The 144,179-nt window shown below is 37.2% G+C and overlaps 1 protein-coding gene and 1 pseudogene across 6 annotated transcripts; one reads left to right on the plus strand and one right to left on the minus strand.

Moving 5' to 3' along the window:
• Window positions 1-14,559: 14,559 nt before the first annotated feature.
• Window positions 14,560-95,285, minus strand: KIF20B (kinesin family member 20B). Of its 6 annotated transcripts, XM_072806156.1 has the most exons (34): window positions 95,115-95,255; window positions 92,717-92,785; window positions 92,344-92,491; window positions 85,760-85,846; window positions 85,523-85,639; window positions 84,501-84,639; window positions 83,328-83,512; window positions 81,660-81,696; window positions 80,731-80,958; window positions 79,704-79,815; window positions 78,519-78,590; window positions 78,069-78,215; window positions 77,233-77,395; window positions 76,079-76,363; window positions 72,303-72,442; window positions 71,415-71,553; window positions 70,263-70,491; window positions 69,412-69,464; window positions 63,365-63,518; window positions 57,595-58,813; window positions 57,118-57,256; window positions 46,262-46,381; window positions 43,869-43,929; window positions 34,271-34,396; window positions 33,479-33,606; window positions 31,919-32,074; window positions 27,702-27,878; window positions 25,600-25,710; window positions 23,127-23,324; window positions 22,271-22,327; window positions 20,877-20,978; window positions 20,316-20,466; window positions 16,434-16,576; window positions 14,560-14,811 (listed from the first exon to the last, which is right to left on the minus strand). In XM_072806156.1, the coding sequence occupies exons 2-34, from the start codon at window positions 92,722-92,724 to the stop codon at window positions 14,734-14,736; spliced, it is 5,409 nt and encodes a 1,802-aa protein (XP_072662257.1). In that variant the 5' UTR covers window positions 92,725-92,785; window positions 95,115-95,255; the 3' UTR covers window positions 14,560-14,733. The 6 variants fall into 6 exon arrangements, with proteins under 6 accessions (XP_072662257.1, XP_072662255.1, XP_072662253.1 ...); XM_072806154.1 differs by lacking the exon at window positions 92,717-92,785 and having other exon boundaries at window positions 70,263-70,371; window positions 95,115-95,285; XM_072806152.1 differs by lacking the exon at window positions 92,717-92,785 and having other exon boundaries at window positions 95,115-95,285.
• Window positions 95,286-95,293: 8 nt separating this feature from the next.
• On the plus strand, window positions 95,294-100,887 carry LOC140621167 (DNA-(apurinic or apyrimidinic site) endonuclease 2-like; annotated as a pseudogene).
• Window positions 100,888-144,179: the final 43,292 nt, after the last annotated feature.

Raw genomic sequence — 144,179 nt, forward strand, 5'->3', positions numbered from 1 at the left:
GCATCTGACTCCCATGCTTGAAAGCAGTTATATAATCATGAAAGTGCTCTGTATCTTTCAATCTTCATTTTGATATTGATCTTTTCCATCAATAGCAGATGAAGAAATTGACTAGGTTTTTCCAAACCCAGCAATCCCTATTTTCAAAGGCTCTACTAAGTAGTGATGGCGTAATTGATGTTAGCAGTCACTGAAATTCAACAGCTCGCCCTCAGGAGAGTGAAGTGAATTTGTTCTCTTCCCCCCCCCCCCCCCACTGAGTCCTGCCACCTGAGCAGAAGTATTGTTTGAAGAATGCAGTTGGTCCACCACCTTCCTCCTTACTTGTCTGGATTGAAAACCTCTTGCTGATGCCTCTTCCTGCTCTTTCAATGGAGGGTCCTTTCTCTGGCAGCAGGAGTTCTGCCCCTGCCAGAGAAAACCAGCTGGAGACCAGGAAATGGGATTTTAAATTCTCTTTGGGTACCAACAGGTGGAGGTATCGCATGAACTAGTGGTTGTGTTTCCATGGAAACATAAAGCAGTTTGGACATGCAATGTTAGCATTAACCAGCACTGCTCCACAGACAATCTCTCTCTCTTTTAAGGAGGAGTCCCAAATTCAATTTAAACCAGTATTTCATTGAACACCTACTAGGGGCTGCAAGTACAGAAGTGAACAAAATAGACATAGTCCTTTGCCCTCATGAAACTCCCTCCAGTCTAGTAGACTGGAGTGTGTTCTGAAAAATCCAAGGTACAATCAGAGCATAAACTGAGGTTAGTGGGCCATTCCTTGAGGTCTGTAATATGGAACTCAAAAGATGAGTAGGAGTAATAGAAAGAACTATAAATAAATGCATATAAAGAGAGAGAGAAGATAAATATTTTTAATTTTTTTTCATTGCGAGGAGTGAGTGGTCAAAACTGTTTGAAGAACATTGGCCCAGAGCAAATGATCCCCAAACCTCACTGTGCATTAGAATCCCATTAGGTGCTTGTTTAAAGGATAGATTCCCAGTCCTCACCCATAATAATGATGTTTGGTAGACTTGGGGTGAGGTCCAGGAAACCGTTTAGTGAACACTCCAGGTGATTTTGGTGAGTCCTGCTCTGCAGGTCAGTTCCCTAGAAAGCTGATTAATTTCCTCTGCCCCAAGTCCCAGAGGAGGTCTTTGTCCCAGGTAGCCCACATTCTAATTCAGGTAGAGACTGAATTTTTTGTTGTTGTTTCTGTGTGTTGGTGGCATTTGATTATTTTGCTTATGATTATACAAAGTGGCCTCAGTAACTGCTCCAACTTCTGGGTTTCCCCAGTAGTTAACTAGCTCTACTTTGTGACTCTGGGGGCTTACCTCAGGCAGCTAACCCCTTACCCGGTCTTCCCTTACCTCTGACGCCAGCCTATGGCTCCAGAGTCCGCTGAAGCTGCCTCTTTTTCAATGATTTGTCTTGGTCCTTTCCAGTAGGGTGACCAACTGTCCCAGTTGATCCAAGAGAGGGAGATTTACAGGAACTCGGACTTCCATTGATATATTTGGGGAAAGTCCAAGTATACCAGAATGAGCTTGTCATCCTAGCCGGAAGCTTGGCTTCAATCAACAGAGTATGTGAAGGGCTAGAATGGTGGGCTTCATATGTGCTACCTAGCAGGGCTGGTCTTTTCAGCCTGAACATTCCTAAGCCTTCTTTGTTTTCATCCACCTAATTTCCACCTAGATCTATGGAAACAGGAACAAGAGCAAGGCTATTAACTAGAATTTAAAAACCCCTTGTCAATTTTAGCTGCCGGATACCTACAGAGACTTGGAAATGCCAAGTTTTACATGACCCTCATGCTGCTTAGAAGGGAGAATAACGGATATACCAATGTCCATGTCACAAATATTGCCAGTCCAGCCCATCAGAACCATCTCTCTCTGCTTCCAGGTAACTGAGAGTAATGTGTCTTCAGTCCTGTGACTTGAAGGATGCTACAGGATTCAAACAACAGGCCTCCCGCAAAGAGCAGCTCCATTCTTCAGAAAAGGACTCTACTCTCTGAGCAGCAGCTTCTCCTATACCTTGCATTCCCTGCTTCTTCCACAGGGTCCCTGCTCCTTTCCCATGTCCAGGTTAATTAACACAGAGCAGGGAAGGAGGGAGCTCTTTAAAACCCAGATCTCAGGAATGGAAGCTCCCAGGATCTCTCACTTCCTCTGAGCAGCACTTGGGTTCTTAGCTGGAAAACTGCAGACACTCTCTTAGCTCTGTCTCCAAGGAGCAGCCCATTTTCGTCATGTTTCCTGACTCTGGTAGGGACACTGCCTTCCTCGGGGGTGATCTTTTTTTGCCCCACCCCATTCTCCTCCTAACCCTCCCGCTGCTCTCCTAGCAGTTTCAGCTGCTGGATGTTTCTAGAGAGTTCTAAAATGTTCCTCTGCACCTGAGGTTATTCACATAAAGGGTCCCCAGCCATTAGGCCCCTGCTTTTTATAAGGCTTAAGAAAAAACGGTGTTTCTGTCTAGATTGACTGATATATGGAAAAGCTGGTTGGTCTATCTATAGTTCACAAGCCATACATTGTTCATCAGGTCCTAGAGTTTAGTCAGGAATTAATCTATGCAACCCCACAAAATACAACATCCATGAGCTTTCCCTGGAATTACCATAAGGTGAAGTTTTGGTCCAACTCTGACATGTAGAGTTCACTCCCTCTAAGGAGTTCATTCTCTTCCTGCCAGAGGCCAAACTCAGATACCAACTAGGGAACTTGGGAAGTTTCTATTTCCACCTCAGATATTCCATCTTCCTCTTCTTCAAAAAGCTGAGGCATAATGCAAATGGCATTTTTCAGGAGGCGCTCCAAGTATCTGGTTATTGCCCCCAGGTAAGTAGGAAAATTTAATTGTCATTGTGGTTATAATAAAACTAAAATGTATGTACAAGCTCTTTATATCAACTGTCTCTTTTGTGTCTAGGTTAGGTCTTAGACTTTATAATCAGATAAATAGCAGAGATTTTTCAGATTGTTATATTTTGAGGGCCAGGGAGAAGAAAAGCAGGAAAAATTTCTACCAGTAAAATAGAGGAGAAACTAGTACTTTGGATCTCTTTGTTTATGGACAGTTTACTCTGTGATGACATATCATACCAATCTAACTCATAATTCACATTGTTCAACTTTCTAAAGAGCAACCTGGCCTCCCCTCCAACACTGAGCAGGGAAATTGCTTCAAATTACATGTTCACTATAAATTATCTGATGTTGGGCAGCCCGGGTGGCTCAGCGGTTTAGCGCTGCCTTCAGCCCAGGGCGTGATCCTGGAGACCCGGGATCGAGTCCCACATCAGGCTCCCTGCATGGAGCCTGCTTCTCCCTCTGCCTGTGTATCTGCCTCTCTCTCGCTCTGTATCTCTCATGAGTAAAAAAATAAAATCTTTAAAAAAAAAATTATCTGATGTTCTTTTTAACGTGAGTGTATTTTTATTCAAGCTGATTGTGTTAGCAGAAGATGCCTCAAAGAATATTTGACCTAGAGATTGCTTCCTCAGATCCATCCCCTGTCTCTGGAGCAGCAATGTCATTTCAGACAGCATCCAATTCAGAGCACTTCCTTAAACTTGCCCCCAAATCACCTACCCAAGCCCGAATCCTATAAGTCTTTTCAAAGACCTCTTCTCTACTGCCCCTGCAGTGTTTCTCTGTGGCCTTCATTCGCCCTCGTTAACTCACTGAGTCCAATTCTGTTTGGCAACAGGTGTGTTGCTGGTGGCTTTCCCCTGGAGGGCATTGACAGACAGTGAGCAAATGGGGTCCAAGACCAACTCTGTGGCTCAATAACTAAATCCTTGAATAAATCACTCCCTTTTTTCTGGACCTCCTTTCTCACCTGAAACATTGAACAGCAGATGTGACTTAGGCAGTCATAAATAATCTATATGCAAGCATAAAATTCACTTTATTTTTATAAATTTTTCTTTCATGAGTACTCATTCATTCTCAGAAATGACAAAACTAGATTTAAGCCAATCTGTAAAACTTGGCCCAATATAGTAATTTTCTTTTTATCATTTTGGCTTTAAAATATCACCTCTTAAGTAATGTCATCATTATCATCAGTCACCAGGCAGTGCTAATTTGTGGCCTACCGCAGCCAACCCCTCACAGTCTGTCACTTCCAGGGAGCCTCACACCTGACTCCTGTCCCACAGTCTGAGTCTTGTGGGGGAAAATCCGATCATCCAGATGCATAGAGGTGATAAGGAAGTCTCTCATCAGGTTCTTGTAAGTCTTCTACTTATTCCTTCCTACCTGGTGAGGTGTCCTGGGTGATTCTACAGAGGCAGTCCTGTTTCCTCCACCATCAAACCCTGTGAGTGGCTCCAGCCTGACCTACTGACCGCACAGGCCTGAGCAGTGATAACAAGGTAATTAAACCATCCCTGCTCCCCACTCACCCCCAGCTTGTTTGGGACCCACAGCAAGCATCAAGTACAACTGCCATGCCATGCAATGGGACATGGATGTCCCCTTCCCTTGCTCCCTCAACTGTGCCCCTACACGATCCCCCACACTCAGTCAGCACTCATGGGGTTCCCAACATGCAACAAGCACCACCTGGTATCTCTATGTCAGCTCCCAACCTCTGGGAGATTCTCTTGGAACCCCCTCCCAGGCCCAGCAGCTGCCTCCTCTCAGAAAAAGAAGAAAGCAAAAGAGACAAAGAGCCTTGGATGAAGACACACTGTGCTTACTTCACAAAGCCCCTCATTTCTTTCCAGCACCTTCATATCTTCTTCTCTGGCAGAACAGAAAGACAAACCAGTTGGCATCCCCGCAATCATCTTTGCCTCCTGCTCCCCACCTAAGATGACCCCCAAGAATCTGAGGTAGAACCTTAGGGTTACAGAACCCAGCTTGAAAAACCAAGTTTTCCCTCCTCTGTTAAAATTACAAAATGAGCCCTGAGACTTCCAGAAAGGGCACTGCTTGGTCCTGTTAGAGCTAGGTCAAAATGTTGGCCTTTGTTCAAACACACACCTGAGAATTTTTAAGAGCAGAGAGACAGGGATAGGGTAGTGGTTTTGAAGCCCTCACTGTGGGCAGCCCTGGTGGCACAGTGGTTTAGTGCCACCTGCAGCCCAGGGCATGATCCTGGAGACCCTGGATCGAGTCCCAAGTCAGGCTCTCTCTGTGATGCCTGCCTCTCCCTCTGCCTGTGTCTCTGTCTCTCATGAGTAAATAAATAAAATCTTAAAAAAAAAAAAAAATGAAGCCCTCACTGCAAGCCTTAGGGTAGCTAAGCAGAACTTTTGCTAAGCCAAGCAAAATATTAAAGAAAAGGGAGGGAGAGCCTTGGGAACGGACCAGGGCAGTGAGGTAGATGAGGGATGAGCAAAGCCTAGATGAGCAAGTAGGCATGGCAGGGAACAAAGGGAGGAGAAAAGTCAGGGAATCCTACAGAACAAGAAATGGCAAAATTTGCTAATAGCCTCAGCACGTGCATTGGTGAAAATGAAAATAATGTTTAAAATGACCCTCTTCTACAACAGACTTTGGGACACATCGGGCTGTGCGAAGAAGATGCATCTCAGAACACCCTTCTGGGAAAAGCACATGTTATGACTTTATCATCCTATGCTTAGCAAAGGCAGAGTTTCTTTTTGTAAGATTTTATTTATTTATTCATGAGAGACATAGAGAGGCAGAGATACAAGCAGAGGGAGAAGCAGCCTTCCTGGGGGGAGCCAAAGGCAGATGCTCAGTCACTGAGCCACCCAGGAGTCCCAAAGGCAGAGTTTCTTATAAATAGTAATCTCCCAAATCAGCTAGACAAATTCAGAGATCACAACAAGTAGAGGAATTGTTATGTTTTAGAAAAACATTTGAAAGGAAATAAGTTGTGACGAGAGCAGGTGGAAAGAAACAAGAACTATGAGCTGGACCAATGCTCACTGAGGTATTTTTAAATTTGGAAACAATAACATGCCTATCACGTAGCAGATCCCAATAAATGCAAATGGGATTACTTGCACGCAAGGTTTAGCTCTCCTGCTCAGGAGATCCTATAAAGTTTCTTCTGACTCTCCCTCCAAAGTGCCTACAAACACATTGCCTTCTGGGTAGTAAGAGTTCAACAACGTCCGTCTGCTGAAGAAAGAAATGAGAGTAGTTAATAATTCTATATTGTCCTTCCTAAACACTGCCTCTATTGATAATTATACTTGTTTTTCCTTATCTCTGTGCCTTTGCCGCTACAACTAGGGAAGGACATGTGTGAGCGACCTCCAAGTGGATCCTTACTCCCTGTGAAATGATCCACTTGCCCTCTCCTGCTGTCACAGGTGGAAGAAATTTTAGGAACCCAGTCCTGGGGTTTTTAGGCTGTGGTCACTCCTACCACCTTGTGGTGGGGAGTGACCCAAACTCCGCTTCAATCAGCAACACAGCTTTTATCTGTTTTATATTATTTAGTGGGCTTTCTAATACAATTTCATTTGTGTAGTTTCTGAAACTAAGCAAAATCTGAAAACCATGGACTTGCAAACCCTCTCATTTCATAAGGAGACAGACAGCAGCTGAGCGACGTAGAGCTGTGGCTAGAAACCAATTCTTCAGACACTTTTTCCAAAATTCTACCTCACACATCAAACAGCCCCTAATTTGGGGTGTTTTTCAAGTCACCCCCACATAGAGTTGCCAAATGGGACACCTGATGTCCATTAAATTTAAACATCAGATAAACAACAACAAAATTTTTGAGTATATATCAAATACAGCTGCATTTGTCCAGCTGTCCAAACACCAGAGTCCTAAATGCTTCCTCTTGGAAACTGCTGCAGCACCTGGGCCCTCAGTGTGTTGCTCTCAGGAAACTATTATTTAACTCTCAGTTTGAATGACAAAAATTCAGCCCATAAATCATACTCTTCACATGCTATTATGGATGGTATCAAGATCAAATAGCCATTACCACAACAATCCTGATCATTCATTAGGGTAAAATGAGGACTTTCCTATTTTAGGTGGAAAGTGTGACCTGTCAGGGTTCCCTTGAAGACCATGACCTGCACACATTCACGATTTAGTAGATCAGGTGCTCGTACCCATCTGGGATTGACAAAAGGATGCGTCTGTGTGAAGGGAGTTGTAACATCTGCGCTGTTGACTTTTGAGGTCAGTTAAGCAATCAAGCCATAAATCATCAATTGCTTCCTTGTCTTAGGCATCAAATCACATCTCTTCCTAGGTACACTAATAGTTCTTCACTTCTGGTTCCTTTCCACAGGGAGCTCCATTACAAATTGCATTTGCCGAGCATACTGCTGGAATAGAGAGGAGTAAAGAAAGCCCCCATCCTTGAGATGCCCACATTTTAGAAAGTCAGGCAAATGTGAAATATAATGTGTAGTATGCCAAGCACTACAGTGAGGGTAAATAAGCAGGAGGGCCATGGGAGACAAGTCCAGGACGCCTGGAGAAGGTGAAAAGGTAGGGCCACGGAGATGGGACAGAGGATCAAAGGCTCAAGGCACTAAATGCCGTGATAGTGTGTTCCAAAAACCATGAATAGGTTGCTGTTGCTTGAATGCAAAATCTAAGATGAAGAAAGAAATGATGAGGTTAGGGTCTATAACATAAAATAGAAAATGACTAGGAAAGCTCTAGGCAGTAAAGCAGCACGGTCAGATATAGGTCTTGGATAAAGCCAAATGGAGGCAGTCTGGACAGGGAGTGGGGGTGGGGTGCAGGGCAAGGGGGACAGTGTACACAGTCTCCATCCAAGAGTAATCCATGGTCCATATAGAAGATGGAGACAGGCTTATCTAGGCTAATGAGGCAGGGAGAGGATCTGGGTTTGAGAAATATATACAAGGCCAAATAGGTGAGATGTGGTTGGTTGTGTATGAAAGGTAAGAGGGAAAGAAAAGAGCAAAGCCCAGTGTTCTAACTCGGGTAACCAGGTGGGTAAATATTCTGCCAAAGGAGACATAAAGTTCTCCTAATCTCAGATGGCACTCCGAGCCCATCCCTTTGTCATCACGGATTGAAATATGTCGTTATTGTGTGCTTATTCGTTCATTGGCAGCCTGCCACCCCCTACCCCCACCCCGGACTGAAAACGCAGGGAGCAGAACCATGTCTGGTGTGCAGACCCTTGTATCGCCAGCGCCAGCACAGGGGGTAGCCAGAGCTGGCACATGGTAAATAGTTGTCAAGGAGAAAGATAAATACCAAATACTGCATGGTATTCACATATATGTAGAATGTGGGGAGGGGGGGAACTTGAACTTCTAGAGAGGATAGAAAAGAGGTTGCCAGGAACTGGGGCGGAGGAAGGCAGGGATAGGGAGATGGGGAGTCATTGGGAAAGGGTATAGACCTTCGGTTCTAAGATAAACAAGGGTCCCACGAGCAACTACAGTTGATACCACTACAGTGTGTAACTGAAAGTTGCTAGGAGCGAGGAACAAGAGAGGTAAATATGTGAGGTGATAGATGTGTTAGGGTATCACAATGTATGCAGAGGCCAAATCGTAACTGTACACCTTAAACAAATCTTGCAACTTTGTCAATTATATGTTAACAAAGCTGAAAAAATAAATAAGGACCAAAAATTACAGACTGAGGAAAGGAATATACAAGAAAAAAAGACACTCATGTAACCAATTGCCTTCCAGTGAATCCGAAACCACTGTGGAAAAAGCCAGGTGTGGATAATCGGGAGGCAGCAGGAAATGAATCTGACTGAATTTTGGGGGCAGAATAGGTTTTGAGATAAAGGTGTGAGAGGTACCAGCAAGTGATAAAAGCGTGTGAGAAGAGCATCAAGAGCAAACCCCAATGAAATTCAACATTTAAAGGGATTTACTTCCTCCCACTTTGTGGTCAATTACCTCTGCCTTCTAGAAGTACACCGTCCCCACCCCCTGGGCTGCTCACAGAGCTGACCTAAGACACAACTCAGGGACACACTTCTAGGTTGTGCCCCAGGAAGCGCCCACCTGTGCCTTTATGACCTTTCCAACGCAACACCATATGCCTGTAATATCTTCCTCCCATTTTGCCCACTCAGTTTTCTGGGATCTGTAAATCCACCCTGAATTCTATGAAATTCTCCTCCAAGAAATCCTCCTCCCTGAAATCCTCCTGTGGACCACAGGTTAGCAACCATCCTGAATATTCTAGCCTTCAAATCACAAATTGCCATTCTGCTTAATCAAAATGTAGAACTCTTATGCTTTGCCAGTTCTTTTTCCAAATAGATATCTTTATCATCTATCTTTAAGATCACATTAGGCTTGGGACGCCTGGGTGGCTCAGTGGTTGAGCATCTGCTTTCGGCTCTGGGCATGATCCTGGGGTCCAGGGATTGAGTCCCACGATCGAGTCCCACATCTGGCTCCCTGCAGGGATCCTGCTTCTCCCTCTGCCTGGGTCTCTGCCTCTCTCTGTGTCTTTCATGAATAAATAAAATCTTTAAGAAAAAAAAAATCAAATTAGGCCTGTGTTGATGTAAACACCTGTGTTTAATACGCATTGGTTTATTGGTAGGCCACTGCAGGGGTCTGCATGCTTTGACCTCTTGCATACCCCGAAGAAACGGTAGGCTATGCCAAGCAGGGTGACAGGACATCCTGCATTTTTTAGCATTAGTCTGTTGAAGTGACCCTATAACCAGGTGATATGTCAAACTATGCATTTTTGGCTCAGAAAATGTGGGTAGGGCAGGAATGCTTTGTAGACTGTGTAGTCTTTACAATTAGGCATTTGACATAAGATTTTTAGAAATAACCAAAAAAAGGAAATTGAGCTTCTAAATCACTAGCTTTGCCAAAAGCCAACAGGGTTCCTTTAACTAGAAAGATTAAAAAGACAATAACTAGAAAGGAAAATGTCTCATTCCATATGATAAATATATATTTATGTCTATGTGCCAATGTGATTTTCAGTGATGGATTGGTTGGGAATAAATTTATCTGCAAATCACAAGCCTCCTTTTCCCTCAAAACAAGTTTAGAGATAGGCAGTCCTTGTTAGCCTAGTAGCTGCTGGGAGGGACCTCCTGGGACCCAGGCTCCTCCTGTCAGTCTCTCTGCCACCCCTGGTTATACTGACTTGTCCTCACCCTTGTCATCTCATGGACAGTGATTACTGGTTGCTCCACTTCCAGGTTTCGTATCCCTCAGGAGACAGGAGAAAGTGAGTAGAGACAAGGAGGAAAAGGAACTTGTTTTAATCAGGAAGAGAAGTCCTTCCCAGGGATTTTCATCTACCTCTCACTGACCATCTCCAGCTACAGAGGACAGAGATCAACACTGTAGCTTTTACAACTGCTGTGACAGAGCCTGGCAAGAGATGGGAGAAATAAAAACTGGGAACTGTCAATCATTTCAGACAAGAATAAATCTAAGTCACATTATTATATCTGCATATTTCCTAAAATCTTGTGAGCATATTTTGATCTAGTTTATATGGGCTAATGTTGGTTTCTATTTGCATAATTCTTAATAGTGATCTTATGTCAACATTTTCCACTCTATATGAACAGTATTACCCTCCTTTTTTTATATGGTCTACTTTATCAAACTGAGCTAGGAAAAGGATTAAAAATATTTCCAGATGCTAACGCAGGTAATTGAGGGAATAAGATATATTTTTAGCCACCTGTTATTTTTTTAATTGGTTCCTGGAATTTTTCCCAAGGGCAGTAAGAATATCTTTGGTTGGCAAGCATCAGGACCGTGGATAATTTTACCTATCTTCCCACATGTTTGCCCTGCTAGCTACATTACATAAATTGGAATTTGTACAGATGTAAAGTCAGAGAATGGGTTTTGTGCGGAGGCTTTTCCACGGAGCAGTGCTTTGTCGCCATCTGGTGGACAACCTCATCTTTGCAGTGTCAGTGACAGTTCTCAAGGCTGGCTGCGCTTTGGATCAACAGTGGTGCTGGTGAACAATCTGGACACCCAGGCCCCTCCCAGACCAATTCAGTCAGGTCTGGGAGAGGATCCAGGCCGCAGTACTTTTTGTTTTTTAAAAGATATATCATTATGATGTGCAATTATGGTTAAGGTCCACTGAGTTAGAAGAAGCTCTAAACTGGTGATGGGTAGTGGACAAGCATCCCCCTCCCCCCCGTTAGACTGCCATAAAGGAAAAAGAACAATCTTTCAAGTATATTCTATAGTCTTCCAGAGGCCCTTTTCTACCTTCCAGAGGGGAACTCAGCAAGTTGATGCTAAGAATATAAGAAATCTAAGCTTAAATTACTGGGCAGACCCGGTGGCGCAGCAGTTTAGCACCGCCTGCAGCCTAGGGTGAGACCCTGGATTGAGTCCCGCCTCGGGCTCCCTGCATGGAGCCTGCTTCTCCCTCTGCCTGTGTCTCTGCCTCTCTCTCTCTCTCTCTCTCTGTGTCTCTATGAATAAATAAATAAATGATCTTTTAAAAAAATAAATTACTTCCTGTGTGATTCTCCCTATGATGAGACACTGTGCTGAGCAAATACACAATTGGCCCTCACCCTGGGCAAAACTGCCAAGCAGTCTCAATCTGATTTTAATAACTTATATATTTACAATTTTTTTACATATTTTCTCATTTAATTTTCTCAAGGACCCGTGAAGGTGGGTATCCCTTCTTGCCATGAGTGTCAGCACTCATCTAAGAACAGAACCCCAGAGAATCTTAGGTGTCCACTCAAACCCTGCTTTTCCCATCTTCTCTCATTAAAACTTAAGTTTGCTGATCAACACTGTATTGTATAATTGAAATTTCCTACTAGAACTTAAATTTGCTAACCAAAAAAAGGTTAGGTACCAGCAAGTATGTGAGGTGATGGATGTGTTAATTAACTCAGTGGAGGGGGACTCTTCATAATGCATACATTAAATACATTAAATACACAATGTATACATTAAATCATCACTTTGTACTCTTTAAATCTTACAATTTTGTCAATTATATCTCAGTAAAGCTGAAAAAATAGAAATACCTGGGTAAGGATTAGGTATTCCATGTAGTATTTTTATCCATGCACGTTTTCTATAATCTTATTTACAAATGAAAGGTTTTTTTAAAATATTAAAACTGTAAAGATGTTTCTTTCTCAGTTTGCTATCTTTTTTTTTCCAACTGATTACAGATTTACTTAATGTGCACTTGATAACCTTGAAAGGAAAATACATCAAAGGCATATATACACTTATAGTTCTTATACACGTAGCATGGAAATACATCGTTTTTTACATATCCCAGAAGACATTCAAATGAAGATAGATTCAAACTAGTCATCCTTTTTAAAAGCTTCTCAAACTGCCACTTATTCCTCATGTCCTATGATCCCATTTCCTGACCCTAGCCTCGGAGAAATCATTATAGTTTTGCCTCTACTTCTGGCTTTGTCTTCCCATGATAACCAAGGACTTTGAGTATCTTTTCACATGTGTATCAACCAGTGCCTCTATCTTCTTTAGTGAAGGATCTTTCAAGTGTTTTATTAGATTTGTATTGGGCTGGTTGTGTTGTTACAATTTGATATATTCTTAAAGTTTCTCCCAGTTAGTGGCTCCTACGCAATGTATTATTTTTCTCATGATTTTTACGACTATGCTGATTTTTCCTTCAAATTTGTCTTTATGGTTGGCTTTCAGTAATTTGACTATGATCTTCCTAGATGTAGTCTTTGGATTTATGTTAACTGGGGTTTACAAACCCCAATTCAGTGTTTCTTCATAAAACATAAAATGGCCATTTTCTTCAAATATATTTTTTCTGCCCTATTTTCACTTTTTTTTATCCTTACGAATCTTCAATTAAATGTGTGTCAATCTATTTGATATTGTTCTACGGACCCTGAGGCTGTTTTTTCTTCAGTCTCTTTTCTCCAGCTCTGGCAATTTAAATTGATGTGGTTTCAAGTTTACTGACACTTTCTTCTGAAATTTCTACTAAATCTATCCAGTATATTTTTCATGGTATTTTACTTTTCTGTTCTAACAACTCCATTTTATTTTTCTTCATACTTTCCATTTCTCTGCTGAGATTCCTTATGTCCACAGTCATTAAGATGACATTTCCTTTAAATCCCTGAACATATACCCTTAAGAGTTGCTTTAACGTTTTTTTGCAAAACTCAACATGGCCTGTCAAGCTTTGTTTTGACTCTGAATCACACATTAAAAAAGATATGTTATAGAGAATCTATATTGTATATTCTTAAGGGTGTTCATTTCTGTTCCAGGAGATTACTACTTTCAACTTCATGTAGGTTTGGTTTTATGCTTTGTTATATGAATCTCTGGAAAGCACAAGGTGTTTCTCGAGCCCTTCTCGTTTGGTAAAACTCTTGTCTTCTTTGCAAATCTTCTTGAGGCTGGACTTCAGTCTATATTCAGGGATGTGGACACTTGTTTACACTCTTGAGAGCTGAAACAAGAAAGCAGTGTCACCTTGTTCAACCTTAGTGGGGAACATGCATGCTGAGCAACTCAAATTTTTTGCCATTCTGCACATGTCTGAGAATGACTACAAGTGTCTACAGTACTGATTCTATAGTTACATTTTCACAAGTAAGCAAATTTGCAAACATAATCAATGAATGAAGATCAACTGTGTATCTATTTTAGCATAATGAAAGCAAGTAACATAATAAAAACTTACTAGTGCTTGAAAAGTTTTAATGAGCTATTTTAATGGAAATTTTCCTAAACATGGTGTCTCTTAAGCAAGACACTGAAGAGAACTTTCTTCCCTGACTCAAGGTCATTATAATAAACTAAACAATGATACAATCCAATGAAATCTTTAAGGTTTTACATATATAAATTTATGCTCTTAGATTTAAAAGCCCCAGGTGGCAACAATTCTTGAGGCCTCTGCTCTGTTTTTTGACTCCTATTGGTGTTTTTTTTAAAAAACCTCAATATACTGTATGTTACTAGCTCTATGATCTTGAGAAAAGTAAATTTTATGGGTCTGTTTTCTTATCTATAAAATTACGAAAAGGCATTCCTAAGGCCCCTCCCAGGTCTAAAATTATACCTTTTCTAGCTATCTGTACTTTTCAACCTCTAGATGCTTCCTTTCTTTCTGTTTCTGATCTTCTGTTCCAAAAGAATAGGAACGCCAACTCTATTTGATCACTAACAAAAAAAAAAGACTTTCTAATTTAAAGACTTGAGATCTTTTCTAAATTATGTGCATATAAATTCTGGCAACTATGAGACCTATACACACTCCTGGGATTAGTTATAACCCAAACAGCCATGTAAAATCAGTTGTATTTCCTAACAAATGAAGTAAAAACAATTCATAAGACACTGTTAAATATAAGTAAACCAAATCTGTGACCTTATGATATGTGTAAAAACAAAAAACAAAAATAACAGCATCTTTCCTAAGATCCTCATCAATCCTATGCCTAGAATAAAAGGAAAATGAATCCAGATTGAAAAACCATTATAGAGCATAATGTATAAACTTGTCAAATCACTAAGTTGTACGTGAAGCTAATTTAATACTGTCTGTCAACTATACTCAAATTTTAAAAGAGAAAAGCTATTATAGAAGTCTTAGAAAAGCAGACAAATTATGCTGTTGACTTATTGTCTTTATTGAATTAAAATTACACTGTTTATAAAATAGTGATGTATACATAGGATTTAATGCATCATAATATATACAATTATCTTTGAAAATTCAGGATGCAAGTTACAATGATTATGAACATAAAACTTATATTAAAACATTCTCAATCAGTGATTTATTTAGCTGTTTTAGTTCGAAGTCGTCGTTTGAGAATCTGATGATCACTCTCCTTTACTTTATGGTCCATCAAAATCTGAAATGAACAATTTCAGTGTTTTATAAATAAAAGCTTATTTATAATTTAGTAGTATCTACTCGTGCTTAATAATTGGAATAATAGCTACATAGTAATATTTTTTTGTCCTTTCAGACTGCAGATATACTTATCTTCTATTAAAAAGCACTGTCCAAAGTAATAGATTTTATAAAGATTCTTTCAACACTACCTGACATAATATTAAAATAATCTACACTCTATGTTGAATTCAGGACATAGGTAGCTTGAAGTAATCACTGAAATATTTGGAGGAAAGTGCCTCAAAGAATTTTTAAGAAATGACCTTTCACAGCAACAAGTACAAGAATCCCCCCTTATCTGTGGAGCCTATGTTCTAACACCCCCCAGTGGATGCCTGAAACCAAGGATAGTACCAAACCCTATGTATACTGTTTTTCCTATACATACCTATGATATAGTATAATTTATGAATTAGGCACATTATTACACTATCAAAAATCACAATTAATAAAACAATTATAATACATTGTAGTAAGTTATGTGAATGTGTGTCTCTCCTAAATATCATATTGTACTGAACTCTCCCTTCTTTTTGTGATGATGAGAAATGATAAAATGCCTATGTGATGAGATGAAGTGAGGTGAATGACACAGGCACTGTGACATGGTATTAAGCTATTACTGACCTTCTGACAATTTATCAGAAGGATCATCTGCTTCTAGACCAGTGATCATGGGACATTGAAACCATGGAAAGTGAAACCAAGGAAAAGAAGGGACTACCGTATATAACTTAGAAAAGTAGAAAGAGCATTATACTACAACTAAGAAAAGAAAGAAGTTCAGCCAAGGGAAGAAACTGTGTACTAATCAGAGAATGGTGATGGTGAAAAGTAACCAAGAGAATAGTATTTCCAATCAAGGGCTTGGCCTAATTGACCCTAATTCTTCACCTGCCTTCCAGTGCCTTTTATCTGTTAGAAACTGTTGCAGAAGGTCTCTCTCCTGATTTCTTTTTTTTTTTTTTTCTCTCCTGATTTCTCTGAGCCACTTCCTGTTGAAGGCTTCTCCTTAAATTACTTTTCTACCATCCCTTTCATCCACTAGGCAAATGCAAGCATGATGGAAAATTAGAAGTTTCCCTGTAACAGCACAGACTGTTCTGAGTGAAGAGAATGAGTCATTGAGTCAGAATGACAAACTACAGTCTTTTCTTAAAAAAACCTGGAAGGCTTAGCGGAGAGGTGGGAGGAAATGACTGAATGTCAATTCTGTATTTTTACCAGGCCCACTTAGGCCAGATTTGTACAACTCTTGTGATAAAGTTAACAAAAAAAAAAAAAAAAATTGGTATTAGAAACAAATAAATTACTAAACAGTGATAATTCTATTGAAGGAATTAAAATTTCCAAATGTGAATGTGTGACACTTGTATACATTTATGCAGCACTTATATTTAATTATTATAAATTTAACACATCAAATAGCAAAAGTGTAACACTGAAGCACATTTTAAGAGGTGTGACTTAAAGAATAAAAATTCAAACTATTATAAAATTCAGATTATTATGAATACTTCAGAATTAAAAAGAACAGGAACAGTTTTGCTTTTAAGAAAACCAAAAAGAGGAGCTTACCACTTGGCCAGATATATCAATAGGAGATGAAATCTCATTTGTGTATAATTTTCGTTTGGCCTGTTTTGGTCGAGACAGATTTTCTTTACTCACTTCTACATTTGAGAGCTTTGAGGAGCTCATCGTTTCAATTATCTTCTTTGCTGTGAAAAAATATATATATCATTTAAATCTTGAAAAAAATAACTTTCTAACTGGAAAGGTTTGAAATCCTTAATAAAGAGAAAACATACCATATTAACGAGAAAAAGTACTGCAACTTATAAATGGTGAAAGAACATGACTAGTCAATTCACAAAGAAAAAATTAAATGTCTCATACATGCATGAAATAATAAACAGCAAAAACGAAAAGGCGAATAAATAATATCATTTGACTAATGTCCAACATGGTGAAAGTTTAGTAAATTATAGAACAACCAATGAAATTCAGGGGTCTTTAATGACTTGAAGAGGCTTATGCTGTTATGCAAAAAAGCAGGATAATATGTATTTACTGGACCATGCAGCAGTACTCTTATGCCAAGATATCTGCAGGCAATATTAAGTGAAAGTAGTTTGCGAGCCCTTTGCTTATCATTAACAACCCCCCACACACAGTAAATCAAATTGTTAATAGTGGATTGCTTCTGGGAAGTGGAATAAAAATTTTAAATTCTGTACTTTTTGTACAGTTGTCCTTCAACAGGTACATGCTGATTTTTTAATAGAAAACATATTTCCATCTGGAAAACCTCCCGGGTAGAAATCCTTATACATATAAAATCAACTATATATATTTTTTAAAACAGAAACAAAATTGAAGGAAATATGCTAAACTGAAAATCTACTTGTCCAAGATTAAGTTGGGCTGCCAGATGTCAGAGTAGCCAGTTAAGTCAATAAGCCAAAATAAAAGTAACACTTTAGCTTTTAACCACTTACTGCAATAGAATAAGCAAGAGGCACAACCTGAGAATGTGTCAACTCCCACCCCACTTCCCATCTTTCGCCAGGTGTGGTCTAGGTCAGGAAGATCAGCACAGAAAAGGAGGGTCACCTCACTGCCAAGGCAGTACTGTACAAAAAGCTCTTGTACTTGCAGTTTAATGGGCCTCGAGGCTGGAGGCCAGAAGGAAGAGCTAAGCGTGTAAAAGTTAAGTCAGAGTGGAGAAAGTCAAGGTTTCCTCCCCTTGCCTGTCATAGGAAGGTCCTAGGCAGCAGTGCCTGAGGAATTTCTCTGCTGAAGGCCCCCAGTAAAGAGGCTCTGAATGATGGGACCTTGGCTAGGACTGCAGATATGTATAAGGGCATTGATGGCCAGGGTCCTGAGTCCTCAACTGTAACTCCCTTCAGAGGCTACACTCGGATGTGGGGAGGGCAGCTTTCACCACGAGGCCTAACAGGTAAAGTCTTTGTAACTGTCTATGGTCAGGCTAAAAAGAAAAAAAAAAGCAATCACACATAGGATTTTGGCCTGTTGCTACCAAACTCTTTACTACAATGTGTCAGCCGCTATACCAAGAGCTGAGGATGTGAACTACACAGACATGTTGCACTTGTGAGGCTCATACTGTGGTGGAAAAGAAAAGAAAACAAAAATTATAGCTTAAATAATTCAATTTGTACTTTGAAAAGATCACTCTGGCGTCCATTAACTGGATGGACAGGAGACAGAAAAGTGGGAAAAGGTGGGAAGCCAGTGAACAAAGGAATGGAATAATAATAGTTATCAAGTACAGAATTTTAAAAATTAATTTCTATTTTTTCCTTACATTTCCAAGTGATCAACAATAGATACAGTATAGTTATAATCCAAAGTAAGGGTATCTTCTACTCCTAGAAATAAATTTTTAAAATCCTCACTTAAAGGGCACCTGGCTGGCCCCATCATACTAGCATGTGACTCTTGATCTCAAGCCCCATGTTGAGTATAGAGATTAAATAAATAAACTTAAAACACACACACACACACCCCAGGTGTACAGGTAGGGAAACTGTTAAAGAGCTGAGTCAACCAAGCATGGGAGTTAATTACCATATGGGTACTTCCCTTTCCTTGAAAACCAATTTTCTTTTGCTATGTAAGTGCTCATCAATATAATTTAAATAAAATACGTAAGAATCTAAAATAATAACTCCTGCCTCTCCACATTTAGACATTTAACAGTTCGCTGTTTGTCCCTCCAGATATCTTCTCTGCTTAGCTTAATCATAACTTTTAAAAATGTACATTTTTTTTAAAAAATGTGGTGTGATTAAATCCAAAGTTCCCGGGATCCCTGGGTGGCGCAGCGGTTTGGCGCCTGCCTTTGGCCCAGGGCGCGATCCTGGAGACCCGGGATCGAATCCCACGTCGGGCTCCCTGCATGGAGCCTGCTTCTCCCTCTGCCTATGTCTCTGCCTCTCTCTCTCTCTCTGTGTGACTATCATGAATAAATAAATAAAATCTTTAAAAAAAAAAAAAAAAAACAAAGTTCCCAAGCTGTGCACTAAGACATACTACAGCCAACTCACAGGAGCACCTTGAAATATTTTAAGTTTTCAAAGAAAACAATGGCACACAATAGGTAGTTCATAATTTTAAGTGATAACACATTACATTCCTTTTGATGATGACATATCTTTGCAACCAGGATTTTCAGAAGCTGAATTTTCAGTGGTCATGTGGTCTTAGCACTAATGGATAAAATATTAGGTGTTTCTATGGGTGTAGGGGAACAATGAAAAAATATCACTGAGACATTAAGGCCACTGGTGTGGCCTATTACTGACCTGACAATTTATCAGGAGGAGGATCATCTGTGTTTATGTAAATGTGTACAGAAAAAGTATATATCTTAGTATGTGTATATACATTTATACATAATTAACATGGCTAATGTTATAAAGAAAAAAGCATTAAGCAATTAAACTCAATAAATATTTATAGAATATATATCTTTGACATATATGAATGGATAATGTTTGTCAATGCACAGAAATAAATACTATACCATATGTATACCATAATACAGTGATTACCTCTAGAGGGTTTAATCCTGCCAGCATTTCAATACCCAAGAGTTAATCCCATCTATTCAAAAATTATCAAATTTTCTCTTACCCTCTGAATCAAAATAACTCTCTTCCCTCCAATACTACCATAGCACTTTGCTTGGATCCCTGTAACTACATTAAGCAGGCTGCTCTGGATGAATTAAGCTGACCCTTGGACAACACAGAGCTTTGGGATGCTGACCTCCCATAATGTCAAAAATCCAAGTACAACTTTTGACTCTCCAAAAACTTGACTACTAAGAGCCTACTGTTGATCAGAACTCTTACTGATTAACACACATTCGGTTGTATTATATATTATATTCTAACAATAAACTAGAGAAAACAAAATGTTAAGAAAATCATAAGTAAGAAAAAGTACATTTACAATAATATACTTATCAAAAAATATCCACGGGGTGCCTGGATAGCTCAGTCAGTTAGGTGGTTTGAATCTTGATTTTGGCTCAGGTCATGATCTCATGGTTGTGAGACTGAGCTCCCCTGTCGGGCTCTGTACTGGACATGGAGCCTGCTTAGGATTCTCTCTCTCCCTCTCCCTCTACCCCCACCTTTAAAAAGAAAACAAAAAACAAAGCCAAAACAAAAAACATCCACATATAAGTGGACCTGTGCAGTGAAAACCTGTGTTGTTCAAAGGTCAACTGTACCAACATATTGTTCTCCCTCCTCCACTCCAGAAAACATCTAAGCATGTCATCCTCTCATACATCCTCCCACAGTACTCAATAGAGGACAATGTCTATTCAAACTATGGTAAGCACTGTTGTTGAGCTTACACACTAATCAGATATTAGAAAACAACCTATATTTAACATAAAAGGTCATTCAGTTTTCTGCAAACCTTTGGATTGAAGAATTGTTGGAGAATGTTGTAAGAAGTCTCCAAATTTCTGTAGCGTTCCTTCTTTTATCTTAGTGGCCATGTTTGTACTAACTGTGGATGCCTGACTCCGTAAAGAGTATGTTTTCTTAGATGATGGACGTGTGGAAACCTAAAAAAAATAAACATTTTTTGCTGCTGTTGATCAGAAATGTTAGAAAGAAATAGCTATAACTACAGCTGAATTAAAGACGCAAGACATGTTCATGACTGAACATTTGCAGGCAGGGAACTTAAGATTAAGTATATGAAGAGTAGAGGAATGAACCAAAGAATGGTAAAATGGGTGTGACAGGCAGAGTGCTGACTCAAGTATCAAAGGGCCTGCTGCTGGCCAAATGCTAAAGGTTATATTCTAAGCCTAATTAGATGAATAAGAAATGGAAGATAAATGAGTTATATAACTGGACAAAACTGGATTTCTGAGTAATTAATGATCAACTTTAACACCTTTATTTTTAATTCTACTTTATAAATGCAAGTTAAGAAAATGGTCAATTCTGAACACATTAAAAGACAAACCTTTTTTTCCTTTTTGACAGAAGACTTTCTATGCTCAGAATCAGGAGACTTCAAGTTAGATCTGGGTGTAGCATTCTTCTTATTTTCACATTTCACCAAGTCCTAAAATTAATGCATTTCAGTACTGGTTAATTTCTTGACAATATTTTCTTCTCTAGGCTCAAAAAAAAAAAAAAAAAAAGATGATGGTTCTTAACCAGGGGTGAGTTAAGTGTCTCCCCAGAAGACACTGACAATGTCTGAAGATATTTTGTGTTGTCATTGCTGGGGGGATGGTATTTACTGGCAAACCAGTGGTAGAGGCCAGGATGAGGATTTAATACACACATATATTGCAACATGACTGAAGGTATGAATTTTTCACATACATCATAAATGATGAAATTACATAAGCTAAATAAAAATATTGTAGAAGGGATAACATCTTTTATTTGAACTCCGTTTCTAAAATATAGCAATATACCTACACTTTCCCTACTCCCAAATCATGCAGAGTATTTATGTTTAAGAACTCTAATTGAAATCTGGCAGCATCAAAAACAAAACAGAATAAGAACAAGTAAAAATCTTCAGTATAACCACAGGCAAAATGCTAATACCAAGAAATATAATCTATCTTCCCTAAATAGGCATGACACTACTTTTCTTTCTCCCACATAACCTCTCTTAGGACAAAGTCTCTTGTAGTATTCTAGCTGAATCAAACTCGTACAAATCCTAGTTGTACGAGTTATAATCAAAGATTATAAGCATAAAAAAAAAAAGGCAAGAAGAGAAGCAAAGAAAAGATCATGACTGAACCTTGGAATTCAAGTTACAAAGTAGAAGTCATAAGGGTAATAAGCAGCAGACTTCCTGAAAGGGGAAAGACAGATGGTAATCAATGGAAAACAAATGAAGAATAGTAACTCCATCATACGTGAGGTGTGCAAGATAGAGTTCTCTAGAGTCTTCACTAGATTAGAATATATAGCACTACATAAATGGTTTTCGTGAGGACCTTACAACACCCCATTTATAAGAGCAGTAAAGAGCTAAATCAGAAAAAAAACCTTAAGTTCCTGCATGATTTACCTATACCAATCTGTGTATCTATTCTGGAAAAACACATGGGGAGTATATAACAAAAGTAAAATGAAAAAAATTATTGTTTTAACCCTCTGAGTACACAACCAATTTTTTCCTTTTCCCTTGAACAAACGAATCAAGGAAAACTCAACATAGATCATAATGAAATTTAAAATACCTACTATTTTAATGTTACCTAAAATTTAATAAATATAAATTAAATAAATATTGAATAAAATTTAACTAAAGCTCTACAAAACAATCACTAACGGTATTCTAGGTAGCGAGGAAGATGCTAAATAATATTCATTCAGCAAATTTATTACCTGACAGAGAGCCTCAGGAGTATTTCTACTCTTCCACCAGCTTGAAAACATACTACTCTTTAAATAGGTTTAAAAAAAAAAAAAAAAGGTTGAAGAAAAAGTTATTGTGCTAGAGAGTTTATAGTTTTAAATTTGAAACAAGTTACATTTTTAAAATAAATATTACCATTTACTATGTATCCACCACATGTGGAACAAAAGCTAATAAGCATTTTAAACATATTATCGCTAATCTTTTATTTCCAAAAGGAGAAAACTAAGGAAGAGAAAGTTTATGTGCCCAGCCAAACATACTTGGCTACGATATAGCAGAAGGTCTGGTAACCCTATAATCAGAGAACTACAGTATGAAGTAGTAAAGAGCTTTTATCCTACCACTAGATAGAGGTCCAAATTTTAATATACCAGCTGATAAAGTCTCTCTTATAAACCCTACTATGACCTTAGAGACCTAAGATTTTAGTTAAATAACAAAGATTATACTCAAGCAAGTTAGACATTCGGCTTCTCTAATTTCTTTGTCAACCCTTTTCTCTTCCACTGGAGGGAAAGTCACTAAGTTTGAACAGGGCTGGTATATTCAAATAGCTCTCCAGTGAAATCCACCATCACTTGATCTATTGCAGCTTCAATGAAAAAAAGAGATAAGCCATGTATTTTAATAACCATAAGCTTTTTGTTTGAGGACTATTAGACTACAATAATATTCATAAGGAACATAAAATATGTCACAAGTTATGATTTTGGTCTCCAAAGGCAGTGCTTATGAAGAGAAGGGCAGTATAAAAATTTAACTGTATATAATAACTGAGCTTAAGGTTTGCTTGTTAAATTCATTCATTAGTTAAGTGCTTACCCCCTCCATTTCATTACTCTTCCTCTTCCGGGCCTTGGAAATCTTAACTGTCACAGGTAAGGTGCAACCAGGGTGTTTCACTGCCATTTTGTTTGGCCGTAAAGGTGTAAATTGAATCTCTAACTCAGGTTTTGGAAATCGAGTAGTTTGATTATTTTCTGTTGACACTTCACAGGAGTCCAGGACTACAGAGCCATCCTATAACAGAATTAAAAAGAAAAAAAAATCTCATTTGCAGAATATGAACTCATGATCACAAAGAATTAACTCTTGTAATCACCTATCAGAGATAATGAATGGAAGAAGATTAAAAATGTGCTGGGTCAAATTTACCACAGCAAGGACAGAGAGAGGGAGTTACCATCTACCCTCTCCAATTTATACATGGTATGTTAAAATCCAAGGAAACAGAGATTAGTATTTCCCAAACTTGTATGATCATAAGAATTCAGACAATTTGTTTAAAGATTCTTGGGCCCTACCACAAACCTATTAAATCAGAAATCTCCTAGGAAAGAGTCTAGGAGTTTTAATGGAGTCTCATTCCCCTTCCTTGAATCTGGGCTATCCTTAACGACTTGCATGGCCAACAGGACATAATGGAAATAACATCATTGTGAGGCTTCATTTTAAGAAGCCTTGTAACTTCCACCCTGTCCTCTTTAAAATGTTACTTTCAGGACACTCCTCCTTCAAAATGCTTCATCTCAGAATCCAGCCACTGTGCTGTGAGAAGCCCAGGCCACAGGGAAAGGCCACATAAAGCTCCAGCTGAGCTCTCAGATTCAACTATCAGCTACACAGATGAATGAATCATTTTAGACTTTAAGCCCAATAGAGCATATCAACTTCACAAAGGCAAGAAAAATATACAAAATAGGATAATAAAACCATTCTCCAAAACTGCATAATATATAATAACTGCTGGAATTCCTAATAAGAATTGGAATCAAGAGGTTTTAGGATAGCATATATAAATTTTTTTTTTAGATTTTTATTTATTTATTCATGAGAGAAAGAGAGAGAGAGAAGCAGAGACACCGGCAGAGGGAGAAGCAGGCTCCATGCAGGGAGCCTGACGTGGGACTCCATCCCAGGTCTCCAGGATCAGGCTCTGGGCTGAAGGCGGTGCTAAACCGCTGAGCCACCAGGGCTGCCCAGCATATATAAATTTATAGAGAAAGAAATGTTCCATATATAACTGCCTTTGCAATCAAGATTCATCTTGTTTATGAATCAACTCCAAACTTTTCTTTAAATTATATGATCTGTCTCGATCTCTAAGGTCAATGCTAATTATCTGAAATTCCACCAAAAACTATCAAAGAAAGGGCAAGAGAAAAGAAATGGCTCATGCTATTTCCCCAAATTAAAATGCCCTTCTTGGAACACCTGGGTGGCTCAGCGGTTGAGAATCTGCCTTTGGCTCAGGACATGATCCCAGAGTCCCAGGATCGAGTCCCACATCAGGCTTCCCGCATGGAGCCTGCTTCTCCCTCTGCCTTTCTGCCTCTCTCTGTCTCTCATGGATAAAAAAATAAAATCTTATAAAAAAAGAAGAAGAAGAAGAAGAAGAAGAAGAAATAAATAATAAAATAAAATAAAATAAAATGCCCTTCTCTTTCCAACCATAGCTTTGCAAAATTCTATTCACCTTCAAGACCCAGTATGATGTTACCTTCTCTAATCCACATCCACAACTACTCAGGCAATATTCATCATATCCTCCCACAGGAAATGTTCCTTCTTAGCACTCTCTTCATGATTCTTAGCCCATAAGATAAAGTGAAACAAGTACCTGTCTTACTAGATTCTTTACTCCTTAAGGATGGCAATCATGTCTTACGGTTGTATTCCCAGTATTTAGCAAGGTTTCCAACAAACTCTGAAAGCTCCCCAATAAATGTGTTTAAAAAATAAATGCAAAAAAATTTTGTCTTCAAAACATTAAGTGCCATAGAATGTTTATCTATTTCATATGTAATTTAAGAATATGTCTATTAACCAAAGTGATTCACAGAAGCCCATGCCCACTGCAAATTAAGGAAACTCACTGTGAGTTACTGAGATTTGGTGCTCAAGTTATTAAATGGGTACAATTAAAAAAAAAAACAAAAACAAATAACCCACCACTGAATAGAATGCTTACTAAAAGGACCTCTCATAAGATCCATTTTTTATCATCCATGTTTTATCTTTTGTAGGATTTCCTATTTCTGACCACCAAGTTTATTTATATTAACAGATCTGTTGTTTGCAATAAGTAGCATTTTGAGAAATCAGTATCATTTGAGAATCTAATCTTCTAAAAGAATTTCACTTCTCAAAATCCTTTAGATTTTCCTTCCCACAGCCAAGAACCCATATAGCTAATTGCACAGCAAGGTACTTGTAACAATTGATTAAACTTTCAAGTATTATTTATTAATTAATGGTCACTGGTAAAGAGGGTAAAAAAGTAGACAGTGCCCACCTCTACTTCATTCCCAGAAATTTCAAAGTTTGTTGGCTGAGGTTCAGTTTCAACTCTGCCAGGATCCACTGAACTCATATGTGTAGGCTTGATATCCACATTTTGTTCTTCCTAAATAAAAAAAAATATTAAAACAACAAGCCATTATTACCAGAAATATATTAAAACACTTCACCTAAAGAATAGAAACTCAAAAAAAAAAAAAGAATAGAAACTCAAGATCTGGGGCAGCCCAGGTGGCTCAGCGGTTTAGCACTGCCTTCAGCCCAGAGCCTGATCCTGGAGACCTGGGATCGAGTCCCACGTTGGGCTCCCTGCATGGAGCCTGCTTCTCCCTCTGCCTGTGTCTCTGCCGCTCTCTCTTTCTCTCTGTGTCTCTCATTAATAAATAAATAAAATCTTTAAAAAAAAAACTCAAGATTTGGGTGGATTATATCATAAAAATAATGAAACACTTTCTCTTCTCTTTCATCCTTAGAAATTTAGGAAAGGCTGGGAAACTTACCGCCTCTAGGCCTGATCAAAAGAGAAATCTGAAAGATTATTTTCAATTTTCAAGGTTTTATATATATTTTCTCATCTTACTTTCATTGCAACTCTCCCAGCTAGATTTGGCAAGAATCATTATTCCTTCTTTCTAGATGAGGAAACAAACCTAGAGATATTAATGACATGGCCAAGGTCTGTATTAAGTTGGAAGTGTTGGACCCCAACAACAGCTTTGATACACCATTTTGAAAAATTAAAGGAGTCTTAAGAATGCAACTATAATATGAGAGTAGAAAAGACCATATTGATAACTAAACCTTTTCTTACTGCATACCTCATCCCTTTTTCTGTCATAGGGTATGCTCTATTCCTATATCCTCCCTTTTTTTAAAAAAATTATATTTATTGACAGCACAAGAAGGAGGAGAGGCAGGCAGAGGGAGAGGGAGAAGCAGACTCCCTGCTGAGCAGGAAGCCTGATGTTGGGCTTGATCCCAGGACCCTGGAGTCATGACCTGAGCCAAAGGCAGATGCTTAACCAAATGAACCACCCAGGAGCCAACTCCCATACCCTATTTAAGAGATCTATAAAGAAGTATCAGATTACATTTTTAAACTCGATAAATTCCACCATGAGTCTTCTCACCACTGCCATCAAAAGCAGAAGTCAAATATACTTCTCGTGTCACCTACCCAAATACAAAAGGTTCCACTGAATCCATCATGGAAAGCAACTAACATATATTGACTTCCACTGTGGTAAAAACTGTGCTAATTGTTTTACAAACGATCTCAGTTTATTTTCACAACTCTATTAGGAAGACATACTATCTCTCTGTTTTAGAGAAGTTCAGATATAATAAGTAATTTTCCAAAATCCCAAAACCACAATGACAGCAACAGACACCTCATTTTTTCCTAGGTTTCTAGTCTGTGCTATTTATACTGCATGCTACTTACTGCCTCTTTTTTGTTTTAAAAAAAGGCAATCTTCCTCTTAGAAGATTTGTTGTGACAAGCACATACATTTATTTTCCTATTGTCTGGAGGCAGTAGATTTTTAAGCATAGATCATTTATTCTAGAAAGACCACTCTCAAATGTACCCTGATCCAATTTCACTGGGATGTAGCTATCTGTGAACTGCAATCCCCTCTCTATGCAGAGTTCCCAGCTCCAATGAAACATTACAAAAATAATTCCTGAGGGTCTCACCAGGTGTTTATTTTCAAAACAATTTATACTTTTGTATTAAACTTAGGGTGGGTCCAAGTATTGAAATATTACCAAGAGTTCAGGTTGAATCACTTTTACACATATTAAAGGTAGATAAGAGACTAAATCACAAATTGTTTATTTTCTATCTAGAAGATCTGACCAAAATATTTGAGAAAGTACTACTTCTCAGTTGGTCACTGGCAAATTGATCATAAGGATAAACTATGAAAACTTGAAATACACAATAACTATCCAAATAATTTTTCAAACTCTGATTCCTCTACGATCTTTTGAAACTTACTTTTTTAACCTCTTAGAGTTCATCAATTAAATAATTTTTTTAAATTCCTATGTTCAATTAAAAAAAAGGCACTGAAAGAACAAGATTCTACTCACGGTTTCAGAAGGCTCCAATGTGATCTTTTTTAATTCTTCAATTTCATTATCTTTCTGTCTATTACTGGAGATCAGTTCCTTCAACTGTACTTCTAAAGCTGCGACCAGTTGATCCCGTTCTTCTCGCCACTTCTGAAGATTATCATCTTTCTCTGCCAGTTGTGCTGTAAGTATTTCCTAGCCAGAAAATAAAGAAAATGTTATAAGGTATATAAAGGTGAATAAGGCATGTAACAAATTACATAGTTAAGGCTAGATAAAATACTTACTTGTAAATCAAAACACATAATAAATGTGTTTATGTCCTTATAAATGTAATGTCCACATGATGTATTTAACCCTATCCCACCTCATTCCAAAAATCAGCTTATTGGTTACTTCTTTCATAAATAATTATGGCTTTTAAACTAATACTAGCATAAATAAATAAACTAATACTAGCATTCCTCCCAATATTTTGGAAATGAGAGGGTAAAATTACAGTAAAGCAAGTGACAAAACTAATAGCAACAAATAGAGTAACAAAAATTTAAAATATCATTTTCAATAAGTTCAAAAACCATGAAATTGTAGTGAATTAAAGAAAATATGAGTTAAGATCTAAACACGCAAAGCAGCAAAACACTGCTAAAAGAAAAGAAAAATACTTCAATAAATGGAGAAATAATTTGTGCTCAATGATCAAAAGACTCGGTATTGTTACGATGTCAGTTTTCCCTAAATAGATCTATAGAGTCAAAACAATTTCAATCAAAATCCAGGCAGGCAAGAGTGGGTGTGGGTGTGGGTGTGTGTGGAAATGGGTAAGGTTCACTGTAAAACTTACATGAAAATGCAAATGATTTAGATAGTCAAAATCATTTTGAAAACAAAGAACAAAGTAGGAACAAACACACTCTTGTGTCAATCCTACTATAATAAAGACAGTATGATACTGGTATGAACAGAGATCAGAACAGAAAAGTGTCCACAAGTGTGTGATCAACTGACATTCTACAGTAACACCAAAGCAATTCAATGGGGAAAAGGGCAGTCTTTCAATAAAAGATGCTGGAGCAATAGCCAAATGGGAAAAAGAAAAAAAATGAACTCAAAACCTAATCTCATATCACATAAAAAAATTAATCCTTGAACAAAAGTAGTAGAACAGTGGGAAGAAAGGGTTTTTTTTTTTTTCCATTAAATACTATCAGGAAAATTGGTATTCCACATTAAGAGAAAAATAGTAAGACTATTTTAATAAAATAATAACTTTAATAAAAATAGTAAGACTATGCCTAATTCACTCCAATACAAAACTCAATATTAAAATCAAAATATGAAAGGTAAAACCTAAACAGAAAACAGTGTAAGAGAACATCTTCATGTCTTTGGGGTTTAATAAAGGAAAAGACTTTTAGAAAAATGAACTAAGATAAATTTAAGAACTTAAATTCATAAAAAGACATTAAGAGAATAAAAAGTAAACTAGAGACCGAAAAAAGGTACTTAAAACACATGACACAGGGCTCCTCCCCAGAAAGTATAAGAAACTCCTACATATCAACTAGAAAATGCAATTGTACAGTATGCATTTGTACAGGCCAACAGGAAAAAGGCAAGGGGCCCTATAATCTTCAACCTCATTAGTACTCAGGGACAAACACACTGAAACCATAAAAAAAATGACAACACCCTATGTTTGTGAGAATGTACAGCAACTTCAATACTATAGTATAAATGGGTACAACTACTCTGAAAACTAATGTGACATTCTATCAGAATTCCACACACGAATACCCTATCATCCCACATTCTATTCCTGGTCAAATACACAACAGAAATGCATGTACATGTGACTAAGAGAAATGAGTAAAAATGTTTATAAGATAATTTATTCATAATAGCTCAAAACAAAATAATTCATGTATCTTCAGCATTAAAATGAACAGGCCACAATATATTCGTACACTGCAATAGTCAGCAATGAAAATGGACTAATTGCAGCTACATGTAACATAATTAATTCTAACATAATGCTGAAAGAAACCAGGTACAAACAAATGTACCCTTTACAATTTCATTTACTTAAAATTCAAAACTGGCTAAAACTAAAGCACAACATTAAAAGAATAATTATTACCACTGGGAAAGAAACAAGAGGAGCCCCCTGGGAGGCTGGTAATGTTCTATCTCTTGAAATGGGTGGTACTTTACTGGATCCTGACTTTACCACAGTTCATCGAACAATGTATTGCTTGTTTTGTTTATTTACTGTATTACATGTGGCAATTTTAAAAATTAACAATTTATAGCTTATTATGGCAAACGCACACATCCTAGGTATGACTGCAAAGAAATATATGGGAGAGAAAGAAGGAAGCTAGCTTTCACTAGGATTAAAAACTTAAGCTTGGGGACACGTGGGTAGCTCAGTCAGTTAAGCTTCCAACTTTAGATTTTGGCTCAGGTCATGAGATGGAGCCCCACATGGGGCTCCTCACTGGGTGTGGCACCTGCTTAGGATTCTGTCTCCCTTTGTCCCTGTCTCCCTCCCTGCCTCTCTGACATGCTCTCTGTACCTTTAAAAGAAAAACAAAACAATTAGATTAAGTTTACTTGCTAGCATTGCTACCAGAGGGATCACCGGGAAAAAAAAATAGCTCTATTTCTGGTTTAGAACTAGAGTAACTGAAAGCCAACAGTTTTGATCCCACTTCTTGCCTCTTACTATTGCCTAGGAAGGTAGGATGGGCTGTAGGACAGGAGCAGAGAACTAGTAGCAATCTTTCCTGTTAAGACAAATGCAGCATCAGAATCCCACTCAACCCACCACTTTCTGAAGGTACCTTCGATCACACAGAGTTGGCACATGAAATATATTGCCACTGCAGAGCAGTAATGACTAGTTATTAATCTTATATGATTAGCATATGACAAATAGAGTCAATACTCTAAGGAAATGATAACCAGTATAATGTAGTTTTCTAGATGAGACCTGGACCCAAAAAAAGACATTTGTGGGAAAATTAATAAAATTCTAATAAGGTCTAGACCTTTTTAGAATTTAGCTAACAAAAATACAGTAATGTTTATTTGTTGGTTTTGATCCTTGTACTATTGTTATGTACGGCACTAACATCAGAAGTTAGTGGTAAGTATACAGGAACTCTCTGTATTAGTTTTGCAACTTTTCGGTAAATAAAATTATTTCAAAATAAAGAGGTAAAATTCTTTTTAAAAATCAGTGGGAAAATCACCCTTAACTTATTGAAAATTAACAACTTGGTTTTTCAGGGAAGCTTAGCTATTATCTGTAAAATTCTGTCAAAAAAAAAAAAAAAAATACCAGCAATGACAACATGATACTGCCAAGTTACTACTATTATAAAGAGAAAATCAGTTTTTCACTTAAAGACCAATACCTTTTAACTTCCTTTTTTTCTAAGTTGGCAACAAGAGGTGTCAAACTAAGCAATCAATTAAAACAGGAGGGGAAAAACAAGCTAAGATAGAATTGCTATAAAAGCTACAGCTAAAAAAAAAAAAAAAAAAAAAGCTACAGCTAGTGAATGTGAAACTGAGGGTTACTTCTACTTGTCATCTTCTAGAAACTACATAATTGACTTGTTTTTGTTTGAAGATTTTATTTATTTTAGAAAGGGAGAGAGACAACACAGGCAGGGGGAGGGGCAGAGGGAGAGGGAGAGAGAGAATCTCAAGCACACTCGTTGCTGAGTGTGGAGCCCAATGTGGGGCATGATCTCACAACCTCAAGGATCATGACCTAAGCTGAAACCAAGAGTGAGATGCTCAACTGAGCCACCCAGGCACCCCAGGTGACTTTTAAAAATCCTGATAAAATCAGCTTATGAGGTAAAATACATACACCATGTTAGCAGAATCTATAGCTCAAAATGCAAAATTTTATAATATAGTAGGAATAACCCTGTAGCAATCAAAAGGAAGAGATGTTTAAATTCTCTATCTAGATACTGAGATGTAATTAGGCATTCTCCCAGCTTGCTAAATGGACTGAAGAAAGTTAAAATAGAACCTAAGTGAACTTCAAAATTGGGACAGAAAAGTCATCTTACAAATAGACAAACAGATTGCCTCTTAAAAAAAGCATGAAAATCAGGCAACCATGTAAAGACTGGTAAGAATCCCAGGGACAAACTTAACAAACCAAAGAAGGTGGTGAAATACATCAAAGATAAAGTATAATTGTTACCAACCACTTCATTTTGTTGTTTTAAACAACGCTCTCTGTCTTCAGCATATTTTTTCATCTCTTTGTTTCGGAGATTCTCAGCTTCTTTTGCTTGAATGATAAGCATCATTTTTTCTTCTAGCCATTTCTTTCTCTCAGCTTTATATTTATGTTCTGATTCCTATGTATATAAAAATAATACTCATAACTATCACATGCTTCAGTAACAGTTAAACGATAGCTGACAAATTTATTTTTATAGCATATTCATATAACCCATGACTTTTTTACCTTTTTGAAAATTAAATGCTTTTCCTTAAACAAGGTTAAGATCAGAGTTTATTTCAGATTATATAATGAACACTGCTGGTTTCCTTTTCTAAACGGACTTCCCTTTATAAATCTTATTTTGCCATGAAGTCCATTTAAGGACTCTCCTTCATCTGTGACCTTAAGAAGAAATAAACAATTTCTATTTCTGAAAGAGCTTCAGATACTCAGGTTCTTCTAAATGCCAGGGAAAAAAATGACTTGGTGTGTGATAGTCATTTCTAACTGTATGGTTTCAAAAATAAAATATTTCTGGGTATACAGAATGCCAAATAAAAACAAACTTGTGCAACAAGACATTCATGAATCTGAGGGACATTGGCAATGGCTAGACCGAGAATATAGCTAATCAGTAATTTCCACTCCAGTTACAAAGTGTATAATCTATGTGATTACATTATTTGAGAAGAACATAAAATAAGCCAATATTCTTTAACATGAACATTCCCAATATAGTTAATTTTTTTTCATAAATAATGGAGTATTTATTTTGTTATAGCTGCTTTGGGACTTTCCCAATAGAAATGGTAAATTCTAGAATACAAATTAATAGTTAACAAAAGAAATTATTTTTTATTTGTTCAGTATCTGATATATATAGCATGAATTTAAGAAAATAACTTAGATGCAGCCAACTTTTTAAAATCATTATTATGCTTTCTTTAATCTCAAAACTTGTTTCCTCTAATAAAATGTACAAAATTTTAAGTGGTATTTGGTAAACCCCATTACAAAAATATTTCCTCCATATGTTCCATTCTATATAATAGTATTCAGAATTGAACATGGAAAAAATACAAATGCAAAACAGAGTATCCTTTATATAATACAGTTTCAAATACATTCCAGTGTCCAGATACACAAATGTATTCTTTTCCAACTTCATAACTGAAAATTAAAATGATTATATACAAAATAATCTTCCTAACTGTCCTCTTTCCACAGCAGTATTTGAGGACTAAGAAGTTTAAGGAGTAGAAAAATAGGTACAAACACATAAGAAGTAGTGATTTACGAAATAAATACATAGAATATAAAAGAGAAGACCCAAGCCCTGTATTTTCATTGGCACTACTGGTGGTTTCTATCTTGGGAATTTCCACCCCATGTCATTTCAATGTATGCTGAAAAATTATACCTATAATGTTAACATTTCCCAGGTCGTATTTCACCCACATCTAAATTAATTATAAAATATTTGCTGAATTCTCCTCTCATGAGAAATACATGGATACATATACACATAAAATCATACCTGTAACTCATCCTGAAGCTTACTGAGCTTTTCACTAAGTACATCTGTATTATCTTCAAGTTCTTTATTTGACCTTTGATTACTTTTGGCTTCCAGATCTTTACATTTTTCCTTCCATTTTTCCAATTCTAATTTGAAAACATAGAATTATTTTTTAAAGCACATGCAAAAGTTCTACCATATAGAGATACATGTGGCATGAGATACAGATAATCAGCAGAGCCCAGAAGAAAAACATAAACACAGATAGAACTGAGACAATTCTAAGGAATGAACTTTTAAGAGTTCTTACCAAATTCTTAGAGAAGAGGAAGTACAAGGACGTCTCAAGAACCCACTGAATAGTGTGCAGAGTGTACAGTATAAACACATCTCAATCTTAATTATATAGGAAACCTCATGTAGTTCTCAAAAATAAAAAATAAAAAAATTTAAATCTGATGGTATTCTGAAGGATGGAATCAGAGTATTTACCAAGATAAACATATAAGATGATTCTAAGAAGCTGGGCAGAGCTAAAAGTCAGTTGAAAAGTTTGTTTTTAATGTCTGGGAAACATTGTAAATTATCCAGTTATTATCAAAGTGTCCTTATTCCTTCTTTACTACATACAATTTTACTTGGATAAAACAATTTTAATCACTCTGGAAACGGCAAGTGATAAGACATTCCAAAAACACATCAATACTTTTTCACTACAAAATAGTATATTCAACTACTTGAAAAAAGGAAAGAAATCTAGAAAATACAGAAAATGAAAAGTAGATCTTGACATTTAAGCATCTGTTCTACCTGTGGCCAGTCCTTCAGCTTCCTCTAGTTTAGCCTCGAGCACGCGATCTTGTTCTGCCTGGGTTTCTTCCTGTTCTTCCAGCGTCATTCGCATGTCTTCAATTATTTTCTCTTTAACATTCAGATCTAAAAATGCGGAGAGAACATTTTAGAAACTACTAACATCTACATCTAGATATCCAATTTTTCTTGAGTTCTTCTAAAATGAAAATACACTTTTATTAACCCACATAGAATTAGAATGTGAGAACCCTGTAGACAGAAGCTTTGTCTTATTCACTGCTGTACTTCTATGTCTAGAACGGTCCTAGCAGATAACAGGCACCAAATAAGTATCTGACGTTCAGATAGATATCTGGATGACTGCAGGAATGGATGGATGGATGGAAAAGAAAATCTCTTCAGATAAAATTAACAATTTTTTATAATCTTAAACTATTAATACTAACATAAATCTTGGGATTTATAAAAAATGTTATTTGGTAAAACATGTACTTTCAGTGTTAATATTTTCAAGCCAAAAGTAAAACTTTCACTTCCTAAAAGCAAAAAGGGTCAATCTCAATTTGACTTTTTTTTTTAATCACTGATTTTTTTCTACAAAAATTTCCAAAGCCAAAAATTTACTTGTAGTATTTTTAAAACCAGCTCTTCAGGAATGACTGTACTACTAGCCTTACCAAAATTGTCTCTGGCCCTTAAAAAATGATGACATTACAATAATGACTTATAAACAATTCCATTTTAATGCTACCTGCTGGAAAGAAGTAAAAAAAGGCAAAGATTACTTTGTTGCCTCGGTGATGGCTACATTTGAAGCAGGGCACATTTCAAACACCAAACCAAAACTGATGTCAGAGGTAATAAACCTATAAATGCATATAGTTCAACCTCAGGTCACTAAACATTAAAAATTACAAAAATCTCAAAAAATGGCTCCTCAAGGTGCATATAAATAGCAAACTTAAAAAAATAATAAAGACAAATTTAATAAAATAATAAAAAATCGTACAAGTAATTTCAGTATTCTGTCCATTTACATAAGCTACCAGGAATGCTAATAAAACAGAATTCTTCCTATGATTAAAGGAGTCCTGGTATTATTATCTAAACTCCTTCTTTCAAAAAGCATGATTTCCAAATATATTCAAATTATACAATTAATAAAAATTTTTTCAAAGAATCCTTTTCTACCTTGTATTTTGCTCTAAACTAGAAGGCTAAAAAGAAAAAGGTTTAATTAAATGTCTTGTTATCAATTAGGAAAGTCTCAGGACACTAATGATAATTTCACTGACTATAACTATCCACCTATTACTTGAAAAGTAGGTGTAGTTTAAAAAAAAAAAAAAAACAGAGAGAGAGAGAGAGAAAAAAAATTATTTATCAGTCCCTGCCTCCAAATTTTACATTTCATTTCAGGAAAGAATCAGAAATATGCAACAAATGAAACAGAAAATAAAATGGGATGCCTGGCTGGCTCAGTCAGTGCAGGGTGTGACTCTTGATCTTAGGTTTGTGGATTAGAGCCCACATTAAGTACAGAGATTACTTAAAAAAGTATCTTTGGAAGCACTTCGGTGGCTCAGTGAGTTAAGCATCCAATTCTTGATTTCAGCTCACGACGGCTGTGGAAACAAGCCTTGCCTTGGGGTCTGTGCTTAGCACGGGGTCTCCTTGTCCCATTCCCTCTGCTCACCCCACCAACTTGCCCCTCTTCATACTTGCATGTGATTTCTTTTTCTCCAAAAATAAATAAATAAAATATTTTTAAAAATAAAGTAATAAAAATAAAATCTTAAAAAAAAAATAAGGCAACAACATAAAGACAATGAGACAGATACCTCTTCACTACTATCTAAAGATAGTAAAATAAAATAAAATAAAAATAGCTATGAGCTACTACAGCTAAATAAAGGACTGTCAAATGAACCAGCAATCAAGTGCATAATATTCAGGGTAGAAGATCACTGAGAGCTATAGAGTCCCAGGAAGAGATCAAGGAGGAAAGGCTTCAACATAGCATTTGAGAACAGGGGATGCCTGGGTGGCTCAGCAATTAAGCATCTGCCTTAGTCTCAGCACGTAATCCTGGAGTCCCAGGATCGAGTCCCACATCAGGCTCCTTGTGGGGAGCCTGCTTCTCCCTCTGCCTGTGTCTCTGCCTCTCTTTTTCTGTGTCTCTCATGAATAAACAAATAAAATCTTAAAAAAAAAAAAAAATTTGAGAACAGGAAAGAAGTGGAAAAAAGAGACAACACATAAGCTAAGGACAGAAATAAATATGGCATGTAAAACCCCAGATAAGAAATACTTAAGTTGAGATTTATTTCAGAATATTACTGTACCGGATGTATATAAAACAACTACAGAAGCCTGAAACCACATGATACCATTTTCACATATCGCACTGGCAATAAATTTAAAGTTTGGTAACATCTAATACTGGCAAAAAATAGGAGGGAATGGGCATCTTACACACTATTTTAATGTGAACATAAACTAATGTAACAACTTTAGGGGGGATGCCTAGGTGGCTCAGCGGTTTGGCGCCTGCCTTTGGCTCAGGGCGTGATCCTGGAGTCCCACATCGGGCTTCCTGCATGGAGCCTGCTTCTCCTCTGTGTCTCTGCCTCTCTCTCTGTGTGTGTCTCTTATGAATAAATAAAAAAAAAAATCTTAAAAAAAAAAAAAAAAGATCTTTAGGGAGCAATTTAGCAATACTTATCAAAATTTTAATACACCATTCGGGTGTATTAATACACTGCTAGATTTCCCCCCCACAAATATATTTACAAGTGTGCACAAAGACTCTTACACAAAATTATTCACAGTAGTTTATGCTAATGTCTAGAATAACAAAAAAATCATATCTAAAATAACCAGAAATATTTTTTTTCATCAAAAGAGGTCCTATTAACTGGAGAGTAGATGATAAAATGTGCTGATTTTCTTAGATATAATGATATTGTATTTTATTATGCAAGGTAAGTACTTAGCTTACAAACTTCATGATAAAGTATAAAGTATTACTGTCTGCAAGTATCTTTTAAGCCACTCAGTTTGTATAAAACATATTAGAAAGAGAGACAGAGATGAAAATATGGGAAAATACTTGAAAATACTGAATCTATTAAAAAGTATTCAGATGATCTTTATATTGACTTTATTTGTTCACAAATACTTCTTTCTTAATTAAAATTTGAGAAAAATGGGAAAGTTGGAATCATCATTCCAACTTTAAAAGCAACTAAGGTAGTACCTTAAATTAGCATATAATTTTGTCTCTACTGGACTTTGAAATTATGTTTCACTTGTGATCAACACCATGTCTTTATTCAAAGGAAGGACTCCATTTCTGGCAACAATGTATATTAGACTCAGTTTTATCTCCTCTATTCGAATCAATTTTGTTGCATTTTCTTAAGGATTTCTTTTAAGGGAATGATATTTTCTTTTCCCATTTATAAAAAAAGATATTAAATAAATTATGATGTATCAATATCATTAAATGAAATATTATTCAGGCTTTTAAAAGAAGGGTTATAGGGGAAAAAGATAAAGTAGATCTGTGTGTGAATATATGGAAAAATTTCTCAAAATTTCCCAAGTATGTAGAAACTTCTTTGATTTTTTTTTTTTAAAGACTTCATTTATTTGAGAGAGAGAAGGAGAGCACAAGCAGAGAAGGAGGAGCAGAGGGAAAAGGAGAAGCAGACTCCCTGCTGAGCAGAGAGCCTGACATGGAGCTCAATCCAGGATCCCAGGATTATGACCTGAGCCAAAGGCATTCGCTTAACTGATAGAGCCACCCAGACACCCTGAAACTTGTTTCAGTTAGGGATTTCCTCTGGGGTCTTTTATTTGTCTTCTTTATCACAGGAATAGAGGCAAAATAAAGCAGATCACAACAGGGAACAAATTAGTCTGGATAGAGCAGAAAAGTTATATTGGCTAGAAAACAGTAAGGTAGATGATGGAAGTTTATTATGTAGGCAGTATAAAAGAATTAAAAACTTTTAATAGGAAAATGACACAATGAAAGAAGTTTTTAAAAAATTTAATCTAGGGATGTCTGGGTAGCTCAGCAGTTGAGCATCTGTCTTCGGCTCAGGGCATGATCCCAGACCCGGGATCAAGGCCCACATCAGGCTCCCTGTGAGGAACCTGCTTCTCCCTCTGTGTCTCTGCCTCTCTCTGTGTGTCTCTCATGAATAAATAAATAAAATCTTTTAAAAAAAATTTAATCTACTATAGCCTGGCAATCAGATAGGACAAGTAAGGTGAGTTACTAGGAAAAGGTAACAGAATTTGCATAGTAGAACTGAGGGTAAGGGGAAATAATATTATTTACAGTCTAAAACCAAGGGTAGGCAAATATTTTCTGCAAAGTCAGATAATTATTATTTTAAGACCTATCAAAACTATTTACCTCTGCCACTGTAATGTGAAAGCAGCCAGACAATACAAAAGAGAATGTGTTGCTATGTTCCAATAAAACTTTACTCGCAAAATTAGGCAGTAAACTGGATTTGGTCAGAAGGCTGTCATTTGCTAAACCCTGGTCTAAACAATGGAAATAACAGACATCAGTAGTAGAAAGATCCAGAAAAATAAGGCAATTAAAAAAAAAATAAGGCAATTTTAGCAGAAAAGAGACACTTAGGTGCAAAATTTAACAAGACTTCAAAACCACTCAGCATAAAAAAAAATTGTAGACCAATTACCTGTATGAAAATAGTCACAAAACCTCAAAAGAATACTAAGAAACTAAACCCAGCAACTTATAAAAAGCATCATACACCATGACTAAGTGGGATTCGTCCCTGAAATGCAAGTTTAGTTCAACATACAAAAATCAATCGTATGCACCTTATTAATAAAGAACAAAACCACATGACTGTCTCAATGGCTAGAGTATAACACACTGGAATACAACACATTTTAATGATAAAAACATTCAACAGACTAGGAACAGAAGGGAAGGACCTTCCTCAACCTGATAAGAAGCATCTATAAAAACCCCACACTTAATACACATAATGGTGAAAGAATGAAAACTTTCCCAAGATCAGAAATAAAGACATTAAAAATGTCCAGTCTCACCACTTCTACTTAACAGTATTCTGGAGGTTTTAGCCAGAGCATTTAGATAAGAACAAGAAATAAAACGCAAACAGAGGGACACCTGGATGGCTCAACAGTTGAGCATCTGTCTTAGGCTCAGGTCCTGATCCCAGGATCCAGGATTGAGTCCCAGCAGGCTCCTTGTGGGGAGCCTACTTCTTCCTCTGCCTATGTCTCTGCCTCTCTCTCTGTGTGTCATAAATCAATCAATCAATCAATCTTTAAAAAATTAAAAAAGAATAGAAAGGAAGAAGTAAAACTATCTTTATTTGCAAATAACAGGATACTTTATATATAAGAAAAAAGGGAGAAAGAAAATCTTATTAGAGTTCATAAATTAGTTCAGCAAGTTTACAAGATATAAGATAAATATAATTAAATCTATGTATTTCTATATAATAGCAACTAACAACCCAAAAAAATGGTATTAAGGAAACAATTCCATTTTTAACAGTGTCATAAAGACTTAAATACTCAGAAATAAACAAAAGAGGTACAAATTGTATACAGTGAAAGGAATTATAGAAGGTTTAGCTAAATGAAGATATTCCGTGGTTAATATTGTTTGGCTAGCAATTTCCCCAAGCAGATTCTCAGATTTAAGACAATCTCCATTAAAATTCCAGCTGGCTTTTTTGCAGAGAATGACAAGCTGATCCTAAAATTTACGTGGAAATGCAATGAACCCAAAGTAGCCAAAACAATCTTGCAAAAAAACAAAAGTGGGAAAAACCAAACTTTCCAATTTCAGAACTTACTATAAAATTACAGTATCAATATAGTGTGTTACTGGCATTGAAAGTTCAGAAATAAACCTTTACATTTATGGTCAACTGATTTTCAACAAAAGTGCAAAAACAATCAATGTAATAGGAGAAAGCACAGTTTTTTCAAAAAATGGTACTAGACAACTGCTTCTCCATATGCAAAATAATTTAGACACCTACCTCACAAAATATACAAAATTATATGCAAGTAGATTAATTCAAAAGGAATCAAAGATCTAAATATAAGAGCTAAAATTATAAAACTCTTAGAAGAAAACCTAAATGACTTTGGCTTCAGCAATGGTTTATAGACATTACACCTAAAATACAATCAAATGAAACAGATAAATTGGACTTCGTGAAAATTAAAAACTTTTATGCATCAAAGGACAAACCAAGGAAGTGAAAAACCACCCACAAAATGGGATAAAACATTTGCAAATCTATCTGCTAAGTCACATATCCAGAATATATAAAGAACTCTTACAACTCCGTAATAAAAAGAGAAATAACCCAACTGAAACATGGGCAAAGGACTTCAATTCTCAAAGAAGATACATAAATGGACTACAGCACAATATGCTCAATATCATTAGTCATTAGAGAAATGCAAATCAAAGCCACAATGACATATTGCTTTATACCCAGAAGTATGTTAGGCTAAAAAGTAGCCCCCCAAAATTCATGCCCATCCACTATGAATATGATCTTATTTGGAAATAGGGTACTTGCAGATACAATCAAATTAAGAATAAGGTCACTTATAGTGGACCCTAAATCTAATACAACTGGTCTCCTTGTAAGAAGAGGGAAATTTGGACAGAGACACAAGGAGAAGACAGCAATATACACACATCCAAAAGAAAGATGGCCATGTTAAAACAAAGACAGACTGGAGTCACGCTGCCATAAGCCAAGGAATACAAAGGACTGCCATCAACCACTAGAAATTAGAAGAGACAAGGAAAGATTCTTCCCCAGAATCTTCAAAGGAAGCATAGCCTGCCCTGTCAATACCTTTATTTTGGATTTCTAGCTTTTAGGACTGTGCGAGAACTTCCATTGTTTTAAGCACGGAGTTCATGGTACTTTGCTACAGCAACCCTAGGAAGCTAATATAAGATAGCTATAATTTTTTTAAATGAAAAATAACAAGGGTTGGCAATGTGCAGAGACACCAGAGCCTTCAGTATAGCCACTGGGGGAAAATGTTCTTCAAAAAGTTAAACACAGAGCTATCATAGAACCCAGTAGTTCCACTCCTGGATCCCCAAGAGAACTGAAAACATATGTTCACCCCAAAATTTATACACAAATAGTCATAAAAGTCAACAAGGACAAGTAATCCAAATATTCATCAACTGATAACACAAATAAAATGTACTACATTCATTATAATGAAGTATTCTTCAGCCATGAAAAGGAATTAAGTATTAATATATGCTACAGTATGGATGAAACTTGAAAACATAATGCTAAATGAAAGAAGTTAGGCACAAAAAGCCATATATTATACGTACCCACTTAGACGAAATGCCTGCAAAAGGCAAATCCAGAAACAGAAAGCAGATCAGTAGTTGACAGGGACTTGAGGAGTGATAGCTAAATGGGTACAAGGTTTCTTTCTGGGGTGATGAAAATGTTCTGGAATTAGTGATAGTGATTGTACAACCTTGTGAATATACTAAAATGCACTAAACTGTACACTTTTAAAAGATAATTATTATGTATTATATCTCCATTAAAAAAGATTTTAAACTAAGATATCTAAGTAAATGGTATTCAGTGTTTAAACAGAAAAATAGAGGCAGAACTGAAAATGCACTTGTTTGTTGTGTCTCATGCATAACTGAAATCACAGAAGCAAATGGACTTTCCAGCAAGAAAAATAAAGAAAAAAAAAAAAAAAAAAAAGAAAAGAAAATAATGCCTTAATCAGGAAAGTTGCCAAAGTAGCTGAAAGAGATAGGCAATAACTGGTACAGAACAGATCACAAGAGTTGAGACAAGTTTCAAAGAGGCGGAAGCTATACATTACCATTTTATTTAGGAAAAAATATATTCACACACAATAAACGCTGCATAAAAAGTGAAAATGAGAAAAAGGAAGAGGGTGGACAGCTATGTTAAAATAATATAACAAAGGAAAAGAGGGATTGCAAAAAGTTAATAGATTTTAAAATATGCAGGTTACAAATGACTTGAGAGCAAGTTTCAAGAGCATGGAGAAGATAGAAGCCAAATTAAAGTAGTCAAAGTTCTCGATATCTGGCCCAGAGAGGAAAAATTAAAATACGATAGAAACTTTATCTTGGTCCAAGGGCATGCATTTTCAGAACCACTAAGATCTGTTCACATTTGCCAACAATGACAAAGGCACCAAAAGTAAAGAAAACCCCTAAAAAGATTATGGAAATAGAAAATGTTAAGGGACAAAAGCCTAAGAGAAAGGCAAGAGAAAATAGGACAGTGTGCAGAGACACACACACACACACACACACATACACACTCAAGTTATTGATCCAAGTAAATCCCACAAATGTCCAAGTCATCTAAACAAGCAATAACCTGGTTGTCCTACCTCTTTCTTTTTAGTTGGCCAAGTACAAACAGTACAAATTAGTGACGAGAATCTGAAACTTAAGAGTGAAATAGACCTAGATTCAAATTCCAGCTCTACTTACTCACACAACCAAGAGATTAAGGGGTGAGCGAGGAAGAGGAGACAAATGTACTATGAAAAGAAAGATGTATGTATCATCTACAAAGGTAATTTTAGGGATCCCTGGGTGGCGCAGTGGTTTAGTGCCTGCCTTTGGCCCAGGGCGCGATCCTGGAGACCCGGGATCGAATCCCATATAGGGCTCCTGGTGCATGGAGCCTGCTTCTCCCTCTGCCTATGTCTCCGCCTCTCTCTCTCTCTATCATAAATAAATAAAAATTTAAAAAAAAAAAAAAGTTTAAAAAAAAAAAAGGTAATTTTATATTTTGAATTTAAAAATCAAAATTTGAGTAAGAAAGGTATAATTCAACACATAAGATTTGAATCTAAAGTATTTAATGGTTTTTAAACACTTTTTAAAAATACTTTAATTTTGGGATCCCTGGGTGGCACAGCGGTTTAGTGCCTGCCTTTGGCCCAGGGCATGATCCTGGAGACCCAGGATCGAGTCCCATGTTGGGCTCCCGGTGCATGGAGCCTGCTTCTCCCTCTGCCTGTGTCTCTGCCTCTCTCTCTCTCTCTCTCTGTGTGACTATCATAAATAAATAAATGAAAATAGCTATAATAAATAAATAAATAAATAAATAAATAAATAAATAAATAAATACTTTAATTTTAAAGATGTTTTACTGGACATATACATTCTTACACAATTTTGTCTAGAAATCTAGTCCATTCATTGTGACCAATATAACCATTTTTATTTTTCACAAAATATTGGGCATGACTTAAAATCAGTATTCCTTTAACTGAATGTTTTATTTTTCTAAGAATAAACCTTATGTTGACGAGTCACTCATTAGAATCAATGTTTTTTTGTTTTGTTTTGTTTTTTTTGTTTTTTTGCTTTTCTCTTTTGATAAAGTTACATCTTATGTTGACCTTACTTTACAATTTTCAAAGGAAAATGTTAACTCAGTTATTACTGCAACTACCTATTTTGCAGTTATTTTAGTACTGGAAATAGAGGTTTGTTCCTGACCTTTACACACTCTCTCATACTGCTGTATAGCTTCTTCCACATTCTGATTACTTAACTGCTCCTGCAAAATGGAAGAACATGAATTAAATGCAAATGTAACTAAAATGCACAGCAATATTTAATAGTGGGACTTGAAAACAGGATCCAATGTTGGGTCTGAACTCTTGTCTCCTACAAAGCTGACTACTCATCTCATGCTTCCAAGTTTCCTTTGCCTTGGACAAAAGGGCAGGGTGAAAAACAAAACTTGATACCTTTAATCTACCTCAAAGTTACTGCCCATTTTATTTACCCAATGTTTTAAGCTACCATGTTCTCTTACACAACACAAAAAAGCAAAAATGAGGAAATGGAGGCTCATTATGAATTTAACATAGGGGAAACAAGGAAAGCCATAAAACAAAGCTCTCTATCAATAAACTCAAAGGGCAGGAAAAATAGCGTCCTCCATCTCCTCTATGTAGAAAGTAGCTGGGAAATTTGAAAAAATAACAGGAGCCACAAGAGGCAAGAGTATATTACGGGCACTGGAAATCCTCCAATTCCAGTTTTAACCTATCAGGTAATCCAACCTTTACTGCCTATCTCACTTAATATCAGCACTATCTCTATATGTGCTGATTGAATTGGAATGAATCATTACAGAACCTGGAAATCTCTGAAACGTATTAAGTACAGACTACTTTATTTAGATTCAGTTAAAAATTAAAATGTGTTTCTACCTGAATACTCATTAGTTTGCTTCATTTAAAATCCAACATGCAAATACAATAATCCATTAATTGTAGCCCAATCCATTTATTTAATGTCAAGCAAAATATAACCACTTACAAGAGATTTTGCTTTTTTAGGTGTCCTTTTGAAAAATAATTTATAAGACTTTAACTTCACTTTTTTACTTTTTATTTTGAAATAATTTGAAATTTACAGAAGAATTGCAAAGACAGCAGACATTTTCTGAATAAGCTCTAGTTAGCTTCCCCTAATGTTAACTATTACCACGGTACATTTATTTAAAAATCAAGATAATTTCCAAAAGGGAAAAAAAAAAAAAATAAAATAAAAATCAAGAAACACTGGACTGAAAAATGAGTTAAATCTCCATGTTCTATTATTTAAAATATGGAAAAAATCATCTTTGTATGAAAAAAGGAAACTAGCACTGGTATAATAATATTAACAACACTACAGACTGTATTTTGATTTCACCAGTTTCCAGTGATCTCCTTTTTCACTCTTCTAGGATCCCATAGAGGACACAGGACTGCATTTAGTAATCTTGTCCCCTTAGTCTCCTCCAATCTATGAGAAGTCCTTGGTAGTCCTTTTCTTTTATGACCTTGACACTTTTTACTGGTTGGATATTTTGTACAATATCTTCAAGTCTGGATTTGTCTGATGTTGTCTCATAATTAGACTAAGGTTATAGATTTCAGGAAAGAGATAAGAGATGTGCCCTTCTAGTAACATCAAATCAGTAAAGTACATGGTATCAACATGACTTACTACTGGTGATGGTATTCTTGAACACCTGGTTAAGGTGGGGTCTGCCAGGTTTCTCTACTGTAGAGACACTAATTTTTTCTTTCTATAATCTATTCATTAAAAGCAAATCACTACAACTTTAATTTTTTAAAAGATTTTATTTATTTATTTGAGAGAGAGAGAGAAAGAAAGAGGAAGCACAAGCAGGAGGAGGGGCAGTGGGAGAAGCAGACTCCTCACTGAGCAGGGGCCCCCAATGTAGGGCTCGATCCCAGGGATCATGACCAAAGCCAAAGGCAGACTGACTGACCCACCCAGGTACCCTAATAATTAGTATTTAAATTCCAGAAATTGGGGATCCCTGGGTGGCACAGCGGTTTGGCGCCTGCCTTTGGCCCAGGGCACGATCCTGGAGACCCAGGATCGAATCCCACGTCAGGCTCCCGGTGCATGGAGCCTGCTTCTCCCTCTGCCTGTGTCTCTGCCTCTCTCTCTCTCTCTGTATGACTATCATAAATAAAATAAAAATGAAAAAAAAAAAAAAAAAGTTTAAACAGTACTTTAAAAAAAAAAAAAAAATTCCAGAAATTGTCAAAAGAGAATTTGTAATAATGAACTGATACACTGGGGTGCCTGGGTGGCTCAGCTGGTTAAGTGTCTGACTCTCGATTATCACTTAGGTCATGACCTCAGGACCATGAAACGGAGCCCAGCATAGGGCTCCATGCTCAATGGGGAATCTATTTGAGATTCTCTCTCTCCCTCTCCCTTTACCCCCTCTCCCATTTGCACTCTCTCTCTAAAACAAATAAATAAAATCTTAAAAAAAAAAACTGATAACATTTAACTATACACTAAAATAAACCAACAGAATCTACTTAAAGTGTTTTCAAAAACAAAACTGTTACCTTGAGTTGCTGAATGGTTCGCTGTTTGATATCTATTTCCTGAGAACACTGGTTTTTCTTTTTCTCCAGTTCATGAACTTTAATCCTCAGTAATTTCTCCTCATCACGCATTACAGATACCTAAAAGTAATGTTCATAAAACAAAATATTTTTTAAAATACTGTTTTTTGTTGTTTAAAATTCATGGTCAGTGGTTCAGTGATTCATAGCCTTTAAAACCCATTGGAAAGGTTATAGATTCTAACGTACTATATGACATGGATTCAAAGTATCAGAAAAAATTTTAATATACTAAAGAAGAATGCATATGAAAAGATTACTTTCTTCTCATAATATTTTAAGAATCTAAAACTCTGTAAGTGCTCTCAAAAAAAAATCAACACAGCACTTTGCAATAGCAAAATCAATTTCACAGAAAAATCAATAGAGATAGTCTAAGAGGAAAATACTGGCTCAGATTTCCAAGGGTTATTGAGTAATGTGATCCAGTAATACAAGAAATACTTTAAGAGCTAATAATGGCCCACAGAGGATGAAAATGGAACAGTTAAAAGATTAAAAGTTATCCACGCACGTGAAGGTCAATTGATTTTTTGACATTACTGGTAACCTAGTTCTAAAAACTTGCTAAAGAAATCAAAACCACTATGAACTAGCATGTAAATCTTCACCAAAAGAAAAAAAAAAGATAATTTATGAACATCTTTAAGCCAATCTCCATTATACCAATCCCAGAGATTTCATAAAATGAAATAAGCTTAAAAATTTCTCCTTTATAAAAACCATGGAAAAATACATACTAACAGTAGCTCTGAGTGATTTGGTTTCAGGGAATTTTTACATTCCTTTTTAGGTTTTCTAAATGTTCCAAATTTACTATAATAAATATACATTTCCTTTATAATCATACAATAAAAATATTTATTTTTATCTTATTTTGTTTAAAAATGTGGAACTTGAGACACCTGGGTGTCTCAGTGGTTTAGCATCTGCCTTTGGCCCAACGCATGATGCTGGGGTCCTGGGTTCAAGTCTCACATCAGGCTCCCTGTATGGAGCCTGCTTCTCCCTTTGCCTATGTCTCTGTCTCTATGTCTGTCATGAACAAATAAATAAAATCTTTTTAAAAATAAATTAAAAATGTGGGACTTGTAGTAATAAACACCAATCTTACCAATTTTACAGCTATAAACTGTTAGCCTATAATAAATAAAGACCACCTTAAGTTTCCATCCTGGCTCTACCATTTACTAGCTAAAGTGAACTTGGACAGGTTATATCTCTCAATACATGTTTCCTTATCCAGAAATTTTAAGTTAAAACAATGACTACCCCTAATATTTGAGAATTCAATGAGATGTTATATGTAACTCAGCATTAATGAACCAGAATAAGCTATTATTACTGTTGTTGTTAGCAGTCCTAGCACTGACATTACACATTATTTTGAAAAAGAGAAAACACTCTTTATAGCCATCATTAGAGTAACAGTGGTGATCTATACATTAAAACATAACTTAAAAAGAGATGCCCCTATAAACAGTGGCACGAAAGAAATCTCAAAAAGAATTAAAAAGCAATTTATATATAGATGACCCCATTTATAAAAACTTAGATACATATATTATTAAATACAACATAATATATGTATCTAATTAGATACATATGTACCTAATATACAATGTTAAATACAATGTAACACATGTATCTAAATAATTACTATACATACTTGTACGTTTTCTTGATCTAAAAGTGTGTTTTAGGGCGCCTGGGAGGCTCAGTTAGTTAAGCAACTGCCTTTAGCCCAGGTCATGATCCCAGGGTCCTGGGGTCTAGCCCAGCATCAGGCTCCCTTCTCAGCAGGGAATCTGCTTCTCACTCTCCCTCTGCCCCTCCCCTCATTCATGCTCTCTCACTTTCTCTCTTTCTCAAATAAATAAAATCTTTTTAAAACTTTTAAAAAGTGTGTTTTAGTGATCTAAAAGAATGCTGTCAAGAGTGGCTATATTTAAAAAGGAGAAAGAAATGATTGGGAAGAAGGACTTCATTTATATCTTCATTTGTTAAAAAATATTTCCAAATAACATATACAATAAAAAGTCTTTAATTAGAAAAAGGAGCTATTATTTAATTGGAAAAAAGAACTATTATTTAAGTAACTGGTTCTATGTGTCTCAAAGTCAATTACACCTTGCTTGAAATGCTTACTGATAATCAAGGTGCTCAGAAATAGTACTTAAACCAGGAAGTCACATGCATAGAAAGTAAATAATCTGAATCTTCTAAGTGACAAACAAGTGCTTTTCCAAATTATGCTACATTGCTTTGAATTTACTAATTTGACTAAGAATTTTCCTAGAACTAATTAGAGTTTAGGTCATCTTTACTGTCTTACATTTCTAATCTAATCTAGTCTATTTGTCACATGACTTGGAAACTTTCTGTATATAATTATAAGAAACAACATAGGTTTTTGCATTTTACCTATGATGGTATTGTTTGTATTTTCCCTCCATTGACTGAAAACTTTGTTACATTTCCCTTATTATAATGAATACAGATTCATTGTAAGAAATCAATAAATGCAACAAGTACAGCTTTTAAAAAGTTACCTGTGTTATATATTTTGATTTACTTAGGTAAATCAAAATATATAACAATATTTTATATATCTCCTTGCTGTCTGTATTTTAATACAAACCGTTCACAAAGTTTTAATCTTACTGCATACACTTTACTCTTGAACAATGTGGAGGTTAGGGGTGTAGATCCCCTGTGCAGTCGAAAATCCATTAATTACCTTTGACTCCCCCAAAACCGAACTAATTGCCTACTGTTGACCAGATGCTTTATCAATAATATAATTGAAGTTGATTTAACATATTTTGTATGCAAAATGTGTTATATAATATACTATTACAATAAAGTGAGCTATAGAAAAGAAGTGGACCTGCACAGTTCAAACCATCTTGTTCAAGTATCAATGGTATATAACATTGGGTCCACCTTCTATTAACATTATAACACAAGCACATTCCCATATCATAAAAGCTTAGTTCTTAACCTATACTTAAATCAGAATCCTGATAAACATAGTGATGATTAATCTTTTTTTTTTTTTTAGTGATGATTAATCTAAGAACTTTATAAATTGCAATGATAAAAAAAATTACAAATACAATTTGTACATCTCTACAAATCACTATAAATGAAGCAACAAAACTCAGGCCAAAGCTTCCACCACAGTGCTGGCAGGCAAAAAAAAGAACCTCTACTCACAAAAAAATGCAGAGGGGTACTAGACCTACAACAAGAGCTTCTTTCCTCTTCCTTTTCTATAGTATATAGGCCTAATAGTCACAAAATACTCCTTATTTAATCAGAAAAGTTCATACCCATTCTAACTTTTTCATTCATTTTTAATTTATATTAATGCTATCTTATTGTTGACATTTTATGTTAAATGAGAAATTGTTCCAGAACTTCAATTTCAAGTAGGTTAGAATAAACTAATGAACCTTCTATTGAAAAACAGATTGCTGCTGGGGCACCTGGTGGGTCAAGGGCTAAGGATCTGCCATCAACTCAGGTCATGATCTCAGGGTCCTGGAATGGAGCCCAGGCAGGGCTTTGGGCTCCCCTCAGCAGGGAGTCTGTTTCTCCCTCTCTCTCTCCCCTCACACGTGTGCCCTATCGCATTGGTGCTCTATCGCTCTCTCTTAAATCTTAAAAACAAAATACTGGATGAAAAAAATATTTAATCCTTTTAAATGCACTGAAGAACTAGCAAAAACAGTAAAAATTATAGAGGCAAAAACTGAAAATAAGAATCACAGAAGTAAGTAGAGCACTGACAGATGCTGGCCTTTGAGTACACTTAAAGAATGAATTGGTCTGGTTTTCAAAAGAACAGTAAAAAATAAACCTATGAAAATAAAAAGCTTCAATCATCCAAAGACAACACAGAAACCAGAAGATATTTGTAACAATTTAACTGACAAAGAAACAAATCAAGAATAAAGATGCCCTACACACTAATAAAAAATTTTTAAAAAGGGACAGCACAATTAAAATATGAACAAACTATTTCGAGGGGTGGAAACCAGAATAGATAAATAGCCAATAAAAATATGAATAGGTGCTGTATTTCATTAGTAATCAGAGGAATTCAATTTCAAATGACAAGGAGATACCCCTTCACATCCTCTGATGAAGCAATTCCACCTCCTGGAATATAAACTCTTGCACAAGTATACCCACAAGCATGTATAAGAAAGGAATGTTGTTTCTAAGAGCAAAGAAAGGAAAAAAAGCCAAATGGTCAACAGGCAAATAGATAAATAAATCGCAGAATGTCACACAGGGGTGTATTATACAGAAGTGAAAGTGATTTTACAACTATACATAAATCAATCTCAGGAGTATGTGACAAATACTCTCAGAAAAATACAATTTACTGTTTAGAAATAAAAAATAGATATGACTTTATATTTTTAGGTTAGAGAAAGATAAACACAAAATATTCAATGTAATAACTTCTATGGAGGTAGGAAACCCTAGTAGGGATGGGGTCCACAAGCATTTGCTGTATCAATTTCTTCAGACCTTACACATTTAAGTATTCTTTTTACTATTTTTTTAAGATTTTATTTATTTATTCATCAGAGACACACAGAGAGAGAGAGAGAGAGAGAGAGAGAGAGGCAGAGAAACAGGCAGAGGGAGAAGAAGGCTCGATGCAGGGAGCCTGACATAGAACTCGATCCCGAGGCTCCAGGATCACACCCTGGGCTGAAGGCAGCGCTAAACCACTGAGCCACCTGAGCTGCCCTAAGTATTCCTTTTTAATTAACTCAGGGCAATAATAAAAAATAATTCTTTAAAACTGTTCCAGCTTTTAGAAAAAGTCTAAGTACAACACAAAATCAAGAAATCATAGTAAAGGCTTAATGACCCCATCAAAAGGCGTAGGGTTTCAGATTGGATAAAAAAGCAGGACCCATCTATTTGCTGTCTACAAGAGACTCATTTTAGACAGAAGGACACCTACAACCTGAAAATAAAAGGTTGGAGAACCATTTACCATTCGAATGGTCCTCAAAAGAAAGCAGGGGTAGCCATCCTTATATCAGATAAACTAAAATTTACCCCGAAGACTGTAGTGAGAGATGAAGAGGGACACTATCTCATACTTAAAGGATCTATCCAACAAGAGGACTTAACAATCCTGAATATATATGCCCCGAATGTGGGAGCTGCCAAATATATCAATCAATTAATAACCAAAGTGAAGAAATAATTAGATAATAATACACTTATACTTGGTGACTTCAATCTAGCACTTCTACCCTTGATAGGTCTTCTAAGCACAACATCTCCAAAGAAACAAGAGCTTTAAATGATACACTGGACCAGATGGATTTCACAGATATCTACAGAACTTTACATCCAAACTCAACTGAATACACATTCTTCTCAAATGCACATGGAACTTTCTCCAGAATAGACCACATACTGGGTCACAAATCGGGTCTGAACCGATACCAAAAGATTGAGATCCTCCCCTGCATATTCTCAGACCATAATGCCTTGAAATTAGAACTAAATCACAACAAGAAGTTTGGAAGGACCTCAAACACGTGGAGGTGAAGGACCATCCTGCTAAAAGATGAAAGGGTCAACCAGGAAATTAAGGAAGAATTAAAAAGATTCATGGAAACTAATGAGAATGAAGATACAACTGTTCAAAATCTTTGGGATGCAGCAAAAGCAGTCCTAAGGGGGAAATACATCACAATAAAGCATCCATTCAAAAACTGGAAAGAACTCAAATACAAAAGCTAACCTTACACATAAAGGAGCTAGAGAAAAAACAGCAGATTGACCCCACACCCAGCAGAAGAAGAGAGTTAATTAAAATTCGAGCAGAACTCAACAAAATCGAGACCAGAAGAACTGTGGAACAGATCAACAGAACCAGGAGTTGGTTCTTTGAAAGAATTAATAAGATAGATAAACCATTAGCCAACCTTATTAAAAAGAACAGAGAGGAGACTCAAATTAATAAAATCATGAATGAGAAAGGAGAGATCACTACCAACACCAAGGAAATAAAACGATCTTAAAAACATATTATGAACAGCTATACGCCAATAAATTAGGCAATCTAGAAGAAATGGACGCATTCCTGGAAAGCCACAAACTACCAAAACTGGAACAGGAAGAAATAGAAAACCTGAACAGGCCAATAACCAGGGAGGAAATTGAAGCAGTCATCAAAAACCTCCCAAGACACAAGAGTCCAGGGCCAAATGGCTTCCCAGGGGAATTCTATCAAACGTTTAAAGAAGAAATCATACCTATTCTACTAAAGCTGTTTGGAAAGATAGAAAGAGATGGAGTACTTCCAAATTCGTTCTATGAGGCCAGCATCACCTTAATTCCAAAACCAGACAAAGACCCCACCAAAAAGGAGAATTACAGACCAATATCCCTGATGAACATGGATGCAAAAATTCTCAACAAGATACTAGCCAATAGGATCCAACAGCACATTAAGAAAATTATTCACCACGACCAAGTAGGATTTATCCCCGGGACACAAGGCTGGTTCAACACTCGTAAAACAATCAATGTGATTCATCATATCAGCAAGAGAAAAACCAAGAACCACATGATCCTCTCATTAGATGCAGAGAAAGCATTTGACAAAATACAGCATCCATTCCTGATCAAAACTCTTCAGAGTGTAGGGATAGAGGGAACTTTCCTCGACATCTTAAAAGCCATCTACGAAAAGCCCACAGCAAATACCATTCTCAATGGGGAAGCACTGGGAGCCTTTCCCCTAAGATCAGGAACAAGACAGGGATGTCCACTCTCACCACTGCTATTCAACATAGTATTGGAAGTCCTCGCCTCAGCAATCAGACAACAAAAAGACATTAAAGGCATTCAAATTGGCAAAGAAGAAGTCAAACTCTCCCTCTTCGCCAATGACATGATACTCTACGTAGAAAACCCAAAAGCCTCCACCCCAAGATTGCTAGAACTCATACAGCAATTTGGTAGCATGGCAGGATACAAAATCAATGCCCAGAAATCAATGGCATTTCTATACACTAACAATGAGACTGAAGAAAGAGAAATTAAGGAGTCAATCCCATTTACAATTGCACCCAAAAGCATAAGATACCTAGGAATAAACCTCACCAAAGAGGTAAAGGATCTATACCCTAAAAACTACAGAACACTTCTGAAAGAAATTGAGGAAGACACAAAGAGATGGAAAAATATTCCATGCTCATGGATTGGAAGAATTAATATTGTGAAAATGTCAATGTTACCCAGAGGAATTTACACGTTTAATGCAATCCCTATCAAAATACCATGGACTTTCTTCGGAGAGTTAGAACAAATTATTTTAAGATTTGTGTGGAATCAGAAAAGACCCCAAATAGCCAGGGGAATTTTAAAAAAGAAAACCATATCTGGGGGCATCACAATGCCCGATTTCAGGTTGTGCTACAAAGCTGTGGTCATCAAGACAGTGTGGTACTGGCACAAAAACATACACATAGATCAATGGAACAGAATAGAGAACCCAGAAGTGGACCCTGAACTTTATGGTCAACTAATATTCGATAAAGGAGGAAAGACTATCCATTGGAAGAAACAGTCTCTTCAATAAATGGTGCTGGGAAAATTGGACATCCATGTGCAGAAGAATGAAACTATACCACTCTCTTTCACCATACACAAAGATAAACTCAAAATGGATGAAAGATCTAAATGTGAGACAAGATTCCATCCAAATCCTAGAGGAGAACACAGGCAACACCCTTTTTGAACTTGGCCACAGTAACTTCTTGCAAGATACATCCACGAAGGCAAAAGAAACAAAAGCAAAAATGAACTTTGGGACTTCATCAAGATAAGAAGCTTTTGCACAGCAAAGGATACAGTCAACAAAACTAAAAGACAACCTACAGAATGGGAGAAGATATTTGCAAATGACATATCAGATAAAGGGCTAGTTTCCAAGATCTATAAAGAACTTCTTAAACTCAACACCAAAGAAACAAACAATCCAATCATGAAATGGGCAAAAGACGTGAAGAGAAATCTCACAGAGGAAGACATAGACATGGCCAGAGAAATGCTCTGCATCACTGGCCATCAGGGAAATACAAATCAAAACCACAATGAGATACCACCTCACACCAGTGAGAATGGGGAAAATTAACAAGGCAGGAAACCACAAATGTTGGAGAGGATGCGGAGAAAAGGGAACCCTCCTGCACTGTTGGTGGGAATGTGAACTGGTGCAGCCACTCTGGAAAACTGTGTGGAGGTTCCTCAAAGAGTTAAAAATAGACCTGCCCTACGACCCAGCAATTGCCCTGTTGGGGATTTACCCCCAATGATTCAGATGCAATGAAACGCCGGGACACCTGCACCCCGATGTTTCTAGCAGCAATGTCCACAATAGCCAAACTGTGGAAGGAGCCTCGGTGTCCATCGAAAGATGAATGGATAAAGAAGATGTGGTCTATGTATACAATGGAATATTCCTCAGCCATTAGAAATGACAAATACCCACCATTTGCTTCGACGTGTATGGAACTGGAGGGTATTATGCTGAGTGAAGTAAGTCAATCGGAGAAGGACAAACAGTGTATGTTCTCATTCATTTGGGGAATATAAATAATAGTGAAAGGGAATATAAGGGAAGGGAGAAGAAATGTGTGGGAAATATCAGAAAGGGAGACAGAACATAAAGACTCCTAACTCTGGGAAACGAACTAGGGGTGGTGGAAGGGGAGGACGGCAGGGGGTGGCGGTGAGTGGGTGACGGGCACTAAGGGGGGACACTTGACGGGATGAGCACTGGGTGTTATTCTGTATGTTGGTAAATTAAACACCAATAAAAATTATTTTATTAAAAAAAAAATCAGAGAAAAAAAGAATAAAAAGAAATCATAGTAAAAAATTAATAAATTTAAACTCTTGAAAATAAAAATTTGCTCTAAACAAAAAAGAACCTTACTGAGCGAAAAGGTCTGCAATTCAAATCCTTAAAAAGGCGAATTTCTTGAATATGTAATAAGCTCTTATAAAGCCAAACTAATTTAAAAACAAAACAAAAATCAATAACCCAAATTTAAAAAGCCAAAGATATGAATACAGAGCTCACAGAAAAATACAAATGGCTTTTAAACAAAAAGATCCTCACTCATAATTAGAAAAATGCAAATCAGAATTATAGTGAGATATGTGCTTTTCACCTGTCAAATTAGAAATATCAAAAAGTGGGACACCTGGGTAGCTCAGTTGTTAAGCATCTGCCTTTTGGCTCAGGGTGTAATCCTGGAGTACCGGGATCAAGTCCCACACCCAGCTCCCTGCACAGAGCCTGCTTCTCCCGCTGCCTATTTCTCTGCCTCTCTCTCTGTGTCTCTCATGAATGAATGAATGAATGAATAAATAAATAAATAAATAACATCTTTTAAAAAAAAGGAATATCAGAAAGTATGACAAAATACTATTTTGTGGATAGAGTGGAAAAAGTACTCTCTTATTCTCATATGTTACTTCCAGCTTATGATCTGGCATAAAGTGCATAATAAATATCAAAATTACAATGTACAAACCAGTGACCCATAAATTCTACTCATGGAATGACTTATAAATGTTCAAATGATTTTGCTACATAAGCTCAATCAGATGATGAAATTATCTGAACTGTCCAACAATACAGGACCAATTAACTAATGGTAAATATAATTTTGTAGTCACAAAATAGCTCATTTAACTATTATTACCCTGATATGACAGCTAAGACACACTATTAAGTAAAAAAAATAACTAAGATTCACAGCAGTGTTTACAGGATGTTTTCATTTTTTCACAAGAAGAGAAAAAATCACACAAAGAGGAAGAAGTAAAAAGAAAGCAACCTGTGTCATTTGATGACTTGAAGAGAAACTTGATGGCTGGGAGGGTTAGGACGGAGTTTTTTTCTCATTGTATATACTTTTGTATATTTTGCATTTGGAATCAGTGATTGTGTTTCAAATCTATTTTAAAATTAAAGTAGATAAAAACTGTTACAACTATACAGCATACTCTCATGAATATTTTCTGCAAACAAAGTTTGCTTTTTACTTTTTGGGGGGAATTCAACTTAGAAGTCCTTAAAAGGAAAAAAAAGGATTCTAATCCTACATGAGGTATATTTCTTTTTTTGAAATTTATAAAGTTTTTTATTTTAATTCCAGTAGTTAACATAAAGTGTTAGAATAGTTTCAGTGATTCAACATTTCTATACATTACTCAGTGCCCATCATGATAAGTGTACTCTTAATCCATCACCTATTTTACTCATACCTCCACCAACCTCTCCCACATATTTTTCTTAATGTTGGACATTCCTCACTTTGTTTAAGCTGGCTAAATTTTCTTTTGTGAAACACGGCATTCTCATCATTTTTAAAAAATTTATGGAGTTGATAAATGTTGTTTAATTCTAAAATCAGTGTCTAAAAATTGTGCTATATAGGGACGGGATGCCTGGGTGGCTCAGAGGTTTAGTACCGCCTTCGGCCCAGGGCGTGATCCTGGAGACCCGGGATCGAGTCCTGCGTCGGGCTCCCTGCATGGAGCCTACTTCTCCCTCTGCCTGTGTCTGTGTCTCTGCCTCTCTCTCTCTTTCTCTGTGTGTGTGTGTGTGTGTGTGTGTGTGTGTGTCATGAATAAATAAATAAATCTTTTAAAAAAATAAAATAAAAATGTGCTATATAATGAAAACAATATTTGTTATTTAAACTGGCCATGCAACTTTTAAATAAACCTACCTCTTTCTGTACTTGCTCAATCTGTTTTTTGGCATCAGCGAGTTTCTCTTTCAGCTCAGCATAATCTTCTTCCTTCCTCTGAAGATCTGCTTTTAGATTCTGTATAAGAGCAGAGCTTGCAGATAGCTCCTCTTTCAACCTAAAGAACAAATCATTTTTCTATAATGACACACTACAAATCATATAGGATCATACATGTGAGCTAGTAACAATCTAAAAAATTCTATATTTTCACAAACTTGAAATATCTTATTAACGAATGAGTCCTTTGGAGAGGATTTCATGTGATTTTATAAACAGATTTTTGCATATAACTTTTGGTTCCAAGGGTTTAGTTGAAATAAGATCTTTACTCTTCAAACATGCTATATTTTACTAAATTAATTTATATACACTTAAATTATTTAAAAGCTAGAGGAAAATCAATAAAATACACACTTTGCACATTTTTAAACATTTTAATAACATTTATCTTACTTCTCTGCTGTATGCCAGCTGGTTTCCTTTTCTTCTTCTTTTAACTTAAGTGAATGCTTTGCATCTTGCAAATTACTTGTTAATTGTGAGATTTCTTCTTTCAATTTGACTTCCCTTTCACTTAAATCTTTGGTGTTTTTGATAGAATCCTGAAGATTTGCTTGAAAATCTTTCAGATTTCTTTCTAGCTTTAAGATGATAGATTCCTTTTCCAAAATTTCTTGTTCCAACTTGGCTGAATGACTACATTCATCTTTGTGAGTTTCTAAGATTGCTTCAAGTTCCTTTATTTTCACCTTATAGCAAGTAATATCTTGTGTAAGTTCTGAAAGTGCTCTCTTCCCTTCAACTACGTGTTGTACTTGAACATCAAGAGAAGTGTTTTTTTCTTGCAATTCTTGTTTCAACTGCTGTATAAGATTTTCTTTTTCCTTTAGTAGGTCACCTTTATTTTTATTCTCCCTCTCCTCTATTTTTAGTCTATTGTTTTCATCCATACAACCTTTTAATTCTGCCTGTAATTTTTCAATTTGTTGTTCCAGTTCCTGGATCTGGTGACTTTTTTTGGAAGAGCCCTTTACAATTTCCTTACATTCCTCCCAAATGGCTTCAATACTAGAGTGAAAAGAACTTTTCCTACGGAGTTCTTGAGTACCATATTCTTTAACCTGCTTACTTACCAAATTATCATTATCTAAAAGGTGTTTATCCTCTTGGGAACCACTTGACAGATCCCTGAAATTGAGTAAATCTATGTTTGAGATCTGAGAAACTGAATCAAGCCTTCGTAGTTCATCTATTTTTGCTTGCATTAATTGTATTTGTGAAACATTGTTTGTGATGTTTCTCCTTGCAGTTTCTATCTCCTTTGACAATTTCACAATCTTTTCCTCCTGTTCTTGATTTATACCTCTCTGCACATGTAATTCAGAAATTGCATTATCATAATTCGACTGAATTTGCTGGACCTCTATACTTAAAGTAAAACTTTTTTTTTCAGAAAAAGAAAGTTCCTGCTGTAAGCTAATAATCTTTTTATTTAATTCTGCTTTTTCTTCCTTTTCATTTTTAAGTTCATTTTTAGCAGTAAGTAAACATGTTTTCAGCTCTTTATTATTTTCTTGTAAAATTCTAATGTCTTCATCTTCTGAAATGTTCTTTGGCATTTCTTCACTTTTCTTTTCATCTTCAGTGATAGCTGGACTAACATGTAGAGGTCCTTTAAAAATAAGAAAATTGTTTATAAAAATAAAATTATTATTAATCTGTCAAACATCTAAAACCAAAAGTTACCATTTTAAGCCAATATTAAAACATACCAAAAATATGAAAGCAAACTTTTAATGTAAAACAAAAATAAGCCACAGAATGAGAAAAAAAAAACAAAAAACAGGGACACCTGGGTGGCTCAGTGGTTGAGCATCTGCCTTTGGCTCAGGGCACAATCCAAGGTCAGGGGATCAAGTCCCACATCAGGCTCCTCATGAGGAGCCTGCTTCTCCCTCTGCCTATGTCTCAGCCTCTCTTTGTTTCTCATGATTAAATAAATAAAATCTTAAAAAAAAAAATGAAAAAACAGGTTACAAAATACACACCTATATAAACCCATATAAGCCCATTTATGTAAAAACTACAGTTCCTTCAATTAATGCAGAAAAAGCATTACCAGTTGTTTCTATTTTCTTTTAATAACTTCCAATATTCTTTCAATTTTTTTACTACAAATCTTTATCATTATAATATGAGACAGAGGGGTGGGACACCTGGGTGGCTCAGTAGTTGAGCATCTGCCTTTGGCTTAGGCCTGATCCCAGGGAGCTGGGATTGAGTCCCAGATCGGGCTCCCCACAGGGAGCCTGCTTCTCCCTCTGCCTATGTATGTCTCTGCCTCTCTGTCTTTCATGATTAAATAAAATCTTTAAAAAAAAAAATGGGACAGAGGAAAGGAAATTAGATGAGACACCCCAAGGCACAGATATTCCAAATCCTAAAGATAATTTTAAAGCACAATTATAGTACAGATCTACTAAATGAATGACTTGAAAACTGAGTACATTATATTTTCACAGCTAAAATTAGGGGGTAAATGGTTGAAATTCTGGGAACTCTCATGCAGCCTTACCCTTCACTAGCTGTATAACTGTCAAACTCCTTAACCTTATGACCACTTCCTCGAATATAAAACAGAAACATCACCTATCTCAATTTCCATAGTATATATGCAAAAACAAACTTTATTAGTAAATCTTACTTTTTCAAATACAATCCATAATCATTTCCTTCACACAACTGTCTAAATGCTCCTATACAGCTATAATTTTACAATCCCCTTATGCAATTCTAAGATCTCTTTTCTTTAATACAGACTATTTTAAAAGCTCAGTAAGGTTTTATTATGTATAACTTATATTGTCTCCTCTGCCTCAAAGGGTATGGGGAAAAATATGCCCTTCCCTTTGTTGTAGAGCCCCACTTTCTTCAAAGCTGATGAGTGTATTTTTAAAGCTTTTATGTTTGTAGTTACATTTTCCTAATTTACTGCCTCAGGATTTGTAATTTAGTCTAAGGATTCCAGCTGCTCTTGAATCTTAAAGATTTACCCTATTTTTATAACACTTGTCCACTTACTCTTAAGGATTTTTTTAATAATCTTCAACCATTATTCTTCCATCAGATTGTCTCCTAACATCTTCTTTTTTTAAGATTCCATTTATTTATTTGAGAGAAAGAGAACATGAGTAGGGGAGTGAGGGTGGGGAACAGAGGGAGAAGCAGACTCCCCACTGAGCAGGGAGCTAGATGCAGGGCTTGATCCCAGAACCCTGAGATTACAACCCCAGCTGCAGACAGACACCCAATCAACTCCATCCAGGAGCCCCATCTCCTAACATCTTACAAAGTTGCAGCAAGTCATCCCACAGTGGAATGACCCCATCTTTTCTACTGGTTCAGATGTCTGTTCTGAACTTTCCATTTAATAGAATTCTCTACTTATGATGTTATTTTTATACATATGACTTCATCAGTGGAAATGACTAATTAAGAAAACTAAATGAGGATGGATTTTTTTTCATAACTTAGAAATGTTTCTTCAAAAAAGAATCCTCTTGCTCTTTAAAAAAACAAGCTATAAAATTGTCTGAAACCTTCATCAGGAAAGAGATAGGATCTAAGCAAATTTAAAATGACAACAATCAAAAATTCAGAACTCACAAAGATAGATCCTATCTATCCTAAGTCAAGAGATTTGAGTCATACCATATGGATATAGTCCCTAAACCCTGAAGTGAGTACAGAAAGCTCAATAAAACTTTTGTGATCAAGAAATGTTCTTCTTTTAATTTTACTATATAGTTTAAGAACTAGGATGATTACATAATAAGGCAAACCAAACTAATTAGTTTTGTACCCTTCAACATGGATGGGACTAGAGGGTATTATGCTGAGTGAAGTAAGTCAATCGGAGAAGGGCAATCATCATATGGTTTCACTTACATATGGAATATAAGAAATAGTGAAAGGGATTATAAAGGAAAGGAGGGATTACAAGGTAAAAGGGATTATAAGGGAAAGGAGGGGAACTGAGTGGGAAAAATCAGAAAAGGAGACAAACCATGAGAGACTCCTAACTCTGGGAAACAAAGGGTTACGGAAGGGGAGATGGGCAGGGGGTTGGAGCAACTGGGTGTCGGGCACTGAGGAGGGCACTTGATGGGATGAGCACTGGGTGTTATAAACAAATTGGCAAATTGAATTTAAATTTTTAAAAAAATTTAGTTTTGTACCTGATTTTTTTCAGATATTCATACTATTCTTTCAGAAAGTTTTAAATGTTCTATATCAAAAGATTTATAGAACATATTCAGGACAGCCTTGACAGGGAGAAATTAAAGTATTAGTCCAGCAATAGAGATGGGCAAACTCTTAAGGATCTACTGTTAACTGATAAAAACTAAACATAAACAACAAAAAAAGAATGCAATTAACACTGTAATTCAATATTTATACTACATTCAACCTATATTTACACTGCTTATATCTTGTTACAATAATTACAGCTTTAGCTGAAAAATCACAAGTGGACTATACCATGTCTCTGGTTTGTCTTTTTTATTGCTATTGAAAACTTTATTTCTCAAACTGTTTACACGACTAGCTTTCCCAAAGTACAGATTCAATGACCTCAAACAAGCAAATTCATAGGGAAATGGCTTTGCATTCCCTTTTAAGAAGAGAACAAGCATCCTAAGAAACTATCAACCCCCTGATCTTATCCTACTGGTTACTGGAGTCACTTATTTTATTCTAGGGATTTTTTAGTAGGAGGCAAAAGGAAGGAGAGTGGTTATAGCTATGATATTCATAGGATACCTTATGTAATCCTGGTAGTCTCTAATAACACAAATAATTGAGAAATAGTGGTTGTGAATTTAAGGAGAAAAAAATATTTTGTGTTACCTAAACTTACTTAAATCTACCCACATCAAAATTATTTATAGCTAACAACTATAGTTCTTAAATATGGTTCTTTAAGAATAGGCTACATTTAGAATTAGTCCCATTGCGTGTTTCACTTGTTACTGGCCACTTCTATTTCCTAGTGACCTACTGATCCTACATTGTCAGCCACTCTTTGGTACTGACCAAAGTGAAAGGCAGAGAGGAACAGTGTTGCGAAAAAATCATAACAAGGTTGTCCTCCCAGCAGCAAAGGGACCCCTCCTTCAACAGATAACAGAAGGCATATGCGTATTAATCTCGATTTATTAGCTCACACAAGCACTCTAGAACCTATCTAATGTTATACTATCATCTAAGGTATGTACTTTTGAAAACATTCATTTTACTGAAGTTCTATGATGGTTTATTATGTTGGTGTACTACCCAGGTGTTTTCATACTTGACCTCAGGAGGCAGGTAGTACTTATTCTACTTTACTAATGACAAAAGTTAAGACTTAACTTACCCATTTTTCTCAGGGTGAAGCAGCTACTTAAGTTTCTAAAGCTAATGTTCCTAAACCTTCTCTTAGAAAGTTCTTACTCGCTGTATCGTTATACAAGTTTTCTAAAAGAAATAATAGCTTAGAGAGAACATAAAAGCTGATCTATTCTTCCACATAGATAAGGACATGTACCATACAGTAAGCATTCACCTACTTTTTTGGTAATTTCATAGTAAATACAATAACTTGAGCATATATATCTTTTATAATGTTCAGCTCAAAGTCTTACTGTCAAATGTCCTTTTATAGAAGGAATAAGTATGAGGAGATTCTGGCATAAAAAGGTATTATAATTACAAAAATAGAAGTGATGTTTTAACTACCATAAGCACAGAACTAAAAAGAATCATAGGCATGCAAGACATGATAAAAACACAGTATCTAAAAATATTTTATTAAAATAAAAGACAGCTGTAAATACATACACACATCTTCTAGGCTGTCTATTAACATGTTAGGATAAAAATCAGTGACATGGGGATGCCGGGATGGCTCAGCGGTTGAGTGTCTGCCTTTAGCCCAGGGCCTGATCCTGAAGTCCCGGGATCAAGGTCCACATCAGGCTTCCTGCGTGGAGCCTGCTTCTCCCTCTGCCTGCATCTCTGCATCTCTCTCTCTCTCTCTCAAATAAATAAATAAAATCTTTAAAAAAAAAAAAAATCAGTGACATGTACATTTCCTCAGGTTTTTTCCTTAAATAAGTAAATTTCCTCCTATTTGCAACTTTTCCCATTACAGCAGTTCTACTGACAAGTGAAGTAGTACCTTTTTTTGCTGGTGGCTCTTCTAATTGAAGTTCATTTTTATTTATTCTTTTTCTTCCCAAATCAGTTTTGGTTTTGTCATCCTTAGGCACTTCAACTGTTTCATTAGAAGTCAACTTATTGTTTTTTACTAAAGAAGATGTACCAGCCTCATCCTAAAATAAAATTAAAATAAAGATTAGTTCACATATAAATCATGTTTCTGTAGTGTATCATAAAAATTTTATTTTCAAATTTGTTGAAACATTTTCTAAGATTTCTTAAGTCTCACCCTAAAATAACTGATGGCTTTGGCAAGTGAGTAATATTAACTTGTACATTCAGTAAGGAAAACTAAAACACGTGTCTTAAAAGTCAGTTAAGCACGTAGTTTTACCCTGATACCTAAAAACAAATTCATCCTTATGGGCTAGAAACTTGCTTGGGGATAACTGGAGAACCCTAAAACACCCCTAAGTCACTATTCAAAATGTGCTTTGAAAAGAAAAATACAACACTATAACAAAATTGTTTCTTATAGATACTTGAACTTAAAATCTTGAGGTCCCATTCTAGAAACTCAACAATTGTTTTGTTACCAAAGCCTCTCAAAGATAAGCAGCATTTTTTAACACTCTAACAACTCCCAGAAAAATAGTTTTGGCCTTAGCTTCTAGCCTATGTATATTTAAAGATATACAGTCTGCATACAGCCTGAAAACTGAGTCCCTAGCTTATCTAAACAATAAAAATCACTTAGATTTTTATTTTTTAAGGCAAATACTATGCCTCCCTAAAAGGCTAGCAGGAAAAAAAGATACAATTTACTATTATTCAGAAAAAGGAAGGGTGAAACTCATCAGTTAAGCACAAGTCTATAAAGTAAAGGTATGGTAAAGGCAGGGATTTGTTTTTATTTATTTATTTATTTATTTATTTATTTTTTTTTTTTTTTTTTTTTTTTTTAGGGATTTGTTTTTAAATGCAAAGATGACTTAAAACCCTTCATGCTGGTAGCAATCCATGGGGGGGCAGGGAATAGTGTATGTAAAAAACAAAATGCTGGGTGCTCGGGTGGCTCAGTGAGTTAAGAGTCTGCCTTTGGCTCAGGTCATAATTACAGGCTCCTGGGATGGAGTTCCAAGTAGGTCCTCCCTGCTCAGCAAGGAGTCTGCTTCTACCTCTGCCGCCCCCCCACCCCACCCCTACAGCTGGTGCCCATTTTCTCTCTCTTTCTCAAGAATAAATAAATAAAATCTTTTTAAAAAGAAGAAAGCAAAATGCCATTTTACATCAAAAATCAAACATTTTATGCAGGAGATATATATGAGATAGATGCCTTTTTTATTTTTTTTTAATTTTTTAAAGTTTTTATTTTTTATTGTTTGATGGTGTCAGAAATGATGTTTTGTTTTGTTTTGTTTTTTAAGATTTTATTTATTCATGAAAGACACGGAGACATATGCAGAGGGAGAAGCAGGCTCCATGCAGGGAGCCCAATGTGGGACTCGAACCTGGGACTCCGGGATGATGCCCCAAGCCAAAGGCAGATGCTCAAAGGCTGAGCCACCCAGGGGTCCCACCCAGGCATCCTGATGAGATAGATGCCTTTTTTAAATCATAAAGTAATGAGGGTGGTTTTTTTTTTTAAGTTTTGTTAGATATCCCTAAACAGAGAATGTCATAAAGAAAAACCTCTACTCATTCTCACAATTAGTCCCCCTGGTGTCACTGAGAAATAACAAAATCCTAGAATAGACAGATCACACCTCTGACAAAGCCTAAGAGTTTTCAAATAGTCCATGACAGGTTCAAGTTGCCTCTTTCCTCACTCTTAGACCTCTCAAAATGATCTGACCATTTTTTTCCCTCCTTCAAATTATACAACTTCATTAAAAAAAAAAAATCTATCCTCCACAACTGTTTTTGAAAGGAATCTTTCCTGCCCCTAGAGTATGCTTGGTTGGGAGGATGACCAAGAACCACCATTCAAAATAAACTTTTTTATCATTAGGAAGAGTGTGTTTTCAAGACAAGCTTTGGAACAGTGACCCCAGATCAACAGTTAACATCACATTCAGATTAAGTTCCAAATTACTTTGCATTTATTTACATATTTATGTGAACAATTTCGCACATTGTTTTAACTGAGGGTAACAGAATCTAGAACCTACCCAAAAAGTTTATTTACAGGCAAGGACTATTAAGTTAGGAATACTGCAAATTTAAAGTCCTTTTTTACTAATACTTAAACATGACCTAACACACTGTGGTATATAAACATACTATAGAAATAAATAGAATTCCAGCTTGATTTTCCAACAATCCTGGAAGGCCAGCATAGCTATGAACTACCCCTTCCCCCTAATTTGAACTGGCTAAATTTTATTCATCCTTTACAGATCAACTTAATCATTTTCATCTCCAGAAAGTAGTCCCTAAACATACACCTATTCTCAGCTTCTTGCATATACTGACTACCACCGCACATTGCATTCTAATTCTGTTTATGCGGTTTCTCTCTTATTGAAGAGTCATTTAGGGGACCAGTTTTTATTCATCTATATAATTCTCAAATCTAACACACAGTACCTGGCCCCCAAGAGACACTCAACAACTGTTTCTTGCCTGAAATAAATCATTTTATGCTTCTCATTCTTGCTCTTCTCCTTATTACAAGGATGTCTCTTCCAGTTCAGGTACAAAAAAAGTCAGACTGAATAATGCATCTAATGAATATCAAAATAGAGGTCTGCTACCAGAGATTAGACAGAAGGTAAGCTACTCTTCCAGAATGCTTCTTATTCATCCCTATAATATCAAAAGCCCCCCAAATGTTGAGATGATTTAGAAAATAGTGGTGGGTATTGGACCTTGACTGTCAAGATAGAAAGTCAACAGCCACTTTTTACAAGATACCAATCATGGGCAGCCCGGGTGGCTCAGCGGTTTAGCGCCTACCTTCGGCCCGGGGTGTGATCCTGGAGAACCGGGATCGAGTCCCACGTCAGGCTCCCTGCATAGAGCCTTCTTCTCCCTCTGCCTGTGTCTCTGCCTCTCTCTGTGTGTCTCTCATGAATAAATAAATAAAATCTTAAAAAAAAAAAAAAAAGATACCAATCGTGCCTCATCTGGTCAGAGAAAAGACACACAAAAGCACCTCCAAACAAAGCAGAGAGGTTTGGCTATTAGTTTACTCAGCCTACTATGTCTATATATTCTGCCTTTTCAAATTCAAACAACAATCTAAAGGAGTTTACAATAAAAAACATAAAAGAAAACTAAAACCATTGTTTTAAAAAAGAGGATTAGAAGACAGGCTAATTATCCTAACTAAATATGAAATTACCCCAATTTGTACTTCTAAAACCCTTAAAGGCTTTTACATGGCATAGTAAATGCAATTTTTTAAAATAATTTAAGAAGAAAATATCTTCGTTATTAAGCATATGAACATTAGCAAACAATTCATTTAATAAAAATAAATCTCTAGCAAAAAAAACCCTAACTCCACTGAATTTCACTTATAGTTCTATATTCAGACACAGAAATACAGACAGGTACAGTGATAGAGATAGAAAGAAATATCTATGACCTGCAGATATCTAAGCACATTAAGTTCCTTTTGCCCTCCAACTAGCTAAGGCTTATACTTCCAAGAACAAAATATTCTTCTCTCTCATGTATGTGAAGCACTGCCAGGATAGTTTGTGGATGTTATGTTCAAAGAAGACAAATGCCCTCTTGCAAGTTCTCAAAAACTCAGATTTGCATGATGCTAAACTAAAACCAACACAAAAATAAGCAATTAAACATTCTTAAATTAATCTAAGCTATATAAGCTATTTTAAATTATTTTATTTTGAACTAAAACAGACTTTTTAATGTATATTATAAGGCAGACAAAGTTAAATTCTTACAGTGCTTGCAAATGTGTTTTCTGTATGAAATTTTAGGTTCTGAAATTTGATTATATCCTCTTTTTGATCATTTATATCTATCAACTCTTGAATTCTTTGATTCTAGTATTTTTTTGAAAAGAAGAAAAACAGCAATGTAGTAAATATATTTTAGAATAGATAAAATGCAAGTTATGATGCAATTTTTGAAATCCTTCAAATTTTAATAGTAGTATAAGGCATATATGTTATACTTTATATGTTAGTGAAGCATAAAGAGTACTTAGTAAGTATTCTATAAAAATAAATACATATACAGGTGCCTGGGTAGCTCAGTTGGTTAAGCATCTGACTCTTGGTTGCAGCTCAGGTCACAATCTCAGGGTCCTGGGATTAAGCCCCATAACAGATTCTGTGCTCAGCAGGAAGTCTGCTTCAGATTCTCTTTCTCCCTCTCCCTTTGTGTCTCCCCTCCCCTGCTAATGCATGTGCACACTCTCTCTCCCTCTCTCAGATAAATTAATTAAATATTTTAAGTAAATAAAAGGTAAACATCTAAAAATGCTGCCAACCAATTTGGTTTTCTCTTATTTTTATTTAGGAGGAAGATTATGGTAGGCTTCTTATTTTCTATTTTACATAGTTTAATGTAACTGAATTTTTACAACTAGCATCTATTTTTCTAACCAGAAAAAATAAGGAAAAGATTAGAAATCACCTTAAACAGTAGCTGTCATGTCTTCTGATAACATTATTTTGTTATTTCTTTAAATGCTGCATATTAGATACCAAAGATCTTGATTTATGTCTGATTATATCTTAAAATATTTAGCTCTTTAGAAGTGTAAGTGTAAACTGGTGTAAGAAGACCCACACCAGAGAAGGTCAGGAAAAGCAGCATGTTTAGAGCTTTGAATTTACTTCATTTCCATGTATACTTATAATTTCATATTTAGACCTATCAATGTCAAATCCATCTACAACCATTTGGAATGATTATCTGATCTAAAGGTACAAAGTGCCAAAGATCTTCAGAATTCAATGCTGCACACTACTCAAGCCATATCCCATACTTTAAAAGTCAGTAATTTTATTTTATTTTTTTTTTTTTAAGATTTTATTTATTGATTGATGAGAGACACAAAGAGAGAGAAAGAGGCAGAGACACAGGCAGAGGGAGAAGCAGGCTCCATGCAGGGAGCCCGATGTGGGACTTGATCCCAGGTCTCCAGTATCACGCCCCTGGCTGAAGGTGGCGCTAAACCTCTGAGCCACTGAGGCTGCCCTCATTTTTTATTTTTTTTATTTTTTTAAGATTTTATTTAAAAAAGTCAGTAATTTTAGAGGAAATAAACACCATCTAAGTGCCAAAGATGTTCAGAATTCAATGCTGCACACTACTCAAGCCATGTCCCATACTTTAAAAGTCAGTAATTTTAGAGGAAATAAACACCACCTAAACACATCAATCAACACTATACGCCTAGTGAAAAAAATGCCACAGATCTCTATGTACTGATGTAGAATTATCTCCAAGACGTCTTTAGAGGAAGAAAACAAAGACACGAAACTAATTAATCCCATTTGTATAAATTTTTTTTTTTTAAAGTAGGCTCGGGGATTGAACTCACAACCCTGAGATCAAGACCTGAGCTAAGATCAAGAGTCAGCTGCTTAACCAACTAAATTACCCAAGCATCCCTAATTTGTGTAAACTTTTTAAAAGTTCTGTGTGTGTTCTCTACTATATGTAAATAAATATCTTCTGGAAAGAATGAAGAAACTTTCCAGTGGCTATCATTGAAAAAAAGGCACAAGGTTTGAAAAGTACTTATAATTTTGAACTTTTTATCACATTCATTTATTACTTTTTTAGTTAGTTTTTTTTTTTTTTTTTTAATTTATTTATGATAGTCAGAGAGAGAGAGAGAGAGAGGCAGAGACACAGGCAGAGGGAGAAGCAGGCTCCATGTACCGGGAGCCCGACGTGGGATTCGATCCCGGGTCCCCAGGATCGCGCCCCGGGCCAAAGGCAGGCGCCAAACCGCTGCGCCACCCAGGGATCCCTTTAGTTAGTTTTAAAATAAATATACCTTGTCATAAGTCATGCTCCTTCAATTGCTTAATTATTAATTTCCTTATCAAGACAAAATGAAATTTGAACTATTACCTTATTAGATTTCTCAAGCTCTTGAATCAATGAATTTAAATTAATTTCTGATTCTGAAAAAAATAAGAATATTGAAAATAAATATCTAAGCATCTAAAAATATTATCACTGAATAATCATGAAACATAAGCTTCTACAGCAGACACTGAAACTTGTGCTACATTTGGAAAAAATATTTTGACAGCCCGAAAAGAACACAGCACTCACCTACTAATTCTACCACCAGAGGGCAATGTTTCTGAAAAAGCCTCATTCAACGTCCCATCCAGGATAAAAAATTATTGACATATGCTAACTTGTAAAAAAAAAAAATGTCTGGCAAAACTTCAAAGAAGAGAGGAAAACAGTACCTTTCTAGTCCACTTGATGTAGAAGAACCACTTACCTGCTATTTTCTACACATCTTGTTTCACACAGAAAAGGGCAGAATATTTCATCTAACACTTTTGAAGACAATATATGACATTATAAATTATATATATATATTTGAGTTAGATAAGTAGATAGGTAAACAGACAGATATAGCTCTAAGCTGGAATGGAGCACCAATTTAACAGGACCACTCCATAGGAGTCCCTCTATCCCAAACTTACAGGCCCAGAGCAGAATCTACTCTACTAGGACAATTCATAAAAAATACAGAACAAAATCCATGGTTTTACAATTTCCTAGAAGATTTCTTAATTTGCTGATAAAACTGATGCTTAGTTTGGTGGTGGTGTTTTGGTTTTGTTTTGTTTTGTTTTTTTGAGAAGTCCATTTTCTACTAATATTAATCTAAAAGTAAACAAAGGCAAAAAAATTTTAATAGTAAATAAGATCTAAATATGGATTAAAATACATCGACTTACCATTTTGTCTCTTTTTTAACTCTTCCTGGGTTTTGACTAATTCTTCCTTGGTTTTAGCTAATTCAGCTTTAACTTGATTAAACTTTATTTCTAAACAAGCAATTGCTTCCTGGGGGTCAGCAAGAGATGTAATATATAAGTGAGCAATTTCAGCCTGTTTCTTAATATCAGTGACATCATCTTGAAGAGAATCAATAATATCTTCAATTCCTATATAATTATGTGCTTCCTAAAAATAGCAAAAACCACATGCCTAATGTTAACAGTGGCTTTCACTCTTACAATGCGGCACTATCTGATTTAGACAGTTTTAAGAATACATAGCAAAAAATTCACAACTTAAAATGTTTTCCAATAAAGTATCTCTAATTATGAAAAAGCTGTGTTTCAGTACTCATTTTCTGTTTTACAGAACACAAAACATAACTTCATTAAAATAAATGTCATAAGCTATGATAAGTCATCATAGAACAATTATGACAAACAGTTCAGGTATACTTTCACTTATATGTCTCCTAAGTCTCTGTTGGGACAGCTGAGGAAACAAACCTCCAATATCACAACTCAAACCAAGAGCCAAATCATGTCTGGGACATGTAGAGATAATCTGACAGCAAGAGCCAGGACATCACCATCCCAGGCCCCTAAACTGAGTAATAAAAAAAAAAAAAAAAAAAAGGAACAACCCTCAAAAGACATCAATTAAAATAGAAGCAGCAGAAAAGAATATTTCAACAGCAGGGAAAGGTAAGTCAGCCAATAAGAGAAATCCTTTTACATATAATGTTTTTGCTCTAATCAGACCAGCATAAAGGACTCTTAGGCCCTTTTAAAACTATTTAAGATTAACACAAATCTAAGACAGATATCTCATATTCAGACTAAAAGGAATCTACTTACCTATAATCAATACAATGACTCAAAAGCAACACCAAAATGAGATATAAGCATAACAGACACATAACTTTTTTCTATTCTAATAGTTATAAACAAATTGTGCTTACATTCCTTAACAAAGCATGCTTAATTATAATGAAGCTACATAGTAAATTTTTTAACTCTAAAGTATATTAATGTTTTTTCATTACTGATGAAATACACTACATGGTCCCACCAAAAACCTCACTGGACTTAACATTTCAGTAAACATACTTTGGTTTCAACTTTCACGGCACAATCTTCATTCACTAGTTCTTCTTGAGTGTCACATTTACCAACCAAATCCTTGAAGATAGCCAAACGACATTCAGCATTTTCCTCAAGTATCTCTCGTTCCTGAAGAAGAGTTTCCCTTCATAACACAAATTAATCACATTAAGAAAAAGCACTACTTTGTGTTTTTTTTTTAATTTCTAAGATTAAGGATATATGCACCCCTATGTTTACTGCAGCATTATTTATAATTGGCAAACTATGGAAGTAGCTCGTGTCAATTGATAGATAAATGGATAAGGATATGGTGTGTGTGTAGGTATGTGGGGTATGTGGGATGTGTGGGATGTGTGGGGTGGGTGGGGTGGGTGGGTGGGTGTGATGGAGTATTACTCAGCCATAAAAAGGAATAAAATCTTGCCATTTACAACATAGATGGAGCTAGAGATTATAATGCTAAGCAAAATAAGTCAAAGATATATACCATATGATCTCACTGATATGTGGAATTTAAGAAGCAAAACAAATGAGCAAAGGGGGAAAAAAAGAGACAAACCAAGAAACCAGAGAATAAACTGATGGTTACCAGTGGGATGTATGAGGGGGATGGGTCAGATAGGTGATGGGGATTAAAGAATACACTTGTAATGATGAAAAAAATAAAATAATACAAATAAACAAAGATCAAATACTTATAAATTAAAAGGAGGTTTTAAATCATTCACATATAACTCAGAATCACTGTGAGGATTATTAGCAAGGTACTTTTAAGCCCATAGAAAAAATGTCCAAATTCAGAAGCCACTTAATATAAGTATAAATAACTTTTAAAAATTCTGAACAAATCACATCCTCAATTCTTACTAGGACACGAAAGAAGTAACTTACTTAAAGTCAGCTTCCCGTTGAGCTAAATATTGAGTAAACTCCTGTGTAACTTCATCACGAATTTTAAATTCCAATGTTAACTTTTCTTTTCTTTCATTTATCAGTTTTTTCTTCAAGTCTTCTATTAAATCCAACAGTTTCTAAAACATAAATATTAAAATTTTAAGAATATATCCCAACAGAAGTACAGTCCAAGTATTCAAAATAACAATATAGTTGACTATAATTATGCATCCTTCTAATAGTAATATTCTCACTGAAAATTATGTATTTCCAGAAATTCATTAATCTGAAAAATCAGGTGGACCTCTCCATATTTTAAAAATAGACTTACAGTAACTCAAATGTCTCACTGTATGACTATACTAAGAAAGGAAGGAAAGAAAAAAATTTGAAGATCTTTATCTACCAGGAACTACTCTGGAGAGTTCATATTTGATGCTTCCAATCCACACAACCTTCCGTCAGCTTGGCAGCTGCATCTATATTTCATAGGTGGAGAAAGTAAAGACCAGGTGTGTGGAAAGTGCTGGACGTCAGATTTTAAATTAGTCAAGATCTAAAGCCCAAGTGTTACATATAATAGTTACTAAGAACCCCAAACACTTTCCAAAATGGAAAAAAGAGATGTTACATAAACTTATCTTACGTGGCTTTACCTATCCAATATGAGCAACAACTCTAAGACCTTGGAAAAAGCATATATAATCATATAATATAGACAATGAATAAATAAAGCAATTAATACCTGACATAGCCAATATAGATCTGTAATAAAATAGGTTATATTTTAAGATAAAGACTGATATTCCTTAAGGTTTCTACTTAAAGTTTCTCAATAATAAATTAATCAATAAACTCAAACTGCAGATCTTTCCATGTCTCAATTTTATATTTGAAATTTTTTTCTATAGATATCGTAACTTTGAAATTCTCTTAAGAACTTATACTGAGGAAACACTTATATAACAGTATCCAGTGTTTTGGCTATGAGAATAGTTATCACAGTGCTATTGTTTTATGGTAGCACTTATATTTAATTAAGGAAAAGTGAAACCTAATTCAAAAGTCAAACGTAAAAGATTGGTTCAATTATGGTACAATCACACAGTAGCCTACTGTAATGAATAATGATGACATATTAATAATTCACAATTTGCACAATTTACTTTTAAATGAAAATGAGGATACAAAAGAGTATAATATATACTAAAAAATCCATTAACATGAGTGATATGTAAAGAGATCTTTATATTTGATTTGTTTCCCTCTTTTTCTTTTTCCAGATTCCACCATGATCTTTTATAATTCTAAACAACCACATTTTCCCAGTTTAAACCAATAAACTGTAATGATAAAAGAAGAAATGTAGGAGACCTAGAGAAATCTGCATGAATGTAGGAATAGCTTGGGAAATTCATTTATTAATTCTCAACAATTCATTTTTTATCATTGTTAGCACACAATAAAGTTTTTGCTAAAAAATAATCTGATAATTCTACCTAATTGAACCATAAGTATTAATATGCTAATATCAATGTATCTCATGATTTTTAATGCCAACTAAAATGCTAATAACATAAAGCAAGTAGTCTAATCAGGTTCTTTTTTTTTTTTTTTTTTTACATTTTTTAAAATTTAAATTCAATTTGCCAACATATAGTAAAACACCCAGTGTTCATCCCATCAAGTGCCCTCCTCAGTATTCAGGTTCATTTTTAAAAGTTAAATATTAGAATAAAAGTTAAATATTAGAATATACTTTGATGAAATTTTTAAGTACCTTATCAATGTTATAGGAAGATACGCACTTATATAGTTCAATTATGAACTATAGCATTATTTTTCTCTGGTAAATTCAGAAATTTTACTAACATTTCAACCTTAATCAACATTTTACATAAACTTTAGCTTTGAGAAGATTAATACAAACTAAAATAGGACTACTGATCGCTCCTTTTCTCACTGAGGTTAAGTATTACATTACAGAGGTCCACGGTAAACAATATACCATTACATTGTGACCAGAACCAGATAAATTGGGACTCACATCTGAAGCTTTTATTCTCATTTCCAAACAATACAAGTGCAATGATGACTTTCAGGGACAATGAAGTAAATTATTAAAATGAGAATATTAAACCCAATATCTCTTCCATCTACTTGGACTTCTAAAGTCCAAGTGTACTATGATATGAGATTTGTCAACACCATTAAAGCACACCCATGAGCACAAGGTTACCAGTTATCCTAGGACAATAAGACTCCATATATACAGACAGTTATGGCAAGGTAATAAGGGGAACCAGTTAATAAGGGGAACCAGTTCACATACCGGTAACCGGTAATGTGAACGTGATCTAAATCTCAAGATTAATACAACGTAAATAAACGTGTGAACTGTATTTGGACACAGGCTAAAAATACCATTGTTTAATCTTATTTATTGTAAATATAAGATGACGAACCAATTCCTGATTGGTACTGGGTAGACATTTTGATTGGTGCTTGTACTTAAGACTGCAAAGTGGGGGGGGGATCCCTGGGTGACTCAGCGGTTTAGCGCCTGCCTTTGGCCCAGGGCGTGATCCTGGAGACCTGGGATCGAGTCCCAAGTCGGGCTCCCTGTGTGGAGCCCGCTTCTCCCTCTGCCTCTCTATGTGTCTCATGAATAAATAAATAAAATCTTTAAAAAAAAAAAAAAAAAAGACTGCAAAGTAGGTTTGGTGGGGTATGCGATAAAGGATATTGAGGAACAAGGATATTGGTCAAAGGATAGTGAGGAACAAGGTATTCACATGACCTCAAAGTATCATCCCATAGGTAATATACTTTTACAATGAAAAGAGATCTGAAACACAATACCTTAACCAAATGAGCAAAACTTAGCATAACCAAGAATGGAGAAATCAGACATCATGTGTCTCCTGATAGGATGCAATGGGAAATTCACAACTTGACCTACATAATAGTGTAAAACCTAAATCACGAAGAAAAATCAGAGAAATCCAGAGTGGGGGTACGCTACAAGACAATCAACCTCAATTTCTCAAAAATCTTTACAAGATTATAAATAACTAAAGAAACACAAGAAACCTGACATTCAAAAGCAATGTGTTAACTTTGGTTGTAGATCAAAATCAAAGTGGCTATAAAGGACATACATACTGGGACCAATGAAAAAATCTCAATATGGTCAGCATAACTAATTATATTATTGTATCAGTGTTAAATTGCTTAGGTGTGAAAATGGTCTTGTGATTATAAGGAATATGTCTACATTATTAAGAAATACATGCTGAAGTAATTAGTTGTAAGGTAAAAAAAAAATTAATTGTAAGGTATCATTATGTCTACACCTTGTTTTCAAATGATAGAGGCAAAAAAAAAATGTGTATTCACTTATACATGGAGAATGAAACATGGTAAAATGTTACCTGGCAAATCCAAGCAAATCTAATGGGTTTTCATTGTACTAATCTTTCTCTAGGTTTAAAATTTTTCAAAGCACAAGGGAGCCTAACTGGCTCAGTTGGTGCAGTGTCCAACTCTTGAGCTCAGAGTTGCGAGGTCAAGCCCCACACTGGATATACAGTTTGCTTAAAACTAAAATCTTTAAAAAAAAATTTTTTTTTCAAAAAAAAAAAAAGTTGAGATATATAAAAAATTTAGTATATTGTTGAAAAAAGTTAGAAGAGAGGAAGCCTTAATATTCTTATCCCTAACTTCACAATAATAGTAAGCCAAGCTTAGAATTACGAGTTCTTAATACATACTCTCTTCTCCTCGTAGCTAATGAAAGCCTTATCTTCCTCTAACGTTTTATCTAGATCTTCATCAGTAAGTTCACCGTTTTGGTTTTCTTCACCGTTTTCTGGATTCTCAGTTAGATCTTCATCTTCCACCAAGTCTTCTAAACCACTTTCCCATAAAATTGTGGATCTTTTTACATTTAACATTTTATTAACTGAATTATTAATATCTAGCGATGCATCTTGAGAAGACTTGGCAGGTCCAAATGATTTTTCCTGAGAAGAATTTAAAGTGTCTGGAACATAAACCTGTTAAAATATTCAATGTGACTTTTAAAACAGAAAAGGAAAAATTGTCAACTAAAAAATAATTTCACACATTTAAGTCAAATGACAACTCTAGTGTTTAAAAAAGACCTATGCAGAGACAGAACATGAGAGACTCCTAACTAGGGGAAACAAACAAGGGATGGTGGAAAGAGAGGTGGGTGGGGGGAGGGGGTGACTGGGTGATGGGCACTGAGGGGGGCACTTGATGGGATGAGCACTGGGTGTTATGCTATATGTTGGCAAATTGAACTCCAATAAAAAATAAATAAACAAATACATACATACATACATACCAAAAATCAAAAAAATAAATAAATAAAATAAAATAAAAAATAAAAAAGACCTATGCAAGCAAACATATAAGGACTTCAAGCAAAAGGGCTTCCTGATTAGCCACTATGTGAACTAGACTGATGGCAGAGCAGACAATTCTTTATAAGAATGCTCCTAAATTGGGGACATCTGGGTGGCTCAGTTGGTTGGGCGTCTGACTCCTGGTTTCGGCTCAGGTCAGATCTCAGGGTTGTAGGATAGAACCCCACGTTGGGCTCCACACTTAGTTCGGAGTCTGCTTGGGTTTCTCTCTCCCTCTCCTTCTGCCCCTCTCCACCATACTTGCTCTCTCTCTCACTCAAATAAATATATAAATCTTTTTTAAAAATAATAATAATAGCAAGGGAAACTCAATCTTGTCAGATGCCTCTTGTCAAATGTTTACATTTTTAATTTTCCATTATTTCCTAGGTTTACAGTTGTAAGTGCAAAATATATTAGCTATGCTGACAAAAAAATGGTTCATATTCTAATAAGAGACTTAACAAAATATGCAGAAATTTGAATATATTTACTTTTTGTGCAATGGCTGAGAATTTTAACACATTGAGCGTTTCATCATAGGCAAAATAACATTGGCTGATGTTGACAATCATGCATATTTTCCCTTTACCATTAAAAAAACTTTGAAAATAGTGGGTCAGTTTACTTTCCCGAAATGGCACATGCTGTTGAAACCTATGGAAAAGATTTCAAAAAACTCTAAATTAAAACAAATCTCATAAAGTAAGAATGCTGATAAATTTTACAAAGAAATAATTAATCTAGCTATCATGGACTTCTAGGTTACTGATTAGTTCTGCCTATGAAAGTCATTTTCTGTTTGTTATTTTCTTTAAATACTGCTAACAATACTAATAATAATAATAACTCACTAGACAAAATGTTAAAAAAAATCACATTGAATTGGGTTGCATTTTCTAGTATAAAGCAATTTTACAATATACACCATGAAATACCTTTACTAAAAATGATGAAGGCTAATTATAATTTGCTCAGTCTAAAATACTAATTAATGCAGAAATCTATCACATCTAGAAGAAAACAATGATTTGTTAAGAATAAAGTGGTCATAGATGCTAATGACCATGAGAAGCTTATTATCTAAAGTGTCTGTTGACATATATTTGCTATGGAAAATATTATGTTTACTTGATGAGTCACTAGCATCAACTGACACTGTTTTTTATTTCAATTTTTTTAATCCAAGAACTCTAAGTATTTCTATTATAATCCATATATTGTCATTATGTAAAAGGTTAAAAACAAAAAAGAATTTTCTAAAACTAAAGTTGAAAGTTTAAATGTTATTAATAATTAATATGCCAGTAGCACTTCAAGTAACACTTACTTTGACTTTTCACTGTTTTTCAAAACATTGATACACTTCCCCAGAGTCAATAAAGAAGTGTTGATGTTACCAGTCTCTCTTAGCCTTTCCCCTTCATTCTGTGTCTTCATGGTTCTTTCTGAACCAGCAAGATCACATAAACACAATCTAAATTAACAAAAAAAAAAAAAAAAAACACACACAAAAACTATAAAAAGTTCTTCAAAACAGAACAATTCAAAATAATTACAATATATTTTTTAAGAGAGATAGAACGCATGAGTAGGGATGAGGGCAGAGGGAAAGAGAGAACTGTGAGCAGGCTCCATGCTCAGCACAGAACCCTGCACAGGGCTCAATCTCACAATCCTGAGATCTTGACCTGAGCTGAAACCAAGAGTCTGACGTTTAACCAACTGAGCCACCCAAGCGCCCCCAAAATAATTACAATTTAAAGAATGCTAAACTTACTCACTGACGCGCATTACACGAGGCATTTCAGAATCTTCAATCTGTAATATTCTAATAGTGAATATGCTGTGACTAAAAGAAAATACAAAAATCAAATGGTATCTTTTAATTTCTGTATTCTAAATAGGCAAAGCAAGCAAAAAAAAAAAAAAAAAATCAACATTTATTTCCTAATACCAGCCATACCTCCGGCATTGCATTTTCCAACTAGTTGACAGATATTTCAATCCAATGTTCCATTGTCACCTACATACTAACTCCCTAAAACCAAACACCTATCTCTCATTTAGCCCCAAATTCCTTGAACCCTCTTCTTCTCTTAACATTCAAACTTCAATTAGTGAAATAACATAATAAAATCTCTATTTACTTGCAAAAAATCGTACTATTGGTTAAAATGGTGTATGTGTATATATATATATGTATATACATGTGTATATATGTGTGTGTGTATATATATATACGTGTGTGTGTGTGTGTCTGTGTGTGTATATGTATAGCTAATTTTCTTCAAGTAGACACCTAAAGCAAAGCATACATTAGGCCCAAATACAGGATTATCTGGATCCTATACCATCTGCATGCCATTCTGAGCATTGGGGATGGCTCTTTCCCCCCTAAGAGACCACTTGTTTTAAACATCTCACAGCTGTTGGGCAGCCCAGGTGGCTCAGCGGTTTAGTGCCACCTTCAGCCTGGGGCATGATCCTGGAGACCCGGGATTGAGTCCCACGTCAGGCTCCCTGCATGGAGCCTGCTTCTCCCTCTGCCTGTGTCTCTCATGAATAAATAAATAAAATCTTTAAAAAATAATAGTAATAAACATCTCACTGATTAAACTTATTTCCTTTTGTCTCTCATGCCTCAATCCCTTCCTTCAAAAACATCATTCTTTAACCCCTTGAGATGCATATTGCAGGCAACTGTTACAATATTGAGCTTAGATATTCACATATAAAACAACTAAGAGATTCCATGCAAATTAGTAAATTTTGTTAGAACAAGAAATAGTCCTAATAATCTTATGTGTTTAGTGCTCTTCAGTTAAAAGAGTATTTTTTTTATGCCTATGAATTCATTTAACATATCAGAGAACCTACTAATTTAATCTTAAATTAGTTGTATTTACAATAGCACAGAATACCCTGGGTACTTCAAGTTCACATGGCAGGATTTCCTCTTTACCTCCTACTAGAAGCATTGTTTAGCTTTGTGAAGGCAACACTCTGGTGCTTTATTCCTAGTTTTAAAAGTCTATATGCTTCTTTGGAATCAGACACTTGAATCCACTGTAGATCTTTAAAAAATAAAAGAGGACACATATCACTTTAGAAAAACAGCATTGTTGTACAATGTAATCTTTTTGGAGATTTGTAACCTCTTTTCCCAAAGACATAATGAAATCTTTTAATAACACCCCTTAGGTGGAATCCATTCAGCTATTTCACATTCCACTAGAAAAATGATATACAAAAAGAAGGACATTCGAATTATTTTCCAATATTTAAGTTATAAAAACACAGATAAATGTTTTTCAACAGTAGGCTAAAGAGAAAATTAAAAATAAAAAATATTACTTAGAATTAAACATCCAGGGGGAAAAAAAAAAAAAAGACAAAGCATATTGTGAACTACACCTACAAAATTACCTAGATGTGAGATACTGCAGACTACAATTCCTAAGTGAATCATGAAGCCAAATTTAAAGTCATACCCGGCACTTTATAAAAGAGAAGTAGAATACAGAAAAACATCAAAGTGCATTCTTTGTACTAAGAGTAAGCATAATTATTCTGAGTTGTAAATATGTATACATATATATACACACATGTGAGTACAGGTCATGATGTTAATATGTATGTATGTACTTCCTACTTTGAGCAGTGGTTTTAAAAAGTTGAAAAAAACACCACTGTGGAAGAACAGAAACATTTCCATAGATCCACGGCAGCTATAAAGTAACAGAACAATGTGAACACCAACACACACAGCTCTTCCCAGAATCCCATCAATGATATTCAAGCAAAGCAGTATTTACATTGACCCCTATACATTCAGGTTTAATTAACATACCAAAACACACTTCCAAAGCACAAACTTTTTTTTATAATGTTGATGTTAATAATATAAAAGTTTTCGATCTCTAGTTTGATGTAACAAAGATTAGAAAGAAACTTCAGAACAATAAGATAAAAAGCACTCATTACTATACCTTTTATAAAAGAATAGCCCTTTACATCTTGCGAAAGGCGTAGTATCTTTCTCTTTTGGAACTTAGATAATACGGGAACAAACAAGTCATAAACACATTCATTGTAAATCTCAAAGAAAGAAACCCACACAGAAAATTTTATATTATTATTCATATTCAAGCTAGCTTGTTCACAGTCTTTCATTGATTCTTCAGACTCTGGGATATTCAAAGAGTTTGTTAAACTTCCTACAAAAAATACAAAAGAATAATCACAAAATTAAGAAATTGACTAAAAATGAGATGAGACAGATCAAGACTCCTAGACTCGAAAAACTAATTATCCTTAATCTTTTTAACCAGCAATGTAAAACACTTTTTGGACCAAAGCAGATGTTTAAAAAAAAAAAAAAAAAATGTGTATTAACCAAAGGTTGGCTTCTTTTTATCTTTCTTTTCTTTTTTGAAAGAATGCCAATGGGGCAGCCCAGGTGGCTCAGCGGTTTGGCACCACCTTCAGCCCAGGGCATGATCCAGAGACCCACATCGGGCTCCCTGCATGGAGCCTGCTTGTCCCTCTGCCTGTGTCTCTGCCTTTCTCTCTCTCTCTGTTTCTCATGAATAAATAAAATCTTACAAAGAAAAAAAAAGAAAGTTAAAAAAATAAAAAAAGAAAGAATGCCAATGAACCAAACTGAAGTTACATGTAAAAGACAAAGAAAAAATATTATCTCTTGAATTCTAAATGAAAGTTACAAGTGAAAGGAATTCTCTGTGATATTAAATCCAAATAAAACTTTACAGTGTTATTTCATATTGTTATGTACCATTTTCTAAGAATTACTGTGATTAAAAAAATTAAATCATTAGGAGTGATTCAAAAATTAAAAGCTACAAGTGTATTTCATATAATCAACATTTGAAAAGTAAATGGAGAAAGGAAACCTTACCATAAAGACTTTCATAACTATCATTCTGCATCACAACCTAAAAGGAACAACATTTTTTTAAGTTAAATACCATTTTTAGTTGAGATTAAATAGCCAGTATATCATATCTATCCGAGAAAGTCACTAACCAAACCACAACCTTTCATCTACTCAATTCAAAGACTTATTAATCCTTTCCCCTAGTTAAATAACACAGTCTCATAATAAGAAATCTGGGAAACTACAGAAAAGTATTAAAAAGAATATCATCACATCCCTGTCACTCACAATTATTAGTAATATTTCAATATGTTCCTTCCTATCATTTTCCCCACATTTATTACATTGAAAGCTTTTACTTTTACTCGCTGTAATTAAAAATTATTTGTAAACAAATAATGGTGGCTATGTAACTGAATAGATGTGAAATGACTTAATTATTCTATCAAGAATATTTAGATTATTTACAAAGTTTTGTCAGTAAAAATAATACTAAGATAAAAATCTTCATTTATAATTTTTTTCTTCTGCATTCTAATTATTTCCTTAGGACGTATCCCTAAGTGTGAATTAGTGGATAAAAAAACATGGAAAATGTTTTTAAAGTCCTACAGTACTGCCAAACTCCTTTTAAAAACACATTTTACAATGTACGAAAGCATGATTTCATTTTTTAAATATTTTAATAGCTTCGTAGGTAATACAATGTTTTAACTGGATAACTTGTAAGACAAATTTTTTTCATTATTAATGACTTCAATTTCCTCTAAGAGGGGCACCTGGGTGGCTCAGCGGTTGAGTGTATGCCTTCGGCTCAGGTCGTGATCCCAGAGTCCTGGGATCGAGTCCCACATCAGGTTCCCTGCAGGGACCCTGCTTTTCCTTCTGCCTATGTCTCTGTCTCTCTGTCTCTCATGAATAAATAAATAAGATCTTTAAAAAAAAAAAAATCCTGTAATTACCTACTAATCTCTATAATTTTTAAACTATTTTAATTCAGAAATCATAATCATGGACTCTGGGCTTTGAACTCCACTGAGCAAAAAATCTTTTATTACTTTGAAACCCTGATTTCTAAATCTTAAAAAAGAAAAACCCCACCAATATTTTGCAACTATCTATAAAAATTGTTAATAGTTTTAACAATCTTGAAGAGGATAAATGTCTGAAAAAAAAAACATAAAATCCAAAAGAAACAGGAAGAATAGACAAATATACCTTTACAAAAAGCATTTTGTGAAAAACTACTAGAGAAAAGAGACCAATACATAACCTAACAGATAAATGTTATAAGAAAGTTTCACTTTTTACTTCTCATATCCCTTGTTTATTAGATTTTGTGTGTACAAATTACTTTTACTTCTATAATTTTAAATTTTAGTTTTAATTTTTAAAATTTACTTTTTAAAAAAATTTTGAATCATTACAGAACTATTTCTACAACAACCAAAAAAGATTTTAGAACCATTTACATTTGTATTGTTTAAACATTTCTGCTATTTGTAAGATATAAGGCAAAAAGAGAAGTCTTCAAACAAATTTATATTTTTCTTTAAAAAAAAAAAAAAAAAAGACAACCAACCATCACCAACACCACCAGGAAATATTCTAATATAGGCTGAAACAAAGTAAAGAGCTTATAAAAGATCATGATGTATATATTTTTCACATACTAGACTACTTCCATACCTCTTTAATTTGCCGAAGCAATGCACTTTTGCTAGCAACCTCTTCTTTCTCTTGGTATGGTGATAACCGTAAATATTCTCTAGATCTATGTGGTTTAAGGTTCATCTTTGTATATAGTCTTTCCTGAAGACTATCAAATAATACATTCAAAGTTCGCGGCAGAATACCAATATTTTCTTCTGTGCCTGTGAAAAGAATTTTTGTTTTATACTCGCTTAGAGTAGTAGGAAAGTGCAAATGTTCCTGGATTACCAATGCTCCTTTTATACCACCAACAAGCAAGAATGGACAACTAAGACAAAAGCAAGAGAAGCTGAAGGATTATTCAGTTTTCCATCACTTTGCTATTCATTGTATAATGGGTATTTTATCAACTATTATACTGATGCAAACCTGAAATTTTACATTGAGATCACGCCATAAGATTTGCAATTACCCATAATCACAACGTATAAAAGTAAACAAAATGCCAAAATGATTCCCTGGGTATCCATACTTAATTCACTGCATCACATAAATCCTTTTCCTGAACTTTTATCATCTAATAATTCTCTATCATACTGGGAAAGTAATTTCACAAATGAATTAAATCAACCTGAATCAAAAGCCACTGGCAGGGATCCCTGGATGGTGCAGCAGTTTGGCGCCTGCCTTTGGCCCAGGGCGCAATCCTGGAGACCCGGGATCTAGTCCCACATCGGGCTCCCGGTGCATGGGGCCTGCTTCTCCCTCTGCCTGTGTCTCTGCCTCTCTCTCTCTCTGTGACTATCATAAATAAATAAATAAATACCTTAAAAAATTTAAAAAGAAAAAAAAAAGCCACTGGCAATACACATTCAATATGCTATTACTATCAGAGAGGGTGACAGAACATGAGAGACACCTAACTCTGGGAAACGAACAAGGGGTGGTGGAAAAGGAGGTGGGCGGGGGGTTGGGGTGACTGGGTGACGGGCACTGAGGGGGGCACTTGACAGGATGAGCACTGGGTGTTATGCTATATGTTGGCAAATTGAACTCCAATAAAAAGAAATTTAAAAGAAATATATATGCTATTACTATTAAAAATGGAGCAAATGTACGAGGTAATGGAAACATAATTACATGGAAGTATTATGAGAATGAGTAAACATTAGTGCTTTTTTCTTTTCTGGCAAAAATAATACATATTACCTTGAAACGTATACGTTTTTCCTGAATTGGTTAGCCCATAAGTAAAAATCAGCCGACTTTGTCCTTTCAAGAGGTCCTTCACTGGCTGCATAATGCAACCCTGGAAGAATTCCTTCTGTGTAGTTTCTGGGCCAAAAACCTAATAAGCATTTTTTAAAACAAGTCTTTTTAGAAAATTCAAGTAAATGTTTACAATCAATTCTACCCTATAACTCATGTTTTAACAAAATTTATTTTTTTAGGTTTATTTATTTAAGTATCTCTACAGCCAACCAACATGGGGCTAAAACTCATGACCCTGAGATCAAGAGTTGTATGTTCCCCCAACTAAGCCAGCCAGGCACCCCTCATGTTTCAAAAATTTAAAAGATTTCTTTTGGGATCCCTGGGTGGCGCAGCGGTTTGGCGCCTGCCTTTGGCCCAGGGCGCGATCCTGGAGACCCGGGATCGAATCCCACGTCGGGCTCCCGGTGCATGGAGCCTGCTTCTCCCTCTGCCTGTGTCTCTGTGCCTCTCTCTCTCTCTGTGACTATCATAAATAAATAAAAATTTAAAAAAATAAAATAAAATAAAATAAATAAAATAAAATAAAATAAAATAAAATAAAATAAAATAAAATAAAATAAAATAAAAGATTTCTTTTATAAGATACACTTAAGATAGGTGCCATAGCCCCAACTCTCACAAATATACATAATAGTTTACTGTCAAAAAGTTTTCAAGATAGAAATCCAACCTAGTAAATCAAGTTTTCATTGAAAATTTAAAAGTACATCTCTTAAAACAAAAAGGGTTTAAAAAACACTATACAGGAATTTATTCCCTTCCAATTACATATTTACAAACCTGAAATTTGGGTTCTACTCTTAAGAAAAAAAATACCATACAAGTGCCTAACACCTAAGTCCCACAAGCACATGATATATATATATAGTTCATTATATATAATTATGTAGCTATTTAGCCTAAGCCAAATTTCTTCTACTTAAAAGAAAAATCTTCAGTTTCACATAAGTACTTACCTTGGAGAAAGTAAATTTCTGTGCCATCTGCCCAGAGCTTTTCTCACTTAACCGACCAAGGATGCTCTGAGGATCTTTCAGCAAAAGAGTCTGTGAGTCCAACATATACACACAGCCCTAGAACACATACATACGTACATGCATACATACATAAATAAAGTCCCACAATAAATATATAAAAACAATGGTATTTTGTCCATTTAATGAAAGCAAAATCCAGTTAAAGTCAACACAAACCTCAGACTCGTGTTCTTTTTCTGACTGTGTAAATGGTCTTATCCGAAGATAAACCTGGAGATAATCTTTGGATTCCAAACTATTTGCCTTAAAAAGAACAAAATAACTGTATTTTTAAAATGCAAAATATGGCTTTTCAGAAATCACCTTTCTTTAAAGTGGCTATTACATAACAAGCTGAGACTATACAGAACCTCTAAGCAAACAGTGATTCTTCTGTTTGTAACCGTTTTCTACATCTAAAGAGAAGTAAATCTGCTTTAAAAAATATACCACAAAAGACTCAGTTTCCTCTACCTTTTATATTTATACTTGAAGTTTACAATATATCTCTTTTCCATAAGATCCTAACCTTTACACTAAACACAAATAACAGGGCTCTAAGTCACTAAAACACAGTATTCTAGAATAAACAACATGCAACCAGAATAGTCTATTATCCCAAATGTTCAATTCTATCCAAAAAAAAATTTTTTTTTTTTTTTGCTCTACAGCATTCTCTTTATTCCTGACTTTGGGAAGAAATGAGTTTAGCTCATTTTTAAAAGTAATTCTAAAGAAATGTGGTTTTTGTCCTAAGTAAAAAGGAAACAATTACTAAATACAACTTGCTAAAAAAAACACACAAAAACTAGAAAATCTTAACATAGTTGAATATCTATTAAAGAAATTCAACTTATATTCAAATAAACAAAATAATTCCCAAAAAACCTCCCAGCCTTGGTAATTCACTAGCCTAACTTCTCTCAAACACTTTAGGATAAATCGTACAAATCACAGAGAGGCCTTCAAGAAAATAAAGGGAACACTTTTCAACTAATTTTGAGTATGAAATAAACTTCACACCACCATCTGACAAAGATATCCCCAGAAAAAAATTCCAGAATAATATCCCTAATTAAGACACGTGCAAAAATTCCCTAAAAAGTATTAACCAATATATAAAATAGAATAACATATCCTGACCAAAAATGTTTTACCTCAGAAATGCAAGGTCAGTTTAGCATTCAAAAATCAATTTATGGGCAGCCTGGGTGGCTCAGCAGTTTAGTACCACCTTCAGCCCAGGGCGTGATCCTGGGGACCTGGGATCAAGTCCCACATCGGACTCCCTGCATGGAGCCTGCTTCTCCCTCTGCCTGTGTCTCTGACTCTCTCTGTCTCTCATAAATAAATAAATAAGTAATCTTTTAAAAAATCAATTTGGGTAAATAACCGTATTTTAAAAAAATAAAGAAATGTTTATCCCTACCAGATGTAAAAAAGTGGGGGGTGGGGCATTTGAATGATTACATGAAATTGACGTAAGTATTCAACATCCATTCATAATAATTCACAGCAAAGTAGAATAGACAGGAATTTCTTTCAGACAAAGGGCATTTATAAAAATCTACAGCTAATATCATCCTTAATGATGAAAGACTGAATCTAAGATGAATAGCAAGGTAAGTAACAAGACAAGGATTTCTGCTCTCACCGTTGTTTTTTTTTTTAATTTATTTATTCATGAGAGACACAGAGAGGCAGAGACAGAGGCAGAAGAGAAGCAGGATCCCCGCGGGGAGCCCGATGAGAGACTCTATCCCAGGACCTGAGATCAGGACCTGAGGCGAAGGCAGATGCTCAACCACTGAAACACCCAGGTGCCCTGCTCTCACCATTTTTACTCAACTCTGTACTAGAGGTTCTAGTAAATGTAATCAGGAAAAACGAGAGAGAGACAGAGAGAGAGGAAGAGAAGAGAGAGAAGAGAAGAGAAGAGAAGAGAAGAGAAGAGAAGAGAAGAGAAGAGAAGAGAAGAGAAGAGAAGAGAAAAGAAGAGAAAAGGAAAGGGCATCCAGATTGGGGAAAAAAAAATTCTCTTCATTCACAGACATTAACATTTATATATAAAAATCAACCAGAATCTACAAAAACGTTACTAGAACTATTAAATGAGTTTAGCAACATATCAAAATACATGATCAAAATGCAAAATCAATTATTCTTTTATATATTGGGAAGAAAGTCAGAAACAGATTTTAAAAACCAATACTATTTGGAATAGCATCAAAAATCATGAAATACCTAAGGGATAAATCTGACAAAAGATGTGAAAGACCCATGCTCTGGAAACTGCAAAACAGTGTTCAAAGAAATTAAAGGAGACTAAAAGAAATTGAGATACACCTTGTTCACTGTTTGGTAAACTCAATATTGTTATCAATTCTTCCAAAACTGAACTACGGATTCAATGCAACTGCAATCAAAATCCCAAGAGGCATATGTTGTGGCAACTGACAATCTCATTTAAAAATTCACATAGTGAAAAAAAAAAAAAAAAATTCACATAGTGGGCAGCCCGGGTGGCTCAGTGGTTTGGCACTGTCTCCAGCCCAGGGCGTGATCCTGGAGACCCTGGGATCGAGTCCCACATCGGACTCCCTGCAGGGAGCCTGCTTCTCCCTCTGTGTCTCTGACTCTCTCCCTGTGTCTCTCATGAATAAATAAAATCTTTAAAAAAAAATAATAAAAATAAAACAAATAAAAATTCACGTTGCATTCACTGATGACCTCTACCTCTGAAACTAATAATATGCTATATGTTAATTTACTGAATTTAAATTTTTTAAAAATCTAAATAAAATCTTTAAAACAGAAACAAAATTATAAATAATAAACAAACAAACATGGAAATGATACTGAGGTCCAAGCAACCGCAATACATACAGAAAAAACTTTAATGATAAAAGCTACATTTTCACGCCCAGCTTGTTTTCTTTTTTCTAAAATGACAGAATGTCCAGCCCATTTATGGAAACCTGGTAACCACATAAGTATATTTCTTATTGGCCTCTTCTGTCCATACCAGCTCCTAAACTGTCAAAATAATTCTGCTGAGAGATTTTCAATGAAAGGGGAAGAAAAGGAATGGGTTTTAATTTCAGGAAAATTGAACAAATATAACACTCTTTTCAGCATATCTTGCAAACCTACTCACTACAAATAAAGTATACGCATTTTAAAGTTTCAAAAAAAATTTTTTTTAAGATTTTTTTTATTTACTTATTCATGAGAGACACAGAGAGAAACAGAGAGGCAGAGGCACAGGAGGCTCCATGCACGGAGCCCAATGTGGGACTCAATCCTGGGTCTCCAGGGTCACGCCCTGGGGCTGACGGCGGCGGCACTAAACCGCTGAGCCACCCAGGCTGCCCTCAAAAAAATTTTTTAATTAAAATTCACATAGCGGGGCACCTGGGTGGCTCACTTGGTTAAGCATCCAACTCTTGATTTCAGCTCAGGTCCTGATCTGAGCTCAGGTCCTGATCTCAGGGTCCTGAGTTCAAGCCCTGCCTGGAATGGAGCCTACTTAAAAAAAAAAAAAAAAAATCCAACAGGAATGCAAAGTATCTAGAATAGTCAAAACAGCTATGAAAAAGAAATTTGGTGGGCTAACATAACACACCTGATTTCAACACTACAGTGATCAAAATGGTGGGGTACTGGCAGAAAGACAGACAAATCAATGAGACAGAATACTCAGAAATAAACTCCCACATAGGACATCTGATTTATGATAAATATAGAAAGGAAATGCAGTACAGAAAGCACAGCTTTTTCTACAAATCATGCTAGAACTGGATACTTAATACGTAAAAAAATAAGAATTTGGATACACACCTCACATTGTATATAAAAATTAATTCAAAATGGATCATATCCTAAATATAAAATAAATCCGTAAAACTTCTAAAAGAACACACAGAAGAAAATCTTTGTGACCTTGAGTTAGGCAAAGATTTCTTAAATATGAAACCAAAAGGACAATCCATAATAGAAAGAAATGATAAAGTTAAAACTTTTGTTCTTCAAAAAACACTATTATGGGATAACAGGCATGCCACAGACTAGGAAAAAATATTTACAAAGTACGTATCTGATAAACAGATGCAGCTGAAAATATAAAGAACACTTAAATAATAATATAAAAACAACCAAATTTTTTTAAATAGTCAAAGATTTAAATTGACACTTAACCAAAAATACACTAGTGACAAATAATTACATGAAAACATATTTAACATCTTTAATTAATAAGTAAATGCAAATACCAACATGATGGCAACACATCTACTAGAACTACTAAGAATAAAGACTGCCCAGAAAAGCCAATATAAAATTGAAGGAGAAAAACAAAGCTGGAGGACTGACGCTATCCAACTTCAAGACATACTATAAAGCTACAGTAATTAAGAGAGCATGGAATTTGCAAAAGAACAGAAACAATGAAACAGAATATAGAGCCCAGAAATAGATGCACATAAATACAGTCTACTCATCTTTAACAAAGAAGCAAAGTAGGGGGATCCCTGGGTGGCTCAGGGGTTTAGCGCCTGCCTTCGCCTTAGGGCATGATCCTGGAGTTCCGGGATCGAGTCCCATGTGGGGCTCCCTGCTTCTCCCTCTGCCGATGTCTCTGCCTCTCTTTATCTCTGTCTCTCATGAATAAATAAATAAAATCTTAAAAAAAAAAAAAAAGCAAAGCCAATACAATGGAGCAAAAACAAGTCTTTTCAACAAATGGTGCTACAACAACTGAATATCCACATGTAAAATAATCAACCTAGAAAAATTAATCTTTGACACCTTGCAAAAATTAACTTAAAATGGATACAACTCTAAATCTAAAACACAAACTACTAAAATCCTAGAAAATCCAAATGACCTTGAGTTTGACAATGACTTTTTAGATTCAACATCAAAGGCATTCCCTAGCTTGTAAGCAATACAAAATCAGGCCACTGCTTATGGATCCTCGTGTTAAGTGAAAGAAGGCAGACATAAAAGACTACATAATGCATGGTTCCATGTATATACCAAGAGGTACTTCTCCTTTGCTCCCTTCTTTACTTTCTTTCTTGATTTTTTTTTTTTTTTTTTTAAGATTTATTTATTTGGGCAGCCTGGGTGGCTCAGCGGTTTAGCGCCACCTTCAGTCCAGGGCATGATCCTGGAGACCTGGGATCAAGTCCCACGTCAGGTTCCCTGCATAGAGCCTGCTTATCCCTCTGCCTGTGTCTCTGCCTCTCTCTCTGTGTGTCTCTCATGAATAAATAAAATCTTAAAAAAAAAAAAAAAAAAAGATTTATTTATTTATTTGAGGGGGCATGCATAAAGAGGAGGAGAGAGAGAATCCCAAGCAGACTCCCACTGAGTGCAGAGCCTCCATGTAGGGCTTGATCCTATGACCCTGAGATCATGACCTGAGCTGAAATCAAGAGTTGGATGCTCAACTGACTGAGACACCCAGGCAACCCTCTTTCTTGATTTATGATTAAATGAGCTCACGTTAAAAAAAAAAAAAAAAACCTCACATATGATATTAATTATTCTTTTTATTTATGTCCTCTTTCCCCTTCCATTATTCTTTATAAAATGGGTTAGTCCATCTCTCTAAGGCATCAAAATTAACACAAAAATGTAACAAATAGAATATAAATGGATTGAAAAATAAATATATAAGAAATAGAGCCTAGAAGCACCTGGGTGGCTCAGTCAATTAAGTGGCTGATTCTTGATTTCCGCCCAGATCATGATCTCAGGCTCCAGGTCCAGCTTGGGAGTCTGCTTATAGTTCCTTCTTCTTCTTCCTCTGCCCCTCCCCCTGCTCAAGCACGCGCGCTCTCTCTCTCTCTCACTCTCTCTCCATCTCTTAAATAAAAAATTAATAAATAAGGGACACTTGGGTGGCTCAGCGGTTGAGCATTTGCCTTTGGCTCAGGTTGTGATCCCAGAGTCCCGAGATCGAGTCCCACATCAGGTTTCCTGCATGAAACCTGCTTCTCCCTCTGCCTATGTCTCTGCCTCTCTCTCTGTATCTCTCATGAATAAATAAAATCTAAATAAATAAATAAATAAAGTCTAGAAAGACACACAACAAACAGTAGAAGTAGGTAGGGTGTAGAAGGAAGGACTTTTACTTTTTAAACACAATTCAGTTATTTTAACTGAGGCCTGCAATTCCTAGGGGCATAGTGGAATATTTTACATTTCTGAGGAAATCACAGCAGTATTTAACATATGCTGAACACCATGAACTATTAGCTCAAAGTTCAACATTAGACCACACTACTTCTTTTATTGTCTTATCGTGGTGAAGTTTTTTCAGTGCTGTGATTAAAAAAAAAAAAAAAACCACACACACACACACAAGTACTATCCCAAAACAAAGAGGAATAGTTACAAGGTTGGCAATATCTAATCTGATTCCAAAGCTTGAAAGGCTATGAAGTATCCTAAAGGTATTATCATTACAGTAAATAACTGTAGTAATTAAAGAATAATTTTTTTACATTTACATTAATTGTTGTCAAATGGCTCTTGGTTAAGGTATAAATAGTTACATATTAAGTTGTTTGGATCTACTCCTTGGAAGAACTGTTACCTATTTAGGGTGCCATGAAAAAAATTACTGACATAGAAGGTTGCCTCAAACCCACAAAGTCTGGAAAGCTCTGATCATACATGTCTGCAAGTGTGTGTGGGCCACACACATTTTCACTAAATCATGATAATCAACATAATATTTTTCTAGTACTTACCTCAGTGCTTGAAGCAACTAAGGAAAATTCACGAGAGAGATTAAGCTTAATGCCATCAAAATTTATTTCCGAAGGTCTTGCAATTGGGTCAGCACTAAACACATAAGATGGTCTAAGCACTCCATCTTGATTTAAATTAGATTCCATTCTGCAAGAATGACAGAATTTTAGATAACTTTAATAAATTAGCATATAAGCCACCCATTGTCTAAGAAATCTGAGTCCAGATCACTACTTATCCCCATATAGCCAGATTTCCAGAGAAGGAAAACATTACATTGCTTCATCTATGAAGCATGGAAAAGATGCTGACCCATGGAAAAGACTAATGATCAAATTATTTAGATTCTGAAACAAAAAATATTGGACACACCTTCTCATGGCTATTCACATGATCCAAACAGGTAGATCCATCCAAAGAGATTTCGTAAGTAAAGGCAGTCTATTAATGAAGACAGTATAAATCATTCAATCTCTGCCTGAAATACTCTCAAAAATCAAATGAGAGTAAATTATAATCTTGTGTTATTCTGGTTATTCAATGTCTTCGGAGAATGTTACTTCCAAATTTTGTAATGTTTTAGCGTTTAGAAATTAAACTCCTTTATCTCGACAATTGAACTTTTTCAACTGAATTCTTCCAAATAATGCAAGCGAAACAGTGTATGTAAACACATTCAAAACAGTACCAGACACACTGTAAGTCTTAAAAATTAAGGTGAATATGGAATACTGCATCAAAATGTTACAACTAAATTAAAAATCAAGTTACTAATAAAGGTATACTTAAGGTAACATTAACTAAAAAAAATTTAACATTCTAATACTTATTGACAATCCACTAAGTGTCTATGCCAGGGAGAAAGAGAGCTCCCTGCTGTTCTCTGACAATATTATGAAATATCCAAAATGGTGACTCCCAAACTACAGTTCCTGGCTCAGAAAGGTAGTAATGAGCATCCATACGTGTTATATAAAAAAGCCAAAGATGGCTCCTGTATATTGGCCCTCCCTATGTCGTTTACTTCTTCACAGAAGACCAGAAACATTCATTCAAAAGCCTATTAGGTGCCAGACTCAAATTTTTACACATCATTTTGCTTTCACTATAGCCCAAATAACCTTTTGGTTTTTTAAGTCATTAGAGCCTAAGTTTGCACATCCCATGAAACTGCACACAACTTGTACTAATCACAAACTCAGGACTATAAAGACCAAGCCACTGATGTCAGTTTTCTGACCCCAGGATCCCCCGTTGTGCAGCTGTGCAAAATCACTTAAGACCATAACCCGTAAATTTAATTCTTTCTCCCCCCTCCTCTCCCAACTCCCTAGTTCCCTTGCCTTTTTCCCCTTCTAGATGGTGGGCCCTCACTCTAGCTTCTGGAAGGTCCCATGCTGTGGGGGATTTCCCCTGCATGCAATCCTATCAAAGTGCTACTCCAATAAAGCTCCTTGTGTGATAGGGCCACACTGTGGTCATATCTCTTCTCTGTGATCAGCCCTAAAGCCCACAAACTCAATACAACAAGGTTGTTTTTGTTTTTCTGTTTTTCCTAAATCTCAAAAAGACAAAGGAAATTATTTACCTTCAACAAAGTCCAGCAAACTGCAGGTATCAACCAACTATACACTTACAAAGTTAAGTGTCTTGGTTGCTTTTGTATTTACTGTATTAATGACATAATAAAAATGGGATAATTATGTCAATGCTGCTTGACAGAATATTTCAAACATGTCATGTATAGGTGAAAATTAAGAAAAGGGTATCTGTTAGAGTAAAAGTAACCACTCATCTAGAACATGGGGGAAAGTTTGCCCCCAAAAGAGTTTGTAAAAACATTTAAGCACTGGCTTGACATTACATTAACTCAGATTTTATGGAAATGCCCAGGAAATCAGAAGATAGATTCCCCTCTTTTCTTTCAATTAATTTTTGGTCTCAAAAGAAGCCTATCACCTAACTGATGTGTCCTTTATATGATTTTACAACTTGGGTCTTGGACTTATAATAAAAGATATATACTGTTACCTCTGCTTCCGAGTAAACATGCTACCTCGTTTTAAAAACAAAAACAAACCTGAAGCTTTAAGCAAGAATTGCTTAAGGCATGAACTTGTGCCAACTAATCCCTCAGCAAGAATATTAGTTTGTCGGGCGAGAATCACCGAAGCTTCAGGAAGTGGAACGAGTTGGGGGCAACATTCTAAACATGGGGATGCGAGCAGTCATTAAATTCGCCTCGTACACACCCGTCCACTTGGTACTGCAAAACCTAAGGGCAAGCCCCAGGCAGCGGCAACAGCCTGGAAATGAACGCACAGACCGCCACCACAGCGCTCCGCGCAAAATGAGGTCTTATCACCTGCCAAGCAAACTACCCACCTCGGGGATTCAGAATTAAATAAGCTTGTTAAGGGAGGTCTAGGCCTCAATAACAGCAGCAAAGCAATAATGAAACATTAACGACTGCAAACACTTGGTGTCTACTACATACTGGCACGGTTTCTGCAACTTTACGTATTAGTTTATCTTTAGAAGAGCCTTTACTACCCCTTTAACAGATGACCCAGAGAGATTAAATATGTTGCTTTGTCTCATTCACGTAACATGCGGTGGAGACAAGATTTAAGCCCCAACCCAAGCAGTATGGCTCAACCCTACGCTGCGCAGGCGGGGCCCACGGTGCCCCAGAAGCGCCCATAGCTCTACAACCCAGGTCCTGAGAGGAATCTCAGGGGCACCGCGATCCCCACGGGAAGGTACTCACATGTCAGTGCCGTCTCCCAGCCTCAGGCAGCGTATGTGCACAGTCACCCACCTCCTTCCTCGCACCCTCAACTGGGCGGACCCCTTCACCTGCAAAGTTGCCCGGCCGGCCTGACCTGCGCGCAGCGCCGCGATGTTTTCCTTTTCAAATTCAAACAATGGCGGCGAAGCCGCCGCACGGAACGCTGGGAGTGGGCGGGACTTCCGGAACGGCGCCCCGGAGCGCAGAAGCTCGCGCAGTGGGCTTCCCGCCGGCTCCCGGAAGAAGCTTTCAAATCTGGGGCGGGTCTCCGAACGCCGGCCACGGCTGGGCCGAGGGGCTGGTGGGCGGCCGGGTGGGGAGAGGCCGAGCTTCCCGCAGTCAGGTGTGCGGTGCGGAGCGGGGCGCTGCCTGGCGGCTGCGGCGGCTGCCCCTCCGTCGGCACGGACGCCCATCTCAGCACCATCCCGGAGACGAGACGTAGCAAAAGCCTGGAAGTGAGGCCGCGGCCGCTGCCGCTGCACTTAGCCCCGTGACTTCCCCAGGGACCGGCGGAGGAATGGGAGCCAGCCTCGGCCCGGCCCGGGCCCTGCGGGCAGCAGCAGGCTTCGCGTCCCGAGGGCCGCTTGGAACTAGCGCTGCCCGCAGCCGGAGGCCACTTCCCTCCCTGCCTGACCCCGCCTGTCATCCTCAGCGGCCCTCGTGGACAGACGACAGGAGTTTCTTCCGGAATAGACTTTTACAGGCATTTTCTTTTTCCTTTTTTCCTTTTCTTTTTTGCCATTCTGAAAATATAAAGCCTCTACCGATGCCAGGCGCAGTGCTAAATTCCATGCATATGCAGGGTCTTTGCCCAGAATCTAAGGCCAGTACAGCCTTCTCTGCTTCTTTTAAAGTGAACTTCTTCTTTCGAGGGTGGTGCTGTCATGTCCATGACAAGCATTTATTATTTAGGCCATCTGTGCTTGATTTTAAAGAAAAATAACTGCTAAGGTTAATTGAACGTTTACCTTGTGCCAGTCATGGTATTAAGCATATAAAATGGATCATTTTACTAATTCTGAGAACAGCCCTTTGAGATAGGTACTTTATCTGCATTTTATAGATTCCAAGGAAACGGAGTTCATGTGGTTAAGTAATTCATTAAAAAGCATATGGCTGTTAATGGAGGAGCTTGGATTTGAAGTCAGCAAAATGATTTCAGAGACTCAGCCTCTTACATGTGGTTTTATTTTTTACTATTTTACCTGGTTAGGAGCAGTTTTAAAATACCTACTCTAATGAGCTTATCATTTTATATATCGCCCTCAATTTCCCCCTCCCCTAGCCAACTTCCCACTATCGCCTCATTCAGTTCACCTTCTTTCCCCCACAAAAATAATCATTTGAAGTGAACCCGTTTGGAGCAAAGGAGAGGATGCAGGGCCAGCAGTTAAAATGAACAGAGAAAGTAAATGTAAAAGGGAAGAAAGGAGGAAAAATAAAATAAAAACTATATTTTCCTGTCCGGGCTGGAACTCAAGTCATTAGCGGGCTCTGTGTCAAAGTCTCCATTGTTCTTTCAGGCAAGTCTACCCCTAAATCGGTGTTTCTTGTCCTACCTCATGATATCGTTATTACTTTTTTTTTTAAGATTTTATTTATTTATTCATGAGAGACACAGACAGACAGACAGAGAGGCAGAGACAGAGCAGGCTCCATGCAGGGAGCCCAATGTGGGACTCGATCTCAGGTCCCCAGGATCACACCCTGGGCTGAAGGCAGTGCTAAATCGCTGAGCCACCCAGGCTGCCCTACTTTTTTTTTTTTTTTTTTAAGATTGTATTTATTTACTTATTTGGGAGAGAGAGCACCCACGTGCACAAACTGTGGGGAGGGGCAGAGAGAGGGAGAAGCAGGCCTCACACTGAGCAGGGAGTTCAAAGGCAGGGCTCAATAATAGGACCTGATGTCAGGACCTGAGCCCAAAGCAGATGTTTAACGACTGAGCTACCCAAGGGCCCCTACCTTTATTGCTTTTACTAGATGTTATTGATTCCAGCTCTTGAAAACCTGCTATGTACCAAACACTAGGCTGTAAGTTAGGCAAACAGTTAAGGAGAGCAAGCAAAATAGACACTAACCCTCAAGGAGTTTACATTCTAATGAGAGACAATCAAGTTAAAAAATACACATAATTGGGATGCCTGGGTGGCTTGGTGGTTGAGCATCTGCCTTTGGCTCAGGTTGTGATCCCAGGGTCCTGGGATCGAGTCCCACGTTGGGTTCCCTGCAGGAAGCCTGCTTCTCCCTCTGCCTCTGACTGCCTCTCCCTCTGCTTGTGCTCTCTGTCAAATAAGTAAATAAAATCTTTAAAAAAAAAAAAAAGAAGAAGAAGGAAAGAAAGAAAAATTAGCTGAAAATGGTTACCTATGGAGGTGGGACGGTTTGCAAGGACTAGTAATCACAGAGCGGCTTCTCTGAGTAATCTTTTTTTTAAATATAATTTTGCCTTTTCAAAACATTAAATCTAAAGCAATCTTTTTTTTAAATATAATTTTGCCTTTTCAAAACATTAAATCTAAAGCCATGGAAATGAAAGAAAGTCCTAAAATTTAATACAAAGAGAGAAATGAACATACTTGAGTATCAAATTGCCAGTATAACCAGACAGAGAAAAAAATGTTCAGTCAATTAATTGAGCACAATACCCACTGAACCGGAGTTAGGAGTTGTGAGATACAGCGTAAGAGCAAAAAAAAAAAAAAAGTACAAAGAAATTAATAACTTCACTTAGTGGATTTGATGTTGAAAGGGGTATTGATGTAGTAATTTTGAAACTACCATGCATGCATTATATGAAGAAGCAAACTAGTAAGTATATTCATGTTGCTTGGAACCTAGGTTCTCACTGTGGGAGAAGGAAGATAACAAATATGGACTGATAGAAGCTGAGGAAGAATCCCATAGTGTTGGATTTGAACTGGTGTAATAGAATAAAGTTACATTTTTTCTTTAATCCTAATTGATCCATTGACAGAGCCTTGAGGCATGGAAAGCCTGACACCTGAGTAAGAACAAGCACACCTAGCATCAAGCTACCCGCATGGTTTCTAAACACCATTCATCACTAAAAGGAATCAGTGCCCCTTAGAGAGAAGACTGATTCACATCTGGAGCAGCAGGAAATTACAAAGTGAGCCCAGAATGTTCTTGTCAGAAAACAAAGAAGTCCTGAGAGATTTTTTAAGTTCTCTGCATGAAAAAAAGAGGGAGAACTGAAATAAAAATGAAAAGTTCTTTACATGAGAATGCCAGTTCATGAATACAAATGAAACAATAAATAGAAAATCCCCATTTTGCAACTCCCAATATAAAAATTGATATGGGGATGCCTGGGTGGCTCAGCGGTTGAGCATCTGCCTTTGGCTCATGGCATGATCCCAGGATCTGGAGTCGAGTCCCACATCGAGCTCCTTTCATGGAGCCTGCTTCTCCCTCTGCCTAGGTCTCTGCCTCTCTCTCTCTGTCTCTTTCTGTGTCTCTCATGAAAAAATAAAATCTTTTAAAAATAAGTAAATAAATAAAAATTGATATGGGTAAGCCTTATCAATATGTGCTGAATAGTGGATGAAAGATACCGAATGCACGCAGAAGGCGTGATCTGGTTAGGTCGGGGGCGCCTAGCTGTCCTGTGTCCCCTACATTGGGCGCAAACTGTGAGGCTTTGAAGTTGGCCGTCAAGATGTTGCGTGTGGTGGGCTGGAACATCAATGGGATCAGGAGACCCCTGCAAGGGATGCTATATAAGGAGCCCAGCAACTGTGCTGCCATGGCCATGGGGCACATTTTGGACAAGCTAGATGCCGACATCGTCTGCCTTCAGGAGACCAAAGTGATCAGAGACTGGTCAGACAGCACTGGTCAGTGCTGACAGAGCCCCTGGCTGTCATTGAGGGCTATAACTCCTATTTCAGCTTCAGCCGCAACCGCAGTGGCTATTCTGGTATAGCTGCCTTCTGTAAGGACAGCACTACTCCCATGGCTGCTGAAGAAGGCCTGAGTGGCCTACTTGCCACTCATAATGGGGACGTGGGTTGCTATGGAAACATGGATGAATTCACCCAAGAGGAGCTTTGGGCTCTGGATAGTGAGGGCCAGGCCCTCCTGACACAGCATAAGATCCAGACATGGGGGGAATGCCTGGGTGGCTCAGTGGTTGAGTATCTGCCTTTGGCTCAGGGCGTGATCCCGGAGTTCCGGGATTGAGTCCCACATCAGGCTCCCTGCATGGCACCTGCTTCTCCTTCTTCTGCCTATGTCTCTGCCTCTCTCTGTGTCTCTCATGAATAAATAAAATTTTTTAAAAAAAAATCCAGACATGGAAAGGAGAAGACCTTGACCCTAATCAACGTGTACTGCTCTCGCAGATGCTGGGAAACCTGAGCAGCTGACCTTTAAAATGTGCTTCTATCGCTTGCTGCAGATCCAAGCAGAAGCCCTCCTGGCAGCTGGCAGCCATTCTGGGTGACCTGAATACAGCCCACTGCCCCATTTACCATTGAGATGCAGTCAACCTGGAATGCTTTGAAGAGGACCCAAGGCGCAAGTGGACGGACAGCTTGCTCAGTAACCTGGGATGCCAGGCTGGGTCCCATGTCCAGCCCTTCATTGATAGCTACCGCTGCTTCCAGCCAAAGCAGGAGGGGGCATTCACCTGCTGGTCAGCAGTCAGTGGTGCCCACCATCTGAATTATGGCTCCCGGCTTGATTATGTGCTGGGGGACAGGACCCTAGTAATTGACACCTTCCAGGACTCCTTCCTGCTGCCTGAGGTGATGGGCTCTGACCATTGCCCTGTGGGTGCAGTCTTGAGTATGTCCTCTGTGCCAGCAAAACAGTGCCCACCTCTATGCACTTGCTACCTCCCTGAGTTTGCAGGCACCCAGCTCAAGATCCTTCGCTTCCTAGTTCATCACAAACAAGATCCTGTGTTTAAGCAATCAGTGCTGCAACTCAGCAAATAAACCCAGGTACAGATGCACCAAAACAAAGCCCATGTGTGCTCAACCAGGCTTCGGCCAAGTCAAACTGGCTCTAGCAGAGGCCAAAAAAACCTGACAAACTATTTCCAGCCATCCTCTAATCATCCCCAAGTTTCTCCTAACTTGGAGCTTCCTAGTGTGGGTGCCCTCATGACCCCAAAGACTCCAGGAGAGGAGGTAATGGCCAAAGTGGTGGAGGGGCAAGTCAGTGCTTCAGAGGCCAAGGATGAGAAGGAGGTATGGACCTCTTTTTGGAAGTCTTTGCTTGGGGGGGCCCCTGCCCATGCCCCTCTGTGGGGGCCACAGGGAGCCATGTGTGATGCAAACTGTGAAGAAGCCGGGAAGCAATCTGGGCTGCCGCTTCTATATGTGTGCTAGGCCCCAAGATCCTCCCACTGACCCTTCCTCCCACTGTAACTTCTTCCTCTGGAGCAGGCCCAGCTGAACCAACCCAGGCCTATGGATGTCTGGCATCGTCAACCCTGTATGTAATTTGAGGCCAGCTCCCTCCTAAGTTGCCTATTCCTCCTTCCCCAAAGATTCCTCTTCCTCTTTACTTCCTGAAGAACCCTTCCCTTTCCTTTCTCTCTTCCTCCTTTAAGGCCTCTCTTTCTCTTCTTCCTGCCTAGTTCCTACTCATTGGTGAGCTTCTTGTTCCTTAATGCTGTGACCCAGCTCTCCACTCCACTTCCCACCTTCCTGTCAGAAGTGCACAGGAACCAATTGTCCCAGGACATTGATTTTAAACCCCTTTCTTGTTGAGAAATATATCTGTGTCTAAACAAAACAAAACAACAACCGCAAAAAAAGATGCCAAAATCATGGGCCGAAACATTGTTGGGGAACAGGACATTAACATTATCTCTAAGAATGTCCTAGAGATTAATTCATAATCATAAAGGGGAAGGGTAATTTTACAACATAGAGATTTATTTATTAGATACCTTAACCAAATGAGGAAACTTAGCATCACTAATAACAAAGCAATATATCACCTGATAATATCTGTGCCATAAATGTTTACCCTAAATCTAATTATGAGGAAACAAAACAAAAATAATATAGAACACTTTACAAGATAGCAGACCTAGGTTCTTCAATAAGTGTCAGAGGAAAAGTGTCAGTATCAGGGGGAAAAAAAAAAAAAAAACCAAGGTGGAGGATTGCATTAGTCAGGAGACAAATGTTAAAAATGAAATTCATAAATCTTAATTGCTTCATAGTTTCATAGTTGGGTTTTTTTTAAAGAAGTAACTACAGAAAAACATATTGTAGACAATTGGAGAAATTTAAATATGGACTATAAAATGATACTGAATCGGTATTAAATTTTTTGGCATGTGGTAATTTGTGACTATGTAGAAAATTGTTTTGGGAAGATATTTGCTTCGATATTCAGCAACGTACCTTCAAAAAAATTGGCAAGGGATGCCTGGGTGTCTCAATGATTGAGCATCTGCCTTGGGCTCAGGGTGTGATCCCGGGTCCAGGGATGGAGTCCCACATCAGGCTCCCTATGAGGAGCCTGCTTCTCCCTCTGCCTCTCTCTCTCTGTGTCTCTCATGAATAAATAAATAAATAAAATCTTAAAAAAAAAAAAGATTTGGCAAAAAAAAATGAAACAAAAAGAAAACAGAATGTGAAGAGGAACAAAAGATAGGAATAGAAAGAATGGGGAAAATAGGACCAAAAAAGCAAATGTGGTAAAAAATTAATAATTGATGGGGATCCCTGGGTGGCGCAGCAGTTTAGCGCCTGCCTTTGGCCCAGGGCGCGATCCTGGAGACCCGGGATCAAATCCCACGTCAGGCTCCCGGTGCATGGAGCCTGCTTCTCCCTCTGCCTGTGTCTCTGCCTCTCTCTCTCTCTCTCTGTGTGACTATCATAAATAAATAAAAATTAAAAAAAAAAATTAATAATTGATGGAAGGTATAATAATCTAGGTGAAATGAGGTTAATAATCTAAGTGAAAAAAATAATAATCTAAGTGAAAGGTAGAACAGTGTACATTGTGCCACACTTTGAATTTTTAAAAATAACTTTGAGGTTTTCTAAAAAAATAAAAGGGAAAAAATTTCTAATTGTTTACTGTGGCCCACCAGGCCCTGGATCCCCACCAACCAACTTCATTTCCCCTCTTCTCTTTGTGCAATAAGGCGATCCGCTCCAGGTACCTCAGACACACCAGGTTCTCCCGAGCATATGTGAACCTTTGCATAGATTGTTCCTTCCACCTAATTCTCTCCTCCTCATGCATGATATGGCTCCCTGCTCATCCTCCTTTAGATTTCTCTAGAATAGTACTAAGACTTCCTGTCCACGTTGTCTCAATGCAAGCTCAATTCTATTTTCATATTTACTACAACTAGCAGTTAATATATTTCGTCTGGCTTTTGTTGTCCACCCCCCACACACCTCCTCAAATATAAGTTCTTTGAGTACAAGAACTGTGTTTCTCCTGCTCACTGATGTGTCCTCAATGACAATGTAAATCCATGGTGATCAAATAGATATTTATCACACAACAAACGAAAGCTGATGGGGGTTGGTGAGGGAAGACCATGGGGAGGGATGGCCAGAAGCAAGTTTGGAGGCAGGAGCCAAGACTGAATCGTGTAAGACTCAGTCAACAAAGCACCGATTTGGGTCCTTATTCTAAGAACAATAGGAAACCAGGAGACTGTTTTAAGCATTTACACAATACAATCTAATTTGCTTCTATGTTTTGAAAAGATTAATCTTGGGAAGCCTGGGTGGCTCAGCAGTTAAGCATGTGCCTTCAGCTCAGGGTGTGGTCCTGCGGCCCCAGGATCAAGTCCCATATCAGGCGTCCCGCATACAGCCTGCTTCTCCCTCTGTCTCTCTTTCTCTCTCTCTCTCTCTCTCTCTGTGTCTCATGAATAAATAAAGTCTTTAAAAAAAAAAGAAAAAGAAAAGATTAATCTCCTGGGGGCAGCCAAGGAAGAGTCGCACTGCACATATCCCAGCAAATGATAATAATATGGACTCAGGAGATGGCAGAGCAGATACAGCAAACTGGACAGATTTCAGAGGTATTTTTTCCCCTGTATTTTCCATTTCAGCACCAGCCCCTGGGTTTTCCCTTAGAAACAGAGCCAACTTAACTGGGAGATGCTTCAAATTCCATCCCTATTCCAAATAATTCCATCTGTCCCCTTGAAGTGAGCATTAGCACAAGATGAAGAAATTTTATGGTACCTCAAGCTGGTTTCCTTTCCTCATCACAGCCTCTACGGGTAGTAGCTACCAGTCACAACTAACTTTCCATGTGCCAGATACTGTTCTAAGCACTTTGTACTCAATCTTAACAGTAACACTGTGAGGTGTTTTGTTATTATTATCCCCTTTGAATGGGAGAGAAACTGAGGCACAGAGCTATTAAAGAATAATAAAGTTACCACAGAGGTTAACACGAAAGCATTAAGTTTAAGTCAGGTAGTATTTGTAAAGTACTTATAAAAGTGTCTGACACATGTTAAATAGTCACCTCTTAAATGTGTATAAATAGTAAATAATGGAATTGGAATTGGAATCTGGATAGCCTGGCTCCAGAGTGTGTACAGTTAACCACTACGGTCTGTGTACGGCCTCTCAAAGTTTAGGCCCAACACCCCTATAATTCTACTAGAAGTCCCAGTGCCTAGCTTCTGTGCAAAGCCACTTCCAAAAGGAGGACTACCATAGTTTTCCAGCTCCGAAACGGAGTATATATTGATTACAAAGGTTTGAGTGACAGATTCAACAAAAATTTGTCAAGCACCCAATATGCAGTAAACATTTCTATCTTTAAGAGGCCTTCAGTCTAAAGCAAGCCTTTCTCAGTCTGAGATTTCAAGAAAGAATTAACCTTTAATTTCCTAAGGTATCCAATGTGTGTAATGCATTAATTTCTCTCCTGCGCATCTAGAATGGTACCACTTCTAAGAAAATAATCAACAAGAATAATGTTGTATGCCCTGTGACTTCTGTGGGGAACCCCATGCACAATTTAAAGACAGTATGACAAATGTTGTGATAGAAGTGCACAATTAGTAATTGGAGGCAGAGTGAGTATAGCTTAAGAGTAAGAGCTCTGAAGCTTACTTATAGGAAGTCACTTCCTCAGGAAAAATATTTTACTTCAAGTCTCATGAAGTTCTACAGATATAAATAGCATGTGCGAGTTTTCAGTACCATCTTGACATAGTAAATTTTATAATAATGGTTATTTTTATTAAATCTACCTCTTAAGTCACTAGAATGTGAGCTCATGAGTATGTGTCTTGGGCCACTAAAACCCTGACACCTAGAACAGTGCCTTGCATGAAACAGCTGCTCAATACACATTTTTCAATTTAATAAAGTTCATCTACCAAGGAAGATTTTTTTTTTTTTTTTTTTTTTTTAATGATAGTCACAGAGAGAGAAAGAGAGAGAGGCAGAGACATAGGCAGAGGGAGAAGCAGGCTCCATGCACCGGGAGCCCGACGTGGGATTCGATCCCGGGTCTCCAGGATCGCACCCTGGGCCAAAGGCAGGCGCCAAACCACTACACCACCCAGGGATCCCTACCAAGGAAGATTTTTTAAAGTGCCATGTAAGCCAAAATGAATGAATGGGACTTGCAGGGAAATGCAAAGGGAGACCATTTCAAGCAATGAAAGCACAAGAGGTGGGCACCTGGGTGTTTCAGTCCGTTAAGCTTCTGCCTTCAGATCAGGTCAATATCCCAGGGTCCTAGGATGGGGCCCCATGTAGGGCTTGGTGCTCAGTGGGGAGCCTGCGTCTCCCTCTGCCCCTCCCCCAACTCATGCACACTCTCTTGAAAATAAATAAATAAATAAATAAAATCTTTAAAAAGAGAGAGAAAAGAAAACATATGAGGCAATGAGAACAAAGACAAGAGCACTCAGATGTTTCTAAAACTACGTACTGGGATCCCTGGGTGGCGCAGCGGTTTGGCGCCTGCCTTTGGCCCGGGGCGCGATCCTGGAAAACCTGGATCGAATCCCACGTCGGGCTCCCTGCATGGAGCCTGCTTCTCCCTCTGCCTATGTCTCTGCCTCTCTCTCTGTGTGTGTGACTATCATGAATAAATAAATAAAATCTTTAAAAAAATAAATAAATAAAAATAAAACTACGTACTACTGTGAGTATATAGTTCACTATGACTGTGAGTGTTGATAACATGAATGACGACATGAAAAAAGTAGGCTATGCCTAGATCCTAAAGGGCCCTGTATGACATGCTAAAGAGAGTGGGAATTATATTCTATGAGCCACAGGAGGTTGTAGACACATGGAGGGAAAAGTAGAGGAAGAGAAGCAATGGGGAGAACTGGGTGTATAACATCTCAGGCTTACAATGAGGTACTCAAAAGATGAAGGATCAGGACATAGAAGTTTATTACATATAGGTGCAGAGATAACCAGTAGAGGAAGAAAAAATAACCATAAGACTCTTGAGCTAAATGCTTTTATTGCAGGAAGTGAATAGATGATATCTTTAATTGATACAAGAAGAAATCAGATTAGGAGCATGCTATTCAAAGATATGTATGGTAATTGCCAAAAGTAAAAACTAATTGTAAAAGTGGTTGCCTCTGGGAAGCAGGACCAGAGGTATGGAATAGGAAAGGGTATTATAAACTCTTCTTAAATTTGCAATAAACATTTTTAAAGGTAATCCGTCAGAGGAAAGATACCATTCTTTTATTAAGTACTTACTGTATGTCAAGCCGTACAGACCCCATCATCTTCTAAGTGAATGAAGCTCCCCACTCCTAAGCCTGCAGAGGTGATACCATTGATCATCTTACTAGAACACACTAGACTAACACTTGTCTGGAAGCTCCTGCACTTTCTGTTCCCTCTGTCTGTTCTTTCCAAATGTCTTGGTGAGACTCCTTCTTATTATTCAGTGTTCATTTCAAAGGTACCTTCCCCAATGAGGCTGTCTTGCTCACCCTACCTAAAGTTGCCCCCCTCACTCCCCAACCAGTTACTTTCTACCACATTGGCCTATTTTACTTTCTTCATAGCATTTATAGTAACTGAAATTACCTTATTTATTTGTTTATGCTATATCTTCCCCACCATAATGTAAGCTTATAAGACAGGGACTTCATCCATCTTGTTCACCACTATATCCCTAGTACCCACAACAGTGCCTGGTAAGTAGTAGATGCTCAGTAAATATTTGTTCAGTGAATGAAGTCTTACAGGTATTCTCTCCACCTCTAACATTCTATAATGTCCTTGAAGACTATGATGGTTTAGCCTTCTTTTTTTTTTTTCTTTTTGTATCTCTAGTATCCAGGCACAGGGCCTGTTTCAAAATATGAGCTATTACATAAGTTTTCATTACATATTCAATACAAGTCTATTATTTGAAGGTATAAATGAATTAATGCTGTGTACTTTGTGTGTGTGTGTGTGTGTACTTTCTTATATGCCATCTCATTAGCCTTAAGACCCTATTATTTCCTAATAAAAATATATACACATTTAACCAAAAATGGGTTTCCCACTGTCTAGACCCTTCCAAGTGCCAAAGCTGGGGCTTCTGCTTCCACTCCATCTTCAGTGTCCTCTGGTGGTGAATGAACTTACACTGTTTCAAAAAGTGTGTCCTGTTGACAAGGGTGAAGTCCACAGAAAGCAATTCAAGTGGGAGCCTAACAAAGTCTTAGGGGACTTCACCTGGATGATCCAAGAAGCCAAGTACAAGTGCTATAAGGGCCTCCCAGCGATTACAACAGCAATTATGGCTCCTCTACACAGAGTGGCATACTCATTCAAATGTTGGGGTAGTCTGCAGGCACTGACCAGCAACCATCTCTTCACATGGGCTCTCTTTTCTACTCTTCCCTTTTTAGGAAGTCAGTCAATTGGATATTAACTGTTTCTCTCTCTTTGTATTCCTAATATAACACTCTTAGTTCTCTACAAGTCAACAGAGACAGATCTAACCACATGGAAGTGTGGGGCAAGAAAGAAAACCTCAGCACTAACATTTCAAAACCTTTTGTCACTGCCCACAATGTAGCAAATTAGAAAAACCACAACATTCCATTACCAAAATGGAACTAATTAAAACCAAAGTGGTACTATTTATAGATCATATCTTGCATTATTTTGAAAATAGCACAGAGGAGGCAGTGCTAGTGGACCTCACATGCATATTCAACAATAATTAGAGACCTTCTGGTGCATTTATCTACTCCAAAGAGTTTTATTTCTGATGACCTATTTTAAGATTCTAGCTTCATCAGAAGGAGGAAGTAGGGTTATGCCAAAATGAACTTTTTATTTTAGAAAATATTACACTTTTCAGATTTCAATTACTAGAGAAAATAATGATGTCATGCATAATATGGCTATTTTTGGTTAATGAAAGCCGTTAAATTACTGTGATTGATTGACTGATAAATAGACCAATTTCAGTAAATTCCTCAAAAAATATAATCTTTACTATAGCCAACAGGTCTTTAGTGATATTGGGAGGAAGAAAGAAGAGGGAGAGAAGAAGGAAAATAAGAAAGAAAGAAAAAAAAATACATATTTACATACTTTTTGTTTTCAGTTATCTAAGGGAATACTTTTGAGTCTTTGGTCACAGAGGTATAGAATATTAGGGACATGTAAAGGACAAAGGATCTAGTTCAACTTTTTCATTTTATAGCAGGCAATAAAACAGCATTCTGAAAAATTAAGTGACATGTCCAAATATTCATCATTAGTGAATGGCAAAGTCACAATATGAATACCAGCACAAAACCAATTTTTTCAAAAATAGATACACAAGAAAGAATACCAATTAGTATAGCATGATCTCATGTTAGCAATTTTGAGAGTGACACACAGTTTTTAAAAATACATGAACAAGCTCCTCTTTAACAATCAGAAAATCAGCATTGTTTCTTTTTACTTCCAGAACTCCTTTCATCCCATTTCCCCCAGAATTTTTTTTTAAATTTTTTTTTCTTTATTTATGATAGTCACACAGAGAGAGAGAGAGAGAGGCAGAGACACAGGCAGAGGGAGAAGCAGGCTCCATGCACCGGGAGCCCGACGTGGGATTCGATCCAGGTTCTCCAGGATCGCGCCCTGGGCCAAAGGCAGGCGCCAAACCACTGCGCCACCCAGGGATCCCTCCCCCAGAATTTTAAAAATATAAATTTTTTACCCTAACGAAGTGTTTGTGTTTAAAAAGACTTTTATTAATCACCTTATCATGTCTCTCAAAAATCCTTATATAGATTTTATTTTTTTATTTCTTCTAAATTAAAAGTAGTTCTTAGTTATCATGACAATTACTATATAAGTAATTAAAACAGTATAAATATATTAAATATTATAATTATAATTATAATATTATAATTATAATTACTAACATTTAAGTAGAAATTTTCAGAAATGTACCTCTTCTTGAGATTAATGGAGATTTATTTTTCTGTTAGTTCCATGTGTTTATGGAAGAATATTATATCCAACATGGGACCACTTCTATTGCTGTTTTTCATTTTTATATATGTAAGCCATAATGTTGCCTTACACACAAAAATAATGTAGGAATAGAAAGATTTTATGACAGCATTACCCAATTATTTAAATGTCTTTCAAATTAGATGCCAAAAACAATAGTGACTTATTACCTGAATTTATCTTTAAAGACTTAACATGTAACAGTTCGATTAGGTCCTCTTTTTAATTGTATTGAAAGCTCTAATTTAGAAAGAGTTTTACTACACAGATATTAAAGTCTTGATCTCTTAAACTACACCAAAAAGCCTTTATCAAAAATTAACAAATAACTACTAATTATATCTTTTATTCTTACTCAGTGGCACGCATTTAAACCAATATACTCAAGGTGCCTGGGTTGCCCAATGGTTGAGCATCTGCCTTTGACTCAGGTCGGGGTCCTGGGATCAAGTCGTTCCCTGTAGGAAGCCTGCTTCTCCCTCTGCCTATGTCTCTGCCTCTCTCTCTCATGAATAAATAAATAAAATCTTAAAAAGAAAACACCAACATACTCAGTAAAAATTGGAAATATTGTTTTCAATATCTATGCAAAAGCAATATTTTTATAAAATTTCTTTCATCACGTTTGAAATATATTTATGCCAAGATTTATTGAATGTATGGAAAAACGTCATATAACCTAATTGACAAAGTGAATCTTTACTGTCAGGCTGTTTGTAAGACACATTCTAAGACTTATTTTCTGTCAGAAAATGTCTGATTTTATTTTTCAGTTTAAATAAAGCTGTTACTGTCTTTTTAAAGTATAATATCAAAAACACTGAGAAGTTATAGAATCTGCTATACAATATATTTCCAAAAGCAGTCAAGATTAAAAGGACACTGGGGTGCTTGAGTGGCTTAATCAGTTAAATGGCTGACTCTTGATTTAGGCTCAGCTCATGATCTCAGGTTGTGAGATCAAGCCCCAAGTCAGGCTCCATGCTCAGTAGGGAGTCTGCTTGAGGATTCTCTTTCCCTCTCTCTCTCTCCTCCCCCTGCTCATGCTCATTCTCTCTCTCTCTGTCTCTCTCCATCTCTCTCAAAAATAAATAAATAAATCATTTTTTAAAAGATCAAAATGATACAGATCTAATATAATTAATTTTACATTAATTAAAGTAATATATTTTTATTAATTTGCAGTAATGCACTATAGTATCCACCTAAAACTAGAACTTCTTGATGAAGCAAGACTTATGAGAGTAGGTCTTTATAAAATGTACATATGCATAATTTGAATTCTGACATTAAATTTTTTAGCATTCATAGAAAGCATGCTTAAAAATCAGAGATAAAGTCATTAATTGCATTAGATATCACAACTAAACTTTTCTTACTTGTTTAATAAAAGGTAAAGGTACATACTGTTAGAGTAAATAAAACCAGGTACTGTAAACTCCACACTGTTTTATTTCTCATTCTTTTCATACATAGCCCCATTGTGAGTAGGGTGACTGTCCTGGGCAACTGCCTTCAAAATTCTGGCTTCATTCCTTTCAGTTGGTGATCTGCAGTATTGACCTCCATGGACCTAGCAGAAGGGAAAGAGAGAACTTTAAGTAAGGGTGCCAGAAGGATTTCTAACTAGGCCTGGAAGTAATGTACATTACTGCTGCTTGTGTTCCTTTGGAAGGAACCCAATCTGACTGCAGGGGAGAATGGGAACTGTGGTTTTCCTACACGCTCAGGAAGAGGAAACCCAGATGATAAGCATATAGCCAAATTCTGTCATGTAGCTAGTAACTAATTGGGCCAGCAGCTAGCAAATTCACGTGTTGTTATTAAGAGATGGTAAAAATTAAATAATTGAGAAGATGAAATAAAATGGAAATTGACTATAATCAGAATAAATATCCCATGATCTGATTTGATTTAAAAAAAAAAGTTTAACTTCGTTGTTGAATGATACATAACTAATCTGTGAGAAATCTTGTAAAAATGTTATCTGTGGGGGATCCCTAGGTGGCTCAGCGGTTTGGCACCTGCCTTTGGCCCAGGGCGTGATCCTGGAGTCCCTGGATCGAGTCCCGAGTCGGGCTCCCTGCGTGGAGCCTGTTTCTCCCTCTGCCTGTCTCTGCCTCTGTGTCTGTAATAAATAAATAAATTTTGAAAAATCTTTTTTTAAAAAAGTAGTAATAATAAAAGTTGGTATTTCTAAAAAACATTTCAGTTACACTAAGAAATAATCAGCATTGCTACCACTACTGTTCAGGTTGTTTGGAGGTGCTTTTCTTTCCAGCGAAAGACAAGTGCCAAGAGGAGTATTTTTTAAATAGCTGGAAAGAATTGCTTACATTTAAAAAGGCTTTTTTAAAAAAAAAAATAATAATAAGCTCTTTCCTTTGCTATCATAGAACTCTCTCTCAAGAGCATCACATTCTTTGATAGTAGTCCAAAAAGAGCCAGAGTCACAGTCACCACTACTGCCCATTCTAATCTAATTCAGAATATCCCAGCACTGGCCAAAATACTCTGCTTCTAAAGCAACCCTTAATAGAAATGTGTATAAGAAAGATAAGCATCAGGACGGTTTCTATATGTTTTGATTAATTGTTCAAGGAGACTTCCCCCAAACCAGTCATTTGAATTATTCTTTTGTTGGGCAAATACCAGGAGATTTTCACTCCTTGGAACAATGCATCATGGAGTAGGAGATTAGACTATAGTGAAGGGAGAGGCTCAAGAAAAAGGAAAGAGTATGTTGAAGTGAAAGGAAAAAGTAGGTAGGGTGTTAGAGTCAAAGAGGCAGTTTCCAGACTCTGTCAGTTAGAAGTCTGTGATACTAGGCAAGGTCAACAGACCTTACTGAATTTGATGCTTCTTAAAATGCCAGCTTCTCTGTGTGCCAGCCTGGCACACAGGACATACCCAATAAATGGTAGTCATTATTACAATTTTATAGGAGAGACTAGTGTTGAAAAATAATGACAGTGATCTTGCCCCACCTAGCAAATATGATCTCTTCCTCTCCCAAGGGAGAGGATCCTCATTGGACTTTATACATCTCTCATATTTATTTACTAGATTTTAAATTTTTCTGTGATTACAAGACCTGTGCTTTACTTATTCATAAATCCCTCAGTCCTAAGGACTGCTCTTGCACCTAATGGGAAATTTTTGAAAAAGGACTTGGGACTGAATCAACAGTCTTCAATCTTCTACAGGCACCCCTCACTTTTCATAAGTTCACATTTTTAAAAAAGATTTTATTTATTTATTTGAGAGAGAGAGCATGAGTGGGGTGGGGTAGGGGGCAGTGATTGTGGTGCAGAGGAAGAGGGAAAAGCAGACTCCCCATTGAGCTGGGAGCCCAATGCAGGGACTCCATCCCAGGACCCCAAAATCATGACCTGAGCCCAAGGCAACCACTTAACCAACTGAGCCACCCAGGCGCCCCTGAAAGTTTACATTTTGCTGCTTCACTTTTACAAACGATCTTTACTAGCACCTGTTCTTGCTAACCAAAAGAAATCCAAAGAGGATTTTTGCTGTCATGAGAAAAAGCAAAAATAGCATTCAGCATTTGTTTCAGAGCTAGTCATTACAGAGACAGCAGTGACCCCAGTGCTGAGAGTGGCACCACAAAGCTCCTTCCCCCAGAAACTACACTTAGCATCTCAAGCTCCAGCCACCATAGCTTTGAATAGTCTTGCCTGTGAGCTTTTGTGCTTCATCTAGATTTATTTTGTGCATTTGTTAGCTGTATCCTGAGGTATCAGAAAAGCCTAGGAGAGGTTATTTTTGGGGTCTGAACATACTCAAAAATTTTTCCATACAAATTAATGATAATTATATCTGTGCTTTATGCTATTTGGCTTATGAAAGGTTTCATAGGAATGCTCTACTTTCAGATAGCATGGGAAACCTGTAGTTCATAGTAGACATTTGATGAACATCTAGATAAATATGGAGGTGATGAGAATGAGTAACAAAAATTGGCTCTCCAAAAAGAACTTGTAAAATAACACGTGAAATAGGGCCCAAACCACAGAAATCATTTAAAATTCTCATGAATTCTAAATTGAAGGAAATATATTAGTAGAATGTCTAAAATATGTTTAATTCTGAACTTGATTAACAATAATTCTGAGTCTCACTTGGGATATATAATTTGTGGAACAGTTTAAAAAACAAACCAAAAACCTTTCAAATGAGTGAATACTTAAAGGAAATTTGTGGAAGTGTTTGGGAGGTAATCGGAAATGAATGGTTTCCTTTTGTTTTTCCTGATTGCTCATTGTAGGGCAATAGTAACTAGACAGATAAGTACCAAACAGATAATTTGGTACAAAAAGAAACCTCTGTATTCAATGACTATAAATGTAGCATCTCTAACCACTTCTTGCCAAGACATCTTCACATTATCTAACAGTGGGGCTCAGCTACTGACTGTGCCAAACAGCCAAGAGTATTGGGTTCCTTTGTTAAAAGTATTTCAACTCGGGGCAGCCCAGGTGGCCCAGCGGTTTAGCGCCACCTTCAGCCCAGAGTGTGATCCTGGAGACTTGGGATTGAGTCCCATGTCAGGCTACCTGCGTGGAGCCTGCTTCTCCCTCTGCCTGTGTCTCTGTCTCTGTCTCTCTCAAATAAATAAAATCTTAAAAAAGAAAAAAAAATGAGAAAAATAATCATACTTATTTAAAAAAAAAGTATTTCAACTCAAATCATCTCGGCAGACAATGATACAAAAATAAAAAAGTTCAGTAAAGTGACCAAATTTTAGGAGACTGACTAGAGGCAGAAAAGACAATAGCTGCATTACCTTCGGCAACTTACTAATTGAGCCTCAGTCGAAAAGATCATTAAAATGATATTTTTTAATACAAGTCCATACTCTCTACTCCACAATTCCAAAATAGGATAAAAACAAAAAAGCAAAAACTCTCTGAAACCCACAAGTATTTTTGTAAGTCTGGCACCAGGACTATTTGGCAACAAGGCCCACTGTGGACAAACATGAAGCCTCAATTATGTCTCAGCACTCCTGTTCACACACATCCTATGCTGTTTGCTGACACTTTGTGCCTTGGGGATTAATTTCCCTGTGAAAATGCCCAAAGGAGTTAAAGACATGCCTATGGCTAACAGTGAAAAGGAGAAAAGGAAGCATCAGTCCTTATCCAGAGCTCAGAAAGTGAAGTTACTACAGAAGATTGATGCCAGTGTGTCTGTGCGATGTTTTACTGAAGAATATGCTGTGGAAACCACCACCATCTGTGACTTCAAGAAGCAGAAAGATGAGTTGTTGAAATTGTGTAGTGACAGTCATAACCAAGAACTGATGAAAAATAGAAAAACATAAGGCCAAAGACAAAAATCTTGTCCATGTGTTGATTGAATGGATTCAACAATAAAGAAATAAAGAGGGATCCCTGGGTGGCGCAGCGGTTTGGCGCCTGCCTTTGGCCCAGGGCGCGATCCTGGAGACCCGGGATCGAATCCCACATCGGGCTCCCAGTGCATGGAGCCTGCTTCTCCCTCTGCCTGTGTCTCTGCCTCTCTCTCTCTGTGACTATCATAAATAAATAAAATTAAAAAAAAAAAGAAAGATATGCCACTGACTGGTTTGTTGGTCATGAAACAAACTAGAATATACCATGAAGAACTGAGCATTGGAAGTCAGTGTGAATATTCAGAAGGCTAGCTGCAGAAATTTAAAAAGTGTCTTGGTATCAAGTTTGTGGAAAAGCTCCTACTGATCATGAAACCACTGAAAATTACATTGATGATTTTGCTAAGATAATATCTGATTAAAAGCTTAGTCCTGAAAAAATAAAAATAAAAAAAAATAAAAATAAATAAAAAAAAAAAAAGCTTAGTCCTGAACAAATTTTCAATCCTGATGAAACAGCTCTGTCCTGGTACTATTTTCCTAGAAAACCTTAACAATGGCTGACAAAAGAGCACCAACAGATTTCAAGAATGCCAAGCAAAGGTTTTACTATCAAGTGTGCTAAGGGTACAGGCACACACAAGATAAGATCAGCAGTGATTGGGAAAAACCTATATCCAAGGTGTTTAAAAGGTGTGTGCAATTAACCTGTGCATCATTATGCAAACAAGAAAACATTGGTAACAAGAGAAATCTTTTCTGATTGATTCAATAAGCACTTTGTGTCAATGGCACAAAGTCACTACAAGCAAGCTGGATGCAAGACAGATGCAAAATTTTATTGTTCCTAGACAGCTGTTCTTCACATCCCCCTCCTGATATTCTCATGGAAAGTAATATAAAAATATTAATTAATTTAATTAATTTATTAATTTAATAGCATTTACTTTTTCCCCAACATGACATCCAAAATACAGCCTATAACCAAGGAAATCTATACTCTAAGAAGAGCAAGTATAAGTACTTTTTTTTCTGAACACCATGCTTGCTTCAGCTAACAGATGCCTGGAAATCCAAGACCTCCTTTCAAAATTAGTCTTAAAAATGCCATTGGAGCAGCCCGGGTGGCTCAGCCGGTTAGCACCGCCTTCAGCCCAGGGCGTGATCCTGGAGACCCGGAATGGAGTCCCATGTCAGTCTCCCTGCATGGAGCCTGCTTCTCCCTCTGCCTGTGTCTCTGCCTCTCTCTCTCTCCTTTCTGTGTATCCTCATGAATAAATAAATAAAATCTTAAAAAAAAAAAAAAAAGACGCCATTGATGCAGTTGCTAATGCGTGGAATTAACATTGATAAGGCAACATTAACTACTGCTTGGCACAGGCTTTGGGCTCCAGTGATATTTGAAAATGGCCTGGCCAATGAAGATTTTAAAAGATTCAGAGATTGCAATGAGAAGACATTATCAAAGCTCTTTACTTATGCCAAAAGTTTATCAGCCGAAAGTAAGTTGGAAGAAGCTAACATTGAAGAAATGCTGAATGCTGATAATGATGTGCCCATCATATGTTCTTTCAGTGATGGGAAAATTGCTGAGATGGTGTTAAGTATGGATGGTGTTAAGTACTATGAAGATAGAGGTAATAATGATGATGATGTGAGCATGTGCGAAAAAATCTCCTTAGAGCATATGGTGAAAACATGTGACCGATGAATGGCTAGCCTTGAACAATGTGCATTTGTCAGTGACCAAGAGATAATGGCAGTTTATTCAATTAAAGAGAAACTGCTTAGACTGAAACCTAAGTTAAGGAAGCCAGTTACACTGGGGAAAGTCTAGAAAGGCCCCTTGTAGTAACACCTCTTCATCGCTTAAGAATCCCGTCTATGGCTCATTGTCAGATGTCCAGCTCCAACCTGGTTTCACAGACAATGCTAACTCCTTCTCCAAGATTCTCAAACAGCCAGAAGTGATGAATATTTATTGTATGTGTTATGGATTAGTTTTCACCAATATAAATTTAAGATTTTACCAAAAAAATAGGACAGCTGGGTTGCTCAGTGGTTGAGTGTCTGCCTTCGGCTCAGAGCATGATACTGGGGTCCTGGGATGAGTCCCACATCAGGCTCCCTGCATGGAGCCTGCTTCTCCCTCTGCCTGTGTCTCTGCCTCTCTCTCTGTCTCTCACGAATAACTAAATAAAACCTGAAAAAAAAAAAAGTGGGATCCCTGGGTGGCTCAGCGGTTTAGCGCCTGCCTTCAACCCAGGGCGTGGCCCTGGAGTCCCTTGATCGAGTCCCACATCCAGCTCCCTGCATCGAGCCTGCTTCTCCCTCTGCTTGTGTCTCTGCCTCTCTCTCTCAATCTGTGTCTCTCATGAATAAATAAATAAAATCTTTAAAAATAAATAATAAAAAATAAGTGGTTCTTTAAAAAAAAGATTTTACAAAAAATATTTACATAAGCAACAAAAGAAACAAGAAGCTTAACTACTTACGGTCTATATTATCTTGCTATTCTATTTACCAATACATTTATTTACTAACAAATTTCATTTTCCAATAAATTTATTTATGTAAATAAATTGTAACATTGTTTATAGACTTTTTTCCACTTAGTGCAAATTTTCATACATTTCTCTGTAGAAATATTGTGCTCCATAACAATTTGGAATATCACAAAGTTAGTAGTATATGCACCATCTTCCAAATTTCTTTTTAAGTTCCAAAAAATTCATATTTCCAAAACATATCTGGTCCCCAGGGTTTTAGATAAGACATTATGGACCTGTAATACCTACCTTGGAGATTTTTGTGAAGACCCAATAAGATAATTAATGTAAAATGCCTGGCACAGAGTAAATGCTCATTAAATGTAATTGCTGGGGGGCATCTGGGTGGCTCAGTAGTTGAGCATCTGTCTTTGGCTCAGGTCGTGATCCCAGAGTCCCAGGATCGAGTCCCGCAACAGGCTCCTTGCAGGGAGCCTGCGTCTCCCTCTGCCTATGTCTCTGCCTGTCTCTCTGTGTCTCTCATGAATAAATAAATAAAGCCTTTTTTTTAAATAATAAATTTATTTTTTATTGGTGTTCAATTTGCCAACATACAGAATAATACCCAGTGCTCATCCCGTCAAGTGCCCCCCTCAGTGCCCGTCACCCATTCACCCCCATCCCCCGCCCTCCTCCCCTTCCACCACCCCTAGTTTGTTTCCCAGAGTTAGGAGTCTTTATGTTCTGTCTCCCTTTCTGATATTTCCACCCATTTCTTCTCCCTTCCCTTCTATTCCCTTTCACTATTATCTATATACCCCAAATGAATGAGAACATATAATGTTTGTCCTTCCCCGATTGACTTATTTCACTCAGCATAATACCGTCCAGTTCCATCCACGTTGAAGCAAATGGTGGGTATTTGTCATTTCTAATGGCTGAGTAATATTCCATTGTAAATAAATAAAGTCTTTTTAAAAAATGTAATTGCTGTTATTACTACTCCATTCCCCTATTCTTAAAAAAGGAAAATGTAGGACAGGGTCTTTTTGAAGTTAATAAGTTGACCTTAAATAGGTAATAATAAGCATTCTTCAAATTTTCTCACCCTAAGAGATCCTTTGGCAATATGCTGCTAATATGGACTAGAGTATATCATAAATCTTCATCTAAGAGATGGAAGCCTTTCCCAAACTGGAGGATAGAAAAATGTCCCACTACAACAAACTATACTGTGGCTTATAAAATGCATACACCTCCAGTCAGCCTTTATTTTATTTGACAAAGAAACATAATTGCTTATCTGTCTGCTAACCATTTCCTCAGTTCCTTCTGCCATAATCATAATCAATGATTTAATCTTCCTTGTGTGCACAGATTTATTTTAAGTCCTCTGTGTATACCCTCAGCTGCTATTGTAAAACCTTGAACATCGCCAAATAAATAAAATTGTCATTTTTTTTAATTTTTTTTAATTTTTATTTATTTATGATAGTCACAGAGAGAGAGAGAGGCAGAGACACAGGCAGAGGGAGAAGCAGGCTCCATGCACCGGGAGCCCGACGTGGGACTCGATCCCGGGTCTCCAGGATCACGCCCTGGGCCAAAGGCAGGCGCTAAACCACTGCGCCACCCAGGGATCCCGTCATTTTGTTTTTTAAAGTTTGTTTTATAAATGTGTAGTGTCTATAAGATTTAGTGCTTTTCTTTCATTACAAAAGGCATAAATAACTATGTAGAATATAGAGAAAATATTACTTATGAAAAAGAAAATAAATTCACTTCTAATCTTACAACCAGTGATAATCACTTTGAATGTTTGTTTCCCTTCAAAGCTATCTATTGTCCTAAACTGTGAACCTTGTGAGGGTAGAAACCATGTGCATCCATTCCTGTGCTCCACTGTGTGCTCTGCACCTCACAGCAGCAGGCATAGAATGGATTTAAAGCAAACACACACTCCCATATTCAAGGACCAACCTATATTCACAGGGAGGTTGTGGCCATTTTATTTTTAATTAACACTATACTGGGAGCATTTTCCCACATCTCTCCAATTTGATCTCACCAAATCTGATTTCCTACACTGCATTCAGTTGATCCTTTTTATTTCTAGGACTTGCTCCACCTGGGCCCCAGGTGACATTATCCAGCAGCCTCTCTGCCTGATCAGCCTTCCTTTCCCTCTTGTCCTCACTGCTCTCCCATTATTCCCCATTAGCTCATGGCATAGCTCTCTCCTAGATGCTCTTGGAAGGAATAGTTAATCCTCACCCTCATGGGAACCCATTTCTAACCTGATTGGTGATTGGTTCCCGTTCTCCACTGAGCACTGCTGTTGGATGCCAGTGAGCTAAAGCTGTGTGGGAGAGGCATGAAATGGAAGGGAGAGAGAGTCTCAGTAGGGAGACAGACACACTACATTTCAAATAAAATCATATATAGAGGATCAGTATAATGGACAGGTAAAAGCAAAACCAATCTAGTTGAAGTAGAGAATATGAACTCATTGGTCTCCCTCTTGCCCTCCACTGTAGCTTCTGAACCCTCCATGGGTTCCATCTTACAACTCTGCAGAACAGTTTAAGAATCACTGACATGATTTGTAGTCCAGGGGTCCGACCCATAATAGGTTCTTAATAAATGGCAGCCATCATTATTGCTACTATTAAAAACCTTGCCTCGCAACCTTCCCCAGCCCAAGATCTTCCACAAGTCCTAGCACTAACTTCTGCCATTTGTACTCGTTTTACTTTCTTGGAAGAAAGTAAAATATATATATAATAATAATAATAATAATATATATATATATATATATATATATATATATATATATATATATATTTTTAGAGAATTAGCAGCAAGTGAGCACCTAGTAAATATGCCTAAGCATTCTCCTGGGCCCCACTTGTTAACCTCAATCCCCTCAATGACCTGTGAGTAAGAAATGTCCATTTATTTTATTTTTTCAATTGAATTCAAACCAACTCCTAGCATGATTCCACTGCAATGGCAGGAAATGACATCTAAGCCATCCAGGGGCTTTCCTCGAAGGATTCTGAATCTTGCCCCATGGGCAACAGCATAGAGACGTCTTTTCAATGTGCACAAGAGTCTGCTAGATGCCTTTTTACTGTACCGGAAAAGTTTTCTCTGGGTTGGGACACACCTTGGCTCTGTGTGACACAAGATGTTGAGGATCTTTGAGGGGCAGGAGTGCCATTCCCTGGGATTCAGTATCTCGAGATACACCTCACTGCACAAACATCCTCTCTGAGCACTGGCTTTCTCCTCCAGCCTCTGCACCGAGCTCACACAGATTCCTCTGGGGGAGACCTCTCTTCCCCTGACATCCTTTTTTTAGTGGCAGGGAGTAAGTATTTGCCTCTTCCTTCCTGTTGTCCTCAAAGAGTCCCCGTTTCTCCTTTCTTCCTAGAAACACCTAGCAGAATCTAGCAGATTTTGAACTTTTATAGAAGAAAAGCTGCTCCATGGAAATGTCTGCTTTTCTTGTACAAAAAACAAACAAACAAACAAAAAATCTCTGAGGCAAGAAAATACCAAGAGCCTGCTTAGTAAGGGAGTGGTGAGCACAGGATATGGAGAACATGAAAAATTGATTCTCAATACATTTTTCTACCACAAAAATTGGGTAAATGAACGATCTGATGCCCATGGCAGTAAGAGGCAGAGCTAGGACTCACCACACTCTCCCAGGTCTGTAACCCACCTAAATAGAACACATGTGTGCTCCAGGGGCTGCAAGACAGGGGGCCCCGGGGCAGAGGAGAGCCCCAGCTGCAGATTCCAGCTGGGAGCAGCCGGGGCTACTCTGTGACAGAAATCGCCAGTGGACAAGATCCTGCAAGTTGAGTCTTCACAGAGAGAGGTTTGCAATCCAAACCCACACCCATCTCACCTTACAGAAGGACATTCCATCATCTTACGCTGATAAACAGTGTGTCCCAAGGATAGAATCCAAATTATTCTAATCTTGGAATTTCCAAATGGTTTATGCTTACATAAAGCTGTGCTTGCCAGAAACACAGTGACAACGCTATCAAAGAGCTTTTAAATGGAACAAACCCAGGCAGCTTATCAAATTGTAATACATGCATTATGTAAAAAGAGTAAACGAAATGACTTTACATATGGATGTGCTTTCAGGAGATTTTTGAGTTATATTCCTTTGAACAATAATATCATATTTCTAGATGGAAGACTTATTTTAATCCTGTTTCAACCAAGAATTTTATTTTGTTCTAAATTAATTTATTTGCGATTTTTTGTTATTACTCAGAAATCAATTTTTTAAAAGACTTTATTAATTTAATTGTGAAAGACAGAGAGAGAAGGGGGCAGAGGAAAGGAGAAGTAGGCTCCCAATGGAGCTGGGAGCCTGTTGCAGGGCTTGATCCCAAAGACCCCAGGGTTACCACCTGAGCTGAAGGCAGATGCTCAACAGACTGAGCCACCCAGGTGCCCCAGAAATAATTTTTTAATTGCTAAGGAATTAAATCACTGAGAAAACAGCCACTGAATTTTGGACCCGTCTTTATTTTTGTGTTTACAATAGTATTTTTAGGGGATCCCTGGGTGGCTCAGCAATTTAGCACCTGCCTTCGGTCCAGGGTGTGATCCTGGAGTCCCGGGATCGAGTCCCACGTCGGGCTCCCCGCATGGAGCCTGCTTCTCCCTCTGCCTGTGTCTCTGCCTCTCTCTCAGTCTGTGTCTCTCATGAATAAATAAATTAAATATTTAAAAAATAGTATTTTTATATTGACCTCAACAGTCAAAAACACATTAAAAATGAAAAAGCAGGGATGGGCGAGGTGGAGTGAGCCCTCTGAACAGCCAAAATAGGGTTTGTAACATTCAGGTTTTCATAAGTGAGACTGTTGGACCCACCACACTCTTTGTGTTTACCTTATTTCTAAATATCTCAAACTAAACATCTTAAACATATAAATTCATATAAATTATGGACAAAATTCAAGGAAAGTGATAATACAAAGAAAAACTCGCCTGAAGATCTACCACCCAAAGAATAACACTGTTCGTATTTTTATCTCTCTTTTGGAGTAGTGTTGTATACATATGTTTCACTTTTCCACCATTATTACTGTTGCCTGTTTCTTTTGTAGTCATGGGCAACTGTTGCATTCTCTCTTTTCTTTTTTGCTTATTTTTTTTTTAAGATTTTCTTTATATATAGGAGAGATGGCAAGTGCAAGTAGAGGGGAGGGGCAGAGGGACAAGCAGACTCCCTGCTGAGCAGGGAGCTCAATGCAGGATTTGATCCCAGGGCCCTGTGACCATGACCTGAGCTAAAGGCAGAAACTTAACAGACTGAGCTACCCTGTCACCCCATCTTTTTTGCTTATTGTTATAAAATAAGTGTTTCCCCTATTTTAAAAAAATAGAGGCTTCACAAGCCTTCTTAATGGATGTCTAATAGTCTATCATTTGGCTGCATTATAATAGGACTGTGTATCTGCTTCCATGCTGCATTTTAAGTATGTGTAATCCTGTGCTTGTATTTTATTTAATAAAATAAGAAAATAATTTATCACTAAGCATGTTGGCATTATTTTCTTTATTTTTCTTCTTTTTGTATTATTTGAAATGAGTTTTATTCCTTTTCTGTATCTTTGCTTTCTTTATCAGAAACATAGTTTATGTTTATTTTTTTTGTTTTTTTTTCATAGTTTATGTTTAAAATAGATTTATGATAGGACTTTCACAACCTGTTCTTTTCCAAAATAAAAAAAAAGAGAGAGATTGTACTGTTATTTTTTAAAACACATAAAATACGCTCTCTTAGCTGTTTTTAAGTATACATTCACTAGTGTTAAGTATATTTACATTGTTATGAAATAGATTTCCAGGGACACCTGGGTGGCTCAGTGGTTGAGTGTCTGCCTTTGGCTCAGGGTATGATCTCAGAGTTCTGGGACTGAGTCCCATATCAGGCTCCCCACAGGGGGCCTGCTTCTCCCTCTGCCTATGTCTCTGCCTCTTTCTGTGCGTCTCTCATAAAAAATAAAATCTTAAAAAAGAAAGAAAGAAAGAAAGAAAGAAAGAAAGAAAGAAAGAAAGAAAGAAAGAAATAGATCTGCAGAGCACTTTTATCGTATAAATCTAAAACTCTTAACCCATTGGAAAACTCTTCCTGTCCCCTCCCCCAGCCCCTCGGAATCCCTATTCTGCTTTCTTTCTTTCTTTCTTTCTTTCTTTCTTTCTTTCTTTCTTTCTTTCTTTAGATTTTATTTCTTTATTCATGAGAGGCAGAGAGAGAAGCAGGCTCCATGCAGGGAGCCCGACGTGCGACTCCATCCGGAGTCTCCAGGATCACACCCTGGGCTGAAGGAGGCGCTAAACCACTGAGCCACCCGGGCTGCCCTTTTTTTTTTTTTTAAGATTTGTTCATTTATTTCAGAGAGACTGTGTATGCATGCTTAGGTGTACACGTAGTGGGGGGAAGGGCAGAGGGAGAGAATCTAAGCAGACACCCTGCTAAGTGTGCAGCCCCTGCAAGGCTCAATTTCACAACCAAGGTGATCACAACCTGAACCAAAACCAGGAGTCGGGCACTCAACCGAGTTATCCAGGTGTCCCTCTGCTTTCTTTTTCTATAAATTTGACTTTGGATACTTCATGTAATTAGAAATCTACAGCATTTGTCTGTGACTAGCTAATTTCACTTAGCATAATGTCCTCAAGGTCCATCCATGTTGCAACCTGTGACAAGGATTTCCTTCCTTTTTAAGGCTGAATAATATTCTTTTTTTATATATATAGCAAATTTTGTTTATTCATTCATTCATTGGTAGACATTTGGGTTGTTTTTACCTCTTGAGTATTGTGAATAGTGAACATGGATGTGCAAATATCTCTTTGAGATCCTGCTTTCAGTTACTTTGGATATGTACCCAGCAGTGAGATTGTGGAGTCATATGATGGCTCTAATTTTAATTTTTTGAGATGCCTCTGCACTATTTTCCACAGTGGTGTAACCCATTTTTTTTAAAAAAGAAGAAATGGCAAAAACATATTCTGTTTATAGAGGGTCACGTTGGACCAATACCCTAGATTCACAAGAGGCAAGAATTCACTTTTTCAGCTTCCATTGTCTCCATTCCTTTTCCTGACAAAGCCATGATGGATCAGGTGTTCACTCTTCCTTCAGAAGATTCAATGGACCTTGACCTTATCCTCAGCTTTGGAAGTGTATCTTGCTTACTCTAAACCCCTCTTGATAATCCTACTACCTTGCCATTGAATGGCTTAGGAACTCGAACTTAAGTCATACACAGTACAGCTTCCCCTTGAAGAGTATTATTGCTAGAGGAGCAGGCAGGTGACCTAAGTTGGATCAGATTGAAGGGAAAGGTTTCTGTAGTATGACTGTGTGGAAGGTTTTCTTTTCCTTCTGTGGAATATGAACAAAGAAACATATGGCCTCATTGGTTCTTGTAAGGCATTTATTAACAATGAGAGCCCTAGTCTGGAGACAAAACTGATTCACAAAGGAAGACTAAGCTAAGAGAATATCAAATAAATGGAGTGGAGCCCTCATGGTTTTTGGCCTGGAACCCTTCTGAGCTCTAGACTGCCTGTTAATAAACTTCTTCATATTTAAGCTAGTTCAAACTGGATTTTTCTGTAGTTGGCAGTCCACAGCATCCTACCCAATATAACACTCTCTGCTGCTATGCAACCTTTGGGGAAAAAAAAAACTTTAAGAATCAACTGTCTCCCAACTCTGAGGTCTAATAACTGCTCCTGTTGCAATTCCTCTTTATACATTTTCTGGTCCCACAACCAACCTGGGGACATCACACCTCAGGACATTCAAAATCTGACAGAAGGTTTCCATTCTGTTGCTGATAGTTGCGTGAGGAAAGGGGTTATCCCTCCTGCCAGGAGATAGCCTGTGACAAGATCTAATGGAGAGGAGGAAAGATTGTAACTTGGTGGTAGCCTTGGAGGAAGTGGAGTACCTGCAGGTATACTGCTGGCCCATACTGTTCTATTATGTGAATTAGGAGGGGAAATGCGCATCCCAAGATACTACTTCCATATGATGGTAAACTGTCATAAGACAGTGATTTTGTTAGCACAAAACATTTTTCTTTCATTTGCCAGAAAATTGTCATAATGAATATACAAGTGTATGCTATCTAGGGTGTAAATAGCTCTCTCTTAGATCTGGCACCATTGAGCATGGCACCATCTGGACAAAGAAAGGAACGTGACAGCCTATTAGAGAACACAGAATGCAGAACAGATGAGAAAGCTGGTGGAGACGTACTTACAGTCCATTTACTTTTAGTTCAGAAATGATTTTGATAGGTAAACAACTTTTAACAAGTAAACTGAGGAGATAAGGCTTTTTTAACTTTTTATTTTAAAATAATTTCAGACTTACAAAAAAAGTTCCCAAAGGAAAAAAAAAAAAAAAAGAAACAGAAAACCAACCAATAACCCATCACCAAAACATAAAAATCAGTTCTCATTTATCCTCCTCTGAGATTCACAACTTACATAAAGATAGTACAATTATGAGAATCAGGAAACTAACTTTGATATCATACTATTAACTAATATACAGATCCTATTTAAGTGTTACTATTGTCACACTAATGTTTCTTGGTTTTTTAATGATTCTGCATCCAATCCAGAATCACACAATGTATATTTTCTTAGTCTCCTTCAATCTAAGATGGTTCCTCAGTATTTGTCTTTTATGATATTGACACTTTTGGAGAGTACTGGTCAGTTGTTTTGTAGAATGTCCTTCAAGTTGGGTATACCTAATGTCCTCATGATTAAATTCAAGTTATACATTTTTGGCAAGAATACCACAGAAGTGATGTTGTGCCTTTCTCACTACATCATTTCAGGAGTCACATGTTAATATGTTAACTTTCATTATAGTGCTGTGTGCCTGGTTTCTCCACTATAATGTTACTCTTACTCTCTTTATAATTAATAAATATCTGGTTTGAGATATTTGAAAATATGCATATATCCTATTTTTTATCAAACTTTGTCCCACTAATTTTACCACCTGTTGGTGATTCTTACCTACAGCAATTATTAGTTTGGTATTGGCCAAATGGTGAGGTCAAGATTTGAGCTTTAGAACTAAGTTTGGAAAGACTCTCCAGAAATAGGTGAGAAACATCTTGCAATCTGAGAGTATAATCTACTGACTAAGAGCAGGAGTTTTGCAGTCAGACTGACCCAAACTCAAATATTGACTCCACTGGGTATTAGCTGTGTGATTATATGCAAATTAACTTCTCTGAGCATCAATTCCCTTATTAGTAAAATAGAGATTATAGAGCCTACCTTATAGAGTTTTTATAATGAATATAATAAACATAAAGCACTTTGTACAGTGTTTGGAACACAATAAATACTCAGTAAAATATAGCTATTATTATAATGATAATGATAATTATTATTGTAATGAAAGGGTTAAGGACAAGTCTTCCCTAAAATGCCACTTTAGCATGCAGACTGTTTTGAGCCGAAGGCAGTCAAGACCTTGTGGGCTCAAGAGAAACTTTTGCCTCTCTTTTAACCATGTAGAAGAATCTAAATTAGAATCTTTCTAGAACAAAAGTTATTAGCAGAGACAAATTTTATTTGAATGCACCATCTATATGGCAGAGCAAACATCCAATATGGATGAAGTAATTCATATCATAGAGGAGACATAGAGTATATTCAAAGAATTTCACAATGTTTCCTGGTCAGAGAAAGGAACGTCTGCTCTACAGCTTTGGACTAGTGTTGACTTTGTGTCTTTCATTTTTTCCCTCTCCATATGGGCACTAAGGTTATTTGCCTGCTATTGTATATTTGAGGATGAGAAAGCAGCAGGGGACAGACAGCTCTTTTTCTTAGCTTTAAAGTACTCAACCAAAAATAACCACATGTATACCAGATGGAGATGCTTGAGCATCTCCCAAGGCTTTTAGCTGGATTCAGTGACTTGGGATAACATTCTCAGGGGTGGGGTGGGAGGAATTTACCCTATATATGGGAGGAAGAGTGAAAGGGAAATTTATTTGCCAGAGAACAAATTGTGACAGACCTACCATGTGTTTTCCAAGCTCATTTCTTTTTCCTCCTAGGAATTAAGTTAAACTACATTTCTCAGCCTCTTCTATGATTGAATGGGGGTCACTTGCTTAAGTTCTGGCCAGTGAGATGTGGACAGAGTTGCTATATGCTATTGCTAGGCCTAGTCCATAAAACATCTCCTACAATCCTCTATGCTCTTTTTTTGTCCCTTATCTGCAAGCCTGATGTCAACATCTAGGGTCATACTAGGTTCCTAAAAGACTACACAAAGCAGAAACTCCCAGCTGATCACATTGAACTCTTTGTGAGCAACAAATAAATGTTTATTGTATTAAGCCAGTGAGATTTTGAAATTATTTACTACAGAAACTAGTGTTAATTATGCTGATTAATAAAATCTCCATTGTACTAGTTTAACATGATAACTGTTGTACAACAAATGGGCAGCTAAATGTTTATCTAGAGATTCTAGGCCTATTAAATACATTATTTCAGTTAGATGATTGCAGACCAGTCAATTTGATAAATAAATTCTAATTTTCTAAAGGTTGCCTTTTGGATGCAGATATACCCACCCATAATGAAATAATGATGTCATGTCTGAATGTGCCTGAGAGGTGGGCTAGAAAGTGATGTCAACTGAAATGGGTAAAGTCTTAAAGTGAATAAAGCCTAAATCCAATCCTGACTCCATGATCACAGATGGTCTATCATCCAAAGTTCAACCAGGGGAGAGAAACCACCCTGGTTGTTTAGAAGAGCAACACCATAGTGAGGGAAAGAAGAGGCAGAAAAATCAATCAGAGGACAGTGAGGCAACGCAGACATTAGCAACAGCATGAAACCACCACTAGCCTTAGACTGTAAAACACAGAGAGAAGGTGGTTTAATTGGAGCCCAGGAGTTAAGATCACCCAGCAGAAGAGACAGTCAAGGAAGACATATCCCCATCAGTGCTGGAGACCTTGGAAGAGGGGTGGCAGCTTTGGACAGCCACCCAAGGAAAGGAAAGGAAGATTCTATGATCCCATCACTAGTGCCTCTCACTGACTAATGCCAGTTGGAAGGCAAGTAACTTGGGGATCTGAGAAAGACAGCCTTACAGGAGCCAGTCTTACCCTTACTTGCAGGGTAGGCGGGCATAGGCAAAGGATCTAAGCACACGGAAGAACAGGACATACAGAAACTTGGAAAAACAGGAAGAATGTAGAACACTCTGTTCTCAAAATCAAAGCTCAAGGGTTAGGGCAACTTAAAAGAGCATTGCAATCAAAGGTGGAACATTTTTAAATGTTCTTGCTTCTCAGAGATTCCATTTTAGTTGTTGTGATTTAAGTTATCACTTTTTTATTATCATTCTAGGTCATGGAAGAGCCAGTGTGTGGGGGAACTTTATTCTTATGTCCAAATATGAAATCTAGTCAGATGTAGCCTCTTTCTCCTTCAACTCTTATAAGCAAATTTGATTAAACATTTGGCAACTGCCGATGTGAAAGGTGGGAGAAAGTCAGCCTCTGCCACTTAGCAGCTCTGTGATATTGAGCAGACCACTTAACTGACTTCTGCAGGTCTATTTTCCTCGTCTCTCAAATGGACACAATAACACCTTACTTATCTCATTGACTTATTGTAATAATCATAGTTTGTGTACATTTGGTTGGTTGGTTGGTTGGTTGGTTTCAATGAGACAATGTATCTGAAATACTGGTATTTAGAAAAGCACTATATAATTTTGAAACATTACATATATTAATATGCCTCCAAATCTGACTCCCTACCATTCCATACTTTAAGGGTCAGCTTTACTGAGATATAAATTAAATGCAATTAATCTCATCAAGGTAAACATACAATTCAATGAGTTTTGGCAGATGTTTATAGATATGTAACCACTACTACAATCATGATACAGAATATATCCATTGCCACAAAACTCATCCCAAGCGCCCCTTTGCACTTTTATACTTTGAATCAATATGTACCCAAGAGAAATGAAAACATACATGCATACAAAAACCGGTACTTAAATGTTCATAGTAGCATTATTCATAATAGCCCAAAAGTAGAAACAATCCAAATGTCTATCAATTAATGAATAAATAAGGAAAATATGATGTATTCATGCAGTGGAATATTGTTGAGCCATGAAAAGAAATATACTGATACATGCTACAACATGAATGAACCTTGAAAACATGTTAAGCAAAAGAAACCAGTCACAAAAGATCACATATTGTATGATTTCATTTATATGAAATATCCAGAATAGGCAAATCTATAGAGATAGAAAATAGATTAATGTTTGAGTGAGACCAGGGGTTAAGGGGAAATGGGGAGTGTTTACAAACAGGTATGGATTTTTTTACAGGGTGGTAAAAATGTTCTAAAATTGATTTGGGGGCACTTGGGCTCAGTCGGTTAAGGATCTGCCTTTGCTCAAGTAATGATCCCAGAGTCCTGGAGTTGGGGCTCTCTGCTCAACAGGGAGTCTGCTTCTCCCTCTCCCTTTGCCCCTCCCCCTGCTTGTGCGCACACACTCTCTCTTTCAAATAAATAAAAAGCTTTTTTAAAAAATAAAATTGATTTTGGTGATGCATGCACAATTCTGTGAATATACTAAAAACCACTGAATTGTACCCTTTAAGTGGGTGAACTATATGGTATATGAATTATATCTCCATTAAGCTCTTAACAAAAAACTAATTCAGGAATTAAAGGAAATCTACAACAAGGCAAAATTTCAACAACAATATTTCATCATAATTTTTGTGTACTATTTTTTCTTCAAAGATACAAGAGCATTTCTATAAATTAAAACAGAGAAAAATATCATCCACAATCTTAATATCCTCAAAAAGCAAACTCTTTTATTTCTTGTCCCTTCCTCACCTCATCTTTGAATATGTTTGCTTGGTTCCAAGTCATCAATGGTACAGACATGATTAGTAGGTTGCTTTCATCAGTTAATATTACACGATGAACATTTTTCCATCTTGCTACATAGTCTTCCTTGTGATCACTTTGAAAAATATATGACATTCACCTAACTAACCATATTCCTCCAATCCACTCAGACACCCATGCCAGAAGCCTATACACCTATGTTGCTTCTGCCCCTACTCTAGTGAGAACAGCATACTCTCTTGCCTAAGTTACTGCAAAGATTTTCTAACTGGTATCCTTGCTTTTTGGTGGTCTTCTAGCAATCCATCCTCCACACAGCAGCCAGGCCTAAAACTAGTGTCTTCAATGATTCCCAACCAACTATGTGTTAGAGGCCTAACCACTCCAATGGCTCACAAAGCCCTTCAGATTTGGGTTGTTGTCTGCATTTTCAGCCTCATTCCGCCCCTCCCCTTCCCCAATCCATATTGCCTGTGTTCACCGAAATGCACACAGTGTATTCTATGGGGTTTACTCTGCCCAGAACTCACCCACCACCCTTCCCCTCTCCTCTCCACTCTGCAAACTCCTACTTATCCTCTAAGCCTTGGCATAAACATTGCCTCCTCCTCTGAGCATCTCCAATCCTACCCAAAAAAAGGGAGGTGCTCCCACTTCCATACTCCTGGATATCTTTGTACATGCCTCTATTTTATATTGTACTTCCCGTGCATGCTCCATGCTTAGCTCTCTCTCCAGAGTAGGTATTATGCTCTCTTCAACTTATTACTTCCAGCACTCTAGCATCTGGCACATAGTACATCTCAGGAAATGTTATTTCAATAATTTAAAAATTATTACTGTGCTAATTCAGCATTATTTCCAGGCAGTATTCAAGTCACTTTCCACATATTATCTTATTTAATCCTGTAAACCTAATAAAGTATTATTATTATTACCATTTTAAAGATGAGAAAACTAAAGAGGTTAAATAACTTCCCCCAAATCATTACACAGCTAGTAAGTGGCAGGATCAGGATTCTAACTTAGGCAGTGGATTTCATGCTCCTAATCACTACACTGTACTAACCCTTAAACAAATAAAGTAAACCATTCCTTTATTGTCATATTCAAAGGTTACTTGTAATCTATCTCTTCTTCCCACCCTTCCTCCCTCCCACCCTCTCTTTGTCTCTTTCTCTGATATAGATAGCACTTTAACACAAAATTGTATGTATAGCTTATTTTCCGTTTTTGAATTTGGCTCAAAATAAATCCCTAAGTATAAAGATGCATTACAAGATGAGGACATTTGGGGCACCTGGGTGGCTCAGTTGGTTAAGTGGCTCTTGATTTCAGCTCAGGTCATGATCTCAGGGTCCTGAGATCCAGTCCTGCATTGGGCTCTGAGCTCAACAGGGAGTCTGCTTCAGAATTTTTTCTCTCCCTCTGTCCCTCCCCACCACCTGCTCATGCTCTCTTCTCTCTTAAATAAATAAATCTTTAAAAAAAAGAAAGAAAGAAAAAAGAAAGAAAGAAAGAAAGAAAGAAAGAAAGAAAGAAAGAAAGAAAGAAAGAAAGAAAGAAAGGAAGGAAGGAAGGAAGGAAGGAAGGAAGGAAGGAAGGAAGGAAGGAAGGAAGGAAGGAAGGAAGAAAGAAAGAAAGAAAGAAATTTGATCTTCCTCTAAAAAAAAGATGAGGACATTTTTTGGATCTTCATATGTCTAATAGCAACTTTACTACCATGATATAGCCTGTGCTAAGGAGGTGGAAGTTTCAAGGCCATCAGCCATCCCAGCTGATACAGCATCAGGCAAATGGGGTCAAGTACTCTGAAGATTGAAGGTGGCTGCAAGACAAGTGCAAGAAGGGGCAACCTGGTATGGACCAGCCTTGGTTGGCAGCTGGCCTAGCTTCACAACACAATCTCCCATCTCATTTTAGGATGAAAGAATGGAAAACACTTCTGTGTTGTTTCTTCTCAAAAGTGTACACACATTGATGACTTAGCAGCCATATTACAGCACCAATCTTCTCAATGATTTTTCTTTCATGCCACAAAGTAGGTTAATCGAAGCAGTATGAAGATACATTTTTTAATTTATTTTTTATTGGTGTTCAATTTGCCAACATATAGAATAACACCCAGTGCTCATCCCATCAAGTGCCCCCCTCAGTGCCCGTCACCCAGTCACCCCCCTCCCCGCCCACCTCCCTTTCTACCACCCCTAGTTTGTTTCCCAGAGCTAGGAGTCTCTCATGTTCTGTCTCCCTTTCTGATATCTCCCACTCATTTTTTCTCCTTTCCCCTTTATTCCCTTTCACCATTTTTTAATATTCCCCAAATGAATGAGACCATATAATGTCTGTCCTTCTCCGATTGACTTATTTCACTCAGCATAATACCGTCCAGTTCCATCCACGTCACAGGTGTGATCTCTATGGAGCAGCAGTAGCAGGCTTCTCCTGGCCAAGTTTTCTCCCTCTGCTTTACCCCCAGAGGACCAGGGGTGATCTGTGAAAGCCAATGCTCCCCGGATTCCCAGAGGACGCTCCAGCCACTCTGCTGCCTGATAGACAATGCTACCTCAGCCTCACTGAGTAGGGAAGACTCAGTACAGGTTCAAATCCCAGCTCCACCACCGAAACTAGTATAATTCTCAGCAACTTAATGAACTTAGAGGCACTGGATTTTCTCCTCTTTGAACTTAGTGTGTTGTTAGGGTTCAATGAGCCTTACCCACCTGGTGTTTCATCATAATGACAGTTAATGTTTACTGAGCCTCAAAAATGACTTTAAATTTCTTATCACTACCCTCAAGTGGTCGCTCAACACTGCCTAGCAATTTCAGAATAAATTGAATATTGTGCTATTTCACATTCACACCTTCCTCCCTTGAACTTCCCACAGACCCTGACTCCAAGCTGACCTCACCTCAGGTTTCACTGATAAAAGAGGGGGAAACTACCTCATTAGTCTTCTCCCTGTATCTGCATTTATTTCTCTTTTCAACAGTGGAGGAAGGCCCCCTCCTACTATTAAAGACCTGTCCTTCCCTTTGTGTTCTAGATCCCACCATCTCTCCAGTGATCATTCTGCGGTCATTCAAATAGGCTCCACTATCTCTTCTTATCTTTGGAAACCTTACTTGAGCCCCTGAACTCCCTCCAGACACCACCCTGTTCCTCTGCTCCCTTTCTGGCAGACTCTCAAAGAAATTTCTACAAACACCATCTCTGCTCCATCATCTCTTCACTCGTCAGCTCACCCAGATTTGGATTCCAGCTCTACTACTTCTCTGACATTGTTTTTGTCAGGATCACCAGTGACTTTCTTATTGTCAACAGCAATGTCCACTTTACTCTTTTCTTGTCCGCTTCTCAGCGGCAGCAGGCTCACCTGGACTTTTCAGGGGCAGCAGGCTCACCTCTCTCAATTTCAGTGAAACCATAATCTCCTGGCTTTCCTTCTCTTTTGTGAGAGTCCTCAGTCTCCTCCCCTTTCTCAACACCATGTATAAATGTTGATATTTCTCAAGATTTGATCCTGGCTCCTATTTTCTTCTATTCCTACTTATTTCCCTGGGTGACCTCATCCACCACAAAAATACAATTTACACTGATGCTTTCAAATATTTATCTATAGTTCAGGTCTGTCTTATCATCTCCAGACTCACATATCTGCCTGCCTAGTTCATGTAACTACTTTGAAGCTTACTTCTTCCAATTCTATTTTCTTGCTACAATCAGAAAACCAGATATTATCCTAGATCTTTTCCTTTCCTTAATTTTCCCCATTAATTTAATAATTTCTGCCGATTTTACTTCCAAAGTAGGTCTCAAAACTGTCCTGTCTGTCCATCTCTGCATCCAAACTCCCGTCACCTCTCATCTGAACAGCTGCCTCCTGCTTAGTCTCTCCATGCTTTCCCTCTTGCACCTGCTGCTGGCCTCCCCCTATGTAACAGCCAGAGTTATCTTTCTCAACATAAATAAGTTATTGTCACCTGTCTACTTCAAAACTGTCAGTGGTTTCCCGTTATGCTTAGAATGATCCAGACTGCTTGCCATGGACTGCCAGGTTTCTAGTCTGCAAGCTCCTGCCTACACCTTCAACTGCATCTTACCCCACTCTTCTCTTTATGACGCTCCAGCCACCCTGACCTTCAGGAAGTTCCAAACTCTCTCCTATCCCACAGCGTTTGGACTGTGGTGCCCTCTGCTTTGCTCTTCATCTAGATTGCACTTTCTCATCTTCTGGATCTTAACTGTATCTATTATGAATGGCCTTGCCTGCAAATAAAAGAAATTCCATCTTAAGAGAGGCTTAAACACATGGAGGTTTGTCTCTTATAACATTTCCAGAAGTCAGTATTCTAGGACTGGCACAGCAGCTCCATGTGATCAGAGGGACTTAGCCTCCTCCTAGATTTTGGCTGTACCATCTTTCATATATTGACCTCCCATGTCTGGCCTCATCCTTACTGCCTCACGGTCAGAAGATGGCTCCTGCACCTTAAGGCCTTAACTCCATATCCCAGGGAGAAGAAGGGGAGATAGGGATTAAAGCCTTCTTTTTATTTAACTTTTTATTATGCAGAATTTCAGATATAAAAAATAGAATAGTGTAACAGCCTCTCATGGATTCATCATGCAGCCACAATAATTATTAACTTGCAGCTAATCTTGTTTCACCTATGCCCTCTCCACATACCTCTCCCTCTCCACTTAGTATTTTGAATCAAGCCCCAGACATTGTATTATTTTTTTCCCAAAGTGTTGCATTATGTATCTCTAAAAGATAGAGCTCTTGGGACGCTTGAGTGGCTCAGTGGTTAGGTGTCTACCTTCGGATCAGGTCGTGATACCAGGTGGGGATCAAGTCCTGCATCAGGCTCCCTACAGGGAGCCTGCTTCTCCCTCTGCCTATGTCTTTGTGTGTCTCATGAATAAATAAATAAAAATAAAAATAAAAATAATTTTTAAAAAATATTAAGCTCTTTCTTTTTAAATATAATCACAATATTATCATCACAAAATGAACAATTCCTGAATATCATTTGAACCAGTGTTCAAATTTCCAATTGTCCCAGAAAAGTCATATTTCTTAATAGTTTAAAGTATCCAAATCAGACCAATACTTACAATTGATATGTAATTATAACCTATAGGATCCTTTTTTCCCCCTCTCAATTTATTTTTGAGAAACCAGGTCATTTGTCTCCAGAGTTTCCTACAATCAGGATTTTCCTGATTTTATCCTGATGATGTGCTCTGCCTACTGTATCTTGTGAAATAATAGTTGGATCTACAGCTTTAATTAGACTCAGGCTTATTTTTATTTAACTGTAGTTTTTGTTTGGTTGTTTGCGTGTTTGCTTGTCCATTTGTTTGAAGACCACTTTGTAGGAGGTAGTGTGTTCTGCTCTCTGGAGTCACCTAATGTCTGATTGTCTATCTTTTTGTGATATTAGCAGCTTTTGATGATTAATATCTAGACCTTAATTCATTAGGTTATAAAATTTTGATATTTTAATTCTATCATTCTTTCTTCATGTATTGATTGGAATAATTAAAAAAATTTTTTTTTTCTTTTAGGAATACTTTTATAAAGAGAAACTGGGGCAGCCTGGATGGTTCAGTGGTTTAGCACCACCTTCAGTCCAGGGTGTAGTCCTAGAGACCCAGGATCGAGTCCATGTCAGGCTCCCTGCATGGAGCCTGCTTCTCCCTCTGCTTGTGTCTCTGCCTCTCTTTCTCTCTCTCTCTCTCTCTCTCTCTCTCTCTCTCTCTGTGGGTCTCTCATGAATAACTAAATAAAATCTTTAAAAAAAAAAGAGAGAAACTTCCTTCCTCTATTATTAGATTACTCGATGGATACAGACAATAAAGAAAAAGTAAATACTTGATTCTTTTCTTTAGTTTGCTAATTTTCAAAATTATGAGTTGATTCACTAGCATCCTCCAATATCAAAGATCCTTTTTTTAAAAATTGTCTTCATGAATTTATAGATATAAACATATTTGACATATTTTAATACATTGCAGTTAACATACTTTGACCTTTGGGGGTATGCTTACATTGGTTCACCACTTCCTTTTCTATCAGAAAAACTGAAACTTTCCTGAAACATCACTTGGCCAGTTTCAACTTCTATCTCACTGACCAGAGTTATGTCATATGGCCACCCTGAGCTGGATGATGATGGTGGATGAAGTTTGGGTCATTCATCACCTCTTCAAAGAGGCTTCCCTTGGGCCCCACTTAAAGACTTCACCCCCTATTGTTCTGCAGAACTCTATCCTACTGACTTCCTTTAAACTACGGACCAGAAACTCTATGGTTATTTTATTTTTTATGACTACCTTACTGGATTGTAAGCTTCATGGCATCTTCCCTGGCACAATACCTGCAGATATTCATGGAAGATACTCAGTAAGTATTTGTTGAATAAATGAGGTAGACACAACTATTATCTCCACTGTATACAATACTGTCCAATAAAGTAGCTGCTAGCCACATGTTGCTATTTCAATTAATGTAGCACAGCTACTATGAAAAACAATGTGAAGGTTCTTCAAAAAATTAAAAACAGAACTACTATATGATCCAGCAACCCCACTTCTGGGTATGGATCCAAAGGAATCAGAATTTTAGCCAGCTATCTGCTTCCCTGTACTCACTGCAGTAGTATTCATGATTGCCAAGACATTGAAAGAACTGCAACATCCACTGACAGACAAATGGATTAAAAAAATTTATAGGACTCCTGGGAGGCTCAGCTGTTGAGCGTCTGCCTTTGGCTCAGGGCATGATCCCAGTTCAGGGATCAAGTCCCACATTGGGCTCCCTGTGAGGAGCCTGCTTTTCCCTCACCTATGTCTCTACCTCTCTCTCTGTGTCTCTCATGAACAAATAAATAAAATAATTTTTTAAAAATTAATATATAAATTCATTGGAATATTATTCAGCCTTATACAAGAGGAAATCCTGCCATTTGCAACAACATGGATAAACCTAAACGATATCATTCTAAGTGAAATAAACCAGACACAGAAGGACAATACTACCTGGTATGACTTAACATGAGGAACCTCAAACAGTCAAACTCATGTAAGCATGGATTTGGAGAGACAGAATACTGGCATGCATTTTGCAGGTGTCAATTCAGCCTGAGCCAATCAGTCCTAGGACTAGCAGTAGAAGCAGTGACTCCACGATTCCTTGATTTCCCATTGTACCAGGAGTAGCAGCTCCCACCCATATCGCAGTTCCCTGAGTAAGCTGATTCTGCAGTGGAATTCTGGGAGTCATTACTGGAAATAGCCTGGAGGCTGCTGCTTCAGCCTTTCCCATGATGCCCAGTTCACTGTATTAATTCATTTTATGCTGAAGTGAATTCAAGTGACTTTTATTATTTGCAGATAAAGAACCTTCACTCTTCAGCAGGAATTTCCTCTGGAAAACAAGGAGGCTATACAACAAATCTGAGTGTCCTGAATTCTGAGACCCTAATATATAAAACTCTCCCTAGTGCTGCTGTCATTCTCAAAGGAAGGTGCATATACCCTAGTCACCAGCATTCCCCAAATACTGGAACTTTGATTATGAAGAAATGTCTACACACACACACGCAAACACACATTTTTCTTCCATATCCTGGAATGTTCTTTCAAATCAAATGACATGCCCATCTTCATCTCTCAACCTTCAGGTACCAGCATCAACTGTGGCTTCCTCAAATTCTCCCATCTAAACTGGCCCCCCACTTCAAGTTATTCTCTTTCACAACATTTTGTTTAATTTTTACATTACTTGGGCAGCCCGGGTGGCGCAGTGGTTTAGCGCCGCCTTCAGCCAGGGCCTGATCCTGGGGACCCTGGATGGAGTCCCACGTCTGGCTCCCTGCATGGAGCCTGCTTCTCCCTCTGCCTGTGTCTCTGCCTTTCTCTCTCTGTGTCTCTCATGAATAAATAAATAAAATATTTTTTAAAAATAATTTTTACATTACTTAACACAATCTATATTTATTTACTTGTTTATTTTCTGTCTTCCCCTGTCCCCATCTCCTGTCCTCCACCTCCCACCCAGAAGAATGTAAGCTCCATGATGGAAGGGACCTTTTTTTGCATTGTTCGCCACTACAAACTCATGACTTGGAACAGTGGCTTGCACGTGGTTGCATCATTTAAAAATACTTATTGAATAAAGAGAAAATAGAAAATTTCCTACTTATAACTAGGAAAATTTTTTTAAATTTTTATTTATTTATGATAGTCACACACACACACACACAGAGAGAGAGAGAGAGAGAGAGAGAGAGAGAGAGGCAGAGACAGAAGCAGGCTCCATGCACCAGGAACCCGACGTGGGATTCGATCCCAGGTCTCCAGGATCACACCCTGGGCCAAAGGCAGGCGCTAAACCGCTGCGCCACCCAGGGATCCCATATAACTAGAAAATTTTTTTAAAGATTTTTATTTATTTATTCATGAGAGACACAAAGTGAGAGGCAGAGACAGAGGCAGAGGGAGAAGCAGGCTCCCATGGAGAACCAGACTTGGGACTCAATCCCAGCACCCTGGGATCACGACCTGAGTCAAAGGCAGATGCTCAGCTACTGAGCCACTCAGGTGTCCCTCTCAGAAATTTATTAAAAGGGAAAAAGTCTCTAGATTTAATCTAGATTGCAGAGAAATAAAGGGACCCAACAACTATGATGAAAAGCAACACTGTGCAGGTAGTGGAGTATGTAGCAGACATTTGCAACCATGGCATAAACTCTAGGCAATAAGAAGTAGAAACACTGCCTTTGGGGAGGCACTGTGGTTGAGTTATGAAGTGTACATGTTCTAGAGCCACCTAAATGTGAGTTTAAATGTCAGTTTTACATTGCTGCTGTGTGAATTTGGGCAAGTTAATGAGCTCTCGATTTTGTTCCCTTGTCTGGAGCATGAAGAGAATAATAGTACTCAACTCACATGCCTACTGTGCAAATTAAAAGAAAAGATGACACTTATAACATGCTTAGCGCAATGTATGACCTGTAACAACTCAATAAATGTTGAGTCCTCAATTAACTCAATAATTTTGTTAAACCCAGCTCCATTCCTGAAATTATGCCCAATACTTGGGGTTACTCTGATTATAGCCTATTAAATTTTTAGCAGTCACACCCTATCCCCCTTCACCAAATCATAATTAGCAGGTGCTCAAAAAATATTAGTGACTGACAGGAAGTTTGTTTATGTGTGTGTTCCATTCTTGTATACACAGTTATTCTTGGTGGTGCTGTTGCTATATTTTTCCATCTCTGTTGACCAAAGACAAAACAAAACAAATAAGAAACTTAAACAAGCAACGAGAGTATTGGGTGGGAAATACTCCATCATCAGAGAGAAAAGCAACCAATATAAAAGAACAGTAAAGAAAAAAGGATTGGCCTAAATCTTTCCGTGGGTGATTCATTCCAGTGAATAATTTTCGTTATATTTGTTTTGTTCAATTGAGGGATAGGGTCAATTTATTCTTTTTTTAAAATCTTATTTATTTATGAAAGACATAGAGAGGCAGAGACATAGGCAGAGGGAGAAGCAGGATCCTGCAGGGAGCCTGATGTGGGACTGGATCCCAGGACCCGGAGATCATGATCTGAGCCAAAGGCAGACACTCAACCATTGAACCACCCAGGTGCCCTTCAATTCATTCTTTCATTCAGCAAGTATTTATGAAGTGCCTACTAAATTTGTGATGTAGAAAGAATAGGCTACATTCACCCCAACCTTAGTTAACTTTTATTTAATATTTAGAATTCAGCACAAGGGTGCCTGCCTGGCTCAGTTGGTAGAGCAAATGGGTTCTTGTTCTCAGGGTTATGAGTTCAAGCCTCATATTGGACATAGAACCTATTTGGAAAAAAAAAAGGTAGAATTCGGCTCATAAACCATTTCCTCTGCTAAAGTTTCAGACTAGGCTAGGTCACCCTGGTATGTGTCCTCATGGCACTGGAAGTCCTTTTTCCACTTGTCAGAATGTACTTATGCCTTTGCTTTTTCTGGTGATTATGTGCTTACTGCATGTCTTTTCTGTAATCTGCACAATGGCAGGGACTTTGGTTTTGGTCAAGAATGTATCCCTGGTACTTTGTTGGTGTCTGCTCTGTAGTAGCTGCTCAATTCTGAAGAAAGGAAAAGATGGAGGCCCTGATGAAGGGGTCATCAGAACCTCACTCTAACACTATTAATTCACCAGGGCAGGTTTTGTTTGTTGTTGTTGTTAAGATTTTATTTTTTTATTTGAGAAAGAGCACGAGCTGGGGGAGGGTCAAGCAGACTCCCCACTGAGTGGAGCTCGGTCCCAGAACCTGAGATCATGACCTGAGCCAAAGTCAGATGCTTAACTGACTGAGCCATCCTGAGACTCAGGCAGTTTTGGCTTGTTTATGGTGGCCTCTGACTCCCCCAGGCAGCATTGCTCCCTAGGGTCCTACAGAAAGCAGTGTGAAAATCACTGTCACAGAAAATAGCATTATACTCCAAAATAGTCCCCTGTATCTCACTTTTTTTTTTTATTTTTTAAAGATTTTATTTATTTATTCATGAGAGACACACAGAGAGAGGCAGAGACATGGGCAGAGGCAGAAGCAGACTCAATGTAGGGAGCCCAATGTGGGACTGGATCCTTGGGACTCCGGGATCACGCCTTGAGCCCAAAGGCAGATGCTCAACCGCTAAGCCACCCAGATGTCTCTCTCTCTCTCTCTCTCTCTTTTAAGATTTTATTTATTTATTCATGAGAGAGAGGCAGAGACATAGGCAGACCACCAAGGTTCCCCTCCCTTGTATCTCTTTTTTAGTATATGTGCTGCCGAAGTGAGCACCTCCCCTGTATCTCTTATATGAGGTGACCTCATGGCAAATCTCTAAGCAGAGCACCAACACCTCTAACAAAAGCAAAAATGAAATAAAGCAGTTTATCTTTGCTCAATATTCTGGCAGCTAAAATTCTAATAATACTTTTTAAGATTTTATTTTTTTTAGTAATCTCTGCACTCAATGTGGGACTTGGACTCACAACTCCAAGATCAAGAGTTGCATGCTCCAATGACAGAGCCAGCCAGGCACCCCTAGTAATTCTTTTTACACCATATCTTGAGGCTGTACCTTATTTCCATGCTCACACTATAGCATCAATGTGGTAATTACCTGGATGAAAGCTTGAGCATGTTTGACTTTATCTCCATTTTGGCAAATAACTAGAATTTCTGCAGTGATAACATGTTATGACGGCATGGCAGGCAGGTTTTGTTTGTCTTCAGAAAATAACCAGTCTTACTTAGAGTAATTAAAATCTAGGTTACAAATCCACATCGTTGACCTCCTTCTTTTTCTGAAAGGAAATCTTTCCCCCAAGTCCCCCCAGACTTTCTCCATGTTTCATTGGTCACTCCAAAGTCAATCACAGACATAGGCCAAGCAGGATTGATTTCCGAAACCCTGCCCACTTCCTCAAGGAAGCTTGTGGCCCCTGCTCACCCATACCTGGTGCCTCTCCTCACCTCCCACTCTGAAGCCTCAGCACCTTCCCCTGTTCCATGAGAACTACATTCTCCGATGATTCCACACACGTTTTTTTTTTTTTTTTCAGAACTGAAATGGGAACCCACTTGTGCTTGGCACTGAGTCCTGGGGATTCAAAGGTGGCGGCCCCTACAATTGATTTGGGAGGCTGAGAGCTGTCAGAAGTGCCTCAGGGGCCAGGTAGGTAGCACACATGTGTGAACGCAGCCTACTTCCTTTCTTGCCTGTTTTGTTGTCGTTATGCAACATAATGACTATATTATTTGTACATATTGGAAAATGATCCCAACAAATAAGTCTAATTAACATCTATCACCACACATAGTTACAAATTTTTTGCTTGTAAAGAGAACTTTTAAGATCTACTCTCCTAGGGCAGCCCTGGTGGCTCAGCGGTTTAGCACCGCCTTCAGCCCAGGGTGCGATCTGGGAGACCCGGGATCAAGTCCCACGTCAGGCTCCTTCTCCCTCTGCCTATGTCCCTGTCCCTCTCTCTCTCTCTCTTTGTCTCTCATTAATAAATAAGTAAAATATTTTTAAAAAATAAACACACACACAAAAGAAAGATCCACTCTCCTAGCAACTTTTCAATATACAACACAGCACTTTTAACTAGTTACTATTACATCCCCACGACTTATTTATTTTATAACTGGAAGTTTGTACCTCTTGACCACCCTCACCCATTCTGTACTACCTCCAATCACCAGTCTGTTCTCTGTATCTATGAGTTCTGTTTGTTTTTGTTTTTCAGATTGCATATAAAGTGGGATCCTATGGTGTTTGTCTTCTCTGTATGACTTATTTCACTTAGTATAATGGCCTCAAGACCTATTCAAGTTATCACAAATGGCATGACGTCTTTCTTTTTAATGGCCGGATAATATTTCATTGTATATATATGTACCATGTAGCCTACTTGCTTTCTAATCCAAACTTTCAATTTACAAACACCCAGGTGGTCAAAAAGAACACATCTTGGATGGGAAGGGGGCTTGTTTTCTTTGCTCATCCTTGAGGAGACAAAAAAAAAACTTCTTGTTTTACAATGAAATGTAGTAAGTATGAATTAGACTGAGAGAGATAGAGAGTGATGCGGCTTACACCAGAGGAGCACCCCCACACACCCATCCTGGGGCGGGGGGAATCTGCTGATCTCATAGGAACACGGAGTGTAAGTGTGAATGGCAAGAAATATTTAGAGATGAGGCAGGCAGGGAATGAAGGATCTGGATGAGCCCCATAAGAGTTTAGAATTTATGAATTGTTGGTCATCCACAAAGGAAATTAGGTACAAAAATGTCAGGGTCAGGGATCCCTGGGTGGCGTAGCGGTTTAGCGCCTGCCTTTGGCCCAGGGCGCGATCCTGGAGACCCGGGATCGAATCCCACGTCGGGCTCCTGGTGCATGGAGCCTGCTTCTCCCTCTGCCTGTGTCTCTGCCTCTCTCTCTCTCACTGTGTGCCTATCATAAGTAAATAAAAATTAAAAAAAAAATGTCAGGGTCAGATCTATATTTTTAAAGGATCATCCTTTTTTTTTTTTAAGATTTTTTTTTTTACTTATTCATGAGACACACACACATACACACACAGAGGCAGAGACATAGGCAGAGGGAGAAGCAGGCTCCCAGCAGGGAGCCCCATGTGGGACTCGATCCCAGGACCCCAGGATCATGCCCTGAGCCAAAGGCAGACGCTCAACCGCTGAGCCACGCAGGCATCCCTAAAGGATCATCCTTTTTAGGGCAGCCCCTGTGGCCCAGCGGTTTAGTGCCGCCTTCAGCCTCTGGTGTGATACTGGGGACCCGGGACCGAGTCCCACATCAGGCTCCCTGCATGGAGCCTGCTTCTCCCTCTGCCTGTGTCTCTGCCTCTCTCTCTGTGTCTGTGGTGAATAAATAAAATATTTTTTTAAAAAAAGGATCATCCTTTTAAAAATGCAAGATCCAGAGAGAATATAGGCAGAAGGTCTTGCTCCTTTTCTGTATATTTTATCTTGTGTGTTGAAACCACCATTTTGCCAGTTGCCCAAACTGGAAACAGAAATCATCCTAGTTTTACCTGTCCCTGACCTTCCAAATGACCACCAAAGTCCTATGGATTCTACGCTTAAAAAATGATTGAATCTACCCGATGCTCTCATTCCAACTGCTATGTCCTTCACTCAGACCCTTATCACCACTTATCTAAACTTTTCCAATAACCTTCTATCTCATCTTCCTAAATAAGGACCTCCTCCCCAAATCTGTTCTCTTGTCAGCTACCAGAGATCTTTCCATTCCAGAATGCAAATCTCATAGTTTTCTATAGCCTAAAACTTTTTTTTTTTTTTTTTTAGCCTAAAACTTTTTAATGGTTTCCTGTGGCCTCAGGAAGAATTTCAAACTCTACTACTGGCAGAAAGCCACCTGAGATTTGGACCCATTAAACATTTTCAGCTGCAAGCACTCACTTCCTCCCTTTGCTAAGCTGTCCTTCAACCTTGTTGAACTCCCGGTAGATTCCCAAACAGGCTAGAAGGTTTCAGATCCACCCACAGAGTCTCCATTTCCCTCCGAAATGGATTTCCTTCAACCTTTCCTAAAGAAATCCCATTATTATTCAAAATTCAGTTTAAGGGTTATCTCCTCCCTGAAGCCAGTGTTAACCTCCATTTTAGCATACCTCCCTTCTCTCTCCTCCTAGGAGCTCACTCTTTGTAGTCCTCTGCGGTTATGTCTATGTTGTGGCAGAGGTGATACACTTTGCTTTGTTCATTGTTTTTCCAAGCAAGGACTATCTACAACATAATCTTGTTTTTAATTTTAAAGTTTGTTTGCTACTGTTTTGCTTCTTTAATTAAAAAAATACTTATAGGGGCACCTGGGTGGCTCAGCTCGTTGGGTGATCCACTCTTGATTTCAGCTCAAATTGTGATCTTGTGTTGTGGGATTCCACCCCCTGCCCCACCCCCCCCACTCCTGTGTGGGGCTCCATGCTCAGCAGAGAATCAGCTTGAAATTTTTCTCTCTGCTCCCACAAACCCCTTCCATTTGTGCGCACATGCACACGTGCGCTCTGTCTCAAATAAATAAATCTTTAAAAAAAATTAAATTAAAAATACTTAATCATCATCATTATCATCATCACCATGCAGACTCCTGTGCTCCA

This window comes from Canis lupus, chromosome 29 (assembly GCF_048164855.1).
Source record: "Canis lupus baileyi chromosome 29, mCanLup2.hap1, whole genome shotgun sequence".
Classification (NCBI taxonomy): Eukaryota; Metazoa; Chordata; class Mammalia; order Carnivora; family Canidae; genus Canis; species Canis lupus.

Excerpts from the sequence above, each read along its gene's own strand:
- KIF20B (XM_072806156.1), bottom strand. Across the intron at positions 70,492-71,414 it reads CCGTGAAAGTTGAAACCAAA|GAAGCACATAATTATATAGG; the intron begins GTATGTTTACTG and ends TGCTATTTTTAG. Across the intron at positions 57,257-57,594 it reads AGCTGGCATACAGCAGAGAA|GTTGAAAGAGGAGCTATCTG; the intron begins GTAAGATAAATG and ends TTTGTTCTTTAG.